Source organism: Eurosta solidaginis, chromosome 3, assembly GCF_040869045.1.
Source record: "Eurosta solidaginis isolate ZX-2024a chromosome 3, ASM4086904v1, whole genome shotgun sequence".
Classification (NCBI taxonomy): Eukaryota; Metazoa; Arthropoda; class Insecta; order Diptera; family Tephritidae; genus Eurosta; species Eurosta solidaginis.
The window spans coordinates 36,434,090-36,578,268 of NC_090321.1; the positions used below are offsets into that span (position 1 = coordinate 36,434,090).

The following is a 144,179-nucleotide window of genomic DNA, read 5'->3' on the forward strand; positions in this document are numbered from 1 at the left end:
CCTTTAAAAACCTTTTATATATAAGTGGGCGTGGTTCTTAACCAAATTAGCTTATCTTCACTCATTCCACCTAATTTGGCAAGGATAATGTCTCTGCCGAATTTCAATCTAATATCTTTAACGGCTTCTTAAACTTCCAAATTTTCTTCTTCTCAGTGTAGGTGATGCCACGCCCATATTCCAAAATTTTTTGGAATTTATGTTTTGCGTTATAAAAACAATCCATTTCAAATTTCAATAGCTGAGCAATATTCGTTTATCGAAAAAGTGAACGTGGTTATCGCCCAAGTTCGCAACTTCTCAATACCATTCTATTGTAGGCCCAGGTAAGCCCGTATACCAAATTTGGTGTAGATATCTCAATATTTGCTCAAGTTATCGTGTTAACGGACGGACGGACATGGCTTAATCCAATTTTTTTCCGATACTGATATACGGAATCCGAGTTAATACGCTCCGTGTGCAAAGCACGCTGAGTATTAAAATAATAATTTCAAGCTATTTGAGAACAACTTAGTCGGCTTCGTATCGTTAACAACCTGATATCAAAGTTATAACTTTTGGAGAAGAAATCGATAAATTTTTGATAATTTTTTGTTAGGTAATCGATAATTTTTCGATAACAAATCGCTATTACGCCGATAAACAATTGGTAACACTCCGATAACTTTTTTATAACATATTGATAATTTTTCGCTGTGTAATCGATAATTTTTCGATAACAAATCGGTACATTTTCTATAAAAACCAACAAATCGTCTATAAAATATCGATAGCTCATCAATAACCTTTGTTATCGATAGCAAGCTTAAAACACTTCAATAAAAAATCGATAACCCGTCTGTACTTCGTCGAGAACACAAATTTCTTTCCTTGCCTTTTTTGATTTGGCGTACATTGTTCTCATATTATGCTTATATTCAGCATATAGCACATCACTTACAAACATTACGCTTACGCTTACGCTTACGCTTACATTCTGGATTTCCCCATACCGTGAGAAAAGATATTAGGTTAGGTTGAGCTGGCCGATCAATAAGACCTCACATTGACTCAATGTGTTCATAGTGTTATCAGCATTTGTTTGACGACCAAACGTAAGAACGCCAACCAGGTGCCAGGACTTATGTTATAGAATAATGTGACAGCCAGTAGTCAGCAGACCCAACCCCTTCTGTTAATTTGGAACCATCGGTAAACACGTGTGTAGTATGCTCTGCCATTTCAGCACCCTCCCGCTTGTGGTGCATAGAACTCTTTCGAAGCTCAGGCACGGGAACATATATTCCGTTTGCCCGATATTAAATACAGCTATAGTTCTATGGCCTGCACACAAGCTGCCCCCAGGCCTTAAGTCTTGTTACAGTAGCTAACGCTATATTTTAGGCCACTAGTTCTGCAGGCGTGATGTGCAGAATGGCATGGAATGTTGCTGTCATGGTAGTTTTTGGGCTCCTGTTATGCTACATTTTTGTGTCAAACAAGGACCCCATGGTAAAGCATGGGTTTGAAAATTGCCGTAAATAGCCAAAGAGAGAGTTTGGGTGATCCTTTCATTCTGCGGAGGCTTTCTCCGCTCTCTCTTCCAAATGAAGTTTCCACGACAACTTACCATCTAAGATGACTCCTAGATATTTTGTGCAACATTTTTCTTGTAGGAATATCCCTCTAAACTTAGGCTTTATGCACATAGAGACCTTATATATCTTTGTAAGTAGTACTAGATAGGGCTTTTCCGCGTTGGCAGTTAGCCCAACTCCAGACACGTCAGGGCATGTAGACTGAAACGTCATCTACATATGCCGTAAGTTCGACTGGTCCTCCGTCGAACCGCCTAAGCAATTGGTTATGGTATTGGTAATGTTCACACTTAAAAAAATTTATTTGCTGACAATGGAAACTAATTCGAAAATATAATGTGAATATCAAAAGATCAAGAAGTGATAATATGAAGAACACATAATATCAGCAGGTGATCGTATGACTTTCTAGTATTATTAAAATCTTAACATTTTTATTTTTTTTAGCTGAATGGAGTAAACAAAAAATTCGTAAAAACTGATGTGTAAAATTTAGAAATATGCCTTCCGAATGCGATTAAATCTCTTATATTTATAATAAGCGGACTCGGCAGAACTTCTACCAAAGAGGATAAAATAATAAGACGCGTCAGTTTGCTACGAGTGGCCAATAGCTCGATGTTTTCTATGACGTAAATAATAAATAAATGTAATGCGCGATAACCTCCGAAGAGATCTAAGGCCGAGCTTCTCTTCCAATTTGCGTCGTGCTCCTCTTGATTTTCCCTACAAATTGGCCGGACTGGACCTACAGATGAGTTTTCACTGAGAGCTTTTTATGGCAGACATACACTCGGAGCGCTTGGCAAACACTGCCAAGGGGCGACCCCGCTTAGAAAAATTTTCTTCTAATTGAAAAACCTTATTTCTAAAATTTTGATGTTGCTTTGCCCGGGGTGTGAACCCAGGGCATACGGTGTGGTAGGCGGAGCACGCTACCATCACACCACGGTGGCCGCCTAAAACTGGTGGCTCTTATTTTAATCTACCATCTTTGCTTCTGCTCCATATATTTAAATAATTTTCTTTTTCCACTCTATATTGCTCCTATTTCCTCTCCTAGCAAAACTCTCTTACTTCTACTGTCGCATTCTATGCTTTATCTGCCCTTTTCTCTACATCACATGCCATCTTCTCTTTTAAGACCACTTTATGAATTGTATAGCTGTCTCATGTAGTTAAGTAGTACGTCTAAAAATCAATTGAAGCGTAGTGACAACATATGCAAAAAGCTTATGTTTCAACAAATTCGAAAATGTGATTCGAATCATGTGATTATCACAAGATCGTATGATTATCTTAAAATCATGTGATATCATCAGGGGATCAAATGTTCTAATATGACCCAAAATTTCTGTCTCTGTACAATTTTGAATAAATCCTCTATATTTTTACTTTAAACATTATTTTTCTTTTAGTGCAACTTCTTGAATTTTGAGATCGTGTGAACTACTTGGAAACCATGCATTGGAACGCTCTACCAGGCCAACATACATACACATGTAAGTAAGTGCTCATTAATTTTTTCAAAGCATCGTGAACTTGAACATAAACTAAAATAACTTATTATAACGACTGTGACCTTTATGGCCTTTCGTTTTTTAATCTCGCCTTTCACTTTCGACACATGCACAATACATATTTATTTGCTCTTAAATATTTCCTTAATTGCTTACGTAAAAAACAAAGTCACCGAGCGTGTCGGTATATTAGGTGCACAGCATCAGTCACAATGTCTGGTAGGAAATTATACTTACTTACATATGTAGTCATATGGTGACATGACTTCATAAACTTCGACCAGCATGATTTTTTCTTGCTCCTCAAACTGCGGGTAAGAGAATACTTACATTGTTGCTATTATTGGTTATTATCATATCTAGGCAACCAAGTATGAACAAACTTATGTAGATGCTTCAGTGAGTTTAACATCCAAAAATTATATGCAATCACCATGACATTTTCACACACAGTGTTTCTAATATTGTCAAGCTAAATTGAAAATGAACAAGTTTCTACATTTGACAGTGAACAAAAATTGGTATCGGTATTGGGCACTCAGTTCTTTCTTCGGTTAGTCCTATACATGCTTTATATTTTCGCTTGCCAGGGAGAGAAGAGACCTTGCGCATGAGGACTTAACACGTAAGAAGCATAATTATATTCGCCTAGACAAAATACCAGCTATTTCAAAAAAAGTTTTTCAATTTTACCCCTACAACTTATGGTATATTACTAGAAAAGATTTTTCTGTACCAGGATTTAGAGTTGGCGGGATTTTGCTTTGTTCGTGTACGGTATTTTCGGGATTTTGTTGTCTGTATGTCTTGATTTTAAAAATAAAAGGGTTAAAACCTAAAAACCACGAAGCATGACACACTACCAGGCAAACAGGTTCCTATGTAGCTGCCCCGTCATAAGAAAAAAACTAAAAAAAAACAACACAAACAAAAACATGTGATCTCACTTACTTACGCTTAATGATCCTTGTGATCTTTGTATGCTCAGCATGTGCCCATACATAAAATCACATAGCGTGACGAATTCATAAGCAGACATAAGTTGCAATATGTACCTGCTTCTACGTATAACAATATCATATTAGTAGGTGTGTCTGCATGTAGATATGTCTACTGCAACCGCAGCATCCATGAGAATTCCATTCCACTCGCATTTTCATACGCTATTGTCTTCGATTTCTCAGAAAATTTAAGCCCATTGTGACTATAGCAAACAGATATTATCCCTACAGAGAATGTGGGAGGCAGTCACACAAAGCAATAGTTTCGCAACATAGATTTAAAAACTAGTGCTAATCGGATCCACAGCGAGATAGTTGGTAGGCAGGACTATAGCAATTTGCGAGGACATCACAATGTTCCGTTGGAAGCACTGCCCCTTTTCTCAAATATATTTGGACTACTCCTGAAATACATATTCTGTAGAGTGGATATATACCATTATGTAAAGTCTACAAAAACTTATTTCATAAAGTCTACACATTGCCTTCCATACGCTTAAACTTCCTAGTTCTATTTCCAAACCGATTAAAAACAACCAAATCAAAAACCGTACCCCTACTGTATCGACTGAGCAATGACTGAGCCCATTTTTTGTCGGGATTTTAAACAAGAATTTGTTTTTGCGGTTTGGTATGAGAAATGCCTAGTGCATCATAACTGCCGCCGATGTGTCCGTGGTGTTTAGGAACATTTTGCCCATCCCGATACCGCTTTCTCATTACCCCAGTGTGGCGTTCAATATTTCTCCTTTATTAAGAGCCTTCTGTTCATGCTTCCAGATCTCGCTTTTTCGCTGTAAGTGTGGTTTCTACGAAGTTGCTCTGCATTTTTGATGAGACACTATCGACAGTGACTTGGTCGAAGAATTTGTCGCATTTGTCGCTTATGGCGCTATCCCGAGCATTTGAATAAACTGTGTTCGGTATCATCCCTATCTGGATCGACGTCAACGCACTTGGGATCTCCTACCTTTTTTATTCTGTGCATGGTATTTTTTTGAAGTACCCGTGTTAAGAGCACATTCGGGTAACGTAGTAATTTACCTCGCCAAAGCTTCCGATGTCATCTGCCTCGTCATTGTTCATATTCCTCTCGTTTTTCTCACATCCTAAACGTTTCTTCTCAGCTCTCTTTCTTCATGCATCCATCAGCTTTTTTCTTGCTATAGCCTTCTTCTTTCCAGCGCTAATAGGTCGACGAGTGTTATTTCGTTGTGCACTTGTATGTTTCGCCCTGATACAGTGCGATAAGCACAGGCTGCTCCGAGAGTTGCTGTTTTCTGAGCTGATGTTAGAAGCCTACAGCGATTCTTCTTTCAAAGTATGTTTGCCCACAGTTCAGAGTCGTCAGTAACGTGCATGGAGTGATACCCTTCACCAGATTTCTTTTGCTTTCTGTTGGTAATCCAATGTTTGCTTCAACCTGCTTAGCAACGTTATTTTTTTAGATGCCTTCTCAATAGCATATTAAAATTGCGCCTAGTATGTTATTTGAGAGTCTAACCAAGCCTTATTACCTTATTTAATTAATTTTCTATTACCGGAGGATATCTCAAAGCCAACTTCAAGAGGTGTGCGCTTTTTTGTCAGAAATATCATCTCTGTCTTTTTCTCTGCTGCTGCTCCGCTGGAGTCTGCGCGAGTCTAGCCACTCCTTTGACTGTATCATGACCTGATTGTGCTTTCTGTGTGTTCCTTCTGTATTTCGTGCTGCAATGACTTCGTCTATGTCGTCTGCATATCCGACTAAGAATGAATCGTCGCGCATTTCAAAAATGAAAATTTCATCATAGCCGACGTGCCATAGTTCGTGACTGATAATTGATCCCTGTACTACTCTGTATGCGAGTTTCACGGTTGGCGGTCCCTCTGAAGTTTGATATACAAATAGGGTTGCGATAACTGCGATACCATCTGATGAGGCGCTGTAGTCGATGCTCTTAGACATGGTTGCCCATCTAGCATTGTTGAAAGTGTTAATTGACCTTTGTAAAAACCAACGTCATAAAGAGTGTCGACATATTAGGCATACAGCTTCAGCTGCAGTATCTAATGCAAAATATACAATTTGGACACGACTTCATAAGCTCCCTCCTTAATATTTGTATATTCTTACATATATGACCTCCCACACTTCTAACCTCAGCGAACTATGAACGAGCTTAGATGCTTCAGTTCGTCTAAATTATAAGTGTGAAATGCAACTCCCATGAAATTTTCACACACAGAGGGCCTAATATGTAACGACAAGAGTATATCCAGAAATATCCGAAAGTGTTTTATCGCAACAAAAGCAGAGACAAATGTTCATCATAAATAAATAAATAAATAATAACAAACCGGTCCTTATACCGTTCTTTTTTTACTTCCCTAAAATCAGGATCGTTTCATGTTTGTCCGCGAAATCTCAGTACAAAATTGAGGAATAAATTTTGAGTCACTTTCTGCGGGCATAGAGTCCGAAAAACTTGGAACTTACCTCAGAACGCGATGAAAATGCAATATGTGGAAAGAATTGTCGCTAGGTGATACAGGGATCCTATAATTTTTTTAGAACTCGTCTGAAATTTGAATTTTCGCGCTCGCACATAAGGTTGAGCTAGGGACTTGAAATTTTGAGCATAGCTTAAAATTCTTTTAAAAACTTAGTATGAAAATTTCTTATAAGTTGGGCAAAAGTCAGATATTTGGAGATCTTTGTGAAGTCCATTCAAAGCATGTGGTATCTTGCTATCGATTTTTAAACATTTTCTCATTAAGACAGAAAATTGAAGTCTTACCCCTAAATAAAGGCACCATGACAATGCAACAATATCAAAAAGCATTGCGCTAGGTGGCGCACGGGTCGAGATAATTTAAAAAATCATACGAGTTTTGGAATTTTGCTATCGCTATTTATGTAGCTTCCCGGTACTAGCTAGGCTTAAAATTTTAAACGTATTTCAGAGGCCAAAAGGCGTAGAATAAATAAAAGTCTCTGCTCTGCATTCAGGGACATATCTTCCGCTGCGTTTTGAACATTGATATAAAGGAAGTGTTTAAAACTTTTGTATATCCTTTTTATACAAACAAAAAACGAAGATACTATGAATTTTGAAGACAACCAACAATAACAAGTCAATAACAATAAAAAAAAAACATACACTGTTACGCCTATTGCACTCTAATTCATGAATATTTGAACTCACTCGAGCATCCCTTGGCACGTCGTGAGCAAAAATTGCATGCGATTTACGTGTAATAAATGCTGTTCGACTGGTAGTTGGTCACATTCATTGATTTCGAAAATTTACCTAATAGCTACTCAATGGCCTGATTACATACTTAACCAGCTTCAACCATCATCCAACAGGCGACGGAAGAGTAAACGAAAGAGTTAAAACTGAAAACCACAAAGCATGAAAAGCTTCCAGGTGAACAGACTATATAGCACGGACTTCTCAGTCATCAAAGGCTTAAAAAACAAATCGTAAAAAAATCGCATTCGTGTTTACATGATCCTTGTGATCCTTGTCAGTCAGCAACTCATCATGTGACCTTACACAAAATTACTAAGCGTGACCGAATCATAGGCGAACAGAAAATTCCGCACATACCTGATTTCATAGCAATTCATGTACACCTGCAGGCACAGCATAAATTAGCTGTTGATATCGGAAATTACTGCATACAAGCGAATCTGCGAACTCTAAAACTCACGATTTTGAAAATCACTGACTGTAAACGATTACCAAGTAAACAGCGTTTCTAACATGCAACTCAAATTTGCTGTCATGCGAATCATTTTTGAATTGTGAAAAGGAGTTAAAAAAAATTAAAAATTCTCACGACATGCTAAAGTGCATAAGGCGGAAAATTTTTGTGTCGATGAGCAATGAACCAGAATTAAACACCTTATCTAGTTTAATGAAAGGTTTTTTTTTTTTTTCATTGAGCTTTGGAATTATTGAATTTTTTTACAACGTCAAACTTCTACCCAATGGGTTGCCTGAGAAATTTCGTTTGCTAATTGATAGCTTTCATTCAAAGAGGTCTACAAGCACACTACCCCAAATGAGCTCGGAACGACCTTTTGTCCAGTGAATGTATTCTAACTGACCATGTTGACTGGGGTTTGTCTTTAGAAGCACTAAGCCAGTATGTCTTGAACTGATATTCGCCAACTATTATTAGATATGGGCCAAGTACAGATATTCCCTCAACCTTGTCATACTATGAATAGTTCCTCCCAAAGCTGTTAACTGCTATTGGTGGGAACCAAAATCAAAGAGCGTATCACAACACTAGGTGCCCAGCTTAGGTTGCAATATTTTGTCTTGGACGCGCCTTCGAAACTTTTACCCATTTATGTTGCGATTTCCCACGCTTTGGCTAAGTCGACACATTGTTGTTTCTTGCCTATGATCTCTTAACAAATAGTTATAAAAGAGCTTAGATGCTTCAGTGCATCTAATTTCCAAATGTGAAGTGCAACTCCCATGACATTTTCACACACAGTGTATCGAATGGGTAACGTAAGTTTAAACAGTCTGGCTTTTTCACAGTTAGTCTCTTGAAACAAATCAAAACTAAATCTTTGATACTACATTTAGGTTAATAACAGGATAGCAAATAAGTATAGCTTCTAGAATACCCCATAACTACATACGTCAGAGGGCTGAAAACAAAACTACTAAAAATCACTAGCCATAATGACGAAGTGATGAGCCAACGTATTTATATGGTGTATATTGAAACGATTTTCCATCATCCCTTGTCAAATTTGGTTTTGAGACGACGGATGACGAAAAACCTTTTCTATAAACATCAATTACCCAGCCTGTCGGGAAGTCAACAAAACAAAGTCAGTCAGTATTTATATGGTGCTGTTGGTCCTAGTACCCGAACGTAACGGATAAATAATTTCGAAACTATCGAAAGTGCCTCTATCGCTACAACAACAACATTAACGGCTGGTTCGACCAATGCTTCTGATCACAGAAAATCACACAAAACCAACAGCAGCTGGTTTTCATTTTACAAACAAAGAATCAAAAACTTATGAATATTGAAGACCGGAACAATAAAAAATATAAGAAAAAAATGTTCATGGGAGCAGTCAACCTATTCAATTCTACTTCGATGAATATGAATCTAAAAAACCAAAAATAAAAAAAGAACGCTACAAACTGTTACGCCTACTGCACTTTAATTCATAAACATTTGAACTCACTCGAGCATCCCTTGCAATGTCATGAGAAAATAACAAAAATATTTCATACAATTTACGTGCGACAAATGCTGTTCGACTGGTAGTTGGTCACATTCATTGATTTTGAAAACTCAAATAAGTGACATTTCATATACGAATGGTCTGTTTACATACATACGCACCTACTTGGCAGCATCCAGCTGACAACGGTGCTGTACATGGCATATGCCTCGGGCCTCTGATAAGCGTTAAAACTTAAACCACAAAGCATGAAACATTACCAGGTAAACAGACTATCTAGCAATGACCTGGGAATCATCAAAGACCTAAGATAAAAATCGTAAACAAATCGATTCAAAGGCCTTCGTGTTTAAATGATCCTTGTGATACTTGTTTGTTTAGCAACACAGCATGTGACCTTACACAAAACTACTAAGCGTGACTGAATCATAGGTGAACAGAAAATTCCGCACAAACCTGATTTCATAGCAATTCATGTACAACCGCAGGCACAGCATCCATTAGCTGTTTAGTTTATATCGGAAATTACTGCATACCAGCGTACCTGTGAACGCTCATATTCACAATTTTGAAAATCACTGACTGTAACCGTTTACTAAGTAAACAGCATTTCCCACATGCGAATTAAAAATGCTGTCATGCGAATTATTTTTGAAATTGTGAAAAAAAGATAAGCCAAATATAAATTCTCACGACATGCCAAAGTGCATAAGGCGGAAAATTTTTGTATTGGTAAGCAATGAATCACAACAGCACACTTTGTCTAATTGAATACCTTTCATGAAAATGAAATCACCAATAAGTACACCGAATTGATCAGGATGACGATTGGAGTTGATTTAGCCATGTCCGTTTTTCCGTCTGAACGCAAACTAGTTGCTCAAATTTTGAGATATCTTGATGAAATTTGGTCAGCGGGAACACTCTGGTGTCGGATTAGACTTTTGACGGAACCGATCGGATCGGACCTCTATAACATATATCCCCCATACCACCGATTTTTCAGAAAAGAGTTTTTTAATATCTTCTTCAATTTATCAGTCAGAAACTTTCAATTTCACCACACTCTTTCATTATAGAATATATTGTTGTCTGAAAAAATCGTAAAGATCGGTCGTATATATAGCATATACCCCATACAAACCAATTGTTCTGGTAAGGAGCTTTTTGTCACTTATGTCAGCTAAAAGCTTCATCAAATACTCACGTACACGTCATATATTGTTCGGATAAGTGATTCATGGTCGTAGCTTTCTCATGCAGACCACAAGAAACGTGACACTTTGTATCCTCACATAAAGCACCCATCTATTTTTATATCCAGCTGTACTTGTACACAGGGTATTATAACTTTGTTTGGATAACGGTTGGTTGTAAATGTATAAAGGAGATACGTAGATATAGACTTCCATATATCAAAATCATTAGTATCGAACAAAAAACTTGGTTAAACCATATCTATCCACTAGTAGGCACACAAAGCAAACAACAACAGTGTTTCTTCAAGTGCACATCTGGGTATGTAAGGTTCGGTTTCACCCGAATTTAGACTTTCTTACTTGTTTCTATGTAAAAATGTCGGAATACCTAAAATTTGTTTATAATTCCTGATTATCGAAGGGAAAAATTTATATGAGAAATTTAGTTAATTAATTCCTGATTAGGAGTTAAGGACAAATATGAAGATAATCTCGTTTAATATAAACTAGGTCTACGGCTACTATATAGATGTTCAAATACAATCCCGGAGGTCAACACTTTCGTAGCTCTAATTTAGAATAAGATAATATATAAGCTCATATAGAATAAAAGCACACACCATTTGGCTTCAATTTAAATAACCAATTTTTTATCAACGTAATTGTTACTATCAATTGTTTGAGATAATCAATTAGTAGTTGTTTGTGGTACATTTATACACATGGGGCTTTCCATGCAAACTTGACCCAACAATGCATTTTGTACTACCGATTTAGATTTAGACAACTTTTGCTTATCATATACATACATAAATTTTTTTTCAGCCAATTTCGGTATTCTTTATTTCTTTAGAATATGTTCGTATACGACAATTTTTGTGTTGTTTTTTTTTTTTTGCTGGAACTGTTTACTTTCGAAAGACGTTACAAGGCTATCTTTGAAATTTGTGTTTCCGCGATTTATATTTTATGTGGAAATAAAAATATTAAATTTTTAAAAGCTTTGTTTTGAACACATTTGTTATAAAACTCTTCAAACAACAATAAATTGAAAATGTTTCGCCAAGTTATTAGACAAAACAAGTTATTTGAAGAAAAAGTTCCGAAATTGTTAAAAAAAAAACACATCCTATTGGGTTGAAGAAAACTGTTTTTAAAAAGTCTTAGGGGCGTAAATTATTGAAACTCACGTTTTTTCCATGCTAACTGAAAGATCGATTAGGATGGCGGCCACCGTGGTGTGATGGTAGCGTGCTCCGCGTATCACACCGTATGCCCTGGGTTCACACCCCGGGCAAAGCAACATCAAAATTTTAGAAATAAGGTTTTTCAATTAGAAGAAAATTTTTCTAAGTGGGGTCGCCCCTCGGCAGTGTTTGGCAAATGCCCCGGGTGTATTTCTGCCATGAAAAGCTCTCAGTGAAAACTCATCTGGAGTCTAGCCACTCCTTTGACCGTATCATGACCTGATTGTGCTTTCTGCGGTTTCCTTCTGTATTTCGTGCTGCAATGACTTCGTCTATGTCGTCTGCATATCCGACTAAGAATGAATCGTCGCGCATTTCAAAAATGAAAATTTCATCATAGCCGACATGCCATAGTTCGTGACTGATAATTGATCCCAGTACCTCTGTATGTGAGTTTCACGGTTGGCGGTCCCTCTGAAGTTTGATATACAAATAGGGTTGCGATAACTGAGATACCATCTGATGAGGCGCTGTAGTCGATGCTCTTAGACATGGTTGCCCATCTAGCATTGTTGAAAGTGTTAATTGACCTTTGTAAAAACCAACGTCATAGAGAGTGTCGACATATTAGGCATACAGCTTCAGCTGCAGTATCTAATGCAAAATATTCTTACATATATGACCTCCCACACTTCTAACTTCAGCGAACTATGAACGAGCTTAGATGCTTCAGTTCGTCTAAATTATAAGTGTGAAATGCAACTCCCATGAAATTTTCACGCACAGAGGGCCTAATATGTAACGACAAGAGTATATATAGAAATAACCGAAAGTGTTTTATCGCAACAAAAGCAGAGACAAATGTTCATCATAAATAAATAAATAAATAATAACAAACCGGTCCTTATACCGTTCTTTTTTTACTTCCCTAAAATCAGGATCGTTTCATGTTTGTCCGCGAAATCTCAGTACAAAATTGAGGAATAAATTTTGAGTCACTTTCTGCGGGGATAAAGTCCGAAAAACTTGGAACTTACCTCAGAACGCGATGAAAATGCAATATGTGGAAAGAATTGTCGCTAGGTGATACAGGGATCCTATAATTTTTTTAGAACTCGTCTGAAATTTGAATTTTCGCGCTCGCACATAAGGTTGAGCTAGGGACTTGAAATTTTGAGCATAGCTTAAAATTCTTTTAAAAACTTAGTATGAAAATTTCTTATAAGTTGGGCAAAAGTCAGATATTTGGAGATCTTTGTGAAGTCCATTCAAAGCATGTGGAATCTTGCTATCGATTTTTAAATATTTTCTCATTAAGACAGAAAATTGAAGTCTTACCCCTAAATAAAGGCACCATGACAATGCAACAATATCAAAAAGCATTGCGCTAGGTGGCGCACGGGTCGAGATAATTTAAAAAATCATACGAGTCTTAGAATTTTGCTATCGCTATTTATGTAGCTTCCCGGTACTAGCTAGGCTTACAATTTTAAACGTATTTCAGAGGCCAAAAGGCGTAGAATATATAAAAGTTTCTGCTCTGCATTCAGGGACATATCTTCCGCTGCGTTTTGAACATTGATATAAAGGAAGTGTTTAAAAATTTTGTATCTTCTTTTTATACAAATAAAAAACGAAGAAGCTATAAATTTTGAAAACAACCAACAATAACTAGTCATAAGAACAAACAAACAAACATAAATGTTCCATGAAAACAGTCAAGCTATTCAATTCGACTTTGATGACTATGGATCTTAAAAACCAATAACAATAAAAACAAGTAAGGAAGGTTAAGTTCGGGTGTAACCGAACATTACATACTCAGTTGATAGCTATGGTGACAACATAAGGGAAAATAACCATGTAGGAAAGTGAACCGAGGGAAACCCTGGAATGTGTTTGTATGACATGTGTATCAAATGAAAGGCATTAAAAGAGTATTTTATGAGGGAGTGGGCCAAAGTTCTATAGGTGGACGCCATTTAGGGATATATCCATAAAGGTGGATCAGGGTTGACTCTAGACTTTGTTTGTACGATATGGGTATCAAATGAAAGGTGTTAATGAGTATTTTTAAAAGGGAGTGGGCCTTCGTTCTATAGGCGGACGCCATTTAGGGATATAGCCATAAAGATGGATCAGGGTTGACTCTAGAATGCGTTTGTACGATATGGGTATCAAACGAAAGGTGTTACTGAGCATTTTAAGAGGGAGTGGGCATTAGGTCTATAGGTGGACGCCTTTTCGAGATATCGCCATTAGGGTGGGCCAGGGTGACTCTAGAATGTGTTTGTACGATATGGGTATCAAATGAAAGGTGGTAACGAGTATTTTAAAAGGGAGTAATCCTTAGTTCTATAGGTGGACGCCTTTTCGAGATATCGCCATAAAGGTGGACCAGGGATGACTCTAGAATGCGTTTGTACGATATGTGTATCAAATGAAAGGTGTTAATGAGTATTTTAAAAGCGAGTAATCCTTAGTTCCGTAGGTGGACGCCGTTTCGGGATATCGCCATTAAGGTGGACCAGGGGGTGACCCTAGAATTTGTTTGTACAATATGGGTATCAAAAGAAAGGTGTTAATGAGTATTTTAAAAGGGAGTAATCCTTAGTTCCATAGGTGGTTGCCGTTTCGAGATATCGCCATAAAGGTGGACCAGGGGTGACTCTAGAATTTGTTTGTACAATATGGGCATCAAACGAAAGGTGTTAATGAGTATTTTAAAAGGGAGTGGGCCTTAGTTCTATAGGTGGACGCCGTTTCGAGATATCGCCATAAAGGTGGGCCAGGGGTGACTCTAGAATTCGTTTGTGCAATATGGGTATCAAACGAAAGGGGTTAATGAGTATTTTAAAAGGGAGTGGGCCTTAGTTCTATAGGTGGACGCCTTTTCGAGGTATCGCAATAAAGGTGGACCAGGGATGACTCTAGACTTTGTTTGTACGATATGGGCATCAAATGAAAGGTGTTAATGAGTATTTTTAAAAGGGAATGGGACTTCGTTCTATAGGTGTTCGCCTTTTCGAGATATCGCCATAAAGGTGGACCAGGGGTGACTTTAGAATATGTTTGTACGATATGGGTATCAAATGAAAGATGTAAACGAGTATTTTAAAAGGGCGTGGGGCTTAGTTCTATAGGTGGAAACCTTTTCGAGATATCGCCATAAAGGTGGACCAGGGGTGACTCTAGAATGAGTTTGTACGATATGGGTATCACATTAAAGGTATTAATGAGAGTTTTAAAAGGGAGTGGTGGTAGTTGTATATGTGAAGGCGTGTTCCAGATATTGACCAAAATGTGGACCAGGGTGACCCAGAACATCATCTGTTGGATACCGCTAATTTATTTATATATGTAATACCTGCCAAGATTTTAAGGGTTTTTTATTTCGCCCTGCAGAACTTTTTCATTTTCATGCTACTTAATATGGTAGGTGTCACAACCATTTTATAAAGTTTTTTCTGAAGTTATATTTCGCGTCAATAAAAGAATCCAATTACCTTACCATGTTTCATCCCTTTTTCGTATTTGGTATAGAATTATGACATTTTTTTCGTTTTTCGTAATTTTCGATATCGAAAAAGTGGGCGTGGTCATAGTCGGATTTCGTTCATTTTTCATACCAAGATAAAGTGAGTTCAAGTAAGCACGTGAACTAAGTTCATGTAAGATATGTCGATTTTTGCTCAAGTTATCGCGTTAACGGCCATGCGGAAGGACAGACGGACGACTGTGTATAAAAACTGGGCGTGGCATCAGCCGATTTCGCCCATTTTTACCAAATTTCAAAAGGATTGGTTAATTTTTGTTCGACTTATGGCGTTAAAAGTATCCTAGACAAATTAAATGAAAAAGGGCGGAGCCACTCCCATTTTGAAATTTTCTTTTATTTTTGTATTTTGTTGCACCATATCATTACTGGAGTTGAATGTTGACATAATTTACTTATAAACTGTAAAGATATTAAATTTTTTGTTAAAATTTTACTTAAAAAATTTTTTTTTTAAAAGTGGGCGTGGCCCTTCTCCGATTTTTCTAATTTTTATTAAGCGTACATATAGTAATAGGAGTAACGTTCCTGCCAAATTTCATCATGATATCTTCAACAACTGCCAAATTACTGCTTGCAAAATTTTTAAATTACCTTCTTTTAAAAGTGGGCGGTGCCACGCCCATTGTCCAAAATTTTACTAATTTTCTATTGTTGTTGTTGTTGTTGTTGTAGCGATTAGGTTACTCCCCGAAGGCTTTGGGGAGTGTTATCGATGTGATGGTCCTTTGTCGGATACAGATCCGATACGCTCCGGTAACACAGCACCATTAAGGTGCTGGCCCGACCATCTCGGGAACGATTTATATGGCCACATTGAACCTTCAAGCCATCCCTCCCTCCCCACCTCCAAGTTCCATGAGGAGCTTGGGGTCGCCAGAGCCTCGTCTGTTAGTGAAACGGGATTCGCCGCTCGAAGGTGAGGTTGACAATTGGGTTGGAGAAGCTATATATTGCGCTACACAACCCCTTGAATCCCCTAATTTTCTATTCTGCGTCATCAGTTCAACTCATCTACCAAGTTTCGTCGCTTTATCTGTCTTTTGTAATGAATTATCGCACTTTTTCGGTTTTTCGAAATTTTCGACATCGAAAAAGTGGGCGTGGTTATAGTCCGATATCGTTCATTTTAAATACCGATCTGACATGAGTGCTCAGAAACCTACATACCAAATTTCATCAAGATACCTCAAAATTTACTCAAGTTATCGTGTTAACGGACGGACTAACGGACGGACATGGCTCAATCAAATTTTTTTTCGATCCTGATTATTTCGATATATGGAAGTCTATATCTATCTCGATTCCTTTATATATGTACAACCAACCGTTATCCAATCAAACTTAATATACTCTGTGAGCTCTGCTCAACTGAGTATAAACAAGTAAGGAAGGCTAAGTTCGGGTGTAACCGAACATTACATACCAAGTTGAGAGCTATGAGACAAAATAAGGAAAATCACCATGTAGGAAAATGAACCTAGGGAAACCCTGGAATGTGGTTGTATGACATGTGTATCAAATGGAAGGTATTAAAGAGTATTTTAAGAGAGAGTAGGCCATAGTTCTATGGATGGACGCCATTTAGGGATATCACCATAAAGGTGGACCAGGGCTGACTCTAGAATTTGTTTGTACGATATGGGTATCAAATGAAAGGTGTTACTGAGCATTTTAAGAGGGAGTGGGCCTTAGGTCTATCGGTGGACGCCTTTTCGAGATATCGCCATTAAGGTGGACCAGGGGTGACTCTAGAATGTGTTTGTACGATATGGGTATCAAATGAAAGGTGGTAATGAGTATTTTAAAAGGGAATGGGCTTTAGTTCTATAGGTGAACGCCTTTTCGAGAAATCGCCATAAAGGTGGACCAGGGGTGACTCTAGAATATGTTTGTACGATATGGGTATCAAATGAAAGCTGTTAATGAGTATTTTGAAAAGGAGTGATCCTTAGTTCCATAGGTGGACGCCGTTTCGAGATATCGCCATAAAGGTGGACCAGGGGTGTCTCTAGAATGTGTTTGTACGATATGGGAATCAAATGAAAGGTGTTACTGAGCATTTTAAGAGGGAGTGGGCATTAGGTCTATAGGTGGACGCCTTTTCGAGATATCGCCATTAGGGTGGGCCAGGGGTGACTCTAGAATGTTTGTACGATATGGGTATCAAACGAAAAGTGTTACTGAGCATTTTAAGAGGGAGTGGGCATTAGGTCTCTAGGTGGACGCCTTTTCGAAATGTCGCCATTAGGGTGGGCCAGGGATGACTCTAGAATGTTTGTACGATATGGGTATCAAACGAAAGGTGTTACTGAGCATTTTAAGAGGGAGTGGGCGTGAGGTCTATAGGTAGACGCCTTTTCGAGATATCGTCATTAGGGTGGGCCAGGGGTGACTCTAGAATGTGTTTGTACGATATGGGTATCAAACGAAAGGTGTTAACGAGCATTTTAAGAGGGAGTGGGCATTAGGTCTATAGGTGGACGCCTTTTCGAGATATCGCCATTAGGGTGGGCCAGGGATGACTCTAGAATGTTTGTACGATATGGGTATCAAACGAAAGGTGTTACTGAGCATTTTAAGAGGGAGTGGGCATTAGGTCTATAGGTCGACGCCTTTTCGAGATATCGCCATTAGGGTGGGCCAGGGGTGACTCTAGAATGTGTTTGTACGATATGGGTATCAAATGAGTAATCCTTAGTTCTATAGGTGGACGCCTTTTCGAGATATCGCCATAAAGGTGGACCAAGGGTGACTCTAGAATGTTTGTACGATATGGGTATTAAACGAAAGGTGTTACTGAGCATTTTAAGAGGGAGTGGGCATTAGGTCTATAGGTGGAGGCCTTTTCGAGATATCGCCATTAGGGTGGGCCAGGGGTGACTCTAGAATGTTTGTACGATATGGGTATCAAACGAAAGGTGTTACTGAGCATTTTAAGAGGGAGTGGACATTAGGTCTATAGGTGGACGCCTTTTCAAGATATCGCCATTAGGGTGGGCCAGGGGTGACTCTAGAATGCTTGTACGATATGGGTATCAAACGAAAGGTGTTACTGAGCATTTTAAGAGGGAGTGGGCATTAGGTCTATAGGTGGACGCCTTTTCGAGATATCGCCATTAGGGTGGGCCAGGGGTGACTCTAGAATGTGTTTGTACGATATGGATATCAAATTAAAGGTATTAATGAGGGTTTTAAAGGCGAGTGTCCCTTAGATGCATATGTGAAGGCGTTCTCGCGATATCGACCAAAATGTGGACCAGGTGATCCAGAAAATCATCTGCGGGTACTGCTAATTTATTTATATATGCAATACCACTAACAGTATTCCTGTCAAGATTCCAAGGGCTGTTGATTTCGCCTTGTGGAACTTTTTCATTTTCTTCTACTTAATATGGTAGGTGTCACACCCATTTTACAAAGTTTTTTCCAAAGTTATATTTTGCGTCAATAAACCAATCCAGTTACCATGTTTCATCCCTTTTTTCGTATTTGGTATAGAATTATGGCATTTTTTTCATTTTTCGTAATTTTCGATATCGATAAAGTGGGCGTGGCTATGGTCGGATTTCAGCCATTTTTTATACCAAGATAAAGTGAGTTCAGATAAGTACGTGGGCTAGGTTTAGTAAAGATATATCGGTTTTTGCTCAAGTTATTGTGTTAACGGACGAGCGGAAGGACAGACGGGGGACTGTGTATAAAAACTGGGCGTGCTTCCGCCGATTTCACCCATTTTCACAGAGAACAGTTACCGTCATAGAATCTATGCCCCTACCAAATTTGAGAAGGATTGGTAAATTTTTGTTCGACTTATGGCATTAAAAGTATTCTAGACAAACTAAATGAAAATGGGCGGAGCCACGCCCATTTTGACATTTTCTTTTATTTTTGTATTTTGTTGCATCATATCATTACTGGAGTTGAATTTTGACTTAATTTACTTATATACAGTAAAGATATTAAATTTTTTGTTAAAATTTGAATTAAAAAAAAATTTTTTTTAAAAAGTGGGCGTGTTCTTCATCCAATTTTGCAAATTTTTATTTAGCGCATATATAGTAATAGTAGTAAGGTTCCTGCCAAATTTCATCATGATATCTTCAACGACTGCCAAATTACAGCTTGCAAAACTTTTAAATTACCTTCTTGTAAAAGTGGGCGGTGCCACGCCCTTTGTCCAAAATCTTACCAGTTTTATATTCTGCGTCATAACGTTAAGCCATCTACTAAGTTTCATCGCTTTAACCGCCTTTGGCATTGAATTATCGCATTTTTTCGGTTTTTTGAAATTTTCGATATCGAAAAAGTGGGCGTGGTTATAGTCCGATATCGTTCATTTTAAATAGCGATCTGAGATGAGCGCACAGGAATCTACATACCAAATTTCATATACCTCAAAATTTACTCAAGTTATCGCGTTAACGGACAGACGGACGGACGGACGGACGGACGGATATGGCTTAATCAAATTTTTTTTCGATACTGATGATTTTGATATATGGAAGTCTATATCTATCTCCATTCCTTTATACCTGTACAACCAACCGTTATCCAATCAAAGTTAATATACTCTGTGAGCTCTGCTCAACTGAGTATAAAAACCATACACTGTTACGCCTATTGCATTCTAATTCATGAATATTTGAACTCACTCGAGCATTCCTTGCAACGTCGTGAGAAAAAATTGCATGCGATTCTGCTGTTCGATAAATGCTGTTCGACTGGTAGTTGGTCACATTCATTGATTTCGAAAATTTACTTAATAGCATTTTATATACTCAATGGATTGATTACATAAATCTATGTATGGTAGGGTTAACCAGCTTCCAACCATCATCCAACAGGCGACGGAAGAGTAAACGAAAGAGTTAAAACTGAAAACCACAAAGCATGAAAAGCTACCAGGTGAACAGACTATATAGCAAGGACTTGTCAGTCATCAAAGGCTTAAGAAACAAATCGTAAAAAAATCGCATTCGTGTTTACATGATCCTTATCATCCTTTTCAGCATGTGACCTTACACAAAATTACTAAGCGTGACCGAATCATAGGAAACAGAAAATTCCGCACATACCTGATTTCATAGCAATTCATGTACACCTGCAGGCACAGCATAAATTAGCTGTTGATATCGGAAATTACTGCATATAAACGAACCTGTGAACTTTCAAACTCACGATTTTGAAAATCACTGACTGTAAACGTTTACCAAGTAAACAGCGTTTCTAACATGCAACTCAAAGTTGCTGTCATGCGAATCAATTTTGAATTGTGAAAAAGAGTTAAAAAAAAATTAAACATTCTCACGACATGCCAAAGTGTATAAGGCGGAAAATTTTTGTGTTGATGAGCAATGAACCAGAATTAAACACCTTATCTAGTTTAATGAAAGGTTTTTTTTTTTTTCATTGAGCTTTGGAATTATTGAATTTTTTTACAACGTCAAACTTCTACCCAGTGGGTTGCCTGAGAAATTTCGTTTGCTAATTGATAGCTTTCATTCAAAGAGGTCTACAAGCACACTACTCCAAATGAGCTCGGAACAACCTTTTGTCCAGTGAATGTATTCTAACTGACCATGTTGACTGGGGTTGATCTTTAGAAGCACTAGGCTAGTATGTCGTGAACTGATATTCGCCAACTATTATTAGATATGGGCCAAGTAAAGATATTCCCTCAACCTTATCATACTATGAATAGTTTCTCCCAAAGCTGTTAGCTGCTATTGGTGGGGGACAAAATCAAAGAGCGTATCGCAACACTAGGTGCCCAGCTTAGGTTGCAATATCTTGTCTAAGACGCGCCTTCGAAACTTTTACCCATATTATGTTGCGATTTCCCGCGCTTTGACTAAGTCGACACATTGTTGTTTCTTGCATATGATCTCTAAACAAATAGTTATAAAAGAGCTTAGATGCTTCAGTGCATCTAATTTCCAAATGTGAAGTGCAACTCCCATGACATTTTCACACACAGTGTATCGAATGGGTAACGTAAGTTTAAACAGTCTGGCTTTTTCACAGTTAGTCTCTTGAAACAAATCAAAACTAAATCTTTGATACTACATTTAGGTTAATAACAGGATAGCAAATAAGTATAGCTTCTAGAATACCCCATAACTACGTCAGAGGGCTGAAAACAAAACTACTAAAAATCACTAGCCATAATGACGAAGTGATGAGTCAACGTATTTATATGGTGTATATTGAAACGATTTTCCGTCATCCCGTGTCAAATTTGATTTGGAGACTACGGATGACGAAAAATCTTTTCTATATACATCAATTACCCAGCCTGTCTGGAAGTCAACAAAACAAAGTCAGTCAGTATTTATATGGTGCTGGTGGTCCTAGTACCCGGCCTATGCTTCTGATCACCGAAAATGACACAGTTTTTTATTTTACAAACAAAGAGTCAAAAACTTTTGTATTGGTAAGCAATGAATCACAACTGCACACTTTGTCTAATTTAAGACTTGTTTATACCTTTCATGAAAATGAAATTTCAAAATCACCAGTAAGTATACCGAATTGATCAGGATGACGACTGCCGTTGATTTAGCAATGTCCGTTTTTCCGTCTGAACGCAAACTAGTTGCTCAAGTTTTGAAATATCTTGATGAAATTTGGGCAGCGGGAACACTCTGGTGTCGGATTAGACATTTGACGGAACCGATCGGATCGGACCTCTATAACATATATCCCCCATACAACCGATTTTTCAGAAAAGAGTTTTTTAATATCTTCTTCAATTTATCAGTCAGAAGCTTTCAATTTCACAACATTCTTTCGTTATGGCATATATTGTTGTCTGAAAAAATCGTAAAGAGCGGTCGTATATATAGCATATACCCCATAAAAACCGATTGTTCTGGTAAGGAGCTTTTTGTCACTTATGTCAGCTAGAAGCTTCATCAAATACTTACGTATACGTCATATATTGTTCGGATAAGTGATTCATGGCCGTAGCTTTCTCATGCAGAACACAAGAAACGTGAGACTTTGTATCCTCACACAAAGCACCCATCTATTTTTATATCCAGCTGTACTTGTACACAGGGTATTATAACTTTGTTTGGATAATGGTTGGTTGTAAATGTATAAAGGAGATACATATGTAGATATAGACTTCCATATATTAAAATCATCAGTATCGAACAAAAAACTTGATTAAACCATATCCGTCCATTAGTACCCACACAAAGCAAACAACAACATTATTTCTTCAAGTGCTCAGCTGGGTATGTAAGGTTCGGTTTCACCCGAGTTTAGAATTTCTCAATTGTTTCTATGTAAAAATGTCAGAATACCTAACATTTGTTTATAATTACTGATTATCGAAGGGAAAAATTTATATGAGAAATTTAGTTAATTAATTCCGGATTAGGAGTTTAGGACAAATACGAAGATAATCTCGTTTAATATAAACTAGGTCTAAGGCTACTATATATATGTTCAAATACAATCCCGACGCTCAACACTTCCGTAGCTCTAATTTAGAATAAGATAATATATAAGCTCATATAGAATAAAAGCACACACCATTTGGCTTCAATTTAAATAACACATTTTTTATCAACGTAATTGTTGCTACCAATTGTTTGAGATAATCAATTAGTAGTTGTTTGTTGTACATTTATACATAGGGGCTTTCCATGCAAACTCGACCCAACAATGAATTTTGTACTGCCGCTTTAGATTTAGACAATTTTTGTAACGAATTTAGTGCAATTCCTCTTCTTTGTAATCTTCTACTAATGTTCGAATCACTAAATTGTTGAATAAATAACTCCACTATTCAATAATGCAAAATGGCCTTTATTAAAGTACTTCACAATAACACTTATACTTCGCAACTGATAGCTTGCTTAAATCAAACTGATTGTCATGCCTCAGCTGTTGCTGCCTTTTATACTGTTTGGTTTCCTCGTTGACATATTTCTGAGCACTTCTATTTCTAGAATTTACTAGTTAGTTATCAGCTATAAATTTCTCAGCTATAACTACAGATGCGATTACATAGTTTCTCCATAGCCCATGCGCATGTATATGTGAGTGATACTTACACAAATGATTGCATACTTTTGGGAGTTTCTCAGATATATGCTTGTGTTTGTGCGTTACTCTCCGCTGCTCGTACGTGCATATGTTTATGTAGATACAAGTGACTGCTTGCTTTATTGTTGTTGTGGCTTCATTTGCTTAGCATCAAACTAGTGATGTGAGTATCACTTAGTGTCACTAATATTCGTCACAGTATACATACATACATTTTTTTTCAGCCAATATCGGTATTCTTTATTCTTTAAATGTGTTAGTATACGGTAATTTTTGTGTTTTTTTTTTTTTTGCTGGAAATGTTTACTTTCGAAAGATGTTACTAGGCTCATGATACAAAAAATGAAGGTAGTTCCATTTAGTGTGACGTTAGCCACTAGACTTTTGTGGGAACAATGACAATTTCACCAAAAACAAGCTACCATACTGAAAAATGTTACACATTTTTCTTATTTTGATGGATTTCAAATTAACGGATACGACTAAATTACTTTCATTGTTGTTTTAAATAAGAATGAAAAAAAGAGCCGCATGCGTTGGAAATATATTAACACGAAATATCAGCATAGAAAGGTAGGTTTTTAATAATTTTTTCGAGTTCCCGAAAATTGCTTTGGAGGAAGAAACATGGATCGAAGTATGCAAAGCAAAGGAATATAGCCTTCTTAAGTGTCCGTACGTTTGTAAATTGATTGCCCAAAGGAGGTCCTTGTAGCTACAATAGGTCCTTATAAACCGGCACCGCAGTTTCTAAAGAGTTTAACATAATTAACGCATTTTTTTGAAATTGAATGGTCATAAATTGGCTGCAACTCCGCATTTTTTATTTATTGTATAATTCAAGCGTAGCCCTTGAGTGGGGAGAACATTGCCCTGTATCTCTGCAGCTTAGCCACTAGTTATGAGAGTTCGTTTGCCCATTGTACCAGGGGTCACCTTGGGGCAATCCCCGCCTATACATATTCTTTGACCTTTTAGCATTGACATGGATGTGGCCTCTCACAAACGTAACAAATTAAACACCATGCCTTCAGAAATATCCACTGTAGAGACATGATAATAGGGCCATGCTAGAACAACATTATTTTTCGTGAATTTTTTTTTGTCTGGGGGTCAAGCTGCCATAAAGATATGAGTCATTAACCAATGTATGAGTCATTATCCACTATTTTGCAATAAAATTGCATGTTCTATATTCGATATGTATGCCCATAAATCGTCCTAAAGCATATTATTATTGTCTCGGATGACCATTGCGCTTCCATCCTGAAGGAAATTTCCATCCCGAAAAACCACAATTCCTTCTTAACCAGTAACGGTATGAAAACGCTTCTAGCAAAACAACAAAGATTATGAAACTTTAAAAATCCCCAAATACGTCAAAAAATTTTGAGTGGAACTACTTTCTTTTTTATACCATGACTAGGCTAGTCTTCAAATTTGTGTTTCCGTGATTTATATTTTAACAATTAAGAATAAACAAGTAAGGAAGGTTAAGTTCGGGTGTAACCGAACATTCCATACTCAGTTGAGAGCTATGGTGACAACATAAAGGAGAATAACCATGTAGGAAAATGAACCGAGGGTAACCCTGGAATGTGTTTGCATGACATGTGTATCAAAAGAAAGGTATTAAAGAGTATTTTATGAGGGAGTGGGCCATATTTCTATAGGTGGACGCCATTTAGGGATATCGCCATAAAGGTGGACCAGGGCTGACTCTAGAACTTGTTTGTACGATATTGGTATCAAATGAAAGGTGTTAATGAGTCTTTTTAAAAGGGAGTGGGCCGTAGTTCTATAGGTGGACGCCGTTTCGAGATATCGCCATAAAGGTGGACCAGGGGAGACCCTAGAATTTGTTTGTACGATATGGGTATCAAATGAAAGGTGTTAATGAGTATTTTAAAAGGGAGTGATCCTTACTTCCATAGGTGGACGCCGTTTCCAGATATCGCCATAAAGGTGGACCAGGGGATACCCTAGAATTTTTTTGTACGATATGGGTATCAAATGAAAGGGGTTAGTGAGTATTTTAAAAGGGAGTGGGCCTTAGGTCTATAGGTGGACGCCCTTTCGAGATATCGCCATAAAGGTGGATCAGGGGTGACTCTAGAATGCGTTTGTACGATATGGGTATCACATGAAAGGTGTTAATGAGTATTTTAAAAGGGCGTGGGGCTTAGTGCTATGGGTGGACGCCTTTTCGAGATATCGACATAAAGTTGGATCAGGGTTGACTCTAGAATTTGTTTGTACGATATGGGTATCAAATGAAAGGTGTTAATGAGTATTTTAAAAGGGAGTGATCCTTAGTTCCATAGGTGGACGCCGTTTCCAGATATCGCCATAAAGGTGGACCAGGGGATACCCTAGAATTTGTTTGTACGATATGGGTATTAAATGAAAGGGGTTAGTGAGTATTTTAAAAGGGAGTGGGCCTTAGTTCTATAGGTGGTCGCTTTTCGAGATATCGCTATTAAGGTGCACCAGGGGTGACTCTACAATATGTTTGTACGATATGGGTTTCAAATGAAAGGTGCTAATGAGTATTTTAAAAGGGCGTGTGGCTTAGTTCTATAGGTGGACGCCTTTTCGAGATATCGCCATAAAAGTGGACCAGGGTATTAATGAGGGTTTTAAAAGATAGTGGTGGTAGTTGTATATGTGGAGGCGTTTTCCAGATATCGACCAAAATGTGGACCAGGGTGACCCAGAACATCATCTGTTGGATACCGCTAATTTATTTATATATGTAATACCACGAACAGTATTCCTGCTAAGATTTTAAGGGTTTTTTATTTCGCCCTGCAGAACTTTTTCATTCTCTTCAACTTAATATGGTAGGTGTCACACCCATTTTAACATTTTTTTTTCTACAGTTATATTTTGCTTCAATTAACCAATCCTATTGCCATGTTTCATCCCTTTTTTCGTATTGGTATAGAATTATGGCATTTTTTTCATTTTTCGTAATTTTCGATATCGAAAAAGTGGGCGTGGTCATAGTCGGATTTCGGCCATTTTTTATACCAATACAAAGTGAGTTCAGATAAGTACGTGAACTGAGTTTAGTAAAGATATATCGATTTTTGCTCAAGTTATCGTAGTAACGGCCGAGCGGAAGGACAGACAGTCGACTGTGTATAAAAACTGGGCGTGGCTTCAACCGATTTCGAAATAAGTTATCGTCCTAGAATCTAAGCCCCTACCAAATTTCATAAGGATTGGTAAATTTTTTTTCGATTTATGGCATTAAAAGTATCCTAGACAAATTAAACGAAAACGGGCGGAGCCACGCCCATTCTGAAATTTACTGTTATTTTTATATTTTCTTGCACCATATCATTACTGGAGTTGAATGTTGACATAATTTACTCATATACTGTAAAGATATTAAATTTTTTGTTAAAATTTGACTTAAAAAAATGTTTTTTTCAAAAGTGGGCGTGGTCGTTCTCCGATTTTACTAATTTTTATTAAGCTTACATATAGTAATAGGAGTAACGTTCCTGCCAAATTTGATCATGATATCTTCAACGACTGCCAAATTACAGCTTGCAAAATTTTATATTACCTTCTTTTAAAAGTGGGCGGTGCCACGCCCGTTATCCAAAATTTTACTAATTTTCTATTCTGTGGCATAAGCTTAACTCACCTACCAAGTTTCATCGCTTTATCCGTCTTTCGTAATGAATTATCGCACTTTTTCGGTGTTTCGAAAATTTCGATATAGAAAAAGTGGGCGTGGTTATAGTCCGATATCGTTCATTTTAAATAGCGATCTGAGATGAGTGCTCAGGAATCTACATACCAAATTTCATCAAGATACCTCAAAATTTACTCAAGTCATCGTGTTAACGGCAGACGGACGGACGGACGGACATGGCTCAATCATTTTTTTTCGATACTGATGATTTTGATATATGGAAGTCTATATCTATCTCGATTCCTTTATACCTGTACAACCAACCGTTGTCTAATCAAAGTTAATATACTCTGTGAGCTTTGATCAACTGAGTATAAAAATAATAAAATAATATCGCTTTTTTATGCGGAACTAAAAATATAAAATTTTTAAAATTTTCTTTTGCACACATTTTTTATAAAACTCATCAAACAACAATAAATTGAAAATGTTTCGCCAAGTTATTAGACAAAACAAGTTATTTGAAGAAAAATTTCCGAAATTGTTAAAAAAATACATCCCATTGGTTTGAAGAAAACAATTTTTAAAAAGTCTTAGGGGCATAAATTATTGGAACTCACGTTTTTTCCATGCTAACTGAATGATCGACTCTTAAGTGCAAGATAAAAGTGTAAACAAAAATCAGGTGTTTTGCTAGTGTCTACAAAGTATTCACAATTATCGACTGGGGTTTTGTCTGCAATTGATGAATGTGTGAGGTTGTTTTTTTTTTTTGTATATGACCTTGTCGAGGCGATTGCCTAAAATTAGCGTTTACCACAAACCAATAACCGATGCACTTCATATACAAAATTGAAAGATATGAACGTAAGATTCATAAAACAGTACTCACACTTGGCAAGTAACATTTTTATAATTGTCATGAAAATGAAATGTTATACCTATGTATAAATTTTGCAAGAATCTCCGTAGTGTAAGTCTTTAAGGATAAGAGATAGCCCTATAAGTATACCAAAGTGATCAGGGTGAGAAGCTGAGTTCATTAACCCATAACCGTCAGTCTCGAATCTTTGAGATGTCATAACAAAATTTAGTGAACGGGTATATTTGGGTGTTCAATTAATCGATTCGATCCCAACTGGTTTTTTTGATAAGAGAGTTTTCGTTACTTCATTCTCATTTTTTTAGCTTGAAGCTTGAAATTTTTCAGGATTCGTACATATAAAGTATACATAGCTGTCTGGAAAAACCCGTCAAGATCAGTCACAACCCATACAACTGATGGTTCAGAAATTTCATAAGATTATTGTTCAGCTCCATTCAGGATGGCCATGAGGTCTTCGACACAGCCGAAAATAGCAGTAAGGACGTAGTTCTTTATTCATTTTGCTGCCAAGTTCAAAATTTAGGTTTTTCGAAATAAAATATCCTTTAGTAGTATGATTTCATCATCTGTTTTTCGTTCCACAAATTGCTTATCGGAAGTGTGAGAGGTCCTGCAAACAATTCTGAAGTTTTTGATCTTGGTTGTGAGATTTGTCATGGCTTGCTCAGGGAAGAAGATAGGTTTCGAAGATAGTGACCTAGTTAAAGCCCTTGGATTAATAGGTCTATACAATGTATTTCCCTTTCCCTTCCGGTGCATTAGTATTTAAATTTATGAAGAATTTTTTAAAATATGGCACAGATGATATCACAACTCTGAAACCCTGTCGGAAAATCAATAAAGCAAAATCAACCGAAAAATTCTTCGTTAATTGCTTTAAGCTGAAAAATGTGAACATTTAAAACAAAATATTTAAAACTTATCCTCATTTTCATAAAAATTAAAGATGGTTTATAAAGTTTTGTAAAATGACTATTCCATAGGATTTACCAATTTTTATTTTCGATAAATAAAGGGGTATTATTTAGTTTGAGGTATCAAAATTATTTAACATAAATTCTTATTTTCTAAATCGATCGGCGGCCACCGTGGTGTGATGGTAGTGTGCTACCACACCGAATGCCCTGTGTTCACACCCCGGGCAAAGCAACATCAAAATTTTAGAAATAAGGTTTTTCAATTAGAAGAAATTTTTTCTAAGCGGGGTCGCCCCTCGGCAGTGTTTGGCAAGCACTCCGAGTGTATTTTTCTGTGAAAACTCAGATCCCGTCGGAGTCGGCATAAAACAAGTAGGTCCCGTCCCGCCAATTCGTAGGAAAAACAAGTAAGGAAGGTTAAGTTCGGGTGTAACCGAACATTACATACTCAGTTGAGAGCTATGGTGACAACATAAGGGAAAATAACCATGTAGGAAAATGAACCGAGGGAAACCCTGGAATGTGTTTGTATGACATGTGTATCAAATGAAAGGCATTAAAGAGTATTTTATGAGGGAGTGCACCATAGTTCTATAGGTGGACGCCATTTAGGGATATAGCCATAAAGGTGGATCAGGGTTGACTCTAGAATGCGTTTGTACGATATGGGTATCAAATGAAAGGTATTAATGAGTATTTTAAAATGGCGTGGACCTAAGTTCTATAGATGGACGCCTTTTCGAGATATCGCCGTAAAGATGGACCAGGGGTGACTCTAGAATGCGTTTGCACAATATGGGCATCAAACGAAAGGTGTTAATGAGTATTTTAAAAGGGAGTGGGCCGTAGTTCTATAGGTGGACGCCGTTTCGAGATATCGTCATAAAGGTGGACCAGGGGTGACTCTAGAATGCGTTTGTATGATATGGGTATCAAATGAAAGGTGTTAATGAGTATTTTAAAAGGGAGTAATCCTTATTTCCATAGGTGGACGCCGTTTCGAGATATCGCCATAAAGGTGGACCAGGGGTGACCCTAGAATTTGTTTGTACAATATGGGTATCAAAAGAAAGGTGTTAATGAGTATTTTAAAAGGGAGTGGGCCTTAGTTCTATAGGTGGATGCCGTTTCGAAATATCGCCATAAAAGTGGACCAGGGGTGACTCTAGAATGTGTTTGTACGATATGGATATCAAATTAAAGGTATTAATGAGGATTTTAAAAGGGAGTGGTGGTTGTTGTATAGGTGGTCGCCTTTTCGAAATATCGCCATAAAGGTGGACCAGGGGTGACTCTAGAATGCGTTTGTACGATATGGATATCAAATTAAAGGTATTAATGAGTATTTTAAAAGGGAATCCTTAGTTCCATAGGTGGACGCCGTTTCGAGATATCGCCATAAAGGTGGACCAGGGGTGACCCTAGAATTTGTTTGTACAATATGGGTATCAAAAGAAAGGTGTTAATGAGTATTTTAAAAGGGAGTAATCCTTAGTTCCATAGGTGGACGCCGTTTCGAGATATCGCCATAAAGGTGGACCAGGGGTGACCCTAGAATTTGTTTGTACAATATGGGTATCAAAAGAAAGGTGTTAATGAGTATTTTAAAAGGGTGTGGGGCTTAGTTCTATAGGTGGACACCTTTTCGGAATATCGCCACAAAGGTGGACCAGGGGTGACTCTAGAATGTGTTTGTACGATATGGGTATCAAATTAAAGGTATAAATGAGGGTTTTTAAAGGGAGTGGTGGTTGTTGTATAGGTGGTCGCATTTTCGAGATATCGCCATAAAGGTGGACCAGGGGTGACCCTAGAATTTGTTTGTACAATATGGGCATCAAAAGAAAGGTGATAATGAGTATTTTAAAAGGGAGTATTCCTTAGTTCCATAGGTGGACGCCGTTTCGAGATATCGCCATAAAGGTGGAGCAGGGGTGACCCTAGAATTTGTTTGTACAATATGGGTATCAAAAGAAAGGTGTTAATGAGTATTTTAAAAGGGTGTAGGGCATAGTTCTATAGGTGGACGCCTTTTCGAGATATCGCCATAAAGGTGGACCAGGGGTGACTCTAGAATGAGTTTGTACGATATGGGTATCAAATAAAGGTATTAATGAGAGTTTTAAAAGGGAGTGGTGGTAGTTGTATATGTGAAGGCGTTTTCCAGATATCGACCAAAATGTGGACTAGGGTGACCCAGAACATTATCGGTTGGATACCGCTAATTTATTTATATATGTAATACCTGGCAAGATTTTAAGGGTGTTTTATTTCGCCCTGCAGAACTTTTTCATTTTCTTCTACTTAATATGGTAGGTGTCACAACCATTTTATAAAGTTTTTTCTAAAGTTATATTTCGCGTCAATAAAACAATCCAATTACCTTACCATGTTTCACCCCTTTTTTCGTATTTGGTATAGAATTATGGCATTTTTTTCACTTTTCGCAATTTTCGATATCGAAAAAGTGGGCGTGGTCATAGTCCGATATCGTTCATTTTTCATACCAAGGTAAAGTGGGTTCAGATAAGTACGTTAACTGAGTTTAGTAAAGATATATTGATTTTTGCTCAAGTTATCGTGTTAACGGCCATGCGGAAGGACAGACGGACGACTGTGTATAAAAACTGGGCGTGGCATCAACCGATTTCGCCCATTTTCACAGAAAACAGTTAAAGCCATAAAATCTATGCCCCTACCAAATTTCAAAACGATTGGTTAATTTTTGTTCGATTTATGGCATTAAAAGTATCCTAGACAAATTAAATGAAAAAGGGCGGAGCCACGCCCATTTTTAAATTTTCTTTTATTTTTGTATTTTGTTGCACCATATCATTACTGGAGTTGAATCTTGACATAATTTACTTATATACTGTAAAGATATTAAATTTTTTGTTAAAATTTTACTTTAAAAAAATTTTTTTTTTAAAAGTTGGCGTGGTCCTTCTCCGATTTTGCTAATTTTTATTAAGCGTACATACAGTAATAAGGGTAACGTTCCTGCCAAATTACATCATGATATCTTCAACGACTGCCAAATTACAGCTTGCAAAAGTTTTAAATTACCTTCTTTAAAAAGTGGGCGGTACCACGCCCATTGTCCAAAATTTTACTAATTTTATATTTTGCGTCATAAGTTCAACTCATCTACCAAGTTTCGTCGCTTTATCTGTCTTTTGTAATGAATTATCGCACTTTTTCGATTTTTCGAAATTTTCGATATCGAAAAAGTGGGCGTGGTTATAGTCCGATATCGTTCATTTTAAATAGCGATCTGAGATGAGTGCTCAGGAACCTACATACCAAATTTCATCAAGATACCTCAAAATTTACTCAAGTTATCGTGTTAACGGACGGACGGACGGACGGACGGACGGACATGGCTCAATCAAATTTTTTTTTGAACCTGATTATTTTGATATATGGAAGTCTATATCTATCTCGATTCCTTTATATATGTACAACCAACCGTTATCCAATCAAACTTAATATACTCTGTGAGCTCTGCTCAACTGAGTATAAAAAAAGAAGCACGATGCAAATTGGAAGAGAGGCTCGGCCTGAAATCTCTTCGGAGGTTATCGCCATACATTTATTTATTTTTTAATCGGTACTAAGTAAGTAAAACGAGATTAACGGCCGTTTTCACCAGCTTCAGTTAGTCACATATCTATAAGTTATCGAAATCGTTTTCTCCATCCTAACCGAAACTTCGCGTCTCCGTTAAGTTCAAGGAAAAAGTGTAAGCAAAAGTCAGTTCTTTGTCTAGTTTTCGTGTATTCACAATAGATTTTTGCGATGTGTTCTACAAGACATTCCCAATAATCGATTAAACCCGGGCTTGGTCACCCTGTGTTGATGAAACCGAAAATGTTAAATGAAGCTATCTGATAGATTGCTATCCTCCAGGTAAAATCTAAGTTATCTGGAAATGGTTGACTTTTTTTTACACTTTTTTCCTTAGACTGAACTGAGACGCGAAGCTTCAGTCAGCATGGAGAAAACGAGAAATTCGATAACTTATAGATACATATGTAAATGACTAATTGAAGATGGTGAAACGTTAAGCAGGATAATTTTACGCATACGTGCTCATTAGGCTGAAATCTTTTCGAACTCCAATATTATTCCATTCTTGCTGGTAGTTATATTTGAAGCACGTGAAAGTTCCAAAGGAATTTCCGTCAAGTCACAAGTAGATACTTCAAAATTGCGTAACAAATAAGTTAATGCGACGCGCATCTGCATTTGACCAAAACGCATGCCAATGCAATTACGTGGACCATCACCGAATGGCAACCAAGTAATTGAATCGCGTGCTTGCATTTTCTCAGGTGAAAAGCGTTCGGGATCAAATTTGTCTGGTTCGGGATATATTTCGGGATCATGGTGTATCGCCATTACAGGTATGAATATCACAGTGCCCTTTTCGATGACATATTTCGGATGTTCAGGTACGATATAATTTGATAGCGCCACACGTTGTAAACGTGTTACAACAGGATATTTGCGAAGTGTTTCTGAAACGATTTAAAAAATAATTAATATATTTTACTACATTTGTGCGAAACAATACATACATCGAATTCAGTAATTAAAGCATAAACTAAATTGATTTGAAAATGTATATTATTTACTACTTTAAATCTAAAATCTTATTCACAAGATACAATTATTGAGGCTCGATAAAATTCTTTAAGGGCCATTTTCACCGTCTCAGCAATGTTTAAAATAGCCTCAATTGACATTTTTGTTTTCACTAACACCGGGTGTCAAACCCCATAGCTAAATCAATTATTGTGTATATTTTGTAGAACAAATCACAAACTTCTATTGTCAGTGCACGAAAAGAAACAAAACAGCTGACTTTTGTTTATATTTTTTTATTGCATTTAACTGACAATCGATGCTTCAAAGCTCTGTCACAGACGATGTTTGATGAAACATCGTGCGGTGACAGATGAGTAGATAGCATGTGTTTGCATGGAGAGCGACAATAAGCGTATCACCAGTGCCATCTGACATGAAAAAGTAGCCAACTCACAACTTTTATTACAACTAAAGCTTAAGAAAAAGAATTTGACATGTGTTTTGGCTATGAGCGCTTTCAGACTTTGCAAGTGTAGTATTTATATTTCCCACTCGTTTTTACTTTTCTAACCTTTTTCACGACTAAAAAATGCATTTTAACAAACGAATAGGAAACAAAATATGTTAGCAAGTATTTTTATCGTACAGTGAGAGTATTTAAAACAGGGCTCGTAATACGTGTTACGATCCGTGATCGAAACTCATTTTTTAAATCACAATAGCTCTGAAATGGTGAATCGGATTAATGGCTTATACGAACTAGCGACAAATAGTACTCGTAAGATCCATAACTTACTGCAATTTTTAGAAATAGTTGCACATTTAGCGCTTGAGTGAAAATGGGTTGATCGTAACACGTAATACGGGCCCAGTGCTCCGCGAATTTTTTTTATGTCAACAGGCAAGCCGAAATAAGTTTTAACTGCTGAGTCTGAAGTTTTGTTATATTTACATATGCAACATGTTGCGCAATTGTGACGAAGTTCGCTTTTGCATCAAAACTCATGAACATGAGAAATTTCATTGCGGCGTGGCCATCAGTTAACATGGAGAATACGATAGCTTATAGATATGGAAGTGGCAAACTAAAGATGGTAAAAATGGCCCTATGTATTCGCAATTCGCACATCTCATTCATAATTCATTCTCCACTCTTTCGGCAGCAGCAAATCGGCAAATGCTCTGTCAGAGCTGCAACGTAATTCCTGAACATATTAAAAAAATTGTTATACAACTTTCCTGAAGGGAAAACAGTGACTAGTGATACAAATTTCTGGTTCGGAACTAGACCTAAAGTTCTAAATAACTATTAGTTCGTTCGTTTAACTAGATTTTCTTTTATATTTCATATTTAACATATAGCCGAAAAATAGGCCACCAACAAAAAGCTATAAGGAGCTTCAATTATGAGTATAGTCCAGTTCGAAGCCAACAGAATAGTACCAAGAAAATAACTAGATCTTTGCTGTAAAGCTTTACATTAGCTCGGAACTAACAAAAAAGTGGCAATAAACAACTAGTTCTAAATTGGAAATTTTAATCTAGTTCGGGGCTAGAGAAAAGGCAATGTAGCGGGGACAATTTCCAACGCATAGGACATATTTAAATTCGCCAGTTGAAAGCATGCAAAAGACACAGATGGTGAACTAGTATTGATTCCTAAAGTACTGAAAGCGCCTCAGTTTTGAACAAGAGATTTTCCCTACAGGGTTTTTGTAGCCAATAATATAGTTGATTTCTTTCTTTTCTCCCATTTTATAACTTTGTTTTATTGATTGGGCTACAAAACTGCATACTAAATAAAATTCAGAAAACTAGATAAAATGTTCAAAAATTTTATAAAATAAAAAGAAAGGAATTTTGCTTGACGAAATTTGATGTAAATGTACACAGCTATTTTCGCGTTCTCACTCTTCTCTAATCAATCAAACAATCCGTTATCGCTTGAGACAGACCTGTTAACTAATAATTACTAATGGTAATGATTACCCGTTCAATTGATTATTTTCTTTAAAAGCCATTTAATGATTACGTGCCATTATTTTCTATTTTTAATGATTACTTTCCAATTGATTAAAAAATAATCAAAAAAAAAAAATCACGAATTTTTACGATTATTGAAAAAATAAAAATAATAATAACCAAAAGTAATAAAAAAAGGCTTCTCTGATTACTTTTCATTATTTTTGATTTTTTTGATTATTTTTGATTCGCCTCGATAAACGCTTACGATTTATTTTTGCATCCTAAAATGTACTTGTATGTAGAAATTATCCCGTGCATGCAACAACGAGAATTTTTATGCAACAAAGCGGAAAAATAATAAAAAAAAAATCTAAAATATAATCAAAAGTAATCACAAAAGTTTTTTTTTGGATACGTTTGACTATTTTTGATTTCTTTTTTTGATTTTTTTCAATAATCGGAAAAGTCCTGATTTTTTTTTTTTTTTTCAAATGGTAATCAATTTTTTCGGAAAACAATTGAAATAATATCTGGCTATTAAAATAGGTATCTAATTAATTGATTACTAATGCTAATTCAAATTTAACAGGTCCGGTTAGAACACTACCTGTAATATGTATCTAACTTATCAACTCACCTGCTATAACCTGCTGCATGTAAGGCATGGAATTAATACATTCATATGAGGCCTCATTATCATGCTTTGCCAACGTTTCCAATACTTCCGCACGCAAACGCTTTTGAATATCCAAATTTAACGCCAATTCGTACAACAAAAAGCCCAAAGTTGTCGAAGATGTTTCAAAACCAGCCAAAAAGAAAAGAAAAACTTGAGCTGCCATTTCTTCCACTGACAAACCTTTTTCGTCAGCCTTTTTATTTGATTTGTTCAAGTCCATTAAAATGTTAAGAAAATCTTTTCGTTGCACATTATTCTTCTCCCGATATTCAACTGATTCGCGTACAATCTTTAGAAAGAATTCGGTATATTTATCTTTATTTGAACGCATATGAAGTTTGCTTGCTAAATTTGGTAAAGCATTCATTAAAATGTTAACTAACGTTGAATGACGTCTATCGTTTAAAATATTACGCCCCATTTGGCGGAAGATAGCATCTGGATTTTTTAGACTATTGCATTCAATGCCAAAGGCGCAAGATCCAATCACATCTGTGGTGAAACGCGCTAGAATTTCTTTCACTTCAATTGCGTTACTCTTTTCCAGATGATGATTTAAGGCTTCCACAAATTGATCGGCTACCGCAAGCATCGTGGGTAGCATAAATTTCATTTGGCCGGAAGTGAATGTAGGTGAGAGTTTATTACGTAAATAACGCCACTTTTCACCATCCAGCAGGAACAAATTTCCGGATAAAGGATCATCCTTTTCATTACTATATAAACCACGGTCGCTGAAGTTATTAAAATCTTTTATTAAAATGCGTTTAATAAACTCTGGCGATAAGGCTAGCACCGCAGGTTGTTGGAGAAAGTAAAAGCCGCAAAATGGGCCCGACCCCAGATATCGTTTATAAACAACATTAAAAGCTTCCACATAGCTAACCGTTTTGGCTGCATCTTTCAAATTTCCAAATAGCCAATGTGGTTGATCGCAAGGTATACCCCGTGTTTGCCAATAATTTAGATTACGGTGCGATATGTAAAGCACTGCAGCTAGAAGTGCGAGTACTGCACTCAATAAAAATTCCGTCAAAGTCATTGCAATATGCAATGCTGTTTTCGTTTGCTGAGTTTATGTTGAATATTTGTTGTTTTTTTACTTATTCAGTTTTTTGATAATTTCTAACTTTGCCTCAAGATAATCAAAGAACGACTGCCAGTTTTTCTCCCGTCTGCATATTTATAACTCCTGCGTTCTGGTAGTATATGCCAATAATCTGTAAAAGTGAAATTTTGATAAGCATGAATTGTAAGCAGTCAGAGGGCTGATAAGATTACGACAACAAATACTCTAAAGGAATAAACCTCTACTGTGCGATCTTCAAGCAACAAAAGTGAAAGTGAATTAGCAGGCCACAGTTACGATTAGCTGATACAACAAAACAATGATAACCAATGCACTTCATATAAAAAATTTTAAGTTATGGTTATCATAGCAGCAAATATAATTTTTTTTGTCAACTCATTTCGGCCAAAAATTCGGTAAATTGGAGCTGCTTCTTAAACTTGTATTTTTTAAAACTAGCATGGTATGACTTCAACAACTTTTCTTTCTCAAAGCGCTTTTTATGTCCAGCTGCGATCGCCGTGGTGTAATGGTAGCGTGCTTCGCCTATCACACCGAAGATCCTGGTTTCACTCCCCGGGCAAAGCAACATACAAATCTTATAAAGAAGTTTTTTTCAATTAGAAGGAAACTTTTCTAGCGGGGTCGCTCCTCGGCAGTGTTTGGAAAGCACTCCGAGTTTATTTCTGCCATGAAATGCTCTCAGTGTAAACTCATCTGCCTTGCAGTTGCCGTTCGGAGTCGTCATAAAACTAGTAGGTTCCGTCCGGCCAATTTGTAAGAAATAATAAAACGAGCAGGACGAAAATTGGAAGAGAAGCTCGGCCTAAAATCTCTTCAGAGGTTATTGCACTTTACATTTATTTATTGTACACAGGGTATTATAACGTTGATTGGATAACGGTTGGTTGTAAAGGTATTAAATAATCAAGATAGCTATAGACTTCCATTTATCATCAGTATCTATTTAATTAAGCCATGTCCGTCCATCTGTCCGTCCGTTAACATGATAACTTGAGCAAATATTGAAATATCTTCGCCAAATTTGGTATACGGGTTTATCGGGACCCAGAATAAATTGAAAATGAGCGATATCGGAAAATAACACCTTCCACTCTATCGATAGCGAAAATTTAGAAAAATGGAAAAAATGAAATAATTCAAAACGAATACCGCTAAGCTAATCGAATTTGGTAGGTGGATTGGTTTATGACGCAAAACATATGGGCGTGGCACACGCACATATAGAAGAAAATTTGAAAGTTTAACATCCCGTAAATCAAAAACCGTTAAATATGTTACATAGAAATTTGGCAGAGACATTATTCTTGCCAAATTATATAGACTGAGCGAAGATAATCAAACTCGGTTCTGGAAGCTGATGAAAATTCTACTCCAAGATTCCGTTATATACATACATACATTCATACACCCCCCGCTAATAAAATTTAGGTGAAAAGAACAACTTTGGTCAAAAATAAGAAAAATCTGTTGACAACGATTCCCAACCATTTCTCAAAATAGTTAAATATTTATTTCAGATCTACCTACACGATTGGATCTTTACATTTTAGGATTGTATCTTTATAAATTACTCAGATGTCACGATATATGCGCTTCCAACAGGCATTTTCGTATTTTGATAAACAAGGTGGGCTTGGTTGTCCTCTGATTTTTGTAGTTTTTGCTGGAGAAGATTAACCTTGTTTAAGGAATTTTTTCTCCAAAAGCCTTTTGAAGATATCGATAGCGAAAGCACATGAAAATCTATTTTAATAAGTAGGCGTTGTCATGCCCATTTTTCAAAATGTTTATGTTTGTTGTCATCAACCTACATGCCAAGTTTAAAGATAATAGCTTAATTAGGGATCGGAACATCGAAGAAATATAATCATAGGAAATATTTCATACATAAAAAGTAGGCGTGGTTATATACCGATTACGCTAATTTTTAGTACAAACATTATTTATCGTCAGAAGAAGTAGCATGTCAAATTATTGTAACGAATTTAGAGAAATTTTGCTTATTTAAAACCTGCTGCTAACGTTCGAATCGCTTAACTGTTTAATAAATCACTCCGATATTCAGTATTGCACACTGGTCTTTATTAAGCTTACTTTGGGAGTAATACTTCACTATTATACTTCACAACCAATAGCGTGTTTAAATTAAAACTGAATAGTTATTACTCAGCTTGCGCTGTTTTATATTCTCTGTTGCTTCGTCCGCATATTTCTCCAAAGGTCTAGATGTTTCACCTTCTAGAATTCTTGTATCTCCTGCTTGATAATTAGTTATATGCGTGTATGTGTGAGTAAGAACTTCGGCTGATGATTATATCTGTGTGCGTGAGTTAGCTCTTCGTCGCCTTCTACATAAGTGTTGCTAGCTTTAATGTGTACATGTACATAAGATTGGCTGCTTCATGTTTTTGTTGTACATTTATTTAGTAGCAGCTTAGTGATGCTAATATTCGTCACACTGCCCTCCAACTAAGTCTGATCGTCCCGATCAGACAAATCTCTCGATCCAACCGCTGCTAGCCTCTCCAAATGAATCACCCTTCTATTTTGTGGTTTCCCAATTGTTTGTATGCAGTAGATGACATCACTGATCCACTTCAAAACTTTGTACGGGCCTTCCCAATTGCCCCAAAATTTTGATGGAACACCTTTCCGCCGGTGAGGGTTGTATAAGAGTACCAAATCTCCCTCCAAGAAACCTTCCGAATTGTTGTTCTCGTCGTATCTGAGTTTCATCTTACTACTCATTAACCTGGTTCGTTGCCTCGCACTCTGTTGCTTGGCCGCTGGGCTACTTTGAAGAGGTTGAGCTTGACCGATTGGCTTTGCATAATCAATATCGTTCTGATGTTTCACAACATTAGTGCGCCCTGACTTGAAACCACCCTAGCGCTCTTTCTGGGAAAATATTTCGTTCATTTTAGTGCCTCCATTAGCCTCAATGCAAGTGTTTTTCCCGCAGGTACCTTTGATTTTTATTTGCTTGGCCCATTCCTTTCATCAACCTATGCCCGATCTACTGCCTTTGACTTTTGTGGTCTTTGTCGATTCTCCTCCACCAGTACTCGCTTACTGCTGAATCCTTTCTCCAAACTGAAGTTAAGATACACATCCTTGTTCTTATAGTGGTTTACTGTGGCTTACATAGAAGCGATGCTGTTTCCTGAATCAGATAATGTGGTACCGTTTCTGCAAATGTTGCTTTTCGATTCGCATATGTAGCCCGTTTCGTTTCCACGTTTCGTATACCATTTATGAAGGTCTGAATTTGTACGGTCTCGGTATATTCCACCAGTGCGTCCGCATTTGCTAGATGGGCCAGCATCTCAACATCCGAGGCAAACTCCTGCAAAGTCTCGTTAGCTTTTTCGGTAGCGGTTGCAATTATATACCTGTACCATCGTTCTACAGCAGTCATCAATGCTTCATAACTGTTACGTTCGTACTCTGGGATGGTATGTAAGATCTCAGCCACGAACAGTGCAGCAACTTTATCTTCCGCATTCCAATTGTTCACTGGTGACGTGTTCTCAAATTAAAGCTTAAATACCTGGAAAGGAACAGAGCCGTCAAAAGATGGAGTTTTTACCTTTGTATTGCTTGCTGAAACAGCTGGGCGATTTAGTTGCAATTCCTGTATACGACCTCTCAAAGCATCCACCTCGGCCTCGATTTTTTTCTCAAACTGCGTTATTTTCTTGTCCATATGCGCTTCGAGTTTTGATGATATACGCGCCTCTTGCGCTTCGAGTTGTACTGTCATGCGTGTCTCTTGTTCTTTCAGTTGTGTTTCCATCTTTGATGTAATCTGTGTCGACATTTCTAAAATACTCGTTTCTTGTGCTTCAATCTTCGATGTTATGCATGTCTCCTGTGATTCCAGTTGGGATGCCATATATGTTTTCTGTTCTTCCAGTTGAGATGACATTTGTCTTTCCTGGGCTTCAATCTTGGATATTACTGTCGAGGTTTGTGCAGATATTGCAGCCAATATTATGCTCAAGTACATATGTGCTGGTAACTGTCTGTGATGTTTCGTTTTTCTCTTCTATTTTTGTTGTCGACTCTTCCACATCAGGATGAAAAGTGTGTTCATCAACGTCGATTCCTTCAGATTCCATAGCTTCCCGTAGTCGTGATTGTAGCTCGGATTTGTTGCCAGTTGTATTCAATTCCAAGAGTGGCTGCTTCATGTTTTTGTTGTTGTACATTTATTTAGTAGCAGCTTAACGCCGTCACATATACAACTAAGGGACACTCCTTTTTAAAACCCTCATTAATACCTTTAATTTGATACGCATATCGTACAAACATATTATAGATGGTCCACCTTTATGGCGATATATCGAGAAGGCGTATACCTATAGAGTCTATAGTCTATAGTATATAGTATAGACTAAGGCCCACTCGATTTAAAAATACTCATTAACGCCTTTCATTTGATACCCATATTGTACAAACCAGGCATGCTTAACGAACGAAACGATATCATTTCGTTACGATAATCAACGTTAATAAACGAAACGAAGTGACTTCGTTTCGTTTATTAACGTTAAGATCGTCAAATTAACGTTAATTTGGCGAAATGACTTCGTTTCGTTTATTAACGTTGATTATCGTAACGAAATGATATCGTTTCGTTCGTTAAGCATGCCTGGTACAAACACATTGTAGAGTCACCCGTGGTCCACCTTTATAGCGATATCTCGAAAAGGCGTCCACCTATAGAACTAAGGCCTCCTTCCTTTTAAAATACTCTTTAATACCTTTCGTTTGATACTCATCTTATACAAACACATTCCAGGGTTACCCTAGGTTCATTTTCCTACACGGTGATTTTCCCTTATTCGACAACGGATGAAGGAAAATCGTTCCAAAAAACGTCACCCTTGGTCTACAATTTGGGCGATATTTCCCAAGCGTATGTGATATGGAATTAAAAACCACTTATAAACCCTACGAAACAAACGCAGCTATAATTATTATGTATCCATGAAAAAGACAATTTTGTCTCCAAAGCTCTCAGCTGAGTATATTATGTTAAGGTACACCCCAACTAAGCCTTCCTTATTTGTTTTTATTTATAAAAGCTAAAAATAAATTTTAAAGGGCAGATAAGATGCCGGTAAATTTTTCCGCATGGTAATTTAAAAAGAACTTGAGCAAACGAAAATTCATTTATAATCAGGATAAAGTGAGTGCTAAAATTAAAGGCTAGATGGGACAACGGCCATTAAGCTAACATCAACAGCTTCCATTTGAAACCCATAATGTAACAACACATCCTAGTGTTACCATGATCCACGTTTTGGCCTATATCTCGAGACCTTAGTCACCAATATGTATGAAAACTACCCTGTACTAAAGCACTCATCAACAGCTTTCATTTGATATCAATATTGTATAAAGACGGTCCAGGGGTATCTCGAGACCCTGGTCACTCAGGGGTATAAAAATTACCCTCTCCTAAAGCACTCATCAACAGCCTTCATTTGTTGTCCATATTGTATGAACACATTCTAGAGGTACCCGGGTCCACGTTTTGTTGGCCGATTCTCAGACCTACTCAATATACTCACAAAATTTCATGAGAATCGGTTTAGCCGTATCGCAGGAGTTATGCCTCTAACACCGTGACACAAGCATTTTATATATTAGATTTACTACTTTATTTTAAATAAAAATATTATTTAATATAACGTGTTAATGAACAATCAGTTAGCTTTTAATCCTTTCGAATTTCATTGTTATACCATTCTTGCTGGTTGTTAGATTTGAAGCACGTGAAAGTTCCAATGGAATTTCTGTTAAATCACAAGTAGATACTTCAAAATTAGGTAACAAATAAATTAATGCGACGCGCATCTGCATTTGACTAAAACGCATGCCAATGCAATTACGTGGACCATCACCGAATGGCAACCAATTGATTGAATCGCGTGCTTGCATTTGCTCAGGTGAAAAACGTTCGGGATCAAATTTGTCTGGTTCTTGATATATTTCGGGATTGTGGTGTATCGCCTTGACAGGTATGAATATCACAGTGCCCTTTTCGATGACATATATGGGATGTTCAGGCACAACATAATCTGATAGCGCCACACGTTGTAAACGAGTTACAACGGGATATTTGCGAAGTGTTTCTGAAATAAAAGAATAGAAAACAATGAAGGTACACATTAAGGTTTTTAATTAATGTACCTATTTGCTATTAAGAGACTCACCTGCTCGTATCGATATACAGCAGCGAACGAAAAAATAGCAGTGGTACGATTTTTCAATTTTCGTCGGTTGAATTGTGTGTTTTTTTTTAACTTTATTAAATGTTTGGGAAAAAGTTGAAACAACTCGACATCAGGACAGACAAAGCGGCCGCTGTTTCGATTATGCCATGCAAATCTCTTCAAACCCCTTTCTCTCGGGAGTGGGACTAAAACACGCACTCCTGTAATAATCGGACTGTTTACAAACGCATTCGACCATCACCACGTCTTGCTGTTATACAACTTCTTCCCAATTGGCTTCTGCTAACTATGATATTGTTGTTGTTGTTGTAGCGATAAGGACACTCTCCGAAGGCCTTGGGGAGTGTTATCGATGTTGATGGTCCTTTGTTGGATGCAGATCCGGTACGTTCCGGTAACAAGCACCATTAAGGTACTAGCCCGACCATCTCGGAAATGATTTGGTATTACCACATGAAACCTTTTAAGCTATCACAACCGTCCATGTATAAAAATATTCAGTACTGAAAAAAAAATTATTAAGCCATGTCCGTCCGTCCATTTACGATAACTTGAGCAGATATTGACATATCTTCACCGATTACTGGCTTATCCGGACCCAGAATAGATTGTTATTGAAACTCGGACGATAACCACGCCCACTTTTTCAATATCGAAAATTTAGAAAAAATAACACATTTTAGCTAATGAAATTCGGTAGGTGGATTGGTTTTATGACGCAAACCATAAATTCCCAAAAATTTTGGAATATGGACTTGGCACCATCTTCATTCAGAAGAAGAAAATTTGGAAGTTTAACAAACCGTATATCAAAAGCCGTTACAGATATTACATTAAAATGTGGCAGACACACTATCCTTGCGAAATTATATAGAATAAGTGAAGATGATCAAAATTGGTTAAAGACCACGCCCACAACAGCGTCTCAAGTGCACAGCTGGGTACGTAATGTTCGGTTTTACTTGAACTAAGACTATCTTACTTGTTTTTTTTTTTTTTTTTAATATTTTAAGCAAAAACTTCTAGGAATTTTGTAGTTGAAGCTTTGCAAACCAATCTCAAAAACGTTTTCGAAAAAATTCGAGAAAGTTTTACGACAATTTCAAACTCTTCATCGTCAATTAATTCCCTCTTACTTATCTTCGATTTTTTTGAGAAGCGGCTTCTATAAATTTTATAACTGAATCCAGTCTCAAAAAGTTTTCAAAAAAATTTGAAAATTCGAACAACATTTGCGAAAATTTCGAAATTTTTATTTGGAATCGATTTTGGTCTAAAAAAGTATGACTTAACGGTCTCTCAAAATACGCATTTATTTAAAATTTTTTTTCTGAAGGGTGTTTTCGATTTTCCTCCCTACAGAATTTTTTAAATTAACAAACTTTTTCGAAACGCTTTTTGAGATTGGTTTCAATGTATAAAGTTTGTTCTTAAAATAACGAAAATAAAAAAAGAACTTAATTGAAGAAATTTGATAAAAATTGCCACTGTTTATGTATATGGAGGGCATAGGTTCTCTTTGGCGGCCACCGTGGTGTGATGGTAGCGTGCTCCGCCTACCACACCGTATGCCCTGGGTTCAAACCCCGGGCAAAGCAACATCAAAATTTTAGAAATAAGGTTTTTCAATTAGATGAAAATTTTTCTAAGCGGGGTCGCCCCTCGGCAGTGTCTGGCAAGCGCTCCGGGTGTATTTCTGCCATGAAAAGCTCTCAGTGAAAACTCATCTGCCTTGCAGTTGCCGTTCGGAGTCGGCATAAAACATGTAGGTCCCGTTCGGCCAATTTGTAGGGAAAATCAAGAGGAGCACGACACAAATTGGAAGAGAAGCTCGGCCTTAGATCTCTTCGGAGGTTATCGCGCCTTACATTTATTATTTTTTTTTTTAGGTTCTCTTTTAATTCGCAATTCAGAATAGGGAATGATCGTGGTTCACATCAACCCACCTGCTATGACCTGTGTCATGTAAGGCATCGTATTAATGCATTCATATGTGGCTACATTATCAAATTTGTCCAATGTCTTCAGTATTTCTTCTCGCAAACGCTTTTGAATATTCAAACTTAACGCCAATTCGTACAACAAAAAGCCAAGAGTTGTCGAAAATGTTTCAAAACCAGCCACAAAGAAAATAAAAACTTGCGCTGCCATTTCTTCCACTGACAAAGCTTTTCCATCAGATTTTTGTTCTAATTTGTTCAAATCCATTAAAATGTCAAGAAAATCTTTACGTTGCACTTTATTCTTCTCGCGGTAATCAACAGAGTCATGCACAAGCTTCAAAAAGAATTCGGTATATTTATCTTTACGGGTTTTTTTTATTACGCGAGCTCGAAAAAAATGCTCCAACTAGCTAAACAATTTTATTATGTTGCTTCACAGCACTGGTGTCAGGTGTCAAAATAAATTTTGTGTTTGTGAAAATTTTAAAAGAAAAACGAAAAAAATTAGCAATCCTGTCGATTCATTGGTAAATATTTGTATTTAATTCTAAATATAAAATTTTTTTTATTTATTAAATAAAGAGTGTTTGCCAGCAAAATGATGTATGCGAAGTGCTGAACGAAATATTGGAGGCCGTGTATGCTAGCTCCAGTTCATCCTCTGAAGATTCGGAAAGCGAAAATGAACAGCATGAGAGGTGTAACAACTTCGAAGGCACGCTTGATGCGATGAGAGGGATGGACTTCAAAGCGCACATGAGACTCAAGCGTGAAACAGTGTTGTATCTTACCAGTAATAACAAAAGCTTTTTTAATTAGTAAATACATTTATAAACTAAAAAAATATTTGATTTCTCTAGCGAGGTATTCCACATCTTCTTTTGTTGCTGACCAGTCTGGTGTTGGAAGATCACGTATCACACCCAAGAAATCCATTTACATGTATATATGGTATACTAACAACAGCGTGACATTTCGCCCACTAGGGAATTTGTTTGGTGTAGCCACATCAAGCGCATGGTCCGTTGTCCAACGTGTTTCTCGCTATTTGGTATCTATTAGTGATGAATATATCAAGTGGCCAGAAGGTATTCAGCTACAAAAAACGACTGAAAAGTTTTACCAAAAACAACGTATCCCTGGTGTTATTGGAGCTATAGACTGTACGCACATTGGTATTAAAGGTTCGAAGGATCAAAAAGAAATGTACTTCAATCGTAAAAAAACCTATAGTATAGTCCTGCAAGCTGTAGTGGATGCCGATAAAAAGTTTATTGATGTAACCTGTGGTGAGCCTGGGTTACTTCATGACTACAGAGTTTTGAGAAGATCCAAACTCTTTAACGATGCCGACAGTCTACACGAACAAATGTTTGCAGGTTCATATTTTATAATTGGGGACTTGGCTTATCCGACGACGAATTGGTTGGTGTCTCCATATAAAGACTACGGAAATTTGACTCAAAGTCAGCGAAAATTTAACGAAATCCATTCTTCAACTGGGTTGTTGAAAATACGTTTGGACTTTTTAAAGGACGTTTCCGAAGACTTATGAAGTTTACGGAACAAACAGATTTGCAGACGATTACCAACATCGTTGTCAGTGCGTGTGTTTTGCATAATATTTGCATCACCCATGACGATTTGTGTGACGCTGAAGAAAATGAAATGGACGATGCAGTTTCCTTTGAGATTGAGGAGGAAATAGAGGAGTCGAATTCCAATTCCAACTTAGATAGAAGGGAAAATCTTTTTAATTATTTAAGGCAACACAATTTAATTTAAAATAACCTTTTGGCTTGGAAGAATAAATTATTATAAAAATCTGAAGATAACACGTTCATTTTCCTTCGACCAATGCTTGTGCACCAAGGTGCTTTATGGGATTCGATGAGAGACTCGTAAAACTAACGACAAACGCAGATGGCGTTGGAATTGTCATAAATGGAAAGTGCCTTCCAACGACTAGCTTTTTGATGGATCGGGCGCTTCGGGATATTCATACCTGGGTATCTAATTTCTGGTTGAAAGCCAACGAGAAGAAGACAGATATGGTCTTGTTTACAAAGAGGTACAAGGTCCCAAATTTGACCAGGCCTAAGTTAGGAGGGGTGACCTTACAGGACCTTGCACAAAATATCTAGGAATCATCCTAGACAGTAAGCTGTCATGGAAGCTTAACGTGGAGAAGAGCGTGAGAAGGCCTCAACGGCTTTTTATGCATGTAAAAGAATGCTGGGGTGTACATGGGGCTTATCGCCCTCTCTTTCTCATAGCATTTACATTCCAACCAGGGTCGGTGCCTCGGGGCAGCTTGAGCGCCGACCATACGGCCATAGTAGTATAGCGTCATTAACCACAAGACGAACAGAATACCTGATTCCCTATCTGCGCTTCAAGGGAGATCTTAAGGCCACAATAGAGGTGGACGGTTGGTGCAAGGGTGCTCAAATGGCGGTTCCAAAGTAGTGGAAGGAGAAGGATCTGTGGCACACTGTGCGGAGATGTGCGGGGCTGTAAAGTGTCGAAGATTATGTGTAGGTCTTACAACCTTAGACTAACTGAGTTGAAATCTTCAATCATTCGATTTTCAGTATATATCGCACCCTAAATTAAATAGAGTCAGAACTCTAAAACATTTTATGTAGATTATTAAAGTTAATCCATTCAAGTTAATATTCCTTAACTATTAATTAGTCCCATCTGACCTATTGAAAATCGATTTTTTCAGTAAAGTTCAAAGTTAATAAATAATGTTTGATTTGAAAATTGTTTGCCGATATGAGAAAAATCGAATACAGGTGAAAATTGAAAAACCAAGCATTGAAAAACGTTTTCAAAAAATTGCAAAAATTAAAGTTAAGAGTTTTTTTTAAAACGGATGACTTTTGCGGTTTTCACCTAATTTTACTTTTTTATAAAAACATGTACAAACACATACGTCATAAAATGGATATAAACGAAAGCTCATGAATCTTACGCAAAATTCGAATTCTAAACACGAATCCTCAGTTAAACTTAAAATTTGTTACTAAGAATTTTTATAATTCTTCTGAGTTTGCAGTTTTGTATTTATTTATTGAATTTAAGTATGACAAATTGTTAGTCCTAATGCAAAAAAAAATCTACTGTTTTTTGACACCTTTTTTGTCCACTCAGCTGGAGCAATTTCTTCCCTATAAAGAGAATAACTTCAAAAGAATATACTCAACTCAGCTGAAAAAACTGTATACTCAGAAATAATCTAAAAATTCTTAGTGACTTATTTTTAAATTTTACTGAAGATGCGTATTTCGAATACAAATTCTGCGTAAGATCGTGAGCTTAAGTTTATATCGACTTTATTACGTATTTGTACATGTTATTACGATAACCGATTTTGATTCGGAACAAAGTCGTGTCAAACCTATCACACAAATTTCTTTATAAATTCGAATACAAATCGAAAGAAATGAAATAAACGAAATTAGAAATAATGGTAAAAATTTACAAAGCGGGTGGATTGCAGAAAATGACCTAGAAGGTTCAATGTAGACATATCATATCGTTTTCGAGATAATCTCACTTATTCACCCATTTTTCCATTAATTCCAATTTCCTCTGCTCCATCTGCATATCCTTTTCAAATTTTTCCCTCAGCAACTCTTTGAAGTGTTGCAGGGATTCGTCTCGCGATTTAACTTTTTCTTCTGCCATTTTTTTCTTCAGCTCAAATATTTTTTCATAGTACAGCTCCCGTGCGGAACGCTTTTTGCGTGATGATGTATTAGCTGACGCAGATGGCACTGGCGATGGCGATGCAATTGGTGGAGGTGTTTGCGTTGATGATGGCATGATCGGTGAAGGTGTTTGCGTTGGTGATGGCATTATTGGTGAAGCTGTTTGTGTTGGTGATAGTATTGCTGATGGAGAAGGTGATGGCGATGTCAGTACTGCTGGCGTTGATGAGGGAGGCGGTGGTGAAACTACCGACGACTGACACGTTGATGATAGTGGTAGTTGCAGTTTTTCAACCGGCCTGCAGCCAACGTGGACGGTGTGGGTATTAGAAATTTTTGGGCTTTTCCCAAATATCTCGTCCATAATGTCCATATATGGAGTAAAGCATGGAGTAGCGCCAGTTCTGCGGTTGTTGTCTTTTGCTGCTTTGTATGCGTTAAGCAACGTACGCATTTTCGCTTCCAAGCATAATGGTGCCATATCCGCATCCTAAAACGTATGTTTATTAATTTGATATGCAATGTAATTTATATGATGGTTAAATATATTTTCTAACATACCCCATTAAGCAATGGACACCTTATCTTCCAATACATTTGAGAAGGCAGACCTCTTTTAAGCTATTGCATAGATTTTATCGCGGGCTTGGCGACTAAGTAAAAAAAAAACCGTAACGGATATTTGTCAAAAAAGATCCGAAAAGGCTCGAAAATGTTCGAAAAGGTTCGTAAAGGTTCGGTGTTAGCAACAGGCCAAATACATAAAATTGGATCTCTATCATAAACAGCGGTGGGCACCACTAAATTTATACGGTTACCAAATTAAGAATGTGTTAGTAAACACGAACGCGTAGCGAGCACGAAAGCAAAATCAATTATTTATTTAGTTTGATTTCAATGCTTGAACACTGAACACGTGTCACACGCACTTTTTGGTACTCTGCTTTAAGCGCGCGTGCGACACTTCCTCACCGTACGACCATCGAAATCAAACTAAAAGAGCTGTCGTTGGTTTTCACGAAGTAGCCATTGTGCTATCGCTTATCGTATACATATATGGTCGCTTACAAGCCAACCTAATAAAACCGCACTGCGTTTTTTTAGCGCAGGCAAACAACCGGCTTTTTTTGACCTAACCCAAATAAGCATGCGTTGCGACAATGTAAAGCAAGTGTGCAAACGTCAAATCTAAATGTCACACAGAACAAAAATTGGAAATCGAGTTAGGTTTTCACGCAGCAAATTCAATTTGAGTTGCTCTCATACAAGTTGTATGTGCATGAGACATTTTTGACAGAAAATGACTTGCGTGTGTTTATATTAGGTTGGCTTGTTAGCTGGTGCTAAGCTCACGCCCACCCCGGATCATAAAGTTAAAGTTAAAGTTAAAGTGGATGTTAAAGTTAAAGTTAACGTTAAAGTTAAAGTGAATGTTAAAGTTAAAAATAAAGTTAAAGTTAAAATTAAAGTTAAAGTTAAAGTGAATGTTAAAGTTAAAGCGAAAGTTAAAGTTAAAAATAAAGTTAAATTTAAAGTGAATGTCAAAGTTAAAGCGAAAGTTAAAGTTACAAATAATGTTAAAGTTAAAATGAAAGTTAAAGTCAAAGTTAAAGTTAAGGTTAAAGTTAAAGTTAAAGTGAATGTTAAAGTTAAAGCGAAAGTTAAAGTTGAAGTTAAAATGAAAGTTAAAGTTAAAGTCAAAGTTAAAGTTAAAGTTATAGTTAAAGTTAAAGTTAAAGTCAAAGTTAAAGTTAAAGTTAAGGTCAAAGTTAAGGTTAAAGTTAAAGCTAAAGTTAAAGTTAAAGCTAAAGTTAAAGTTAAAGTTAAAGTGAATGTTAAAGTTAAAGTTAAAGTTACAGTTAAAAATAAAGTTAAAGTTAAAGTGAATATTAAAGTTAAAGTGAAAGTTAAATATTAACTTCTCATTTATTCAATAAAAGTAAAAAATTTGTTTTCTTATCGGTCACCACGCTTAAAAAGGTTAACTTGAATTAATATCAAAGACAAAACTTGAATTAATATCAAAGAAAACAAAATGTTGCATAAATATTATAATTGCATAAGTTGATAATATGCAATAGCTTTGCCGCGGCAGCCCCCGAGTGCCACACGTCCTTTTTTTTTTTTGGATGCAGGAACTCTTCCTTCCGTGCAAGGTAGCATCTCAAGAATCCTGCGGTTTGTTCCCGGCTCCTGTTTCTCCGTTTTCTTTCCTGAAATCTATGAAACAATTGCTAATTTAATATTTTTGTTATAAAATACTCTTGCGCATATTTACTTACGTTTGCTCCAATTTGTTTCACTTTATTTTGTTCACTTCACTTTTGTTTTATTCGTATGTTCATTTGATTCGCTCGTTCACAATAGTGCCCTATTTTTGAATATGCAACACTATACAAAACTATCAATCAGGTCGACAATTAGCTAAGCGGTTTCAACTGAAAGCGCTTAGCCAACTCAACTCGATTACTTTTTATTGTTGCTTTCCATGCAATTCGGTAAGCTAGCTAGTGTTTTAATTGTACTAGTTAGCAACGAAATACAGCTTTTATTTGAACACATATGAAGTTTGCTTGCTAAATTTGGTAAAGCATTCATTAAAATGTTAACTAAGGTTCAATGACGTCTATCGTTTAAAATATTACGCCCCATTTGGAGGAAGATAGCATCTGGATTTTTGAGACTATTGCATTCAATACCAAAGGCACAAGATCCGATCACATCTGTGTTGAAACGCGCTAGAATTTCTGTTACTTCAATTTGGTTGCTCTTTTCCAGATAACGATTTAAGGCTTCCACAAATTGATCGGCTACCGCAATCATCGTGGGTAGCATACATTTCATTTGGCCGGAAGTGAATGTAGGTGAGAGTTTATTACGTAAATAACGCCACTGTTGACCATCCAGCAGGAACAAATTTCCGGATAAAGGATCATCCTTTTCATTGCTATATAAACCACGATCGGTAAAGTTATTAAAATCTTTTATCATAATGCGTTTAATAAACTCTGGTGATAAGGCTAGCACCGCAGGTTGTTGTAGAAAGTAGAAACCGCAAAATGGGCCCGACCCCAAATAACGTATGTAAACCATTGCAAAAGCTTCCACATAGCTTACGGTTTTCGGCGCGTCTATTAAATTTCCAAACAGCCAATATGGCTGATCACAAGGTATACCTCGTCTCTGCCAGTAATTTAGATTACGGTGTGATATGTAAAATACTCCGCGAGTACTGCAGCGAGCAAAATTTCTGTCAAAGTCATTGCAATATGCAACTTTTTACTGTTAGAAATTGTTGAGTTGTGCGTGCAATAAATTTGAACTTTGCATTAAGAATATCAAAGACTGATTAGAGGCTTTTAGTCCTAGCTGCATATTTATAACTCTTGTATACTCGTACGGAAATAATCCTCACTGTTAAAGTGTAATTGTATGTTGTTATCGTTCAAGTTGCACCCATAAGATAAAGACATTTAGAACCCGTTCAGCAAAAAAATTTGTGTTTGCACTTCGCGTATTAGAAGTGAAACTTCTCTTCATGCAGCCCGTAAGCAAGTTTAAAAGTTTGAGCCTAAGACCATATTTGCCTTAATCTACAATTAATCATCAATAAATAATCTACGCGTTAGATATGTTCCATTTCTGGGAACTGGATTATTTTCTCTCGAGTTTTCACATTTCTCCTTAATTTTGTGCTTCCAATTTGTGATTACACTTTGGAGGTGGAATCTTTTCTATGACAAAAAAAAATCTCCATCTGTAAACATTGTTCATGAACGATTATCAAAAGTAAAAATTTGTATGGGGAAATCTAATTACGAATAAGAGTTAAGTACGAAAATGAAGATAATCTCGTTATAAGTAAACTAAATAGGTCTAGTATGGTTTAAAATTAAGACAACAATACCGGTCTTTGTAAAAATTGGTGGACGGAACTTGGTTTCAATCTTAAACTAATGTAATCTGCACTTCCAGCTAGGAGAAAAGGCAATGCTAATGGACGGGTTTCGAACCGATGGACCCCGGATAGTAGTGTGTGAAATGTATACAATTTTCTATTATAAGATTTGTTTAAATTTTTTGGATTTGTTGAGTAAAAGCCACAACAACTAACTATTATGGTTGGTTGTTATTGCGAAGCGGGAATCGCCCATTTACTTTTTAAATGCATTCACGCATTTTTTGCAAGCAATTTTTACATTTTATTTTATTAAATGTTTACCTTGTAAATCTCTTCAAAGCCTTTTCTCCGGGGAGTGGGATTGGAACCCGCATTCCTGCGATGGTCGGACTGTTTTTTTGGATTCGGTTGGAAACAATTTTGAGATTTTAGACTAATTGTCCAATCGAGCTTCAAATTTAAACCCAGTTACTGGGCGATTCCCATTCGCAATAATAAGCAATTTGAAAACTGAGTTGTATATTGAGAAATTTTGAAGTAAAAAATTGGCTTAAAATTTAGTCTCAAATATCTAACCGTGTAAGAAGGTTCGAAAGTTAGTTAGTAGTGAACTTACTAACTTTGTGATTTTACAAAAAAAAAGAAAAAGATTGACAGATTTTTAAGATTTGAAGTGTGTGCAAGTTTTTTCTTTGGATTTTTGAAGCTTTTGGGGTTTGTTTCTATTTTTAGAGTTTTTAAACTTAAATTTTCTTTTTATTTAGACCTATTACTCAGTTAGGTTTATATTTTAAACAGGAAAAAATTAAAAAACGTAGTCAAAAATTGCGAAAGTTTAATAAATTACTTTAACCACCGAATGATTTAAGATTTAACCGTACAAGGTTGCCAGTTAGGTTGAACTGGCCGGTCCATGAGGAGCTCACATAGACTGAATGAGGCCGTAGAGTTACCAGAAGTTTGTTTTAACGACCAAACTGAAAAACCCCATCAAAAACCAGGACCTATGTTATAAAAAAACTTCGTCCTCCTTCGTCGTACTACGCAGACCCTACTTCGGAACCATCTGTGTACACGTGTATCGCCTCGTCCGCCATTTGAGCACCCTTCCGCCAACCATACACCTCTATTGTGGCTTTAAGATTTCCCTCGAAGCGCAGATAGGGAATCAAGTAGTCTGTTCGTCTTATGATTGATCACGCTATACTACTGTGGCCGTATGGTCGGCGCTCGAACTGCCCCAATGCACCGAACCTAGTTGCAGTTGTTAACGCTATGTTGTTTGCTACCAGGTCTAAAGGTGGAATGTGCAGAATGGCATACAGTGCAGCCTTCGGGGTTGTTTTCAGGGCTCCCGTAATGCTAAACATTGATAGCCTGCATACCTCCTCTAATTTTTTGAGGTAAGTTGTTTTTTTGTGGCTTTCCAACAAACAAGAACTCCACAGTATAGAATAGGGCTTACAATCGGTGTAAAAATTCAATGAGAAAGCGAGGGTGATAAGCTCCTCGTACACCCCACCTTTCTTTCCACTTATGAAAATTGCAACGTCATCTGCGTAAGCCGTAAGTTCTACGTGTCCCTCATCGAATCGCCTGAGTAGTTGGTTGATGACCAGCGTCCACAGCAGATGTGATAGCACCCCTCCCTGCGACGTTCCCTGTCCTCTGATTTCGTGGCCTCGTACAATCCCCATTGTGATGTAATATTCCTGCAATTTGACATGCAGCCGATCCATCTGGTTAAAGCTGGATGTACTTTAATATAATTAATACCATCCATAATCGCCCATTTAGAAACATTATTGAAAGCCCCGGCAATGTCTAAGAAGACTCCTAGAGCATATTCCTTATATTCCAGGCAGGGCTTTATCTATGCTTATTACCACCCTATGCAACGCGGTGTCTACCGACTTGCCTTTGGTGTACGCATGCTGTGTTGTGGAGAGCAGCTTTTCATCCACGTTGGACTTTATGTACTACGCATCTATCAGCCTTTCAAAGGTTTTGAGCAGATTTTATGTTAAGCTGATGGGTCTGTAGTCTATGGGATACAAGTGACCGATCTTCCCCGCCTTTGGTAGGAAATCTACATGAGCAGTTCCGGGAATACACCATCTGGCCCCGGCGATTTAAACTTGAAAATGTCTTCACTGCCCATTCGATCTTGGTATCGGTCACCAAGTCCGGCACTACCCGCTCCGTGGTCGAAGTGTGAGTGCTGTCTTCTAGCTCTTCTAAACTATCTCTCGATGGGAAATGTGTATCGAAAAGCACCTCAAGGGATTCCTCTCTATTACGTGACCATTCTTTCTTTATAGGTCCTGGACTATGTTTCCCCGTGCTAGGGTTTTTTTCAACCGTGCTGTTTCGCTGGAGCACTCTATGTTCGTACAGAAACTTTTCCATGAGATTCTCTTCGCCCTGGAATTTCCACGCTTGTATATCCTCAGTAGATCCCTGTACTCGTCTCGACACGCTTGGCTTACCACTGCCTTTGCTAGCTTAACCAATTCGTTTACCTGTCTTCTTAGAAGACTCATCTCATATCTCCACCATGGCGGCTTTGCTTTTCCTCTGAATCTTTTGTTATACGCAGTCATAAGCGTCCTTGTTAGGAATTCATTAGACTCCTCTGGCAACCTCTTTGGGTTGTCCCAGTTTTGTTTCTACCTGTTACTGGAATTTAGTCCAGTTCGTTGACCTAGGGTTTCTAAAGGTTCCTCCCTTCTCTACCCTCTTTAGGGGGATGCTGAAGCTGATATACGCATGGTCGGAGAAGGATGGTCTATCAAAAACCATACAATCATACCTTGATATATCACGTTCGGAGCTCAATGTAATATCCAGAACATTGCTGGATGTTGGACCAAAGTATGTAGGGGCATTTCCCCTGATGACTATCTGCAAATTGGTTTGCAGGATGTAACAAAATAGAGACTCGCCTCTCTCGTTCATATCTGCTCCTCCCCACGCATTGTGGTGCGCATTTGCATCCGCGCCTATGACCAAACGTCCTTTTCGCGCTACAAACCTTTCCTCCCAATGAGAGCCACGGCTACTGGATCAGCGCCACGTCAAACCAACCCTCCTCAAGGGTCCGTCCGCCCGTAAACACGATAACTTGAGGAAATTTTTAGGTATCTTGATGAAATTTGGTATGTAGGTTCCTGGTCACCTCTGGTCCACCTTTACGGCGATATCTCGAAAAGGCGTCGATCTATAGAACTAAGGCCCACTACCTTTTAAAATACTTTTTAACGCCTTTCATTTGATTCCGATATCGTAAAAGCACATTCTAGAGTCACCCCTGTTCCACCTTTATGGCGCTATCCCGAAATGGCGTCCACCTATAGAACTAAGGCCTACTCCCTTTAAAAATACTCATTAACACCTTTCATTTGATACCAATGTCATAAAAACACATTCCAAGGTTACTCTAGGTTCATTCTCCTACATGGTGATTTTCCCTTATTTTATCTCCAAAGCTCTCAGCTGAGTATGTAATGTTCGGTTACACCCGAACTTAGCTTTCCTTACTTGTTGATTTTAGTGCCATTCGCGTTATCAATTTCGGTTTGAATTTGGATTGTATTTTCAGGTTCGTTTATGGCTCTAGTTTTACGGCCTAGATCGGTTACGGCTTAAATTTCTCCTGTTGGTTTCAGTCACGGTCGTGTATAACTTCTAATTTAGATTGTGGATCCGGTACGGTACGGTACTTCACTATGGTTTCGGTTTCATTTTCGGTATTAGTATGGTTTTTTGTTTCATTCGGCTTCGGTTACGTTCGCGTATCATTCGCATTTTTGGTTCTGGCTTGGGTCCGCTTTCGATTCTCATTTCAGAGCATGTCTAGTATTTTTACGGTTCCAGTTTCAGCTCATGTAACAGATTCGGTTCCGATTTAAGTCCTGGTTCTGGTTTCGGTTTTGGTTACGGTTTAGGTTCCGGTACAAATAAGTTTTTGATTTTAGTTTCGGACCGGTTTAGGTTCTGATTTGATTTCGGTTCCAGTTTTGGTCCGATTTGAATTTCTATTTCGGTTTAGGCTTCGGTGTGCTTCCTTTGCTTTTAATTTTCTTTCCGTCCCTTTTGTTGATATAATCATCTACGAATTTATTGTCATCATAATTATACTGATTTTTCTTCCTCTTCCATTTCACTTATTTTTACAGTCAAAGTTTGAGCCCGAATTGTAAATCTTTCAATTTACTACTGTTTTTTGTTTTTTTTTTTTTAATTTAAATTTAAACTTTATGATTATGTCAAAAATCTCAAAAAAAACACATTTAAGTGAAAATCAAAAAGTTAAGTTTTAAAAATTTAAAAAAAGATTTAAAACAAAACCAAAAAGTTTAAACTTCCTGCAGAAAGTCTAAAAATAAAAAAATTTATTTGTGAAAAGTGCTGCAAGTCCCAAAGCGTTAAATATTCTGTAGTTTATGAGAATTTTTCGACTTTATTGTGGCTCCAAGATCTCTTTGCAAGCTCAGGCACTAGAGTGTGTTGGACCTTTATTCGATAACGCTTTACCGCTTTGATCATACGGCCTGCACTCAAGCTGCCTCGAGGCTGTTGTCATTGTTGTTTTTAGGGATCCCGTTATGTTAATCGTTGATGATCTGCATACCCAATCTAGTTTTTTTCAAAAATAAGTTTCAGTTTTTGTCTGTTTGAGAAGACCTTTGTACCAGTTACATCGTTTGGTCGAGTTATAGCTTGTCTGCAGTTAAGAACAAAAATCTGTAAAAAAAATTAGTAAGGAGTCTCTTGTACTAAACATGAAATGAACCATTTGTGTTTATTCGTAAAACCCCTCTTCCTATAACAAATCGATTTTAACAGTTAATGCACTTTATACGAAAACAAGTAAGGGTGTCTTATTTCGGGTATAAGCGAGCATTATATACTCAGAGTGAATTTCAACTGTACAGTACATTTCAGATAAATTACTTTTCTAATCCTATTGAGGCATATTTTAAATACAAAATATTCCCAAAAAAGTAAGGGAGTATAAGTTCGAGTGTAACTATTTTGCGCTAAAGTATACTTTGTTATTCTAGTCTCTACCCTTTTAAAAGTCTTTTATATAAAACTGTGCATGGTCCTTAACCGTTACCGTCCATTTTTACTACAAAAATTTCCTGATATAAAGAAAGCACGTATTCCCAATTTTATCACGATATGTTAATTTTTCTTCGAGTTGTGGCTACCGATAAATACAAATTTGCTTGGTCAAAAAAGGGATAGAGCCACGCCCATTTTCAAATAAAAATAAATAAAGAAGTGAAAGGCGCGATTACCCCCGAAGAGATTTTAGGCCGAGCTTCTCTTCCAATTTGCGTCGTGCTCCTTTTCCTACAAATAGGCGGGATGGGCCTACATGTTTTATGCCGACTCTGAACGACATCTGCAAGGCAGATGAATTTTCACTGAGAAGCTTTTCATGGCAGAAATTATAACGGAAACATTTTCAAGTAAGAAAAAATATATCATAACAATAATAATGATAAAATAATTATTGTTAGGCCTTGAGATCGATTCAAACTGGCGATCGGAAAAATTTTTGTTTCTAAATTTTCGATGCTTCTTTGACCGGGAGTTGAACCCACAATCTTTGGTGTGGTAGGCATAGCACGCTTCCATGACATCCCTAACCCACTGGGGATCAGTTTTTTTGGTATTATATAGTGGTAAGTGTGAATGTGAGTGACACGGCGTCATACATAATCTGGCACTTAATATGGGTTCTGTTTCCGCTTCCGAGTTCGGTTCCGATTTCGATAAACTCACTTCCGTTACACTCAATTCTAAACGAGAGCTGTGCTGCTGTTTATCTGTCATAAATTTCTGTTTGCCATATCGTTTATTTGACGCAAACCACGAAAGATATTTTCGTATAATATGAATATTACCAGAAGAACTGATAATACCCGATCTAAGTATCCAATGAGACCCCTTTCGTTTAAATATTTCAATTATGGATATTTTTTTAGTTCTACTTTAGGAGATAACAGGGCAGAAAATATGCAGATAAAGCCCCGTTATTTGTCTTTGTGTTGGTGCTATGTGGCAATTCATAACATTTAGCTGTATATAATATAAAATTTTTTTATCAAAATAATAAACATTTTATTTATTAAGAATGATTTTTACTTTCTTTATACTAGTTTCGCTGGATGTTTTTTCGAGATATTTAGAAAGTACGTGTAGAAAATGTGGAATCTTGCTACCGCTATTTGAGTAGTTTTCCGGAGAGCTCGATTCTTGGAACTAAGAACTTATCTCAGAACCCCATGATTATGCTACATGAGGGAAACATACTTTCGCTAAATGATCCACGGATCGTAAAATCTAAAAAAATAGTCCGCACTTGAAAATTTTGCTTTCGTGTTTCAAGGAACTTCCCTATAACCCGGAGACCTTAAGCTTTGAAGGAAACTTCGAGCTTTATTAGGCTGTAATATTTAGGGTAAAAGAGTTTTCTAGATGCGACAAGGGTCGAGATATTTAGATGCATATTTAGAATTCTGGAAACTTGCGATCGATTTTAAGTAAGTACTCACTGATCTACAAACATGAAACCTTACACATAGTTCAGATCACCTTAACGGTGCAACAAAAGTAGAAAGTAACAAGTAAGTGCGTCTAAGTTCGAGTGTAACTTAACATTATATACTCAGCGTGAGTTTCAATTGTACACTTCATTTCAGATAAATTAATTTTCGAATTTTGTTAAAAAGGATTTATTTTTTTAAAGCTCTAGAAATGTTGTGTAATGCTTGATCGAAATAGGGGCGTGGCACCGCCCATTAAAAAAATGTCTCCCAATTTCCTCTTACAATAAAACTTTGTAAGTGCAATATCATTAATACAAATTATTATTCTAGTCTACTACCCTTTTAAATATCTTTTATATAAAACCGGGCGTAGTCCTTAACCAATCTCGTCCATTTTTTTTTTTTTTTAATATTTCCTGCTTTAAGGAAAATATGTGTGACCAAGCTTATTACGATCCGTTAATTTCTCTTCGAGTTATGGCTCCCGAAACATAGCAGATTTCATGGTCATAAAAGGCGTGGCACCACGCCCTTTTTCACAAGTTTTTATTTACTCCTTTTTCTTGTTATAATGCCACTTGGGAAAGGAAACACCATTTTTAAATGAGTGTCTCTGTTCCAGCATGACCTGACGTACTAATGATTTTCATCACTAAAATAATTTTCAAATTCATTCTGTATTAATAGTCATAGCCACCACTGTTAAAAATGTTTCAGTATATACCTATATACATAATTTTACTTATTGATTCTCTTGCATTCTACTTTGAAATTTGTACATGAACAGATATATGCACATCATCTGCACATACCTACGTTTATTATTATTATTATAGACATTGCTATTTACATATGTACCTATTTTTTAAACGGTTTTATTTTTATACTCAGTTGAGCAGAGCTCACAGAGTATATTAAGTTTGATTGGATAACGGTTGGTTGTACATATATAAAGGAATCGAGATAGATATAGACTTCCATATATCAAAATAATCAGGATCGAAAAAAAATTTGATTGAGCCATGTCCGTCCGTCCGTCCGTCCGTCCGTCCGCTAACACGATAACTTGAGTAAATTTTGAGGTATCTTGATGAAATTTGGTATGTAGGTTCCTGAGCACTCATCTCAGATCGCTATTTAAAATGAACGATATCGGACTATAACCACGCCCACTTTTTCGATATCGAAAATTTCGAAAAACCGAAAAAGTGCGATAATTCATTACAAAAGATCGATACAGCGACGAAACTTGGTAGATGAGTTGAACTTATGACGCAGAATAGAAAATTAGTAAAATTTTGGACAATGGGCGTGGCACCGCCCACTTTTAAAAGAAGGTAATTTAAAACTTTTTCAAGCTGTAATTTGGCAGTCGTTGAAGATATCATTATGGAATTTGGCAGGAACGTTACTCCTATTACTATATGTACGCTTAATAAAAATTAGCCCAATCGGAGAAGGACCACGCCCACTTTAAAAAAAAAACTTTTTTTAAAGTAAAATTTTAACAAAAAATTTAATATCTTTACAGTATATAAGTAAATTATGTCAACATTCAACTCCAGTAATGATATGGTGCAACAAAATACAAAAATAAAAGAAAATTTCAAAACGGGCGTGGCTCCGCCCTTTTTCATTTAATCTGTCTAGGATACTTTTAACGCCATAAGTCGAACAAAAATTAACCAATCCTTTTGAAATTTGGTAGGGGCATAGATTTTATGACGCTAACTGTTTTCTGTGCAAATAGGCGAAATCGGTTGATGCTACGCCCAGTTTTTATACACAGTCGTCCGTCTGTCCTTCCGCGTGGCCGTTAACACGATAACTTGAGCAAAAATCGACATATCTTTAATGAACTTAGTTCACGTGCTTACTTGAACTCACTTTATCTTGGTATGAAAAATGCACGAAATCCGACTATGACCACGCCCACTTTTTCGATATCGAAAATTACGAAAAATGAAAAAATGCCATAATTCTATACCAAATACGAAAAAAGGGATGAAACATGGTAAGGTAATTGGATTGTTTTATTGACGCGAAATATAACTTTAGAAAAAACTTTATAAAATGGTTGTGACACCTACCATATTAAGTAGAAGAAAATGAAAAAGTTCTGCAGGGCGAAATAAAAAACACTTAAAATCTTGGCAGGTATTACATATATAAATAAATTAGCGGTATCCAGCAGATGATGTTCTGGGTCACCCTGGTCCACATTTTGGTCGATATCTGGAAAACGCCTTCACATATACAACTACCACCACTCGCTTTTAAAACTCTCATTAATACCTTTAATTTGATACCCATATCGTACAAACTCATTCTAGAGTCACACCTGGTCCACCTTTATGGCGATATCTCGAAAAGGCGTCCACATATAGAACTAAGGCACACTCCCTTTTAAAAATACGCATTAACACCTTTCATTTGATACCCATATCGTGCAAACAAAGTCTGGAGTCACCCCTGGTCCACCTTTATTGCGCTACCTCGAAAAGGCGTTCACCTATAGAACTAAGGCCCACTCCCTTTTAAAATACTCATTAACTCCTTTCGTTTGATACCCATATTGCAATCAACTAATAAAAGTTTTGTGTAAAACAGTCTCACTAAGTACAACCGTGAGACCATGCAGTTCGCTACACAGCTGAAAACCCAAAAGCGCTTAGTCTCTGCATTCTCAATGAGTGGAGCGATATTCGCTAGAACGCGGCTTGGGCAAATTGCAGTAAAAGTTCTTTACAAAGAAGACATCATAAAACTTATACAGAGTGATAAATGACTAGTGCATTCCTATTTTGTTTTAACTATTTTAATTCTCGCTTATCTCTTATCTCCTATATACTCTTTATGCTAATGTATTAGTACTATGTAAGAAATTATTATTTAAGCTTTTGAAAACTGATTTCTTTTTGCTCTATTTTGCTCATAGAATACGGATCAATAGTCTGGCATCCGCGATATCAAGTTCATGCAGATTGGCTTGAGTCAATACAGAAGCAATTTTTATACTCAGTTGAGCAGAGCTCACAGAGTATATTAACTTTGATTGGATAACGGTTGGTTGTACAGGTATAAAGGAATCGATATAGATATAGACTTCCATATATCAAAATCATCAGTATCGAAAAAAAATTCGATTGAGCCATGTCCGTCCGTCCGTCCGTCCGTCTGTCCGTTAACACGATAACTTGAGTAAATTTTGAGGTATCTTGATGAAATTTGGTATGTAGGTTCCTGGGCACTCATCTCAGATCACTATTTAAAATGAACGATATCGGACAATAACCACGCCCATTTTTTCGATATCGAAAATGTCGAAAAATCGAAAAAGTGCGATAATTCGTTACCAAATGCGGATTAAGCAATGAAACTTAGTAGGTGTGTTGAACTTATGACGCAGAATAGAAAACTAGTAAAATTTTGGACAATGGGAGTGGCGCCGCCCACTTTTTAAAGAAGGTAATTTAGAAGTTTTGCAAGCTGTAATTTGGCAGTCGTTGAAGATATCATGATGAAATTTGGCAGGAACGTTACCCTTATTTCTATATGTCTGCTTAATAAAAATTTGCAAAATTGGAGAACGACCACGCCCACTTTTTAAAAAATTTTTTTTTTAAATTCAAATTTTAAAAGAAAAGTTAATATCTTTACAGTATATAAGTAAATTATGTCAACATTCAACTCCAGTAATGATATGTTGCAACAAAATACAAAAATAAAAGAAAATTTCAAAATGGGCGTGGCTCCGCCCTTTTTCATTTAATTTGTCTAGGATACTTTTAATGCCATAAGTCGAACAAAAATTTACCAATCCTTGTGAAATTTGGTAGAGGCTTAGATTCTAGGACGATAACTGTTTTCTGTGAAGAGGGGCGAAATCGGTTGAAGCCACGCCCAGTTTTTATACACAGTCGACCGTCTGTCCTTCCGCTCGGCCATTAACACGATAACTTGAACAAAAATCGATATATCTTTACTAAACTCAGTTCACATACTTATCTGAACTCACTTTGTATTGGTGTAAAACATGGCCGAAATCCGACTATGACCACACCCACTTTTTCGATATCGAAAATTACGAAAAATGCAAAAAATGCCATAATTATATACCAAATACGAAAAGAGGGATGAAACATGGTAATTGTATTTGTCTATTGAGGCAAAATATAACTTTAGAAAAAAACTTGGTAAAATGGGTGTGACACCTACCATATTAAGTAGAAGAAAATGAAAAAGTTTTGCAGGGCGAAATCAAAAGCCCTTGGAATCTTAGAAGGAATAGTGTTCGTGGTATTACATATATAAATAAATTAGCGGTACCCGACAGATGGTGTTCTGGATCACCCTGGTCCGCACTTTGGTCGATATCTCGAAAACGCCTTCACATATACAACTAAGGGCCACTCTCTTTTAAAACCCTCATTAACACCTTTAATTTGATACCCATATCGTACAAACACATTCTAGAGTCACCCCTGGTCCACGTTTATGGCGATATCTCGAAAAGGCGTCCACCTATAGAACTAAGGCCCACGCCCTTTTAAAATACTCATTAACACCTTTCATTTTATACCCATATCGTACAAACAAATTCTAGAGTCAGCCCTGGTCCACCTTTATGGCGATATCTCGAAAAGGCGTCCACCTATAGAACTAAGGCCCACGCCCTTTTAAAATACTCATTAACACCTTTCATTTGATACCCATATTGTACAAACGCATTCTAGAGTCACCCCTGGTCCACGCTTATGGCGATATCCCGAAAAGGCGTCCACCCATAGAACTAAGGCCAACTCCTTTTAAAGCACTTATTAACACCTTTCGTTTGATACCCATATAGTACAAACAAATTCTAGAGTCACCCCTGGTCCATCTTTATGGCCATATCTCGAAAAGGCGTCCATCTATAGAACTTAGGCCCACGCCCTTTTAAAATACTTATTAATACCTTTCATTTGATACCCATATCGTACAAAATAAATTCTAGAGTCACCCCTGGTCCACCTTTATGGCGATATCTCGAAAAGGCGTCCATCTATAGAACTATGGCTCACTTCCATTTGATACACATGTCATACAAACACATTCCAGGGTTACCCTAGGTTCTTTTTACAACATGGTGATTTTCCCTTACTTTGTCTCCACAGCTCTCAACTGAGTATGTAATGTTCGGTTACACCCGAACTTAGCTTTCCTTACTTGTTACTGTTTTCTTTAAGGAATTTTCATTGGGACTCTGCGTATAATCTTCCACCTCATACTAGTCGGTTAAAGCTTATCAATCTTCCAACTCTCGCTAGTCGTAGAGAAATGCTAGGCGTATTATTTATGGCTAAACTACTGAATGGACTAATTTCTAGCCCCTTTCTTTTGAACGAAGTAAACTTCAATGTTCAATCACGAGCGTCAAGACATTACAGACCTCTTCTTTTCGAATTAAATAAACCTTTTCGGTGTTTGTGTCATGATTTTAACTCTCATTCGAATTCATTTGATATAACGGATTCACTTTTTACTGTAAAGAAAACTGTAAGTTTGTCCTTAGTTGCGAAGTCAAAATGCGCCAAGAGCCTCCCATGGTTTAACCATCAAATAACAGAGCTGATTGTTAAGCGTAATAACGCGTATCTAAAATGGATGCAATGTAGGTCTGAGGAGGCATACCATGATTTCAAATTTAAGAGAACGGAAGTAACAAAAGTCATTAAACGTCAAAAGTTGGCGTTTTATGAAAGCCAATTCAACTCAGCTATGGGATCCAGTCAAATATGGAAACATATTTGCGAAAAAGGCATTGGTGCTAAAACCAATTTTAATGATGAATCCGTGAACACCAACAACTTACACGAAAAGTTTGTCGATTTGTCGGTATTTAAAAGTAAATATGCTATGACCGTTACAATTGAAACGTTAGTTTAGCTGCGTCTAATTTCAGTTTTAAGAGTGTTGATGAGTGCAATGTTGTTCAAGCTATATTTAGAATTATATCTAATGTCACGGATTTCGAAGGGATTCACCCGAAGTTTTTGAAGTGCTTACTCCCAAATATCTTACCATACCTTACTTACGCTTTCAATATAGTTTTATTTACGTCGAATTTAGCAAAAATGCTGGAAAAAATCTAAAATCATTCCGGTTAGGAAACCCAATGGCGACTTTAGGCCAATTGCCATCTTACCATTCTTATCTAAGGTTCTTGAACGACTAATACACAATCAAATGAGTTACTTCATTATTAATAACTCACTGCTTAGTCAGTATCAACCTGGATTTAGACCTAACAGGAGCTGTACTACAGCTCTTCTAAAGGTCACCGATGATATAAGGTCAAACATAGACAAAAATAACGTAACATTTCTAGCTCTACTCGACCACTTCAAAGTTTTCGACTGTGTAAGTCACACACTTTTATGCATAAAACTCAATAAATTGTATAATTTCTCTTCAACGTCACTGAGCCTAGTTCAAGCTTACCTTTTCGGTCGTTCACAAGCCGTAAGTATGGGAGACTCAACATCGAAACTTTTGAATGTAAGAAAAGGTGTCCCTCAAGGATCAATTCTCGGTCCATTTTTATTTGTGCTTTATATAAATGATATCGTGGATGTTATGTAACATTCATATCTATGCATATGACGCTCAACTCTATCTTGGTTATCCCGTAGATTCCATAAATGTTTGCATTGGGAACATAAACATCGACCTAGATCAGATATACAGTTGGGTTTGTCATAATGGCCTAGTCTTGAACCCAAACAAGTCCCAATGTATAGCAATATATAAAAAACGATTTGACCTCGCAAATTTTCATGAGATAAAGTTGAATAACGTTGTAATAAAATATGTAGATACTGTAAAAGATCTCGGTGTGATTTTCAATAGAACGCTGACATGGAACAACCAAATATTCACTAATTTAGGCCACGTGTATGGAATGCTGAGATCCCTATAGAGTGTCCACCAATTCACACCCCAAAAATTCGCCTACTTCTAGCTAAAGCGCATCTTATACCGATTTTGCTATATGGCTGTGAACTACATATATGCCGGTTGTGATAGCAGGGGTATGAGGAAACTTAATATCCTATATAACAACGTGGCTAGGTATATTTACAGCGTTAAACGTTACGATCACATTTCAACTTTTGCTCTAAAAATATTTTCCATCCCCGGTTCAAACACGAAGTTATGCAACACTTTGCCAAATGATTTGTATACCTCTCTCTCTCTATTTCCCCATTGTATATTTATACTCAGCGTGCTTTGCACACAGAGTATATTACTTTGATTGGATAACGGTTGGTTGTACAGGTATAAAGGAATCGAGATAAATATAGACTTCCATATATCAAAATCATTAGTATCGAAAAAAATGTGATTGAGTCATGTCCGTCCGTCCGTCCATAGCTTGAGTCAATATTGAGATATCTTCAACAAATTTGGTACACGAGCTTATCTGGGCCCAGAATAGATTGATATTGAAAATGAGCGGAATCGGATGATAACCACACCCACTTTTTATTTATATAACATTTTGGAAAACACCAAAAACCTGATTATTTAGTAAATAATACACTTAGAATGTTGAAATTTGACGTATGGACTGATATTGAGACTATTGATAAAAATTTGAAAACATTTTTTTAAATGGGCGTGGCACCGCTCACTTGTGATAAAATCTATTTTACAAATATTATTAATCATAAATCAAAAATCGTTCAACCTATCGTAACAAAATTCGGCAGAGAGGTTGCATTTACTATACGGAATGCTTTGAAGAAAAATTAACGAAATCGGTTGAGGACCACGCCAACTTTTATATAAAAGATTTTTAAAAGGGTAGTGGACGAATAAAATAAGCTACATATTTGCAAAAAAGGGCTTTATATCAATGGTATTTCAGTTCCCAAGTGGAAATAGGAAAAACTTCAAATTTTAAAAAATGGGCGTGGCACCGCCCCGCAATTTTCTATGTTTCGGTAGCCATAACTCGAAGAAAAATTAACGGATCTTAACAAAATTGGGTACACAAATTTTCCCTATAGCAAAAAATATTTTTAGAAAAAATGGACGAGATCGGTTAAAGACCACGCCCACTTTTATATGAAAGATTTTTAAAAGGGTCGTAGACGAAAATAATATCCGCGAAAAAGAGCTTTGTATCAATCGAATTTTACTTTCCAAATTGTAACATTAAATTAGAAAACACAAAATTTTTTTTAAAATATAAGTCCCGAAATAAAAGTTAAATCCCGACTTTTATTTTTTAAGGCCAAAATAAAAGTCCGGATTTAACTTTTATTTCCGGACTTTTATTTTTAAAAGTCCGAGTTTAACTAGTTCCATCGGACTCAAAAAATAAAAATCCGAAAATAATTTTTATCTTGATCCAAATATATTAAAAGTCCAAAAATAATAGTTTTGCAAGGAATTATATTATCAAAGGAATAACAGTTTCGGCTCCTGATTTTATGTCCTCCGAATATTGTTTTTCTTCAAATATTCTCTGGCTATTAACTTCAGCATAGTTATCTACTTAACTAGTTAAGGATTAATTTGTTCTTGAGTATTTGTATAACTTATTAACCAGGTAACCGATACGAAGGCCTACATGAATAGCTTTCAATTTATAAGTTTTTATTTAAAATGTTAGTTTGCAAGATATCATGCACTGTGAATATAACCATTGGTTGTTATGTATGATTAAATTATAAAGAATATAAAGCTCTTTTTTTAACCGATCTCGTAAATTTTTCTTTGAAGATTCTTCATAGTAAAGGCATCCTCTCTGTGGAATTTTGTTATGATAGGCTAGCCAATTTTTATTTATGATTAATAATATCTTTAAAATTGAATTTTATGACAAGTCGGCGGTGTAACGCTCATTTTCAACAAAATTTTCAAATTTTTATCAAGATTCTCAATATCAGTCAACACATCAAATTTCAATATCATAGATGTATTATTTACTAAATAATCAGTTTTTTGTGTTTCCCAAAATCTTAATATATAAAAAACACGTGTCAAAACATTTTTGGCCACGATGGACTCCTAAACTACTGAACCGATTTTGAATTTAATTTGCACCACGTGTGTAGTTTGGCCTAACTTGAGAGATAGGATAGGCTATATCTCAGTTTATAGTCGCAATATTATTTTATTGCGAATTTTTTATTTGTTTATACGTAATAATAAAATGTCACGTATACGCAGTGGCACTCATATTTTCAAGTGGTGCTGATATACTTCCGTGTAATTGCTTGGTGTTTAATTAAACAACCTGCTTATCAATATAAAATATTATAGCAAATGATATCAAGTATAGCACATCACCAGGCCCGCCGAGAGGGTGGGGGTTTCTGAGGGGGCCCGCGATTCAGAGGTAATATAAATTTTTTTTAATTCAGGATAGTCTTTAGTTGTGTAGATGGTAATTTTCATACCCCTGGGTGACTAGGGTCTCAAGATATAGGCCAAAACGTGGGCCAGTGAATGCCTAGATAGTGTTTCTACAATATGGATATCAAATGAAAGCTGTTGATGAGTGCTTTAGTGCAGAGTAATATATTATCCAGAGACGGACTGGGACTGGGATTAGGACTAGGACTGGGACTGAGACTCGGAGTGGGACTGGGACTGGGACTGGAATAAAATACATACCACCTTCTGGGACAGGCTATAAGGGATGCAGAAGAATGAGAAGAAATTAAGAGAAGAGAAAAGAGAGAAGGAGATTGAGAAAGAGATAGAATGAGACGAATATGGAGATAGATGAAGCGAAAAAGACGCAGGGAGGAGTGAATAAAAGGATTGGGAAAAAATGAAGAGGGGGGAGGGCAGAGTCAGACGGAAAAAGCTTATTCAAATGTATGCAGATAGGTCAAATTTAGGGCAGGACAACGTCTGCCGCGCTTTCTAGTGCTAAGTATATATGTAGCAAAGGGCGTGGTTATAATCCGATTTCGCTCATTTTAAATATCAATTCCTTTTTTCATCCTGAGCATTTTGATATGGAAGTCTATATTTATCTCGATTCGTTTATGCCGTTCCGATCAACTGTTATGTTACAAAAGTTAATATACTTATATATACTCAGCTGTTCTATCAATCAAACATCTATAAACTTACATGCGTTTGCGCTGCCATCTGGTGATTTCTTTGCATGCTCGCAATCGTTTATTTTTAACAAATTATTTTAATAAAATATAGCTAAACAAAAGCACTACGACTAATAATGCCCAAAGCTCGCTAATAGCACGAATCCCCATCTTTACAACCAAAACTTTATTTATAGATATGGATTCCAAATAAGAGCAAAAAAGGGACCTGTACATAAAAACAGCAATTAAAAATAATATACATATATGTAAGTTTCTTTATTTAATCGATACTGAGTTTCTTATACTTATACATACATGTTCATTTTGCTGATATCTGTTCAAATTTCAAAGATATGTCATTTTTGCTAAATGTTGAATTTGAATCACGTGTTAGCTCCAAAGGAATTTCCGTTAAATCACAGGTAGAAATTTCAAAATTGCGAAACAAATAAGTCAATGCAACGCGTATCTGCAATTGAGCAAAACGCAAACCAATGCAATTACGTGGACCATCACCGAATGGTAGCCAATTGATTGAATCGCGTGTTTGCATTTGTTCAGGTGAAAAGCGTTCGGGATGGAATTTCTCAGGTTCGGGATATATTGCGGGATTATGATGTATCGCCATGACAGGTATGAATATCGCAGTGCCCTTTTCGATGACATATTTCGGATGTTCGGGTACAACATAATTTGATACCGCAACACGTTGTAAACGTATTAAAAGGGGATATTTGCGAAGTGTTTCTAAAAAAAAAGTAGAATAAGAAATTATAATAGTGCATAAGTAATTGTGAATGTTCTCAATGAATTAATAAGCTAAACTGTTCCATTTGTTATAATGTTATAGAGATCTTTAAAACTTTAAATTTAAAAAAATTTAGGAATTTGCACCTTAAATACAACATTGCGGTCAAAAACTCGTAGCTGTGCTGTCAGTTAAGTCGAAGGTAAAAGTGTAAATAAAATTCAGCTATTTTGTTGATTTTAGTATATTCACAAGATATATTTGCAATTTGCACTACAAAATATTTACAATTACAGTCACTTCAAATGAAGCTAGCTCACCGATTGCTATCCTACTATCAAATTCTGAACTAGAGATGGTAAAAATGTGACATTCGAGTGATGAATGCCTTTCTTTAAAATCTTTCCATATTTTTTTTGATTAGCTATTTTCAAACTTTACAACCAGATAATTTAGAAAGTTTTTTGTTTAAGTGGCTTTTTTTTTGTGAAACATTCTTAAGTATATAACGTATTTATCTTATTTTAAAACCATTTCTGGTTCCTTGATACGACGCTGGTGGTGTGGGCTATCCACATACGAAGCTTCAATAAAATCGTTTTATGCTTTTAAAAAATTCGTTCACCATTTCGCATTTTTAAAACTTTTTTCAATTTCGTACCCAGCGAACTCAAAAACTCTTTAGTTTAAAGTTCTTTATTTTTATGTACATATTCCTTATTTCTACCTCACTGAGCCAGAGCTAGATGGAAAATTTTGAATGAAATTTGTGAGGACCAAATATAACACCATTAATTTGGCCCACACAAAACGACCCCACATCATATTCGATACAGCACTAACACAACAGCCAGTCACAAAAGGCTATAGCAACAGACCAACCAACAAGTTCAATACAGCATACATCATATTCGATACAACACTAACACAACAGCCAGTCACAAAAGGCTATAGCAACAGACCAACCAACAAGTCCAATACAGCATACATCATATTCGATACAACACTAACACAACAGCCAGTCACAAAAGGCTATAGCAACAGACCAACCAACAAGTTCAATACAGCATTGACACAACAGCCAGTCACAAAAGGCTATAGCAGCAGACCAACCAACAAGTCTCAGCAACACAACGGGCAAGCACAACACTTTAATGCCAACACAACAAATTAACAAATCTCAGCAACGCAACGAGCGTTCGCAACATCGAACAGCAACCATGGCAACGCAACCATTTGAGCCAGCAATACCAAACAAAGCAATAAAAGGAGCAACACAGAAGGACAGAAGTTAGTTAGCACAGAGCTGTGGCCGTGACCAGAGCTACTTGTGGAGCGTCCCTTGAAGTTGTCGGTTCTACCATGCAGACAGGTCGTTTCACAGGAGTAAGTCGTGGCCTCAAGTGGTGAATGTGTCGGTTATACCACCAAACGCCGCTTGAGACCTCGCCAGCAACGGCACTACCACAGTAACGCACAACCGCGAACAGGCAGCGTCCGACCGCCTGCGCCGACAGTGACAGCGCCACAAACAGCGTTACGCAAGCACATACGTTGGCCGCAGCAACACTATGCAAACATACAACGCTAGCCGCAACAGCACCATAGTTAATATATACGCTGGCCATACCATTACGCCAATCTACTACGCTGGCCGCAACAGGATCATAGCTAATACATTACGTTGGCTTCAGTACTGCGCCGATCTACTACGCTGACCACGACAGCGCCCCGATAATATACTGCGTTGACACAGCAAAGTTACGCAAACCTACTACGTCAACTGTACCAGAGTTACCCTCGTGCCGAAGCACGGAGCTGTGGTCGTGACCAGAGCTACTTGTGGAGCGTCCCTTGAAGTTGTCGGTTCTACCATGCGGACAGGTCGCTTCACAGGAGTGAGTCGTGGCCTCAAGTGGTGAATGTGTCGGTTATACCACCAAACACCGCTTGAGACCTCGTGAGCAACGGCACCACCACAGTGACGCGCCCCGCGAGCAGGTGACATTCGCCAGCCAAACTACCACGCTGGTCACAATCGCAAACATACTACGTTGGCCATAGTATTACGCCACGCAAATACACACACCGCACCACACTAGGGTTGCGTACATACACGCCAGCGCAAGGCGTCACCGAAACACGTTTTACACGCACTCAGGCAACGACCAGCCGGGCGTCCTAACGGGACATGAGTACCGTTGGCCCACCACGCAGTATAGAGCAAGCATACAGTGAAACGAAAACAACAAATATTTCTTCTTTTGATTACGTAGAATTTTTCATTTTTATTATAGTGTACATACATATATAGAATTAGAGAAATAAAGTGAATTTATATGAAAGCGATTTGCACGGTGTCCCAAATCTACAAATCTATTGTAAGCGAACCTTGGACACGGCGAGTATACCCCTAGGACTTATTGAAGAAGCGCCGGGACGGAAAAAAGCTTCGTTACAATTGGCGCCCGAGCACGGACCTTGCAAATCGTTACCACGTCAGAAGGAACATTCCTGACGAGAAAACTAACCACAAAATGGTCGACCAGATCGATACCACATGGTTAGACACAATTTCAAAGGAGCAGCTGATATCCATCACACAGGAATTGGGTATTGAGCAGACAGGTACCACCCGAGAAATCCGAAAGCGCATAGCAGCACTGGCCTCAAAGGCAAATACGGACCCGGAAATCCACGAAAAATTGTTATCCCTACAAGCCACCTACAAGGAAACTACGCGCATGAGCGACGTAAATGAGGTTAAGACACCGACTCCGTCGAACGGAGGAGGCACACCGAAGGTCGCCGCTACAACAGTAGAACAAACTCAATTCGCGTTTCCTCCCAGGAATACAGTACTCACACAACAGTACTTACGATCAGGAATAGCGGCACCAACGGTACATCTCAGGCACCTCCCAGGAGTACAGTACCCACACAACAGCACGTACCATCAGAAATTACGGCATCATCAACCGGCACATCTCAACCCACGCAACCGTACTTACCAGCGAGAATGACGGCACCAGCCATGAACTATACATGCCAGGTAACTCAAGCACCGACCGTGGTGTTCGCGCCCATCATCGACCAGGTAAGAAAGTGGTCCGTAAAGTATGAAGGTGGACGGGACCCGTTAGCGTTCATCGAACGGTTAGAGGAGTTAGCCGAAGTATACGCGCTAAACGTGGACCTCCTGCCAAAAACCATGCCCGAGCTACTAGGGGGCGCCGGGCTACAATGGTACCGCAATAACAATGCGCACTGGGGAGTGTGGACAAGCTTCGAAAAGGATTTTTTACGTTTCTTCCTACCAGTCAGGTACTTCGAGCGGCTCGGCGACGACATACGCCAACGAAGGCAGCACAACAAGGAGAGGTATAAGGACTACGTACTAGGAATCCAGAGCTTGATGAGACACGCAGGGTACACCAGCGAACAGCGGCTGGAACGAATCTTCCGTAACAGCCACCCCGATTACCAACTTTACATCCGTCGGAGGGACTTTACTAATCTCGCAGAGCTCCTGACACTTGCCGAAGAATACGAGAACATACGCGAGGACTATCGAAGATCATCAGGCGGACATCACCGCGAAGTTACGCGACACATCGCCAGTGACACAACCCGGGTGTCACCATCAAAACCTGCAACACAACCACCACCACCACCGAACCTAAGGAACCGCACGCCTCCAGGCAATCAGAGATTCGACCCCAACGGCGTATGCAGGAGATGCGGCGAACGAGGACATGACACCAATAGGTGCCGAAACCTACAGACAATTTTTTGCTGGGAATGTGGCCGCAACGATATACGAACCATCGAATGCTGCCGCCGACGTCAGGGAAACGACAGAGGGAGGCGCCGTGAGCCCAAGGGACCTAGCGCCGCAACGGCAGTAACGATACCCAAGGAACCCAGCGCTGAAACGGCAGTAACAATGTACCAAGAGCATGGTCGCCTCTACGCCGTAGCCAAGCTCAGCGCGGAATCAGCCGAGCCGGTCATCTACACAGGGGCATCAAGAAGTTTCGTCTCGAGCAGCTTAGCAGAACGTGTGGTGAACTCGGGAAGCGGAGAAATGGTGAGAGTGGCCATCAAAATAACGATGGCAAACGCCTCGGAGAAGCGTCACTCCACACAGTTTTACACGTCATGCCCGGAGCGATCGACGATATCATACTGGGCCTAGATACGCTAGGAAGCATGGGAGCCACCATATTATGTGGAGAAGGCCACCTCGTGCTAACCAGACCTCTTGCCCAGCACACACCGAATCCTGGAGCCGCGCCAAAAACTATTCAGAGAACAACACCAGCAAGAAAGAATATCGCCAGGTACGACAGCCCTGGGACTATTCCAAGTTCAATATCATCAAGAAAGAATATCGCCAGGTACGACAGCCCTGGGACTATTCAAAGTACACCATCAGCCAGAACGGATATCGCCAGGTACGACAGCCCTGAGACTATTCAAAATTCAACATCCTCAAGAACGGATATCGCCAGGTACGACACCCCGGGGACTAATCAGAGTATAACAGGAGCGAGAAAGGGTAACGCCGGGTACGACACCCCTGGAGCCCCATCTGGAACCATTCAGAGTGTAACAGCACCGAGCAGTAGTAACTTCAAGCACGACGGCATTTTGCAAAACAACGACGACGACATACAAGAAGAAGCGGAACGAGTGCGCGGTTTTCTGGCAAAGGAACTCCGAAAATTCGAGAGCATGAGTGGAGTGACGACAATAGCCGAGCACAAGATTGTCCTGACGGACGAACGCCCCATCAAGCAACGTTACTTCCCACGCAACCCAGCCATGCAGACAATCATCAACAACGAAGTTGACGAATTGCTCCAGGAAGGATGCATCGAGCCATCCTGTAGCCCACACAGCGCACCGATCGTACTGGCCAAGAAGAAAAACGGGAAGTGGAGGTTATGCGTGGACTATCGGCAGCTCAACACCCGATCCGTACCCGACGCATACCCCTTACCCAGAATACAACAACAACAATCCTGGACAAACTACGACGAGCGAAGTACCTCAGCAGCTTGGACTTGAAGAACGGCTACTGGCAAATACCACTGGAGCCCAAGAGCCGGCCCTACACAGCTTTCACAGTACAGGGACGCGGATTATTCCAGGGGCGCGTTATGCCTTTCGGCCTACACTCTGCACCCGCAACGTTTCAAAGAGCACTAGATCAGGTTATTGGGCCTGAAATGGAACCCCACGCCTTCGCATACCTCGATGACATAATCGTCATAGGATCCACTGTGGAGGAGCACAATCGCAAACTGAGAGAAGTAATGCTACGACTACAGCGCGCCAACCTCAGAATAAATCCGGAGAAATGCGAATTCTTCAAGAAGGAAATCCGATACCTAGGACACCTAGTAAGCGACAAGGGAACTCACACCGACCCCGAGAAAGTCACAGCCATCAAAGACTTGAAGCCAGCAACGAACGTGAAAGAGGTACGCCAATATCTCGGTATAGCATCCTGGTACCGACGTTTCGTACCCGACTTCGCCACGATCAGCCAACCACTCACAACCCTGCTGAAAAAGGGCAAACACTGGAAGTGGGGGGCCGAACAACAGGAAGCCTTCGAGGTCTTAAAACAAAAGCTCACGGAAGCACCGATACTTGCCTGCCCGGACTTCAGCAAGACCTTCACCTTACAAACGGACGCCAGCAATTTCGGGCTGGGTGCCGTATTGACACAGCACCTGGAAGGCGGAGAACGCGCGATCGCCTACGCCAGCAGGAAACCCAACAAGGCGGAAACCAACTACTCGCCCACCGAGAAGGAGTGCCTCGCAAGATGAGGCCATACTTGGAAGGATACCGATTCAAGGTAATCACGGACCATATGTCTCTAAAGTGGTTAAACTCCATCGAAAGCCCTTCAGGCCGTATAGCACGATGGGCCTTGGAGCTTCAACAACACACTTTCGACATCGAGTACAGGAAAGGGAAGCTGAACCTGGTAGCGGGCGCACTATCGCGGCAGCCACTGGAGACCCTACGCCTAGCAACGACAACAGAGCCACAATGCAAGTGGTGGCACAAGCGCGTCGGCGAAGTACGCAATAACCCCGAGAAATTTTCTGACTACATGATACAAGATGGGCAACTGTACCGCCATATTCCCTGCCGATCACACGATGAGGAAACGATCCCTTGAAAATTTTGTGTACCAACACCACTGCGATAACGAGTGTTAGAAGAAAACCACAACATCCCAAGCGCTGGACACATGGGCATCCACCGGACGGTAGCACGGATTGCCAACCGGTATTACTGGCCCGGCATGTTTCGGGGCATCAATCAGCAAAAACCAGCAGGGAAGATGCTCACACAGGTGGCCCAAGAACCATTCGCCGCGGTATGCGTCGATTTCGTCGGACCACTCCCACGATCCACACACGGGAACACGATGTTATTAGTATTTTTCGACCGCTTCAGCAAATGGGTGGAATGGGCCCCCATGAGGCGTGCGACAGCAGAGGGCCTTCGCCGCGCGTTCAGAGAATGCATCCTAGCAAGATTTGGTGCTCCCAAGATACTGATATCGGACAACGGCGTTCAGTTCACCAGCACAATGTGGCAGCGTTACCTCAAGGAAATGGGGATACGACAACAATTCACGGCGCCCTACACACCGCAAGAAAACCCGACGGAACGGGCGAACAGAAAGGTAAAGAGGATCATAGCGCAAGTCACCAAATCACAACACAACAAATGGGACGACTTTCTCCCAGAGATCGAGCTGGCCATCAACACCAGTGTAACCGCGTCCACAGGGTACAGTCCAGCCTTCGTCGTACAAGGACGGGAAACGCGATTACCAGGGGCATTGTTTGACGAGGTCAACCTGGGGACGGGCACAGCCATCCCCACGGCAGAAGAAATATCCGACAGAATGCAAGAGGCATTCAGAATAGGGAGGCAGAACATGGAACGAGCAGCGGCAGACCAAGCACGGCATTACAATCTACGGCGGAGAAAATGGACCCCCATAGTCGGCGAACTAGTGCTCGCAAAGGAACACCATCTCTCCAAGGCCGGGGATAATTTCGCGGCAAAGTTGGCCCTCAAATATGACGGACCCTACCAAATCCTAGGATATGTATCCCCAGTGATACTCAAAATACGAAAACCCAACGGAGGAAAGGAAAAAACTGTCAACATCGCGGAACTAAAAGCATATCATACAGCAGAGATCATCGCGTGAAACCAAACAAATTCAGGGAGAACAATTTTTTATATTATTAATTAATATCAAGGACAAGCGCCGGTTATTCCAACGCAAACCTCCGAGGTGACAACATCGTTTTCTTTTGCTACGAATTTTTTTCACAAACCAATAATCTACAATGCAGAGCTAAAACGCTAGACTAACCAACAGCATCAAGCGTATGAGCCAGCGCTACGAGGAGGAGGAAGCAAAACGCCCGAGGGCCGTATTGCTGGAAGGAGTTACAGGCGCCGACGTCAGCCACACGTGTGCAACTATACGCGCAAACAGGTACGCTGACGTCGAACACATAATTACATCATTAAACCCTACTGGGGCCGACGTCAGCCACACGCGTGCAACTATACGCGCAAACAGGTACGCTGACGTCGTACACGACATTACACCATTAAATACTACAGACGACGACGTCAACAACACGCGTGCAACTACACGCGCAAACAGGTACGCTGACGTCGCACGCATCATTAAACTACCACACATCACGGGCACCAATGACAACACCAAGAACACCGAACCAGTCACGGCCAAGGCCCACAATAAGGCCGGAGCATCGCCGATAACATTCACACTCGGTAGGATAGAAGTGAAGGCAGGGCAGTTGCCGGCAGCCATCGAGTCCCCCTCCAATGAGGACACAGCTCCACCGGAAAAGCCACAGTCGCCGAAAATTATCGAGCTCTCCTCGGATGAGGACACAGCCCCACCGCCGAGAGACACGCCTAAAATAATATTCCGGCAGGACCAGGCGGCATACCCCTCTATACGACTGACCTCGACACTCTCAGAGAATCGAAATGGTTGACCGACACCGTTATTGACGCTTGGGCAAAGGGACTGGAAGAGCAACATGAGAAACAAAATACGACTCTCAGCCCGTTCGTGATCTGGCAGCTGACGCAGAAGAGTAACACGGAGGAAAACTACCAACGCATACACCGATGGGTCCGGAACGTCGACCTGTTTGGCAAGAGTGTGGTCCTAGCACCCCACAACACAGCTAACCACTGGTACCTGCTCGGTCTGGCAAACGCAGCAGTCACCCACCACGTCACCGACACGGAATGGTGGCAGGAACGATATATATGGGTAGCAGACTCAATGCACAGGGCCAGAGTCCCCCACGCAACCCAAGTTTGGGCAGATTTCCTCCGGTGGGAATACATACAGCGGTACCGACACGACGGTTTTGAAGCGCAGGAACTAATACTCGAGGTGCCCCAACAACTCAACAACAACGACTGTGGCGTCTACGTAGCCTAGAATATAGAGAGGGTTTTGCGATCCACAGGGAGCGGAGAAGGAATGCCCGGACTGTGTAAACAGCCGTTCACGGAGGAAATGGCGAGCAAGGAGCGCACAGAAATGCTGGCACGGTTCCTACGAGACGGCAGAAAGCCCAAGGAAACCATACAAAACACTACCACCACATACCACTCTCATGCAGCTCCACAACTAAGCACCGAGGACAACACCCACCCCATAATACCGGACACCAAAACGAAGCCACACACGAGAACAGAAGACCTCCAAGTAATAATCATCGACCTAAAGACGCAGATGGACCAATGCTGGACCGATTCCCGGAGATAGCAGGGGAGGTACGGGACAAACTCCGACGCATCGCCGAAGGCAGAACCTACTCCCGAACACGATTCGTGACAGAGAAATACCGGGTCACCATAATGAAAAGCAAGGCGCGCATCATTGACACAACAGCCAGTCACAAAAGGCTATAGCAGCAGACCAACCAACAAGTCTCAGCAACACAACGGGCAAGCTCAACACTTTAATGCCAACACAACAAACTAACAAATCTCAGCAACGCAACGAGCGTTCGCAACATCGAACAGCAACCATGGCAACGCAACCATTTGAGCCAGCAATACCAAACAAAGCAATAAAAGGAGCAACACAGCAGGACAGAAGTTAGTTAGCACGGAGCTGTGGCCGTGGCCAGAGCTACTTGTGGAGCGTCCCTTGAAGTTGTCGATTCTACCATGCGGACAGGTCGTTTCACAGGAGTAAGTCGTGGCCTCAAGTGGTGAATGTGTCGGTTATACCACCAAACGCCGCTTGAGACCTCGCCAGGAACGGCACTACCACAGTAACGCGCACCCGCGAACAGGCAACGTCCGACCGCCTGTGCCGACAGTGACAGCGCTACGCAAGCACATACGTTGGCCGCAGCAATACTACGCAAACATACAACGCTAGCCGCAACAGCACCATAGCTAATATATACGCTGGCCATACCATTACGCCAATCTACTACGCTGGCCGCAACAGGACCATAGCTAATACACTACGTTGGCTTCAGTACTGCGCCGATCTACTACGCTGACCACGACAGCGCCCCGATAATATACTGCGTTGACACAGCAAAGTTACGCAAACCTACTACGTCAACTGTACCAGAGTTACCCTCGTGCCGAAGCACGGAGCTGTGGTCGTGACCTGAGCTACTTGTGGAGCGTCCCTTGAAGTTGTCGGTTCTACCATGCGGACAGGTCGCTTCACAGGAGTGAGTCGTGGCCTCAAGGGGTGAATGTGTCGGTTATACCACCAAACACCGCTTGAGACCTCGTGAGCAACGGCACCACCACAGTGACGCGCCCCGCGAGCAGGTGACATTCGCCAGCCAAACTACCACGCTGGTCACAATCGCAAACATACTACGTTGGTCGTAGCATTACGCCAATCCACTACCCCGGCCACAATCGCACACACACTACGTCGGCCACAGCGTAACGCCAGCCACTACGCTGACCGCAACCGCACCACGCTAACGTATTACGTGGACCACATCACTACGCAAACATACGACGTTGGCCACAGCATTTCGCCAACCCACTACGCTGACCGCAAGCGCCAACATACGACGCGGGCCACAACAGCGCTACGCAAGCACATTAAATTGGTCACAGCCCCACGCTGGCCACAACAGCACTACGCACACATACTACGGTGACCACTGCAGAGTCAGGCAAATACACGACGTCAACCACACTAGGGTTGCGTACCTACACGCCAACGCAAGGCGTCACCGAAACACGTTTTACACGCACTCAGGCAACGACCAGCCGGGCGTTCTAACGTGACACGAGTACCGTTGACCCACCACGCAGTATAGAGCAAGCATACAGTGAAACGAAAACAACAAATATTTCTTCTTTTGATTACGTAGAATTTTTCATTTTTATTATAGTGTACATACATATATAGAATTAGAGAAATAAAGTGAATTTATATGAAAGCGATTTGCACGGTGTCCCAAATCTACAAATCTATTGTAAGCGAATCTTGGACACGGCGAGTATACCCCTAGCACTTATTGAAGAAGCGCCGGGACGGAAAAAAGCTTCGTTAAAAAATGCATTAAGAAACAGTTCAAATTGTAAGCCAGATTATTGGTTTAGTTTCTTGTCCTTAGATTGGACACAACACCTTTGATAGACAGACTTTTTCAAAAATAGATTTCGCTGTTTCGCCATGTAAAATTAGTTCGTATCTCACCACAGCGTTCAACTCTGTTCCCGAAGTTAATGAGCAAAAATGTTCATGTGTGAGTGTGGGAGTTAAGCATAATGAAAACAGTTGGGAGCTCACATATTCATTAAAGATATTAATTTTTTTTGGGCTTTCAGTACGATCTATGCTACTTTTCTACCTCTGCTGTTGCTACCCATCTATTTTAGTGTTTTTTATAGTATTTTTAGGGGTATGGTTATCTCTGAGGGTATGCTTATCCAGACCTCCAATACACTCGTATTTGTACCATCCCTAGAAGCTGGAGTACTAGCTGTCCAATCTGCCGGTCGGCCATCATTTTTATTTTTTTTACAGTGTCTCCTTTACTTTATTTTTCCAGTTACAGAATAATCCGATAACCGTCTCTTAGTATGCAAAAGTATGGGCCTTCTCTAGAATTAGACCATTTTTAGACATGCACTAATCTACAAGAATAGATAATCTACGCGTTTAAATTTAAAAATAAAATTTTCCCATTCCTCTTTTATTTCATGATTCCAATTGAAGATTATACTCTAGAAGTAGTATTATTTCATAAAAAAAAAATCGGAATATCAAAAATTGTTCCCTAATTACCGATTATTGAGAGGAGAAATTTATATAGGAAAGCTAGTTATTTAATTAACGATTAGGAGTTAAGTACGAAAATAAAGATAAGATCGTTATTTGTAAACTAAGTCTTACTCATAGTTACCGATTATCTAAGGGAAATTTCAAATGGGAAATCTACCCTGCAAGAAAAGTTAACCTTAACGCCTCAACTCACCTGATATGACCTGCTTCATGTAAGGCATCGAATTAATGCATTCATATGTGGCCTCATTATCATACTTTTCCAACGTTTCCAATATTTCTGCACGCAAACGCCTTTGAATGTTCAAATTTAACGCCAGCTCATATAAAATGAATGATAAAGTAGTCGAGGATGTGCCAAAACCAGCCAATAAGAAAATAAAAGTATTCGCTGCCATTTCTTCTACTGACAAACCTTTTTCATCTAATTTGTTCAAATCCATTAAAATATTTAGAAAATCTTTACGTTGTACGTTATTCTTTGCGCGATAATCTACGGTATCGCGTACAATCTTCAAAAAGAATTGAGTATATTTATCTTTTATTGTACACATATGCAGTTTCCTTGCCAAATTTGGTAGAGCGTTTATCAAAATATTAACAAGATTTGAGTGCCGTCTATCCCTTACACTGTTACGAAACATTTCACGAAACACAGCATCTGGATTCTTAAGACTATTGCATTCAATGCCAAAGGCGCACGATCCGATCACATCGGTGGTGAAGCGCGATAAAATATCCTTGATTTCGATTATGTTACTCATTTTTAGTTGATCGTTTAAGGCTTTCACAAGCTGGTCGGCGACCGCAAGCATCGTGGGCAGCATAAATTTCATTTGACCTGCAGTAAATGTGGGCGTGAGTTTATTACGTAAATTACGCCATTTTTGACCATCCAATCTAGACAAATTTCCAGTTAAGGGATCATCTTTTTCATTGCTATAAAGACCCCGACTAGTGAAATAATTAAAATCTTTAATCAAAACGCGTTTGATGAACTCCGGTGTTAAGGCTAGCACTGAAGGTTTTTGTAGAAAGTAAAAACCACAAAATGGGCCAGTGCCCAGATAACGCTTGTAAACAATTTCAAAGGCTTCCGCAAAGCTAACCATTGTCGCTGCATCTTTTAAATTTCCAAAGAGCAAATGTGGTTGATCGCATGGTATACCCCGTCTTTGCCAATAATTTAGATTACGGTGCGATATGTAAAATGCTGCGGCGAGTAGCGCGAGTACTGCACCCAATAAAAGTTCCGTCAAAGTCATTGCAAAAAGAAATATATTTACTTTTTGTAATGGATCAAATTTCTACTTTGCATTAAGAATATCAAAGAATGACTAAAAGTTTTTACTTATAACTGTATATTTATAACTTCCGCGTACTCGTTTGGGAATAATCTTCATTGTTAAAGTGCAATTGTATTGTGTGTCCATCCTAAGCATGCTGAAGACTGATAAGATTAGGGCAACTAGACCCCGTCAAGAAAAAAAACCTTTGTGTGTGCACTTTGCGCAGTAGAAGGTAAACTTCTTTTTCATGCAGCTTGTAGGAAAATGTCAAGCCACTGGCAAACTCACAATATCCATATCTATATAACACAGCTTATCCAAGCAACCTTATGCAAACCAATGTGATTGGTCCATAGTGACCTACCAAAACGCCTTAGCCATAACCACACCTTTGCCAAACAATTGGTTTTTAGCTTTCGTTATATCCATAACCTAAAAATATTTGAATTGGTGAATTTATCAACTTTTTCGATATTTTATTTTTAGGGTTGTATACATTTTACGACTCATTATTTGTGTGATTTGTTTGTAATTTTTTTCCGATTTCTTCTTTTTTAAGAGTTGGTCACACTTTTTAGGTTAGTGCATTAATATGGCCACAAGATATTAAGTACTAACGTGGTTATGACTAAGGCGTTATGACTATGACTTAAATAAAGAAAAAATATTGTTCTGAGTCTTCAAAGTTATCGATTATTCTGTGCCTTCTGCTATCGTTCGAATCACAATGTAGCACCTGTACATATTGTAACGAATTTACTGCAAATCCTCTTATTTGCAACTTTCTGCTAAGTTCGAATCACTAAACTGTTGAATAAATAACTCCAATATTTAATAATGCAAAGTGGCCTTTATTCAAATACTGCACAATAAATAACTCCACTATTGCCCGACAGATAGCGTGCTTAGTCGAAACTGATAGTAGCGCCTCTATTGTTGAGGCCTTTTATACTCTTTGATTTCTTCGTTGCATCTTCTAGGCGCTTCCGTTCTAGAATTTACTAGCTGGTTATCTGTTATAATTATAACTACACATGTACGTGTATAGCTCTCATATGCGCGTGTGTTTGTGAGCGACACTTCCACAATTATAATTGCATATCTCAGTTAAGTTATCTGCATGTGTTTGTACGTTCCTTCTCTGCTGCATGTACGTACATATGTGTAGGCATAATGATTGAATTATTGGTGTGCATTCACATCACTGCCTAGCATCGGCTTAGAGATGGCAGTACCCCTTTGTGTTATAGTTCGAATCACTGAACGGTCGCATAAATAACTCAAATATTGAGTAGAAAATATGTTCTGCATTTACAACACTACTATGATAGTATAATTTCACAATTACTCGCGTAATTTACTCACAACGTTTTAAAACCAACTGACTGATTATTCCTCAGCTTGCGCTGCTTTCATACTCTCAGTTGCATCGCTCGCCTATTTCTCCGACAATCGAGAACTTTTGCGATTTGCCGTCTCGAAGACTTGCATATTCATTTCTTGTTTCTGTATCACAAACACTGTTGCCATTTTAGCTTGTTTCAAGCTAGATTTATCTTGTTTCAAGCTAGATTTAGCTTGTTTCAAGCTAGATTTAGCCTATTTTCTCTCTTTTAGCTTGAAAAGTTGCGATTTAGCTTTAAGCTTTTTTAAAAATTATTTAGCCTTTGTCAAAATTTTAGAAAATCTTGATAAATTTTTTATGTAGATGCAATTTTAAGGACATTGAATGAATTTGGGCTAGATTTAAAAAATTTGAGGGGCTAATAATGTTGGCATTATGGTAGCAGTAATCGGGGCGTAGTAACTTTGTTAAGGCAACATCAATCTTATGTCAACAGGCATAATATTTATTTGGAAGATACCGTTGTGTGTAAGGCTTATAGCTCGTATAAAGTAAAACTTACGTAAGTAATTATTATAACCCATAAGGGAGAATATAACAATTTTATTATAAGGCTTATACACCAACAAATATAAGGCTTACTTACAAAAGGCCTTATTAAAAGAAACTACTTCCTGTATTAGGATCTTTTATATTAGGTTTATATATAGCCCACCCAAAAGCAGGCTAACATAAGCTATTATAATAACGAGTTTGATAAGTTGGTGTATCATTTTATATCCAAATATAAGTTTTATTGCACATATAAAATTGCTTGGTCTTATAATAATACGGCATCTGGCTTCAAATTCCTCTATTAGCATGGTTTCATTGGGCCACTTGAAGGTAGTGCGCTGCCACAACGTCCATTAAAAAAAAAATTCATTTGCCAGATATCGTTTGGAGTCGGTATAAAACACATACCAAAGCTTGAAACTTGGGGAAAATCACCATGTTGTAAAAAGAACCTAGGGTAACCCTGGAATGTGTTTGTATGACATGTGTATCAAATGGAAGGTATTAAAGATTATTTTAAGAGGAAGTGGGCCTTAGTTCTATGGGTGGACGCCTTTTCGGGATATCGCCATATACGTGGACCAGGGGTGACTCTAGAATGCGTTTGTACAATATGGGTATCAAATGAAAGGTGTTAATGAGTATTTTAAAAGGGCTTGTGCCTTAGTTTTATAGGTGGACGCCTTTTCGAGATATCGCCATAAAGGTGGACCAGGGGTGACTCTAGAATTTGTTTGTACGGTATGGGTATCATATGAAAGGTGTTAATGAGTATTTTAAAAAGGAGTGGGCCTTAGTTCTATATGTCGACGCTTTTTCGAGATATCGCCATAAACGTGGACCAGGGGTGACTCTAGAATGTGTTTGTACGATATGGGTATCAAATTAAAGGTATTAATGAGGGTTTTAAAAGGGAGTGGCCCTTAGTTGTATATGTGAAGGCGTTTTCGAGATATCGACCAAAATGTGGACCAGGGTGATCCAGAACATCATCTGTCAGGTACCGCTAATTTATTTATATATGTAATACCACGAACAGTATTCCTTCCAAGATTCCAAGGGCTTTTGATTTCGCCCTGCAAAACTTTTTCATTTTCTTCTACTTAATATGGTAGGTGTCACACCCATTTTACCAAGTTTTTTTCTCAAGATATAGTTTGCGTCAATAGACCAATACAATTACCATGTTTCATCCCTTTTTTCGTATTTGGTATAGAATTATGGCATTTTTTTCATTTTTCGTAATTTTCGATATCGAAAAAGTGGGCGTGGTCATAGTTGGATTTCGTTCGTTTTTCATACCAAGATAAAGTGAGTTCAAGTAAGCACGTGAACTAAGTTCATTAAATATATGTCGATTTTTGCTCAAGTTATGGTGTTAACGGCCGAGCGGAAGGACAGACGGTCGACTGTGTATAAAAAATGGGCGTGGCTTCAACCGATTTCGCCCTTTTTCACAGAAAACAGTTATCGTCCTAGGATCTAAACCTCTACCAAATTTCACAAGGATTGGTAAATTTTTGTTCGACTTATGGCATTAAAAGTATCCTAGACAAATGAAATGATAAAGGGCGGAGCCACGCCATATCATTACTGGAGTTGAATGTTGACATACTTTACTTATATACTGTAAAGATATTAACTTTTCTTTTAAAATTTGAATTAAAAAAAAAATTTTTTTTTAAAAAGTGGGAGTGGTCGTTCACCGATTTTGCTAATTTTTATTAAGCAGACATATAGTAATAGGAGTAACGTTCCTGCCAAATTTCATCATGATATCTTCAACGACTGCCAAATTACAGCTTGCAAAACTTCTAAATTACCTTCTTTTAAAAGTGGGCCCACGCCCATTGTCCAAAATTTTACTAGTTTTCTATTCTGCGTCAAAAGTTCAACTCACCTACCAAGTTTCATCGCTTAATCCGTATTTGGTAATGAATTATCGCACTTTTTCGATTTTTCGAAATTTTCGATATCGAAAAAGTGGGCGTGGTTATTGTCCGATATCGTTCATTTTAAATAGCGGTCTGAGAGGAGTACCCAGGAACCTACGTACCAAATTTCATGAAGATACCTCAAAATTTACTTAAGTTATCGTGTTAAAGGAAAGACGGACGGACGGACGGATATGGCTCAATCGAATTTTTTTTCGATACTGATGATTTTGATATATGGAAGTCTATATCTATCTCGATTCCTTTATACCTGTACAACCAACGGTTATCCAATCAAAGTTAATATACTCTGTGAGCTCTGCTCAGGTATACAGGTATAAAGGAATCGAGATAGATATAGACTTCCATATATCAAAATCATCAGGATCGAAAAAAAATTTGATTGAGCCATGTCCGTCCGTCCGTCCGTCTGTCCGTTAACACGATAACTTGAGTAAATTTTGAGCTATCTTCATGAAATTTGGGATGTGGGTTCCTGAGCATTCATCTCAGATCGCTATTTAAAATGAACAATATCGGACTATAACCACGCCCACTTTTTCGATATCGAAAATTTCGAAAAACCGAAAAAGTGCGATAATTCATTACCAAAGACGGATAAAGCGATGAAACTTGGTAGGTGAGTTGAGCTTATAACAAAGAATAGAAAATTTGTAAAATTTTAGACAATGGGCGTGACACCGCCCACTTTTAAAAGAAGGTAATTTAAAAATTTTGCAAGCTGTAATTTGGCAGTCGTTGAAGATATCGTGATGAAGTTTGGCAGGAATGTTACTCCTATTACTATATGTAGGCTTAATAAAAATTAGCAAAATCGGAGAAGGACCACGCCCACTTTTAAAAAATTTTTTTTTTAAAGTAAAATTTTAACAAAAAATTTAATATCTTTGCAGTATATAAGTAAATTATGTCAACATTCAACTCCTAATGATATGGTGCAACAAAATGCAAAAATAAAAGAAAATTTCAAAATGGGCGTGGCTCCGCCCTTTTTCATTTAATTTGTCTAGGATACTTTTAATGCCATAAGTCGAACAAAAATTTACCAATCCTTGTGAAATTTGGGCTTTGGTTCTGGGACAATAACTTATTTCTGTGAAAAAGGGCGAAATCGGTTGAAGCCACGCCCAGTTTTTATACACAGTCGACCGTCTGTCCTTCCGCTCGGCCGTTAACACGATAACTTGAGCAAAAATCGATATATCTTTACTAAACTCAGTTCACGTACTTATCTGAACTCACTTTGTATTGATATAAAAAATGGCCGAAATCCGACTATGACCACCGCCACTTTTTCGATATCGAAAATTACCAAAAATGAAAAAACTGCCATAATTCTATATCAAATACGAAAAAAGGGATGAAACATGGTATTTGGATTGGTTTATTGACGCAAAATATAACTTTAGAAAAAAACTTCGTAAAATGGGTGTGACACCTACCATATTAAATAGAAGAAAATGAAAAAGTTCTGCAGGGCGAAACAAAGAACCCTTGAAATTTTGGCAGGTATTACATATATAAATAAATTAGCGGTATCCAACAGATGATGTTCTGGGTCACCCTGGTCCACATTTTGGTCGATATCTGGAAAACGCCTTCACATATACAACTACCACCACTCCCTTTTAAAAGCCTCATTAATACCTTTAATTTGATACCCATACCGAACAAACACATTCTGGAGTCACCCCTGGTCCACCTTTATGGCGATATATCGAAAAGGCGCCACCTATAGAACTAAGCCACACGCCCTTTTAAAATACTCATTAACACCTTTCATTTGATACCCATATCGTACAAACATATTCTAGAGTTACCCCTGGTCCACCTTTATGGCGATATCTCGAAAAGGCGGCCACCTACAGAACTAAGGCCCAGTCCCTTTTAAAAAGACTCATTAACGCCTTTCATTTGATACCCATATCGTACAAACAAAGTCTAGAGTTACCCCTGGTCCACCTTTATGGCGATATCTCGAAACGGCGTCCACCAATGGAACTACGGATCACTCCCATTTAAAATACTCATTAACACCTTTCATTTGATACCCATATCGTACAAACGCATTCTAGAGTCACCCCTGGTCCACCTTTATGGCGATATCTCGAAAAGGCGTCCACCTATAGAACTAAGCCCCACGCCCTTTTGAAATACTCATTAACACCTCTCGTTTGATACCCATATTGTGCAAACGCATTCTAGAGTCACCCCTGGTCCATCTTTATTGCGATATTTCGAAAAGGCGTCCACCTATAGAACTAAGGCCCACTCCCTTTTAAAATGCTCATTAACCCCCTTCATTTGATACCCATATCGTACAAAAAAATCTAGGGTCACCCCTGGTCCACCTTTATGGCGATATCTCGAAACGGCGTCCACCTATGGAACTACGGATCACCCCCTTTTAAAACACTCATTAACACCTTTCATTTGATACCCATATCGTACAAACAAATTAGAGAGCCATCCCTGGTCCACCTTTATGCCGATATCTCGAAAAGACGACCACCTATACAACTACCACCACTCCCTTTTAAAACCAGTCACCCATGGGCCACCTTTATGGCGATATCTCGAAAAGGCGTCCACCTGTAGAACTAAGGCCCACTCCATTTTAAAATACTCATTAACACCTTTCGTTTGATACCCATATTGTACAGACGCATTCTAGAGTCACCCCTGGTCCACCTTTATGCCGATATCTCGAAAAGGCGACCACCTATACAACTACCACCACTCCCTTTTAAAACACTCATTAATACCTTTAATTTGATACCCATATCGTACAAACACATTCTAGAGTCACCCCTGGTCCATCTTTATTGCGATATTTCGAAAAGGCGTCCACCTATAGAACTAAGGCCCACTCCCTTTTAAAATGCTCATTAACCCCCTTCATTTGATACCCATATCGTACAAACAAATTCTAGGGTCACCCCTGGTCCACCTTTATGGCGATATCTCGAAACGGCGTCCACCTATGGAACTACGGATCACCCCCTTTTAAAATACTCATTAACACCTTTCATTTGATACCCATATCGTGCAAACAAATTCTAGAGCCATCCCTGGTCCACCTTTATGCCGATATCTCGAAAAGACGACCACCTATACAACTACCACCACTCCCTTTTAAAACCCTCATTAATACCTTTAATTTGATACCCATATCGTAAAACACATTCTAGAGTCACCCATGGGCCACCTTTATGGCGATATCTCGAAAAGGCGTCCACCTGTAGAACTAAGGCCCACTCCCTTTTAAAATACTCATTAACACCTTTCGTTTGATACCCATATTGTACAGACGCATTCTAGAGTCACCCCTGGTCCACCTTTATGCCGATATCTCGAAAAGGCGACCACCTATACAACTACCACCACTCCCTTTTAAAACCCTCATTAATACCTTTAATTTGATACCCATATCGTAAAACATATTCTAGAGTCACCCATGGGCCCCCTTTATGGCGATATCTCGAAAAGCCGTCCACCTGTAGAACTAAGGCCCACTCCCTTTTAAAATACTCATTAACACCTTTCGTTTGATACCCATATTGTACAGACGCATTCTAGAGTCACCCCTGGTCCACCTTTATGCCGATGTCTCGAAAAGGCGAACACCTATACAACTACCACCACTCCCTTTTAAAACCTCACTAATACCTTTAATTTGATACCCATATCTTACAAACACATTCTAGAGTCACCCCTGGTCCACCTTTATGGCGATATCTCGAAAAGGCGTCCACCTATAGAACTAAGCCCCACGCCCTTTTAAAATACTCATTAACACCTTTCGTTTGATACCCATATTGTACAAACGCATTCTAGAGTCACCCCTGGTCCACCTTTATGGCGATATCTCGAAAAGGCGACCACCTATACAACTACCACCACTCCCTTTTAAAACACTCATTAATACCTTTAATTTGATACCCATATCGTACAAACACATTCTAGAGTCACCCCTGGTCCACCTTTATGGCGATATCTCGAAAAGGCGTCCACCTATAGAACTAAGCCCCACTCCCTTTTAAAATACTCATTAACACCTTTCGTTTGATACCCATATTGTACAAACGCATTCTAGAGTCACCCCTGGTCCACCTTTATGCCGATATCTCGAAAAGGCGACCACCTATACAACTACCACACTCCCTTTTAAAACCTCACTAATATCTTTAATTTGATACCCATATCGTACAAACACATTCTAGAGTCACCCCTGGTCCACCTTTATGGCGATATCTCGAAAAGGCGTCCACCTATAGAACTAAGCCCCACGCCCTTTTAAAATACTCATTAACACCTTTCGTTTGATACCCATATTGTACAAACGCATTCTAGAGTCACCCCTGGTCCACCTTTATGCCGATATCTCGAAAAGGCGACCACCTATACAACTACCACACTGCCTTTTAAAACCTCATTAATACCTTTAATTTGATACCCATATCGTACAAACACATTCTAGAGTCACCCCTGGTCCACCTTTATGGCGATATCTCGAAAAGGCGTCCACCTATAGAACTAAGCCCCACGCCCTTTTAAAATACTCATTAACACCTTTCGTTTGATACCCATATTGTACAAACGCATTCTAGAGTCACCCCTGGTCCACCTTTATGCCGATATCTCGAAAAGGCGACCACCTATACAACTACCACACTCCCTTTTAAAACCTCACTAATACCTTTAATTTGATACCCATATCGTACAAACACATTCTAGAGTCACCCCTGGTCCATCTTTATTTCGATATTTCGAAAAGGCGTCTACCTATAGAACTAAGGCCCACTCCCTTTTAAAATGCTCATTAACCCCCTTCATTTGATACCCATATCGTACAAACAAATTCTAGGGTCACCCCTGGTCCACCTTTATGGCGATATCTCGAAACGGCGTCCACCTATGGAACTACGGATCACCCCCTTTTAAAATACTCATTAACACCTTTCATTTGATACCCATATCGTACAAACAAATTCTAGAGCCATCCCTGGTCCACCTTTATGCCGATATCTCGAAAAGACGACCACCACTCCCTTTTAAAATACTCATTAACACCTTTCGTTTGATACCCATATCTTACAAACACATTCTAGAGTCACCCCTGGTCCACCTTTATGGCGATATCTCGAAAAGGCGTCCACCTATAGAACTAAGTCCCACGCCCTTTTAAAATACTCATTAACACCTTTCGTTTGATACCCATATTGTACAAACGCATTCTAGAGTCACCCCTGGTCCACCTTTATGGCGATATCTCGAAAAGGCGTCCACCTATAGAACTAAGCCCCACGCCCTTTTAAAATACTCATTAACACCTTTCGTTTGATACCCATATTGTACAAACGCATTCTAGAGTCACCCCTGGTCCACCTTTATGCCGATATCTCGAAAAGGCGACCACCTATACAACTACCACACTGCCTTTTAAAACCTCATTAATACCTTTAATTTGATACCCATATCGTACAAACACATTCTAGAGTCACCCCTGGTCCACCTTTATGGCGATATCTCGAAAAGGCGTCCACCTATAGAACTAAGCCCCACGCCCTTTTAAAATACTCATTAACACCTTTCGTTTGATACCCATATTGTACAAACGCATTCTAGAGTCACCCCTGGTCCACCTTTATGCCGATATCTCGAAAAGGCGACCACCTATACAACTACCACACTCCCTTTTAAAACCTCACTAATACCTTTAATTTGATACCCATATCGTACAAACACATTCTAGAGTCACCCCTGGTCCATCTTTATTTCGATATTTCGAAAAGGCGTCTACCTATAGAACTAAGGCCCACTCCCTTTTAAAATGCTCATTAACCCCCTTCATTTGATACCCATATCGTACAAACAAATTCTAGGGTCACCCCTGGTCCACCTTTATGGCGATATCTCGAAACGGCGTCCACCTATGGAACTACGGATCACCCCCTTTTAAAATACTCATTAACACCTTTCGTTTGATACCCATATTGTACAGACGCATTCTAGAGTCACCCCTGGTCCACCTTTATGCCGATGTCTCGAAAAGGCGAACACCTATACAACTACCACCACTCCCTTTTAAAACCTCACTAATACCTTTAATTTGATACCCATATCTTACAAACACATTCTAGAGTCACCCCTGGTCCACCTTTATGCCGATATCTCGAAAAGGCGACCACCTATACAACTACCACACTGCCTTTTAAAACCTCATTAATACCTTTAATTTGATACCCATATCGTACAAACACATTCTAGAGTCACCCCTGGTCCACCTTTATGGCGATATCTCGAAAAGGCGTCCACCTATAGAACTAAGCCCCACGCCCTTTTAAAATACTCATTAACACCTTTCGTTTGATACCCATATTGTACAAACGCATTCTAGAGTCACCCCTGGTCCACCTTTATGCCGATATCTCGAAAAGGCGACCACCTATACAACTACCACACTGCCTTTTAAAACCTCATTAATACCTTTAATTTGATACCCATATCGTACAAACACATTCTAGAGTCACCCCTGGTCCACCTTTATGGCGATATCTCGAAAAGGCGTCCACCCATACAACTACCACCACTCCCTTTTAAAACACTCATTAATACCTTTAATTTGATACCCATATCGTACAAACACATTCTAGAGTCACCCCTGGTCCACCTTTATGGCGATATCTCGAAAAGGCGTCCACCTATAGAACTAAGGCCCACTCCATTTTAAAATACTCATTAACACTTTTCGTTTGATACCCATATTGTACAAACGCATTATAGAGTCACCTCTGGTCCACCTTTATGCCGATATCTTGAAAAGGCGACCACCTATACAACTACCACACTGCCTTTTAAAACCTCATTAATACCTTTAATTTGATACCCATATCGTACAAACACATTCTAGAGTCACCCCTGGTCCACCTTTATGGCGATATCTCGAAAAGGCGTCCACCTATAGAACTAAGGCCCACTCCCTTTTAAAATACTCATTAACACCTTTCGTTTGATAACCATATTGTACAAACGCATTATAGAGTCACCTCTGGTCCACCTTTATGCCGATATCTTGAAAAGGCGACCACCTATACAACTACCACCACTCCCTTTTAAAACACTCATTAACACCTTTAATTTGATACCCATATCGTACAAACACATTCTAGAGTCACCCCTGGTCCACCTTTATGGCGATATCTCGAAAAGGCGTCCACCCATACAACTACCACCACTCCCTTTTAAAACACTCATTAATACCTTTAATTTGATACCCATATCGTACAAACACATTCTAGAGTCACCCCTGGTCCACCTTTATGGCGATATCTCGAAAAGGCGTCCACCTATAGAACTAAGGCCCACTCCATTTTAAAATACTCATTAACACTTTTCGTTTGATACCCATATTGTACAAACGCATTCTAGAGTCACCCCTGGTCCACCTTTATGCCGATATCTCGAAAAGGCGACCACTTATACAACTACCACCACTCCCTTTTAAAACACTCATTAATACCTTTAATTTGATACCCATATCGTACAAACACATTCTAGAGTCACCCCTGGTTCACCTTTATGGCGATATCTCGAAAAGGCGTCCACCTATAGAACTAAGGCCCACTCCATTTTAAAATACTCATTAACACTTTTCGTTTGATACCCATATTGTACAAACGCATTATAGAGTCACCTCTGGTCCACCTTTATGCCGATATCTTGAAAAGGCGACCACCTATACAACTACCACACTGCCTTTTAAAACCTCATTAATACCTTTAATTTGATACCCATATCGTACAAACACATTCTAGAGTCACCCCTGGTCCACCTTTATGGCGATATCTCGAAAAGGCGTCCACCTATAGAACTAAGGCCCACTCCATTTTAAAATACTCATTAACACTTTTCGTTTGATACCCATATTGTACAAACGCATTATAGAGTCACCTCTGGTCCACCTTTATGCCGATATCTTGAAAAGGCGACCACCTATACAACTACCACACTGCCTTTTAAAACCTCATTAATACCTTTAATTTGATACCCATATCGTAAAACACATTCTATAGTCACCCATGGGCCCCCTTTATGGCGATATCTCGAAAAGGCGTCCACCTATAGAACTAAGACCCACGCCCTTTTAAAATATTCATATTAACACCTTTCGTTTGATACCCATATTGTACAAACACATTCTAGAGTCACCCCTGGTCCACCTTTATGGCGATATCTCGAAAAGGCGTCCACCCATACAACTACCACCACTCCCTTTTAAAACACTCATTAATACCTTTAATTTGATACCCATATCGTACAAACACATTCTAGAGTCACCCCTGGTCCACCTTTATGGCGATATCTCGAAAAGGCGTCCACCTATAGAACTAAGGCCCACTCCCTTTTAAAATACTCATTAACACCTTTCGTTTGATAACCATATTGTACAAACGCATTATAGAGTCACCTCTGGTCCACCTTTATGCCGATATCTTGAAAAGGCGACCACCTATACAACTACCACACTGCCTTTTAAAACCTCATTAATACCTTTAATTTGATACCCATATCGTACAAACACATTCTAGAGTCACCCCTGGTCCACCTTTATGGCGATATCTCGAAAAGGCGTCCACCTATAGAACTAAGGCCCACTCCCTTTTAAAATACTCATTAACACCTTTCGTTTGATAACCATATTGTACAAACGCATTATAGAGTCACCTCTGGTCCACCTTTATGCCGATATCTTGAAAAGGCGACCACCTATACAACTACCACCACTCCCTTTTAAAACACTCATTAACACCTTTAATTTGATACCCATATCGTACAAACACATTCTAGAGTCACCCCTGGTCCACCTTTATGGCGATATCTCGAAAAGGCGTCCACCCATACAACTACCACCACTCCCTTTTAAAACACTCATTAATACCTTTAATTTGATACCCATATCGTACAAACACATTCTAGAGTCACCCCTGGTCCACCTTTATGGCGATATCTCGAAAAGGCGTCCACCTATAGAACTAAGGCCCACTCCATTTTAAAATACTCATTAACACTTTTCGTTTGATACCCGTATTGTACAAACGCATTCTAGAGTCACCCCTGGTCCACCTTTATGCCGATATCTCGAAAAGGCGACCACTTATACAACTACCACCACTCCCTTTTAAAACACTCATTAATACCGGCCAGGAAGGCCGCCATTGCCTTGTACTGCTGCAGAGGAGCTATCGGAAAGAGATGGGGACTCTCGCCAAGAATAGTACACTGGCTTTATGAGATGGTGGTCAAACCGATTCTGCTATATGGGGTGCTGGTCTGGTGGAAAGCACTGGACACGGCGAGCACCTCCAAAATGTTAGTGTCAGTGCAACGGACGGCGCTGATCGGTATCAGTGGCGCTCTCAGAACAACGCCTACCTTGGCACTGAACGTCATGCTGAACATATACCCAGTAGATATTGCGGGAAAGGCGGCCGAGGCAAGGTCGTCGGTCAGGCTTCGTGATATGGGATATAGACTTTCTGACCGCGGACACTCTAGCCTTCTTACCAGTTTCGACTTCATCCCAAACAGAACGGACTACTGTATGCCGATAACAGCTCCCTATACAACCTTCACCCCAGTTATTCCAGAGAGAGAGGATTGGGGAAGAGGAATTATCTGGGGTATGGGACCGGTTAACTTGTTCACGGATGGGTCAAAGCTGGATGGAAAGGTTGGTGGGGGGGTTTTTTGTCAAGAGCTAAATTTAAGCCGCAAGTTTAAGTTGGCTGATCACTGCAGTGTATTCCAAGCGGAAATTGCTGCAATTAAGGATGCGGTGGATGGAATGCTATCCAGTGCTACCACGGTTAGGGAATTTAACATCTACTCTGATAGCCAATCGGCTATCAAGGCCTTGAGCTCAACTACAGTGCGATCGAGGGTGGTCTGGGAGTGCCTGACCTCGCTTGCGATTGCATCGAATTATTTTACAATTAAGATTATCTGGGTCCCGGGCCATAGTGATATCCCGGGTAACTGTCAAGCGGATCTCTTAGCCCGCATCGGTACAACTGAACCGGATGAAGATGGCTGTAGGGACTTCGGGATCCCGCTGGCCACCTGTGGATTGCTCCTCCATAGCTGGGCCTCGAATCAGCTCATCAAACGTTGGGCGGATACCACGTCTTGCAGGGTAGCAAGATCTTTCTGGCCGAAAGTGGATGGCAGGAGGTCTGCTGAAATAATTGGGTTCACTAGGGCTCACCTATCAATGGTCATTGGGGTTTTGACAGGGCACTGTCCCATGGGTATCCATGCGGTACGTCTCAATATACTGGAAACTCCATCCTGCTGCAGCTGTATGGAGGATGATGAGGTGGAATCACCAAATCACTTTATGCTTGATTGTCCAGCTTTTGCCAGAATTAGGCGAAAGTACTTCGGTCGCGACTCACTTGGATCTCCCGAGGATATATCCAAAGTTGAGATCGGTATCATTCGGAGCTTTATCGTTGCTACCCAAAGATTCTCTAAGTAGCTGGATCTAGGTCACCGTTATTTTTGGTGTATGTGGTATCACAACGGACCTTCGTGTTGTCCAAGTGAGCTATCCTTATCAGGGCAGCTACCACCTAACCTATCCTATCCTACCTTTAATTTGATACCCATATCGTAAGCACACATCCTAGAGTCACCCCTGGTCCACCTTTATGGCGATATCTCGAGCCGGCGTCCACCTATGGAATTAAGAATCACTCCCTTTTAAAATACTCATTAACACCTTTCATTTGATACCCATATCGTACAAACAAATTCTAGAGTCAACCCCGATCCACCTTTATGGCGATATCCCTAAATGGCGTCCACCTATAGAACTATGGCCCACTCCCTCATAAAATACTCTTTAATACCTTTCATTTGATACACATGTCATACAAACACATTCCAGGGTTTCCCTCGGTTCATTTTCCTACATGGTTATTTTCCCTTATGTTGTCACCATAGCTCTCAACTGAGTATGTAATGTTCGGTTACACCCGAACTTAACCTTCCTTAATTATTTTTTTTTCAATCTAGCCTTTTTTCTGAAAAAGTTCTGGCAATACTGATCACAAAATTGGCTATTTAGCTAAATACATGTATATGTGTGAGTAATGTTATCTTCGCTATTATTTATTTTTATCTGCTGATTACATGTGTGTGAAATATTCCCTTCGCTCTTAAGGCCGCGGCACAATGACATTTTTCATAAACATATGGAGATGCGTTTAACACAAGCTTATGCATTCCAATAACATCGCCACAATCAACCAAGATGTTGCGTTTGTAAATATGAAGGAACTTCAGACTTGGCAACTGAAGTTTATTAGGCCTTGCCCATTCACATACAAAATTTCGCGAAGCACTGTTATAAACATTCTCCCTATACAACAAAAATACTTGCTAACATATTTTGTGTCGTATTCGATTGTTATATTGCCCTTAGCCAAAGCAAATGCTAAATTCTTCTTCTTATGATTTGCTTGGAACAAAATTTGCGAGTTGACTACTTTTCAATATAAGATGGTGGTAGCTGGCATTATAATAGTTTTATTCTAGTATGGGTGGTTCCTATCAAAACAAATCTGCAGACACAGCATCCATGAGAAAATCTTCAGCTTTTGCACTACTTACTTACTATAGGCTTTTGTTTCAAGTTTCTCATAAAAATGAGTTTATTTTCTTTAACTGCAAATTCACGCATACGCATAACTAACTGTTTACGCCCCATTTTAGTATATTTACTTATTTTGAAAATCACTCACTGGAAACGTCTACTAGGTGAACAGCATTTGTAACACCTAACTCAAAACGCTATAACGCCAATTATTTTAAATTTTTACGAAAACAAAAACAAAAATTCTCACGACGTGTGTTGTAATGAGTTCAAATTTTTATCAATAAAAGTGCAACCGGCGTAACGTTTGTTTTTTTGATAAGCATTGAACCAGAATTAAATTGTTTTGCTTACTCTAATGGAACAGTTGTTTTTCATTGAGTTTGTATTTTTGACATACGTACAGATACAGATTTTTAATTTTAAAATATATAGTAGTTTGGGCACTATTTATATAAAAAAAATTTATTATACTTATATGGACTAGTTTAAAACAGTTAACACTAGTCTCGAAATATATCAAACTAGTCTTTCAATAGTTAAGACCAGACACGAAATTTTCTAACAATTATGAAATGATAAAGATAAGATTTCTGATCTCGAATACTTAGTCGTCATTTATTTATTTATTTATTACAAATTTAACAATTAATCAGACTAAATATAGTTACGGATTGCAGATAAATTCCAGAAGCGTATAGAGTGAACAAAATTTATATTATAAAATATGTATATATATTATTAAATCAGTTGTCGGGATGAACTGTGATGCCGATCAACGGGAATTGAGTATTAGTGCTGTCGGAATGGACGTGATATCGAGCAGCTGATGTATATTTAACACACAATAAGTAGGGCTGCGATGTGTGGGAGGTTTAAAAGGGCGTGATTCCAAGCCACCCGCCCGAAGTTACCGGAGTTGGTGATAAGATTGGGAGGTTGGAAAGGGCGTGATTCAAAGCCACCCACCCGAATCATTGCGTATTTAAGGTAGTCAGTAGATATTTTTATACTCAGTTGAGCAGAGCTCACAGAGTATATTAAGTTTGATTGGATAACGGTTGGTTGTACATATATAAAGGAATCGAGATAGATATAGACTTCCATATATCAAAATAATCAGGATCGAAAAAAAATTTGATTGAGCCATGTCCGTCCGTCCGTTAACACGATAACTTGAGTAAATTTTGAGGTATCTTGATGAAATTTGGTATGTAGGTTCCTGAGCACTCATCTCAGATCGCTATTGAAAATGAATGATATCGGACTATAACCACGCCCACTTTTTCGATATCGAAAATTTCGAAAAACCGAAAAAGTGCGATAATTCATTACAAAAGACAGATAAAGCGACGAAACTTGGTAGATGGGTTGAACTTATGACGCATAATAGAAAATTAGTAAAATTTTGGACAATGGGCGTGGCACCGCCCACTTTTAAAAGAAGGTAATTTAAAACTTTTGCAAGCTGTAATTTGGCATTCGTTGAAGATATCATGACGAAATTTGGCAGGAACGTTACTCCTATTACTATATGTACGCTTAATAAAAATTAACAAAATCGGAGAAGGACCACGCCCACTTTTAAAAAAAAAATTTTTTTTAAGTAAAATTTTAACAAAAAATTTAATATCTTTACAGCATATAAGTAAATTATGTCAACATTCAACTCCAGTAATGATATGGTGCAACAAAATACAAAAATAAAAGAAAATTTCAAAATGGGCGTGGCTCCGTCCTTTTTCATTTAATTTGTCTAGGATACTTTTAACGCCATAAGTCGAACAAAAATTAACCACTCCTTTTGAAATTTGGTGGGTGCATAGATTTTATGACGCTAACTGTTTTCTGTGAAAATGGGCGAAATCGATTGAAGCCACGCCCAGTTTCTATACACAGTCAACCGTCTGTACTTCCGCTCGGTCGTTAACACGATAACATGAGCAGAAATGAACTCACTTTATCATGGTATTAAAAATGGACGAAATCCGACTATGACCACGCCCACTTTTTCGATATCGAAAATTACGAAAAATGAAAAAAATGCCATAATTCTATACCAAAAACGAAAAAAGGGATGAAACATGGTAAGGTAATTGGATTGTTTTATTGACGCGAAATATAACTTTAGAAAAAACTTTATAAAATGGTTGTAACACCTACCATATTAAGTAGAAGAAAATGAAAAAGTTCTGCAGGGCGAAATAAAAAACCCTTAAAATCTTGGCAGAAATTACATATATTATTAAATTAGCGGTATCCAACAGATGATGTTCTGGGTCACCCTGGTCCACATTTTGGTCGATATCTGGAAAACGCCTTCACATATAAAACTACCACCACTCCCTTTTAAAACTCTCACTAATACCTTTAATTTGATACCCATATCGTACAAACTCATCTAGAGTCACCCCTGGTCCACCTTTATGGTGATATCTCGAAAAGGCGTCCACCTATAGAACTAAGCCCCACGCCCTTTTAAAATACTCATTAACGCCTTTCATTTGATACCCATATCGTACAAACAAAGTCTAGAGTCACCCCTGGTCCACCTTTATTGCGATACCTCGAAAAGGCGTCCACCTATATAACTAAGGCCCACTCCCTTTTAAAATACTCATTAACTCCTTTCGTTTGATACCCATATCGCACAAACAAATTCTAGAGTCACCCCTGGCCCACCTTTATGGCGATATCTCGAAACGGCGTCCACCTATGGAACTAAGGATTACTCCCTTTTAAAATACTCATTAACACCTTTCGTTTGATACCCATATTGTACAAACAAATTCTAGGGTCACCCCTGGTCCACCTTTATGGCGATATCTCGAAACGGCGTCCACCTATGGAACTAATGATTACTCCCTTTCAGAATACTCATTAACACCTTTCATTTGATACCCATATCGTACAAACGCATTCTAGAGTCACCCCTGGTCCTCCTTTATGGCGATATCTCGAAAAGGCGACCACCTATACAACAACCACCACTCCCTTTTAAAACCCTCATTAATACCTTTAATTTGATACCCATATCGTACAAACACATTCTACAGTCACCCCTGGTCCACCTTTATGGCGATATTTCGAAACGGCATCCACCAATAGAACTAAGGCCCACTCCCTTTTAAAATACTCATTAACACCATTCTTTTGATGCCCATATTGTACAAACAAATTCTAGGGTCACCCCTGGTCCACCTTTGTGGCAATATCTCGAAACAGCGTCCACCTATGGAACTAAGGATTACTCCCTATTAAAATACTCATTAACACCTTTCATTTGATACCCCTATCGTACAAACGCATTCTAGAGCCAACCCTGATCCGCCTTTATGGCTCTATCCCTAAATGGCGTCCACTCCCTCATAAAATACTCATTAGTGCCTTTCATTTGATACACATGTCATATAAACACATTCCAGGGTTTCCCTCGGTTCATTTTCCTACATGGTTATTTTCCCTTAAGTTGTCACCATAGCTCTCAACTGAGTATGTAATGTTCGGTTACACCCGAACTTAACCTTCCTTACTTGTTTTATTACTAGTCATCGTCGTTAATCATTAAATGGTCACCCCTGCAAGCAAGGAAACTCACTACAAAAAAATTACAAGTTTGTTTCAAATAGCACAATTAAACTAATAATAAAATAATTGAGTGGTGGTTCCTTTTATGGCAATGTTGCATGACTATACACCCAGTTTAATAGCTAACTTTTCGAAGTTAACTAATTGTTAGGTATGTGTTTTCAGCAATGAACAGTTTTCTCATCATTTACAAAAACAAAAAAAATTAAGCTTCCTCCAAATTGTTTGAACTCAAGTGAATTCATAGACCGTATCGTAGTAATATGTGCGCAGCTTCCAAAACAGCATCTGGGTGTAAAATATAATATGCAGGCACGCCATCATGGCCTCTAGCAGCTTTCCACACTGTCCAAAAAACGAAGTCTGAATGAGTGTGGTTTACGAATGATGCATTTTTTTTTTTTTGTTGAATTGACTGTTGAAACGTCGAATCAGAATCAAAAATTTGTGCGAAATTGATTCGACGACTATAAACAAAATGTAAATTTAGTTTAAATTCCCTTTATTAGCTTAGATTGAGCAGGACGTTCAATAAAGACCTCACATAGACTCTTTGTGTACATAATGTTACCAAACGGAAAACCACCAATTAGCCATCAGAACTTATGTTATATAATAAATCCGTCTTAGCAATACTAGAAATTTTCAAGGACCTAGCTTAGTGGATGTCTCGAGATCTGGAAAAACGCAAACAAAGTTTTTGTATTTCATAGAATTCTATTATAAAAATGAGATTCAAAGGCATCAGTATCTAAAAAAAATTAAAATTTTGAGTTAAATTAGTTTATGAACAAAATAATTAAAAACAAGTAAGGACGGGACTGTCTTCGGCTGAGCCGAAGACTTCATACCTTTCATGAATGGGGCTGAACAATAATCTTATCCCGTTCGTAATCTCCAAATAATCGGATGAATAAGATAAGAAATATATAGTGAACAGATGTACATACCTAAGCGATTTTTAAGATAAATATAAAATACAAAATGGCAAAAAAACCCTTATCGGAACGATCGGTTGTATGGGATATATATTATATATAGCTCCGATCAAAGTGATTTTTTCAAAAAATCTTCTATGGTATATTAAAATATATATCACCGAGTTTCACGTTTCTACTTTCTAAATTTAGGGAGAAATTGCTAAAAATCTTTCTATCTGAACGATCGTTTGCATGATATATATACTATATATAGGTCCGATCGAAATGATTTTTTCAGGATGTCTTCTATGATATATTAGAATAAATATCACCGAGTCTCACGTTTATACTTTCTAAATTGCGGAAGGAATGGCCAAAATCATCTTATCTGAACGATCGGTTGTATGTGAGATATATGTTATAGTGGTCCGATCCTACCGGATCCGACAAATGTCTAATATAATACAAAAATACATCCTTGTGCCAAATTTCATTGAGATATCTCAAAATTTGAGGGACTAGTTTGCGTTCAAACAGACAGACGGACGGACAGACGGACATGGCTATATCAACTCAGTTCGTCGCCCTGATCAATTCGGTATACTTAATGGTGAGTCTCTCTTCTCTATTTCTCAACGTTACAAACATCGGACCAAAGTTAATATACCATTTCATGTTCATGAAAGGTATAAAAAAATTTTAAGATAAACGGTTTTATTGAAAACAATACTTTCATGAACTAATAATAATACGAAAAGCTAGAAAATAATTAGGTAGGTCCTAGGTACTAGTTCTCATACTCCTTATCAATCTAGGGCGTTGATCAGAAAATTAAATAAAAGCGTTGGGCGCGTGAAATTTCTAAAAATGTGAGGCGTAGCATAACCCGATTAAGGTTCAGTTGGTTTTACTTATGACTATCAAAAGAAATATGACGCGTCCAACGCTTTTATTTAATTGTCTGATCAGCGCCCTAGATTGATGAGGAGTGTGATGACTAGTACCTAGGACCTACCTAATTATTTGCTAGCTTTTAGTATTATCATTACTTCATGTAAATATTATTTTCAATAAAACCGTTTAACTTAAATTTTTTTTAATTATTTTATTTTCAAGTTTTTAGTCTTTATTTAATTGCCTCTTATTTCTCATCCTATTTAGTTCATTTAGTGACTCATTATTACAAGGACTCTTTCCTGACAATTTGTTACAACCTAAGTCCTCAATACATAATCCTTCCAAAGACTTTATTCAACTCTGCGCAACGAATGCTTGTCCCTCCTCCAACTCCAAAATATTTTGATGTCACTTCTACCGGACTGTATGCAATATTTGTTCCAAATATGAGCCAAATCGGGTATCATAGGTCACTTTCTATTCATGTATGTATTATGTGTTCCAAATATGCGCCCAATCGGACCACAAATACGATTTTTGTGAATATCTCGATCCATGCGATACCTAGCGGCGATTTTTTTTCATAGGTTGATTTCTATTCTTGTATGTATTATGTGTTCGAAACATGAGCCAAATCGGACCACAAATACGATTTTTGCGAATATTCCGATCCTTGCGCCACCTAGCGGCAATTTTTTCTTTCTTATTATTGCATTGACATCGGGTTCTGAACTATATTCCAAGTTTCAAGCTTGTAGCTTATCGGGAGGTTACTTAAATTTCAATTACAAAATTCGTTCACAACGGCCGTGCTGCCTGCCTGTCAAGTCAAGCTAAAACCGTTTAAAAAAAACGTGCGGCAGGACATAGACGTGCAATCCGCTCTTCTATCCATGCTTTTCTTGCTTGATGGATTTAATTTGCATTTTGTTAGACTATCATTGATTGAGCTATAAAACTCACATTCAAAAATAAATTCAGAAAAATCTAAATTATAAGTTCGAAATTTTTCCGCATTTTCGAATTTTTTCGAAAACATTTTTGAGATTGGTTTACATTGTTTCAGCTACAACATTCATAGCAGTTTATTTTTCCAATTATCGAAACAAAAAAATGTAACTGATAAACATTTTCACTGCTATTATCGTGATCGCCGCTGTACATGTAAAGTAGATAAGAAAGTTATATTAAGATGAGACACATAACATTCATAAGAATATCTTATGTTTATTTATTTCCATGCTCTTTAGTTCATAACCTCCCATGAGAATAATTTCATTTTCTAACATCCGTACTCTCATTCTTGTGAAGTGCTGCATTGACCGCTTTCGAACTCTCAAATACTTAAGCATAGTATTTTTGAAATTTTCAAAATCACTGACTGGAAACGACTATTAGGTGAACAGCATTTCCAACACACAACTCAAAACGATATCATGCGTATTGTTTTTAAACTTTGCATTAAACAAAAACAACAGTAAACTCTCACGACATGTGTTCGTGTTTTGGAATTTTTATCAATAAGTGTGCAACCCGCGTAACAATTTGTGTGTTATTGGGTATTGAGCAAAACAGCTTTACTACTCTAATGGAACATTTTCCTTGTAACTTAAAGTTTTCAAAATTGTATAGCTTCTTGATGTTAATAGTGCTAAACCTTTAAACAAGAAATTAATATATTAAGTTATCAATTTGTTATCGGCTTGTTATCGCAGCGGCACTGGCTTTTTATTGACTGCTTATCGGCTAGTTTTCGACGCGTTGCAGATGCGTCCGCTAAGTTATATTGAAATTGTATCGGTATTTGTATCACAACAAATCAACGGGTCCTTAACAAGAAATCAATTACATGCCATTACAAATTGAAGACACTCCGATAGGTTATCGCTAACTTTTTGAGAACTTTTCGATAACAAATCCATAACTTTTTGATAATAAACTGGAAAGAATCCGATAAAAAATTGAAAACTTTACAAAAATAAATCGATAACTTTTCGATAAAGGCGATAACACGCCGATAACAAATTGGTACTACTCCGATAAATAATCGAAAACTTTTCGATGATATAAATACATATCAAAAAGTTTTTAAAATTCTTAAGCTCTAAGTCCCTTGGGTCGGAAATACATAAAACGGTTTTTCGGGTCAAAGCGAGTAAAGCGACAAGGCGTATTGTAATGCGCTTAAGTGTCGAAGCGAAGAACCGCGGGCCATCATACACTTTACATGCTGTGACCTTAACAACTAAAATATCAAAATCATAGAGCGTGGAGAGATATTAGGCGCACAGCTTTGGTAATTGTGCAAGATGCTGAAAACTGCGAGCATATGGACATGTATTTCTAGCTTCGACCAACGGAATAGTGTAGGCTCCTACGCATTTTTTTACTGGATTTTGTTAGCAAACATGTTATGAATCAACAATGATGTCTAACAGTCAAAAATTAAGTGCAACACCCATGACATTTTCACACACAGTGAATCAATTGTGGCATGCATTAAGGTCAATTGTATACAACCACTAGCAGACACAGCAAACGTTGTTCTGCCCTTATTTTGTTTTTGTTTCTTACTCTTGCTTCATACTCACAGAGAAAAACAAGTAAGGAAGGCTAAGTTCGGGTGTAACCGAACATTACATACTCAGATGAGAGCTTTGGAAAGAGATATCGAGATATCGCCATAAAGGTGGACCAGGGCTGACTCTATAATGCGATTGTACGATATGGGTATCAAATTAAAGGTATTAAGGAGGGTTTTAAAATGTTTATGTGAAGGCGTTTTCGAGATATCGACCAAAATGTGGACCAGGGTGATACAGAACATCATCTGCGGGTACCGCTAATTTATTTTTATATGTAATACCACGAACAGTATTCCTGCCATGATTCCATGGGATTTTGATTTCGCCTTGCAGACCGTTTTCATTTTCTTTTACTTAATATGGTAGGTGTCACACCCATTTTACAAGGTTTTTTCTAAAGTTATATTTTGCGTCAAAAAATCAATCCCAATCACCATGCTTCATCCCTTTTTTCGTATTTGGTATATAATTATGGCATTTTTTTCATTTTTCCAAATTTTCGATATCGAAAAAGTGGGTGTGGTTATAGTTGGATTTCGCCCATTTTCAACACCAAGATAAAGTGGGTTCAGGTAAATACGTGAACTAATTTTAGTAAAGATATATCGATATTTGCTCAAGTTATCGTGTTAACGGCCGAGCGGAAGGACATACGGTCGACTGTGTATAAAAACTGGGCGTGGCTTAAACCGATTTAACCCATTTTCACAGAAACCAGTTATCGTGATAGTAGCTATAAACTTACCAAATTTCATAGGTATTGGTAAATTTTTGTTCGACTTATGGCATTAAAGGTGTTCTAGATAAATTAAAAGAAAAAGGGCGGATCCACGCCCATTTTGAAATTTTCTTTTATTTTTGTATTTTGCTGCACCATATCATTACTGGAGTTGAATGTTGACATAGTTTACTTATATATTGTATAGATATTCAATTTTTTGTTAAAATTTGGCTTTAACATTTTTTTTTTTAAGTGGGCGTGTTTGTCATACGATTTTGCAAATTTTTATTTAGCGCACATATAGTAATAGAGGTAACGTTCCTGCCAAATTTCATCATGATATCTTCAACGACTGCCAAATTCCAGCTTGCAAAACTTTTAAATTACCTTCTTTTAATAGTGGGCGGTGCCACACCCATTGTTCAAAGTTTTACTAATTTTCTATTCTGCGTCATAAGGTCAACTCTCATACCAAGTTTCATCGTTTTATCCGTCTTTGGTAATGAATCATCGCACCTTTTCGGTTTTTCGAAATTTTCGATATGGAAAAAGTGGTCGAGGTTATGGTCCGATTTCGTTCATTTTAAATAGCGATCTAAGATGAGTGCCCAGGAACTTACATACCAAATATCATTAAGATACCTCAAAATTTACTCAAGTTATCGTGTTTACGGACAGACGGACGGACGGACATGGCTAAATGAATTTCTTTTGCCGCCAAATTATTTTGATATATAGAAGTTTATATCTATCTCGATTAGTTTATGCCCTTAGGGGTTACGGTTACGCGAACAAAATTAATATATTCTGTGAGCTCTGCTCAGCTAAATATAAAAATATGACGATTATAAATGGTACACCCTAATACACAATATCGCGCCTGTGGTTATGCAATATTTTATTCTGTTTTTCTTTTTTAAACGGTTTTATTTAGGTTGACTTGACAGGCTGCACGGCCGGCCGGCCAGCGCGAATTTTGTAAGTAACTTCCCGATAAGCTACAAGCTTCAAACTTGGAATATAGTTCAGAACCCGGTGACAATGCAATAATAAGAAAACAATCGCCGCTAGGTGGCGCATGGATCGAGATATTCACAAAAATCGTATTTGTGGTCCGATTTGGCTCATATTTGGAACACATAATACATACAAAAATAGAAAGCGACCTATGAAAAAATCGCCGCTAGGTGGCGCAAGGATCGAGATATTCACAAAAATCGTATTTGTGGTCCGATTTGGCTCATATTTGGAACAAAGATTACATACGATCAGGTAGTAGTGACATTAAAATATTTTGTAGTTGGAGGAGGGACAAGCATAAGTGGCGCAGAGTCGAATAAAGTTTTGGGAAGGATTATGTATTGAGGACTTAGATTGTAACAAATTGTCAGGAAAATGTCTTTGTAATAATGAGTCACTAAATGAACTAAATAGAATGAAAAATAATAGGCAATTAAATAAAGGCTAAAAACTTGAAAAGAAATAATTTTAAAAAATTGTTAAGTTACCGGTTTTATTGAAAACAATACTTTCATGAAGTAATAATAATACGAAAATCTAGAAAATAATTAGGTAGGCCCTAGGTACTAGTCATCACACTCCTTATCAATCTATGGCGTTGATCAGACAATTAAATAAAAGCATTGGCCGCGTCATATTTCTATTGATAGTCATAAGTAAAACCAACTGAACCTTAATCAGGTTATGCTACGCCTCACATTTTTAGAAATTTCACGCGCCCAACGCTTTTATTTAATTGTCTGATCAACGCCCTAGATTGATGAGGAGTGTGATGACTAGTACCTAAGACCTACCTAATTATTTTCTAGCCTTTAGTATTATTATTACTTTATGTAAGTATTGTTTTCAATAAAACCGTTTACTTAAACAATTTTTTTTAATACTTTATTTTCAAGTTTTTAGTCTTTGTTTAATTGCCTGTTATTTTTCATTCTATTTAGTTCATTTAGTGAATCATTATTACAAGGACTCTTTCCTGACAATTTGTTGCAACCTAAGTCCTCAATACATAATCCTTCCAAAGACTTTATTCAACTCTGCGCAACGAATGCTTGTCCCTCCTCCAAATACAAAATATTTTGATGTCACTACTACCTGATTGTATGTAATCTTTGTTCCAAATATGAGCCAAATCGGACCACAAATACGATTTTTGTGAATATCTCGATCTTTGCACCACCAGCCGCCAATTTTTTTCACACGTCGCTTTCTATTCTTGTATTATGTGTTCCAAATAAGAGCCAAATCGGACCACAAATACGATTTTTTTGAATATCTCGATCCTTGCGCCACCTAGCGGCGATTTTTTTCATAGGTCGCTTTGTATTCTTGTATGTATTATGTGTTCCAAATATGGGCCAAATCGGACCACATATACGATTTTTGGGAATATCTCGATCCTTGCGCCACCTAGCGGCGGCTTTTTTCTTATTATTGCATTGTCATCGGGTTCTGAACTATATTCCAAGTTTCAAGCTTGTAGCTTATCGGGAAGTTACTTAAATTTCAATTACAAAATTCATTCACAACGGCTGTGCATGCGGCCCATAACTGCTATCAACCAGGTGTTTATTTCTCACAATAAACAGCTTCTGGTTTTGGTGGTACCACCTTGGGGATTTTTTTTCAACCCCACCTCAACTTAATATCCAATGTAGGATATCAACTGGAGGAATGTGTTGGATATTCATTTGAGAACTGTACTTTTCTCAAAATCTCGCAAAGGTTGGATAATAATTTGATAATGATAATAGCCGTGTTTTTTAACACGCGTATATCCGTTTACGCTTAAACTTTATATTGACTGCTAAGAGACAAACTATAAATACACCTCTGAAATTGCTGCGCATAAATTTTGTCCTACTAAATTTCAATACGCATTATACTCAGATGTAACTGAAATATGTGTCTTTGTTTCACCCTGTACACTAATTCTATGTATTATATGTGTGTCCACAATTCATCGCAACTGATTCAGCTATATGTTATACCCTATGGCCATCAGAGCGTTGCGTCTCCGCTTTTCGGTACACCCTGTTGCTGTAGCTAGTTGTTTTACCACAGCCGCTAGATGGGTCTCCTAAGCATTATCTAAGCGAAGATAGGCGTTTTTTAACACGCGCAAACGAAACGTATACGCGCGTGTTAAAAAACACGGCTAATAGCCTTGTGAACACAATCCAGTATGCATTGCAGGACAGAAAAAATCAACAATTCTAAATTTAACCTAATCTAACTACAATTGAGTTGATTTTAGTTTTCACAACCAAACATAAAAATATTATCTTGGACATTAAGTCTCCACTACGCACGACAATGAATTAGTTAAAAAAATTGCTTCTGAAACGTTAAAAGAACGAAGAGCAAAAATGTTTCACAGGGATGAACGCACTCTTCCATGAGAGCAATCAAGCCATTCGCTTCTAGTTCAGTGAGCACAACAAATGCGAAACAGTTACGCCGACTGCACTTCAACTCATGCATATTTGAACTCACTCGAGCATCCTTTGCGCATGCTAGCTTTGGAATCTGTGTGTGAAAAATCTGCACGCCTGGTACTTTGGTCACAGTCGCTGAATTTGCAGATTAAACTTATAACTTTTTTATTTGCAGTTACAGCAGAAGAAATTTTAAATGGTTAAAACTGAAAATGATAAATTATGGAGCCTTCTTGGGCAACAGCGGCTTTTTGAAAATCTAATAATCGCCGTGTTTTTTACACACGTATACGTTTCGTTTGCGCGTGAAAAAACGCCTATCCTCGCTTAGATAATGCTTACGAGACCCATCTAGCGGCAGTGGTTAAACAACTAGCAACAGCACAGGGTGTTCCGAAAAGCGGAGACACAACCCTCTGGTATGATTTAAGCTGCAGACATTGGTGGTTTATCGGTACCGTATCGGTAACCTTATAACAGCTGATTCGACCAACCTTATGGGAATCAATTCAATCGATTATTGGAGCCGCTAAGGTCGTAACCGTATCGTAGCCAACCAATTGGCTTTTGGTTTACCGTCGTAACGATAAACAGCTGATTACGTTAGGGATACGACTACAGCGATACGACAAACGGCACCAATGACTGCAGCTTTAGAGAGCTCGAGTGGATCTCCAACGTTATTAGCTGTGTTTTTTTTCACATCTATATACGTTTACGCTTAAACTTTATATGGACTGCTAAGCGACAAACTTTAAACACACTTCTGAAATTGCTACGCATAAAATTAGTACTGCTAAATTTCAATACGCATTATGCTCAGATGTAACTGAAATTGTGTCTATGTTTCACCCTCTGCACTAATTCTATGTATTCTATGCGCGTCCACTATTTATCACAACTGAAATATAACAGAAGTTTGTGTCTCCGCTTTTCGGTACACCCTGTGCTGTAGCTAGTTGTTTAACCATTGCCGCTAAATGGGTCTCCTAAGCATTATCTAAGCGAGGATAGGCGTTTTTTCACGCGCCAACGAAACGTATACGTGTGTAAAAAAACACGGCGATTATTAGATTTTCAAAAAGCCGCTGTTGCCCAAGAAGGCTTCATGATTTATCATTTTCAGTTTTAACCATTTAAAATTTCTTCTGCTGTAACTGCAAATAAAAAAGTTATAAGTTTAATTTGCAAATTCAGTGACTGTGACCAAAGTACCAGGCGTGCAGATTTTTCACACACAGATTCCAAAGCTAACATGCGCAAAGGATGCTCGAGTGAGTTCAAATATGCATGAGTTGAAGTGCAGTCGGCGTAACTGTTTCGCATTTGTTGTGCTCACTGAACTAGAAGCGAATGGCTTGATTGCTCTGATGGAAGATTTCTTTCACGCCTGTGAAACATTTTTGCTCTTCGTTCTTTTAACGTTTCAGAAGCAATTTTTTTAACTAATTCATTGTCGTGCGTAGTGAAGACTTAATGTCCAAGATAATATTTTTATGTTTGGTTGTGAAAACTAAAATCAACTCAATTGTAGTTAGATTAGGTTAAATTTAGAATTGTTGATTTTTTCTGTCCTGCAATGCATACTGGATTGTGTTCACTGTGTGCGAAAATGTCATGGATGCTACACTTCATATTTGAATGTTAGAAGTACTGAAGCACTGAAACTCATTCATACTTCGTTGCTCACAAAGTGTGGGAAGCTGTTAGAGTTCACGAAGGCGTGTCCACATATAATATACTCACACCCGTTACTGTTGAATCTGGGCACCTGTTATTCAGATACGGTCTATGGTTTTAGTTTTAACAAATAGTTCTTGAATTTGAATTGGAGAGTGTTCTCTCATATGTATCTAGTAGCGTCTCTGCGACCAATTCGATTGTAAGTGCAGTAACATTTTCTGTGCACACACCGTGGGTATGTGCCTAGATTGAATTAGGTGGTTAGAATTTCGAAAATAGTCCCATGAAACTGTGGGTGCTTGTCGAAAAAAGTTAATGCTGTAAATGGTTTATGGGCAATGCAAATCCTTCGTAGAACTAGTCTCGGTATAGTTCTTAAATTTAAACTGCAAACTGCAAACGTAGTAACCATAAAGGCAATGCCGGCGTTGTTCGCTCTCAGTTTAGTTCACGTCCTGACAAATATTGGCCTAACGTTGAATTAGTTATTTGTTGATTTTACTTCATCACTACCGATGTTTTTTGTTTTTTCATTCAAATATTCACTGAACAAATGTTCCATGAGAGCAACCAAGCTTCTTATTTCGGCTCATTGGTCATGACCACAATTACTTTTTTATTCAAAGCTAATTCACATTGTAGCCTTCTTCAGTTATTTATTGGAAACTCTGTTCGCCTGGTAGTCGTTTCCAGTGGGCCAGAAATATTATTATCAAAGTCAAAAGTTTTACAATTTATTGGTTGTTGTTGTTTTTCAGGTGGATATTTTAACTTTCAACTATCAGTTGTTTTGTAATCTCTTCGCACAATAAAACTAAATCATCTCCATTAATCGATTGAGATATGAAATGAGATCCACCAATTACTGAAAAATTATCGATTCTTTATCGAAAAGTTTTTTGTTTGTTATGTTACTGATTATAATCGAAAATTTACCGAAATTTTATAACGCTTTATTTTTATTTTTTTTATTATTTAAACCGCTCCGATAACGTTATGGTTTTGCCTTGGGAGGTATATACTAGTTATCGATTTGTAATCGGAGTATTATAAATTTTTCCATTTAGTGACAAAAGAAAGCGTATATGGCATGATATACGTGTAAAAGAGCCATTGGCGAAAAAAGGGGCTCACCCCAAAAGTATGCAGAGGGACGTATACCTCGCCCCATACTGCCAGTCCTGAGCAAGGCATCAAACCTAAACTTGTTGGGTAAAGCCCACAGATCTAGCATGATCAACATAAGTGGTGCTCCAAGAACAACGCCTCGTGAAGCTCATAAGATCATTCTTGACATCCTTCCACTGAATCCAGCTCGTTATCGAGCAGCGGCAACATCAGCCCTGCGCTTAAGGCAGCTGTCCTGTTGAGCAATAAGACCAAGGACACTCTACTATATTAAACAAATTAGGTTTTCTTCCTCCTAGCACGGATCGCTGTGCGACCACAACAGCTACGGAACCAACTTTATGATAAACATTCCCAGTAGGAATGATTGGGCGGGGTCGGATAGGTGTGGTGCTGCTGACGGCAGCATTTTCATATACACGGACGGCTCTAAGCTTAGCGGTAGAGTTTGAGGTGGAGTATACTCAAGGGACCTTGAACTCAAGCTCTACTTTAGCCTACCCGATCACTGCAGCGTCTTTCAGGCAGAAGTTTCAAACATCATGGAAGAAAGAAGCCGTAAAAATATTTACTTGCGGTATTATCAAATTTTAAACCAGCACTGTAGCATAAGGTAGGCCAAGGGCACAAAATCATTGATCATATCTATGAACTAGGGAAACAGTAATGCACAAAACTGGCTGTGTATGTCTTTCCATCATTTTACAAGTAATAGTTACCAAATGATTTAATTGCTGGTTAACAGCCTGTGACGACTATGTCGATTAATTTAAGGACGACCGTTAAACTGGTTGTTTATTACCCACATAAACTCCAAACAAACTTGACGGAAAGTCATGCCATTGAACAGGACAACGTATGTAATTTTTTTCCTAAACTGTACACACAGTGTTCATTAGGCAAATAAACAAAGAACTCAAATTGTAGATTGCTTTATAAGGATTCTTGAGCTATGAATTCATTCGCTGTTTTATTCACATTCATTAAGTTTTCAGAAAATTTTAAGGCACTCTCTCATTACTGACATGTGGGGTATTTTGAGTTGCGTGTGAAAGGGCTGATTACCTAATAGTTGGTCACAGCTGTTTATTTCGGAAAACTCAGTTTTCTCTTAACACTTGGTCCTTTTTAGATTTTTTACTTTCAAACTATATTACAGAGCTATTTTCATGGTTCAAAATCGAAAAATTTCGGTGAGAAACTTTACTAGTGTGAAGCAGCCGTAAGGCAACAATTTCATGTATATGATATAACGTTTTTCGAAACCACTGACTGGAAACCACTACTAGGCGAACAGAGTTTCGAATATATAACTACAAAAAGGACACGACGTGAGTTAGTTTAGGCTTATTATACATTTATCAATTGAAGTGGAACCGCTATAAAAGTTGTTGAGTTCATAGCCAATGAGCTGAAATAATTAGCTCGGTTACTCTTGTGGAACATTTGTTTTCAATGAGTTCATGTTCATATTTCAGCGAATATGACTAAAATATTTAAGTGAAGTAGACTATTGGTAGTGATGAAGTAAAGTCAACATAGGACTTATTCCATGTTGCCCAAATATTTGTCAGGATGTTAGCCAAACTGAGAGCGAGCAAAGTCGGAATTTACTTTGTTGTCCTTTTGTAGTACTATTTTTGACTATACCAAACACCAGCAAATATGTCCTTCTATAGTGGTTTTTAAATTCATAACCCTCTCGAATCCTTTCATAGTTTATCATCAGCCATAAATCATTTTTATAGAGCTCAACCTTTTCCGAATCAGCTTCTACTGATACAAAATCCAAAATATGTTGCAAAAAGAGCTAAGAGTATATGTATACTAGAAGACCCTGCTCTAAATTTGGCCTATCGGCATACATTTTAATAAGCTTTTTCCGTCTGAACCCCCTCTTCACTTTTTCCTAATCCTTTTAATCACTCCTCCCTCCGTCTTTTTCGCATCATCTATCTCCATCTTCGTCTCATTCTATCTCTTTCTCAATCTCCTTCTCTCTTTTTTCTTCAGTCAATGTCTTCTCATTCTTCTGCATCCCTTATTGCCTGTCCCAGACGGTGGTATGTATTTTATTCCAGTCTCAGTCCCGGTCCCACTCCGAGTCGCAGTCCCAGTCCCTCTCCGAGTCTCAGTCCCAGTCCTAGTCCTAATCCAAGTCCCAGTCCGTCTCTGGATAATATATTACTATGTACTAAAGCACTCATCAACAGCTTTCATTTGATATCCATATTGTATAAACACTGTCTAGGCATTCACTGGCCCACGTTTTGGCCTATATCTCGAGACCCTAGTCACCCAGGGGTATGAAAATTACCCTCTACACAACTAAAGACTCTCCTGAATTAAAAAAAATGTCATAGTACCTCTAAATCGCGGGCCCCCTCAGAACGGCACAATAAACTAACAAAAAACAAAAAAAAACAAAAATAAGGTAGAAGAGAGGTACATAAATAATACTGTTTTATAGTTCATTTTATATATTGTAATAACAAAAATACGTTTTTTTTTAACTTTCGTTTTGTCATTTGGCGGTAAGGTATCGTTAAAAAGTAAGAAGTATTTTTCACATTACTACAATGACGGCACGGCTATAGGTTCGCCAAAAATACGACTTGCCAAAATGCTGGCCGATGAAAATTAATTAAAATTTTTTCCAATTTTTTTATTCAATTTTTAACGTCGAATCACCATAAAAATACACGTGTGCGATATTCATGTTTATGTGGGGTCGAAATATGTTTGAAGGGTCTTAGACTTCAAAATCTATGATTGCGTCCTCAGAAGATTAATTATTATTTTTGCTACACTCATAAGTATTTTTTGTGTTCATTAATTTTAAGAGATTGTTGTTTATTTCAAATTCATGGCAGCATTTATTCAGCCCTTTAAGACCACTTCTTATTGTCAGAAGCGAATTCAACATAACTAAACTCATTTTGTTTCTGTGTTTGCTTTTAAATCAAACTCATTGGAAATATACTGTTTAACATCAAACCAAAAACTTAATGTTGAAATCACATTTTTCCAATTTCGGAGATAGATATTTTTCCACTGCCTTTGCAAGCTTGTTATTTATTAGTGCTATAGGTACTGCTTTTTTTCATTTGTGAAATATAAAAACCTTTGAGGTTTTACAATTCTCAATGTGTTTTCAACTGACAAGAAATCTATTTTGCTAAGCGCTTCTATATTAATTTAATTATGAAGTCGCGATATATATTACGTACCTTTCTTCCAATGAATTCGTCTATACAATTTTAAATTTTAATTCGTATATATTCTTCAAAGGTATAATGAAAATAAGGTACGGGAGACAAAAATTTATTATAATCTGAAGTTAAAGGGTCGAAACTCTTAGAAGGTGACACTATGCTGTTGCACAAGCTGGAAAGCAAATATACAACCTCATGACACAGTTTATCGATTAAAGGTTTTGTTATTAGCTGAGTACCGAGTTGCCATAAAACTTCGACACACATAAAACACAATACATATTTCACAATACGTATTGCCGAAATAGATTTGGAGCCATAAAGGGGAAAATATTTTACAGAGGGTCAAAAAAAGAGCTAGGGGCTAAACCGGAATTAAAAAAGGGCTAGATCTGGCTCTAAAAGCACCAAAATGGCAACACTGCTTGTGGCGAATGTAGTGCGTAAAAATCGCAAAATATAACAAGACTAGTTCACAACAGCAATCATATCCGTCGCAGAGACGCTACGTCATATGAGAGAACATTCTTCAATTCAAATTCCATGTACATATTGTCTCTTTGTTAAAACTAAAACCATAGACCGTATCGAAGTAACAGGCGCCCAACTTTAGGATCAGTGTCTGTGAGCAAATCACATGTAGATATGCCCCCGTGAACTCTGACAGCTTCCCACACTTTCTGATCAACGAAGTATGAACGAGTGTCAGTATTTCAGTGCTTATCACATTCAACTATGAAGTGCAGCTTCCATCACATTTTCGCACACAGTGGGCCTAAGTATGCGTTGACAGCCAAATGGTATCAATAAACATTAATTTAACTTAGCTAACTAAAAGAACTTACACAAAAAGAAACAACAAAAACAATGATTAGCTGTTGTGTCCGTTTCACTTTTTCTTTTTTAACATTAATTCTATGGCGATGAGGTCGCAAATCACATTAATATATTTACATGAAAAGAAAGAAGAGCAAAAATGTTTAACAGGGATGAACGCATTCTTCCGTGAGAGCAGTCAAGCCATTCGCTTCTATTTCAGTGACCACAAACACGGCAAAACTGTTACGCCAATTGCACTTGAGCTCATGAGTATTTGAGCTCACTCGAGCATCCTTCGCGCATGCTAGCTTTGGCAGCTTTGAGTGATATAAACTGCTCGCCTGCTACTTCGGTCACATTCGCTGACTTCGACAAATTAAACTAATGGACATTTCTTATTTTGGTGTGTCTTCCTGGGTTGCATTACAGATGGGTAGCACAAAACTTAAATTGGTTAAAGCTGAAAACCAAACAGCATAAAGTATTATTAGACAAATAGCTGTCCGAACTGCGATGTAAGATACCTTTGAAAAATGTTTTGAAATAAACAAAAGGAACGCTATCCTTTGAGGACCATTACTTTTGAGCTTAGCGGTAGTTGGGACTAGCACTCAGCAGCTGACCTAACACAAAAGCATGAAGGACTACACGACTACACGACTACACAGTACCATTGACAAGTTTACATTTTACCCCAAAAAGGTGGCTTAAGAAATGATAGATATGATTAATTTCATCAAACTCTCTAGAGAAATTAGTTTATACAGTATATACTTGTAGATAGTTATTGAAAGCTGATAGGCAAAATTAAGAGAGGTTAGGTTAGGTTGAACTGGCCGGTCACTAAAGACCTCACATAGACTGATTGTGTCTATGGTGTTACCAGGCCTTGTTTGACGACCAAAGATTGCAAACCACAACTTAGTGCCAGGGCTTATGCTACAAAATAACTCTGTTCTCTTGGCGAAAACTAAACGTTTTCTAGGACCTAGCTTAATAGCTGACTTGAGATCTGACAACTCGACCACTCTTAGTAGCTGGACCCTTGTCCTGGTAAGCGCAGGGTACGAACACAGGACGTGCTCAACCGATTCTTCCTGCAGCTTGCACTTCATACATATGCTCCTACTGACGAGGCCCAACCAATTGGGATATGACGCCAGAAGGCAGTGCCCAGTTAATATGCCCATCGTGAGCCTTAGATATTCTCTCTTTAGAGTTATAACCAACTTTGTCTAACGTTGTAGGATTTGCACATAACCTTGGAATTTTGCAGCCCCGCGCTTCTGTTCACGCCTTTTCTGCTTGATGGATCATATGCCACTCCTGTCTCCTTTTGAGTTCTCCCCAATGGAGTGGGACGTCTATCGTCGACTCAGCGTTAGTTGCACCCTCCTTTGCCAACTCATCGACCTTTTCGTGAACTTCTATAACTTTATGGCCGGAAAGCCAGTATAGATGTATGGTCCGGCCGGAGCGAATTCTGTCTAATGCGTCTTTGCATTTCAAGATACTCTTTGAGAAAGTACTGTGTGAGATTATTGTCTTGATCGCCGTTTTACTATCAATAAGTATATTGACGCGACTGCAGCTTAAGCACGCTTCCCCCAGAATTTCTGCTGATTTTTTCCTTTCCGCCTGAAACACACTGCAGTGATCTGACAGCTTGTAGTATCTACTTATTTCTGGGTCAACACAGTAAACAGCAGACCCGCCCTCTTCCGTTGATTTGGAACCATAGGTTTATAAGTGCATAGTGTGTTCTGCCATTTTCGCACCCTTGCGCCAACTCTTCGGCTCCATTATGGCCCAAGATGTTCCTCGAAGCTCAAGTAAGGGATCATATAGTCCGGTGTCCCTATATTAGGTGACGCTATGCTGCTATGGCTATAAGGCCTGCACTCCAGCTGTCCCGAGGCCGTAAGCCTTATTGCAGTTGCAAACGCTATATTTTTGTTCATTAGGTCTGCAGGCGCGATGTGCAGGATGTTATACAAGACTGCTGTCGGGGTAGTTTTTAGGGCTCCGGTTATGCTTAGCATTGATAATCTGAATACCCCTCTATTTTTTTGGTATACGTACTTTTTTGGGTGGCTGTCCACCAAACAGGAACCCCATAGTTTGAAAATTGCCGTAAATACCCATTGAGAGGGTTTGGGTGATAGGCCCCACGTGCATCCTAGCATCCTCTTGCATACATACAGTGCCCCGGAGGCTTTCTGCGCTCTCACTTCCACATGTAGTTTCGACGACAACTTACTATCAGTATAACTCCTAGATACTTTGTGCTATATTTTTCTTGCAGGGCTACAACTCCAAGCTAAAGCTTAGTCCAATTAGGGACCTAATATTTCCTAGTTAATAATACTAGATCGGTTTTTTGCACGTCGTCGGTTAACCCGACTCCAGATGCGCAGGCATGTACATTCCGAAGCGTCTAATCCATCAGAGAATAAATTTTTGGTAGCCACCTACCGCTTATGATGACTGAAACGTTATCTGCATACGCCGTGAACTTGACTTGTCCTCTGTCGAACCGCCTTAGCAATTCATTGACAAATTTCTCGCTGTGTATCTATCAACCATGATATTCATTGACATTTAAAGTCAACTGCAAAATAAATTGTTTGCTTGCATAAATGTGCACTATTCATTCACATTTTCCTTTCAAGTTCATAGAACTTAGGTTATAAGTTGTACTTTTTGAAAATTTCAAAATCACTGACTGGAAACGACTACTAGGCGAACAGCATGCCTTGGACATAACTCAAAAGTAGTATCATGTGAATGGTTTTAAAATTTGCGAAAAAAACACAAAAACACACTCTAACAATACATTTCAGTAGTTTCGAATGTTTATCAATAAGAGTGGAACCCGCGTAACTTTCGTTCGGCTTATGGGCACTGAGCCAAATAGCTTGACTACCGTAATGGAACTGTTTTCTTATCTATTTCTTTTAGTTTTAGTTTTCAAAGTTGTTGAATATTATTGTTTTGCACCCCAGTTTTAGGGCTGCACTAAGACACCAACGTGTTCGAGGCTTAAACACACAAGCGAAAGTATTGTTTAAAAATTCTTGAGTTCGTAAACTTTTGCTATGCCTACCAAACGTGACCTAAACTGCGCAGACACAAAAACTATAGAGCGTGACCAAGTATTAGGTGTTCAGTTACAGTTACAGCTTCTGACGGAAAACTAAACGAGTTAAAAAAAAGTCTTCATAAACTCCCACCAGCATAACTTTTTAACTCGCACGCGGTGGTTAACCGGGTACTCATTGTGTTGTAATTTTTTTGTGTATTTTCTAAGCATAAAAGTGAGATCAAACAGATCTAACGTACAAGAAGCTAAGTGGGTGTTATCATGAAATTTTCACATACAGTGGACTAAACTAAAATTTTGTTTATTATCGACAAAACTATCAAATCATTAAACAGCAGAATTTTGTTCTGAAGCGCTTGTGCCGCTTATTGTAAACACAAGAAAGAATAAAATAATTTAAAAAAAAAATTTTAACAACAAATATTACATACAGTCCGGTAGTAATGACATCAAAATATTATAAAATAAATTCCCACCCTCGTAACATGCCCTAATTGGCTGAAATCATTGAGGTGATATTTGATTGAGTTAAGTCGTTAAGAGGTGATTTTTCTGCTTGAGCACCCAATAACACTGGGAAGTCAGAAAAAGGAAGTTGGACTACTTCTTATGGAAATGTACTGCCGCAACAATAACAAGAACACAAGCACTAATGTTTTTTTAGAGTTCGTGATAAAGCATTTACTTTGTGATAAATATTATCTATCTATTATATTAATTTACGTATATTTATTTCTTAATAATTTTGCTATAATTTTTTTTAAATTATTATTTGTGTTCGCACTCATGAGTGAATATTTGGGGTGTTTGATACCAACCAGGGCCGTAGAGAGAAAATCCGGGCCCGGGACTAAACAATTTACGGGCCACATATAAAAAATCCACTAATACATTTGATTAATTTGAATTAGTGATGTCTCATTCATGAATCATTATTGATGGATTACATCAAAAAAAATTTTTGGCACATCAATTAAAAAAATAAAATTAACACAGAATATTTACTATTTATACTATTTTATTGTAACGTAGAAATAAAATTCTCTTTTAAGAGCCACATATTGTTTTAAATAATCTTTTCTAGTTATGTATTTGGTAACATTTTAGAACATTTCTGAAAAATATAATGATGATTATAAATTTTAATTATTCAATATAGACGGTTCGGATATCAAAGGGCGGCTTTTCTTGCTTTTTTCGCTGCAAAATGTTTTCGCAATCAAAATTTAACTGTCTTGCCAAAACGGATTCAACACAAACACAAATTTTGCTGCGCTCGTCCGAACCGTAGTTTCATCCACGTCTTCGAATTGCCACAAAAAGGAAAACGTCTCGTTACAATTTCTCATAGCTGCAAATCGTTCAGTAATGCCAGTGATTACCGAATCAACGATCACCAAGAATGTGTTGTTTTTGAAATCAGACTCTGGATCATCCGTAATCATCTCATTTCCATTATTTTTAAACGTCTTTTGGGTTTTCTCTTTCGAATGTCCGGAAACTTTGGCGAGATGTTCAATTGAATGGCAATTGTTTTGCATTCGTTTAAAATTGTCTCCCATTGGTTCCTGATGAACTTCAAATCAGCTTATAACGCATCTAGATGTCGCGTGCCCTCCATAAAATCAGAAAACAAAAATTCATAAACACATTTTTTCCGAAAACATTAGTCAGAACCCTTTTTCAGATAGACAAAATTCAGAGGTCAAAACTCAGAAGTCAAATTTCAGAAGTAAAATTTCAGAAGTGAAAATTCAGAAAGTAATCAGACGACAGAAAAGAACTTAAAACTTTTTTCAAAATTCAGAAACGTTTATTTATTTGGAAGGAATTATGTATAAAGAAAAAGTAGTAAGATCTAAAATTTTATATTGTGTGCAATAGCAAGCATGTAATTAATTACATCTTTTCGCATTTATCTTTTTCAAATGAATTCACAATATTAACAAGTAAGGAAGGCTAAGTTCGGGTGTAACCGAACATTACATACTCAGCTGAGAGCAATGGAGACAAAATAAGGGAAAATCAGCACGTAGGAAAATGAACCTAGGGTAACCCTGGAATAGGTTTCAAATGGAAGAAATTAAAGAGTATTTTAAGAGGAAGTAGGCCATAGTTCTATGGGTGGACGCCATTTAGAGATATCGCCATAAAGGTGGACCAGGACTGACTCTAGAATTTGTTTGTATGATATGGGTATCAAATGAAAGGTGTCAATGAGTATTTTAAAAGGGAGTGGTGGTAGTTTTATATGTGAAGGCGTTTTCGAGATATTGACCAAAATGTGGACCAGAGTGACCCAAAACATCATCTGTTCAAGATTCCAAGGGCTTTTGATTTCGGCCTGCAGAACTTTTTCATTTTCTTCTACTTAATATGATAGGTGTGACACCCATTTTACAAATTTTTTTCCAAAGTTATATTTTGCGTCAATAAATAAATCCAATTACCATGTTTCATCCCTTTTTCCATATTTGGTATAGAATTATGGCATTTTTTTAATTTTTCGTAATTTTCTGTATCGAAAAAGTGGGCGTGGTCATAGTCGGATTTCGACCATTTTTTACCAATATAAGGTGAGTTCAGAAAAGTACGTGAACTGAGTTTAGTAAAGATATATCGAGCCGAGCGGAAGGACAGACGATGGACTGTGTATAAAAACTGGGCGTGGCTTCAACCGCTTTCGCCCATTTTCACAGAAAACAGTTATCGTCATAGAATCTATTCCTTTACCAAATTTCGCAAGGATTAATAATTTTTTGTTCGACTTATGGCATTAAAAGTATTATAGACAAATTAAATGAAAAAGGGCGGAACCATGCCCATTTTGAAATCTTCTTTTATTTTTGTATTTTGTTGCACCATATCATTACTGGAGTTGATTGTTGACTTAATTTACTTATATACTGTAAAGATATTAAATTTTTTGTTAAAATTTGACTTAAAACATTTTTTTTTTTTAAGTGGGCGTTTTCGTAATCCGATTTTGCTAATTTTTATTTAGCACACATATAGTAATAGTAGCAACGTTCCTGCCAAATTTCATCATGATATCTTCAACGACTGCCAAATTACAGCTTGCAAAAGTTTGAAATTATCTTCTTTTAAAAGTGGGCGGGGCCACGCCCACTGTCCAAACTTTACTAAGTTTCTATTCTGCGTCATAAGATCAACCCACCTACCAAGCTTCATCGCTTTAGCCGTCTTTGGTAATGAATTATCTCACTTTTTCCGTTTTTCGAAATTTTCGATATCGAAAAAGTGGGCATGGTTATGGTCCGATTTCGTTCATTTTAAATAGCGGTCTGGGATGAGTGCCCAGGAACCTACATACCAAATTTCATCAAGATACCTTGAAATTTACTCAAGTTATCGTGTTTACGGATGGACGGACGGACATGGCTAAATGAATTTCTTTTTTCGCCCAGATCATTTTGATATATAGAAGTCTATATCTATCTCGATTAGTTTATGCCGTTACGGATTACCGTTATGCGAACAAAATTAATATACTCTGTGAGCTCTGCTCAGCTGAGTATAAAAATTCTCACGACGTGTGTTGTAATGAGTTCAAATTTTTATCAATAAAAATGTAACCGGCGTAACGTTTGTTGTTTTCATAAGCATTGAACCAGAATTAAATAGTTTTGCTTACTCTAATGGAACAGTTGCTTTTCATTGAGTTTGTATTTTTCACATACATACAGATACAGATTTTTAATTTTAAAATATACAGTAGCTTGGGCACTCTTTATATAAAAAAAATCTATTGACTTATATGGACTAGTTTAAAACAGTTAACATTAGTCTCGAATGTATCAAACTAGTCTTTCAATAGTTAGGACCAGACACCAAATTTTCTAACAATTATGCAATGATAAAGATAAGATTTCTGATCGCGAATACTTAGTCGTCATTTATTTATTTATTTATTACAAATTTAACACTTAATCAGACTAAATATAGTTACGGATTGCAGATAAATTCCAGAAGCGTATAGAGTGAACAAAATTTATATTATAAAATATGTATATATATTATTAAATCAGTTGTCGGGATGAACTGTGATGCCGATCAACGGGAATTGAGTATTAGTGCTGTCGGAATGGACGTGATATCGAGCAGCTGATGTATATTTAACACACAATAAGTAGGGCTGCGATGTGTGGGAGGTTGAAAAGGGCGTGATTCCAAGCCACCCGCCCGAAGTTACCGGAGTTGGTGATAAGATTGGGAAGTTGGAAAGGCGTTGATTCCAAGCCACCCACCCAAATCATTGCGCATTATTAGTCATCGTCGTTAATCATTAAATGGTCACCCCTGCAAGGAAGGAAGCTCACTACAAAAAAAAAATTTCAAGTTGGTTTCAAATAGCACAATTAAACTAATGATAAAATAAGTGAGTGGTGGTTCCTTTTATGGCAATGTTGCAAGACTATACACCCGGTTTAATAGCTAACTTTTTCGAAGTTAACTAATTGTTAGGTATGTGTTTTCAGCAATGAACAGTTTTCTCATCATTTACAAAAACAAAAAAAAATTAAGCTTCCTCCAAATTGTTTGAACTCAAGTGAATTCATAGACCGTATCGTAGTAATATGTGCGCAGCTTCCAAAACAGCATCTGGGTGTAAAATATAATATGCAGGCACGCCATCATGGCCTCTAGCAGCTTTCCACACTGTCTAAAAAACGAAGCCTGAATGAGCTTATATGATTCAGTACCTTGAACATTCAAATATGAAGTGCAACTCCCATCAAACGAAATCGAGGTTTCGTGAAACTTCTTAAAACTAAACTTTCCATGTATCTTAGTTGGTTTTTAAGATATACTACTCTGCAATTACGTTTGAGCAGAAATAGTCCTTTTACACAACCTTTCGACAAATGGTGACCATTGCCTCAACAGGCAAGCTTTACTTGCGATAACTAGCCTGACTGTTCTTGAATTAATAGACAGTAGGTAAAAATGATTGCACTATCGTTAAATCAACCGAGTTCTTTGTGAAGAGCACACATTTGTTTAGACATCTCAACACAAAAGAAAATATTGGTCTCAGCTAAACAATATTCTGTAAAAATTACAGATTCTCAACCAATCTGACTAATTTTTCATTTAATAGAACCGATTTCTTTGGCCATTTCAACATCTAACAATTGTAAATATTATCCAAATACATCATTCATTTTAAAGAGAAACTAAAGCTCACGGAGCTCACTATTGGGCCGTAGACATCTCTACTATACCAACAGTCTTCGTTTTTATTCTAGTGATTATGAAAATCTGTTATTTTGACAGTTTTCATTGGTATTCTTACCGGTGACAGTAATAATTGTTCAGTTAATACAGCTATGGTTTACGAATGATGCACTTTTTTTTTTTTGTTGAATTGACTGTTGAAACGTCGATTCAGAATCAACAATTTATGCGAAATTGATTCGACGACTATAAACAAAATGAAAGTTTAGTTTAAATTTACCCATAATGCGGTTGATTTTACCATTTTTTTCTGCCTGTGCAGAATGCCCCTTTTTGAATCCGAAGACGTGAAACACCGCTCCCTTTATTAGCTTAGATTGAGCTGGATGTTCAATATAGACCTCACATAGACTCTTCGTGTACATAGTGTTACCAAACGGAAAACCACCAATTAGGCATCAGAACTTATGTTATAGAATAACCCCGTCTTAGCAATGCTAGAACTTTTCATGGACGTAGCTTAGTGACTGTCTCGAGATCTGGCAATTCTGCCGCCTCTAGTAGCTGGTGCCTTGAACTCGTGAGCCCAGCACACGAACACTGAATTTGCTCAACTGTTTCTTCGTGAAGCTCGCACTTCTTATATTTGCTGTTACTGACGAAGCCTAATTTATAAGAAGTACTTTGTGAGTCTATCGTCGTAGGATTTACACATTGCACGTTTTATTGTAAACTGATTTTTAAATTATTTTTTTGGAAAAACGTAAACATAGTTTTATTATTTCATAGAATTCCATTATAAAATGAGATTCAAAGGCATCAGTATCTAAAAAAAATTTAAATTTTGAGTTGAGTCAGTTTATAAAAAAACGAGCGACATGACATGCACGTGCAATCCGCACTTCTATCCATGCCTTTCTTGCTTGATGGATTATATGCAACTCCTGTCTCTTTTTGATTTCGGATTGGGACGTCTACCGTCCTTTCATCGAGTGATACACATTCCTCTGCTAAAATCGGTCTTTTCGTTATTCTATCTCTTTATGACCATTTATACTGGGTGTATAGATGCATGGTCCGGGACACTCTTTGAGAAAGTATTGTTTGAGATTATGACCTTGATCGCCGCCTTACTATCAATAAATATATTGATGCGACTGTAGACAGAACTTCTCCTGCTTTCTTCCGCCTGATAGACACTGCAGTAATCTAGTAGCCTTTGGGATCTACTGATTTCTGGATGGACACAGTAAACAGCAGACGTGAATCCTTCCGTTAAAATCTCTTCATTAATAAGAAGCGATTTAATAGTGGGATATGCTTTTGCATTTTCCCGAATTATGATAGTTCAAAAGCATTTGGCATCTCTGGAAGTGCTAAAATGCGATGTATCCAAAAAGGTACATAGCAATAATGGTGAATAAACATGTGCCCACACGATTTAAAAACTTCCTCAGAACTTGACACATGGGACTTATTCCTCAATTGCGTATAGAATTTTTTTTTTTTAATAATGAAGAAACTTCCATCTACAAATATGCGTAGGACAGGTTTCTTTGTTTTTAGAAACATTTCACTGTTTTGAGAAAGAAAGTCCTATGGGGAAAATTTATTCGCAATTTGGAAAAGAAAGTTGTTTGTACCGAAACAGTTCCGAAATAGTCTCCAAATTTTTTCAAAAACTATCTCCATATGATATCGCAAAAATATTGAAATTGTCCCTTAAACAATATCGAAGCAGTTTCAAAATGATCTTTGAAACAATCCAAAAACAGACAAGAAATGACAGGAAAGTTATAACAAGAAATGACAGCAAAGTTAATACTAAGAAGATTCTGCAACAAATGATAGAGGAATGGTCCTGGAATAAATGAAATGATCTCAAAAATAATCACGCAGAATTTCGAAAATAATCCCCCAAATGGACGCGAGATGATCTAGGAGCAGTCTTGAAATTATTCAAAAACATCGCGAAACTATGCCGACCTCAACCATGTTCAAGAAAGGCAAAAACTGACTGGCTTCCACATATGTACCGATATAATTTTAAATTTTTGAAAACCCCTCTCTTGGAACTTCAATTTAATTAAGTATTTAGATCGGTAGGTATTAAATTTTGGAAACCGAAAGTATGCATATGCATAACTACAAAATTTCAGATTATTGACTTAGCTCTCTATAGATGTAGGTATGCGATATAACACAGTCAAAACTATTGGTCTCTGCGAAAACCAAAATCATAGAGGTTATCGTATATATCAGGTGTTCAAATTTTCAGCTGAAGCAGGGAATGTCAAAACACCTTCATAAACAATGACCTCGAAATCAACAGAAACATATTCCCACACTATCTAAGCAATCAAGTATGAATGAGATGCTTTGGCGCATTCATGTTTCAAATATGAAGGGCAACTCCCATGGTATTTTCACACACAGTGGATCAAACACGGTATATATTGAAAACAAATTTGGAATTTTCATTAGAAAACGTGAAAAGCACAGTTTTTGTTTTATTTTCGCTACGATTTTCCAGCAATTTATTACATTTCTAACTCAATCATCGTCCTTAAACATCCTTTACAAAAAATTTCATACATGTGCCCAAAAGTGTTCCAAAGGAGTAGCCAAGCTGATCAAATCTGATTCACTGACTTTGAATACAGAAATGAAATAATTCGTTACACCAACTGCACTCTCGTTCATGAATACTTGAAGTCAAACGGGCATTCTTGGCATATTGCCAGAAAATATTATTTGTTGTTATTATATTCTTCGAAATTTCGAATCAATTTGCATGTGAGTTTTTGTTGTGTGATAAATGCTGTGCGCCTGGTAAACGGTTAACATCTTTGATTTCAAAATATCCTGTTGACGTTTCAAATACTCACTCACAAATGAAAATGGTTTCCTTCATATGGTCTACACACAGTGAATCAGATCAAGAGTCAGGACCGGTATAGTGTACAATATCATAAATTTATCATAAATTGTAGAAATAGTTCGGCAGTTTCATATTTATAAATTGAGTGAAGAAAGGATTCCCATACGAATCGTATTACACGATACGGGCCCAATTTCGATGTGTCAGTGAAAATATTTTAGTATTAGTCACACAGACATGACTCTGGCTGACTCATGAAAATTGGACTGAGTTTGGATTTGACGGCGAGTCAACACGTACACAAATGAATCGTGAGTCAAAAACAATATGAAATTGTTGTAATCTCAAATATATATTCGAAAAAATTCGTGAAATTTGAATAAAATTTCGAACTTTTTATTTAAATTTTCTGAATTTGTTCGAGTATGCAAGTTTTGCAGCCCGATAAATTTCAGTCTGTCGAAGTATAATTGAAAGCTCGTTCAAAATCCGTTTTGATTTTTGCATACGAAAGGCGCATAGATTTTTTATTTTTATATGGCAAAAAATTTGAAACACCCTTTGCGAAAAACGTTATCAACAATCACCGCGAACTTGTAGAGACCTTTAATTTGCATTTTCTTATACTATCATTGTTTGAGCTATAAAACTCACATTCAAAAATAAATTTTTCGAAAACGTTTTTGAAATTGGTTTACATTGTTTCAGCTACAACATTCATAACAGTTTATTTTTTAAATTATCGAAACAAAAACTGTAACTGATAAACATTTTCAATGCTATTAGCGTGATCGCCGCTGTACATGTAAAGTAGATAAGAAAGTTATATTAAGATGAGACACACAATATTCATAAGAATATCTTATGTTTATTTATTTCCATGCTCTTTAGTTCATAGCCTCTCATGAGAATAATTTCATTTTCTAACATCCGTACTCCTGTGAAGTGCTGCATTGACCGCTTTCGAACTCTCAAATACTTAAGCATAGTATTTTTGAAAATTTCAAAATCACTGACTGGAAACGACTACTAGGCGAACAGGATTTCCAACACACAACTCAAAATGCTATCATGCGTATAGTTTTTAAACTTTGCATTAAACAAAAGCAACAGTAAACTCTCACGACATGTTTTAGTGTTTTGGAATTTTTATCAATAAGAGTGCAACCCGCGTAACAATTTGTGTGTTAATGGGCATTGAGCCAAACAGCTTAACTACTCTAATGGAACATTTTTCTTGTAACTTTAGGTTTTTGTTTTTAAAATTGTATAGCTTCTTGATGTTAGTAGTGCTAAACCTTTAAATAAGAAATAAATATATCGAGTTATCAATTTGTTATCGGCTTGTTATCGCGGCGGCACTGGCTTTTTATTGACTGCTTATTGGCTAGTTTTCGACGCGTCCGAAGATGCGTCCGCTATGTTATATTGAAATTGTATCGGTATTTGTATCAAAACAAAGCAATGGGTTCTCAACAAGAAATCGATTACATGCCTTAACAAATTGAAGACACTCCGATAGCATATCGCTAACTTTTTGAGAACTTTTCGATAACAAATCCATAACTTTTTGATAATAAACTTCCAAGAATCCGATAAAAATTCGATAACTTTACAAAAATAAATCGATAACTTTTCGATAAAAGGCGATAACATGCCGATGAATTGGTACAGCTCCGATAAAGAATCGAAAACTTTTCGATTATATAAATGCATATCAAAAAGTTTTGATAAATTCCTAAGCTCTAAGTCCCTTGGGACGGAAATACATAAAACGTTTTTTCGGGGCAAAGCGACAAGGCGTATTGTTATGCGCTTAAGTGTCAAAGCGAAGAACCGCGGGCCATCATACACTTTACATGCTGTGACCTTAACAACTAACATATTAAAATCATAAAGCGTGGAGAGATATTAGGCGCACAGCTTTGGTAATGGTACAAGATGCTGAAAACTGCGAACATTTGGACACTTATTTCTAGCTTTGACCAAAGGAATAATATAGGCTGCCACGCATTTTTTACTGAATTTTGTTAGCAAACATATAATGAATCAACAATGATGTCTAACAGTCAAAAATTAAGTGCAACACCCATGACATTTTCACACACGGTGAATCAATTGTGGCATGCATTAAGATCAATTGTATACAACCACTAGCAGACACAGCAAACGTTGTTATGCCCTTATTTTGTTTTTGTCTCTTACTCTTGCTTCATACTCACAGAGAAAAACAAGTAAGGAAGGCTAAATTCGGGTGTAACCGAAACGCCTTTTCGAGATATCGCCATAAAGGTGGACTCTATAATGCGTTTGTACGATATGGGTATCAAATTAAAGGTATTAAAGAGGTTTTAATAGGGAGTGGCCCTTAGTTGTATATGTGAAGACGCTTTCGAGATATCGACCAAAATGGTGACCAGGGTGACACAGAATATCATCTGCCGGGTACCGCTAAATTATTTATATATGTAATACCACGAACAGTATTCCTGCCATGATTCCATGGGATTTTGATTTCGTCCTGCAGACCGCTTTCATTTTCTTCTACTTAATATGGTAGGTGTCACACCCATTTTACAAAGTTTTTTCTAAAGTTATATTTTGCGTCAAAAAACCAATCCCAATCACCATGTCTCATCCCTTTTTTCGTATTTGGTATAGAATTATGGCATTTTTTTTTTTCATTTTTCCAAATTTTCGATATCGAAAAAGTGGGCGTGGTCATAGTCGGATTTCGCCCATTTTTAATACCAAGATAAAGTGAGTTCAGGTAAATACGTGAGCTAAGTTTAGTAGAGATATATCGATTTTTGTTCAAGTTTCGTGTTAACGGCCGAGCGGAAGGACATACGGCCGACTGTGTATAAAAACTGGACGTGGCTTCAACCGATTTCGCCCATTTTCATCATAAAATCTATGCCCCTACCAAATTTCACAAGGATTGGATTAAAAGTATTCTAGACGAATTAAATGAAAAAGGGCGGAGTTAAGCCAATTTTGAAATTTTCTTTTATTTTTGTATTTTGCTGCACCATATCATTACTGGAGTTGAATGTTGACATAGTTTACTTATATATTGTAAAGATATTAAATTTTTTGTTAAAATTTGACTTTAAAAAAATTTTTTTTTATAAGTGGGCGTGTTCGTAATCCGATTTTGCTAATTTTTACTTTGCACACATATAGTAATAGGAGTAACGTTCCTACCAAATTTCATCACGATATCTTCAACGACTGCCAAATTACAGCTTGCAAAACTTTGAAATTACCTTCTTTTAAAAGTGGGCGGTGCCACGCCCATTGTCCAAAATTTTACTAATTTTCTAATCTGCCTCATAGGATCAACCCACCTACCAAAATTTCATCGCTTTAACCCCTTTTGGTAATGAATTATCGCACTTTTCGCTTTTTCGAAATTTCCGATATCGAAAAAGTGGGCGTGGTAATAGTCCGATTTTGTTTATTGTAAATTGGACTCCTTAATAACAACAATACATATTAATTAAAGTTAAAGCTATACAATAAAAAAAATCTTGTTTGTTTTCATTGGGTTCATTATAAATAAAATAAATAAATGCAATGAGCGGTAACCTCGGAAGAGATTTTAGGGCGAGCTTATTTCCCAATTTGCGTCATGCTTTTTTTAATATTTCCTAGTTTTTAATTAGTTAAACAAACAGATTTGCTCTATTAATTAAACAAATTCAAGTTTTTACGCATACTTAAGCGAAATAAAATGAACGCGGTTTCACCAAATATTTTGTAATACTTTTTCAAAAGTAAGTATGTAGTTGCAAGCTGAATTGTGTTATCAAATTGATATGTGTGCGATAACCGTATTTTTAGTGAATAAATACAGAAAAGTACAAGGAGTAGACTTAAGGGCCCATTACTGATACTTAGCAAATGTCGACAAATGAAAAAAATGCCATAATTCTATACCAAATCCGAAAAAAGGGATGAAACATGGTGATTGGTTGGTTTTTTTACGCAAAATATAACTTTAGAAAAATATTGTAAAATGGGTGTGACACCTACCATATTAAGTAGAAGAAAATGAAAAAGTTATGCTGGGCGAAATCAAAAGCCCTTGGAATCATGGCAGGAACACTGTTCGTGGTATTACATATATAAATAAATTAGCGGTACCCGGCAGATGATATTCTGGGTCACCCTGGTCCACATTTTCGTCAATATTTCGAAAACGCCTTACCATATACAACTAAGGGCCACTTCTTTTCAAAAACCCTCATTAATACCTTTTATTTGATACCCATAACGTACAAACACATTCTAGAGTCACCCCTGGTACGCCTTTATGGTGATATCTCGAAAAGGCGTCCACCTATGGAACTAAGGATCACTCCCTTTTAAAATACTCATTAACATCTTTCATTTGATACCCATATCGTACAAACAAATTCTAGAGTCAATCCTGATCAACCTTTATGGCGATATCCCTAAATGGCGTGCACCTATAGAACTATGGTCCACTCTCTCATAAAATACTCTTTGATGCCTTTCATTTGATACACGTGTCATACAAACACATTCCAGGGTTACCCTAGGCTCATTTTCCTACATGGTGATTTTCCCTTATTTGACAAAGGATGAAGGAAAATCGTTCCAAAAACCGTTACCCTTGGTCTACAATTTGGTCGATATTTCCCAAACATATGTGATATGGAATTAAAAACCACGTATAAACCATTTACGAAACCCTACGAAACAAACGCAGCTAAGGTCTCAGCTGAGTATGTAATGTTCGGTTACACCCGAACTTAGCCTTCCTTACTTGTTTTTGGTTACACTTTTCTGCAAAATTTACAAAATATAAAAAAGTGAGGCCCTTCGTATAAAACACCCTACGGGTTTTGAGACACCTACCTATAACTGTTGTTCTTGTTGTTGCAGCGATAAGGACACTCCCCGAAGGCCTTGGGGAGTGTTATAGATGTTCATAGTCCTTTGCTGGAAGCAGATCCGGTACGTTCCTGTTCGCGGGAACGATTTGGTATGACCACATGAAATCTTCTAGGCTATCCCGCCCTCTCAGTCCCTAGATCCATAAGGAACTTGTAGTCGCCAGAGCTTCGAGAGGTTGACAATTGTGCTGGCAACCCTTGGAAGGGTTGCGCTACACAACCCCTTAAATAAATTTGGTATTTTAGTCGCCTCTAACGACAGGTATATCTACCGGTATTTTCTAAGCCTTCTAACCCGCTTTGGGGGGTGGGGGGGGGGGGGGGGGGGGGGGAGGGGCTACCTATAACTCGTACTTTGCTATACTAAAATTAATTGTACAAAACTGCAAGCTCACAGAAAGTTCAGAAAACTCTCATGCAAATGTCTGTTTGCAGTTTTGGTCACAATTTCATTGAACTTTCGAAAATGTTTTTTGAAAATAATAGTCTCAGTTACAAAATTTATGGAAATTTTTTCTTAAGTTATCGAAAAAAAACGAACTGATATAATTTTATAAAAATTTCCATCGCTATTATCGTGTTCGCTGGTGTAAAAAATTCGCCAATGATTCGGAAATAAATTCCCACCCTCGTAACATGCCCAAATTGGCTGAAATCATTGAGGTGATATTTGATTGAGTTAAGTCGTTAAGAGGTGATTTTTCTGCTTGAGCACCCACTAACACTGGGAAGTCAGAAAAAGGAAGTTGGACTACTTCTTATGGAAATGTACTGCCGCAACAATAACAAGAACACACGCGCTAATATTTTTTCGAGTTCGTGACAAAGCATTTGTTTTGTTATTATTTAATTTACATATATTTATTTCTTAAGAATTTTGCTATAATTTTTATTTAAATTATTATTTGTGTTCGCACTCATGATTGAGCATTTGGGGTGTTTGATACCAACAATAAATCTTACAATGCCTTATATAAATCCAAGTATGTAATAACCCTCGCAATGCTAATGATTTGAAATATTCATATTATCACTGAAGTGATGTGTACTTTATTTACATAATCGATTTTTTGAAATGTTTGGTAATTTTTGCCTGTGTGATTTAATGATGAGTTCTCAATATAATCTTCTTTGATTACAAAGATAAAATTCAATAGTGGGACGACAGTACTTATCTTGCTCAATATCCAAACAACAGATTTAACTGTTTAATTTTTCACTGCGATGTCATTGACGGAGGCATTTTCATTTACGCCTTACTTCGTCACCCGTTGTCAACCAGTTGTATGGAAGACAGTTCATGAGTAGTTTTTCTTTAGCAAGTTATCAATCGATTTCAATACGAACAGATCTGGTTATTGAAAAGCAGACGTCGATTACGAATACTTCGAAGTGTCTTTAAACTAAAATTTTTTTAAGCTTTATAAAAGGGCCTTTTTTAGGTCAAGAACTTTTTGTTTGCGGGTTGGGATAAAAAATACCTCATGCAGCAAAATGTTACCGTCGCCAATGCCGGAACCGCTAAAAAGTGACTGATTTGTTGTCACTCTTCTAGGCCACTCCGCATTTTAGCTGTTGTATTTAGACTGTGATTTGGCCGACTCCTTCCTCGAGCATTTATCGATTCTGGCTCCATCGCGAGCATGTGAAGAAATTGTATTCAGCACTCCTCTGCATCGCCATAAACGCACAAAGGATCTTTGGCGTTTTTTATCCTATGCAATTTCTTTTTGAAGTGCCCGTGTCTAGAGAGCATTGTGTAACGTACTAATATACCTCGCGAAATCTCCTGATACTCCATGCTTCAATATCTGTGTTTAGTTTTGCTGTCCAGTTGCCTCTTTGTTCATTTTCCCATAGTTCTTGCCACATGCCAAAAATTTCGTCCCTGCTAACAACTTTCGTGTGCTCTGCTTCTCATAACCTTCTTGTCTCCGACGCTAATAAGGCGACGGCGATTGTTCTGGTAATCACTTGTACGGCTGGGCAAAATTTTGTTTAGCATGGAAAATATATTATTTATATGATTTGGTGTCTTTTTCCATTTATTCATTTCTATAAATTTTTTTGTATGATGTTTATCTTATTGTTTTTATTATTCTACAAGCAGACCCGACGAACCTGTCCTGATCTCAAGACTTTTTTTCTCTTACTATCCCTCTCTTTCCGCCTTTCCCTCTTCACATGTCTCTATACTTACGTATTTTTCTCTTCTTAGTTCTCATATAGTTTCTACTTGTTTACAATTTTCTACTTTTCAGCGTCTCTCAGATGTATGTGAGTTTGTAGTTTACAGTCTCTCGCACACACATAGGCGTATAAGTAAATGCATCTGTGTGTGACATCTCTTTCGGCTGCCTTATATATGTGTATACATGATTTGATTATTGACGTAAATACTGCTTGGCATGGCCTTAGTGATGGTATAACTTAGTGATGTTAATATCCGTGACACTGCCCTCCACCTAAGTCTGATCGTCCCGATCAGACAAATCTCTCGATCTAAACGCTGCTAGCATCGCCATATGTACCACTCTTCTACTCCGTGGTTTCTCAATGCTTTGTATGCGGTAGATGATATCACTGATCTTCTTCACAACCTTGTACGGGCCTTCCCAACTGCACCGAAATTTGGATGGAACACCTTTCCGCCGGTGAGGGTTGTATAACAGTACCAAATTTCCCTCCCGGAAACTTTCCGAATTATTTTCCTTGTCGTACCTGTGTTTCATCTTACTACTCATTATCCTCGATCGTTCCCTCGCACTCTGTTGCTCGGCCAATGAAGAACTACTTCGCAGAGCTTGCGCTGGACGGATTTGCTTTGCATAATCAGTATCGTTCCGACGCTTCACAACAGTAGTGTGCCTTGGCTTGAAACCACCCTTGCATTCTTTCTTCGTTTTAGTACGTCCGTTAGGGCTTTTCAATGCCAGTGTTTCTCTCAAAGGTACCTTCGGTTTTGATTTGTTTGGCCCATTTGTTCCATCAACCTTTACCTTTGAATTTCTTGGCCCTCGTCGAGTCTTCTCCACCAGTACCCGATTACTGCTGAACCCTTTTTCCAAACTAAAGTTAAGTGGCACATCTTGGTTCTCATAACGCATCACCCTTCTTTGCATATCGATCTTGATGTCATGGTCAACCAAGAAATCAACTCCCAATATAACTTCATCAACAATCTCCGCCACAACAAATTTGTATAGAACCATGACCTTCCCAATCAATACTTCACATATCACTTCTCCCTGAACTTGGTTATACTCGCCAGTGACCGTACGCAACTTTGCTCCAGGTAACGGAGCCCGTATCTATAGTCAGTACTCGTTCTTTGCCATCCACATTCCCTCTGACGATAAGACTGCTCGATTTTCTACCAATTTGCGACACAGTTATCACAGGGCATTCAATAGCTGGATCTAGCTCTCTACCTCTTACTCGCTCTTGCTCATCTCCTCCAGCTTTGCGTTTATGGCCACCCACATTGTTGGAACTATTAGGACCAAGATCGCAATGACGTGCAATGTGACCTGGGTTGCCGCAATTGAAACATTTAATAACTCCGGCATTCTTCTGTTGAGATCCCTTCAGTGCTTCCAAAATTGTGTCTACCCACTCTGGCCTTTCTACTTCCACACGGCGTGCTTTGAAAACTGGCTTACACAGAAGCGACGCTGTTTCCTGAATCAGAGCATGCGATACCGTTTCAGCAAATGTTAGTTTTGGATTCGCATATGTAGCCCGCTTCGTTTCCACATCTCGTATGCCATTTATGAAGCTCTGGATTTTTACCCTTTCAGTGTATTCCACGGGTGCGTCCGCATTTGCAAGATGAGCCAATCTTTCAATACCTGAAGCAAACTCCTGCAATGTCTCGTTTGCTTTTTGGTAGCGGTTTTGCAACTCAATTTGGAATATCTGTTTCCTATGCTCGCTTCCGTAACGTCTCTCTAAAGCGCTCATCAATGTTTCGTAGTGGTTCCGCTCGTGCTCTGGGATGGTCTGTAAGATTTCCGCGGCAGGTCCTTTCAGTGCCACGAACAGAGCTGCAACTTTATCTTCAGCATTCCATTGGTTCACTGCTGCGGTCTTCTCAAACTGTAGCTTAAAGACCTGGAAAGGAACAGAACCGTCAAAGGATGGTGTTTTTACCTTTGGATTACTAGTTGAAATTGCTGGGCGATTTAGTTGCAACTGCTCGATACGTCCTCTCAAAGCATCCACCTCGGCCTCGATTTTTTCTTCAAACTGTAAAATTTTTGTATCTTGCGCCTCCAACTTCCAGGAAATACGTTCTTCTTGCTCTTCCAGTTGAGCAGAGATCTGCGATGATATCTGTGCTGAAATTTGAGCCGACATTTCGGATATCCGTGCCTCTTGTGCTTCCATCTTCGATGTAATCTGTGTCGACATTTCTGACATACGCGTTTCTTGTGATTCCATCTGGGATACCATATACGTCTTCTGTTCTTCTAGTTGAGATGTTATATCTGTCCTTTGCGATTCCAGTTGAGAAGCCACTGTCGATGTTTGAGCAGATATTGCAGCCAAAATCATGTTCAAGTCTGTGTTCGCCATTGTCTGTGGTGTTTCTTCCATTTTTGTTATTTCCTCGCCATCAAGATGAAAGTCGTACTCTTCCATATCAATTCCTTCTCCTTCCGTTGCCTCTCGTAGCCGTGCCTGAAGTTCAAGTTTAACGCCGCTTGTATTCAATCCACGGCTCTCCAACTCCTTCTTTAGTTGCTGGATCTTCAATTCACTGAACTTTGCCATGTCCTTGTTGTCCTCTGGAATTTATTCAACAATTCCTCTTCTGACACCAATTGTAACGAATTTACTTGCAAATCCTCTTATTTGCCCTTTTGCTAAGTTCAAATCACTAAACTGTTGAATAAATAACTCCAATATTGAATGATGGAAAAATGGCCTTTATTAAAGTACTTCACAATAACACTTATACTTTGCTACTCGCTGGCTTAATAACCAAACTGATTGATAACTCAAATTAAACTCTACTATTGGCCGCCAGATCGCGTGCTTAATCAATAACTGATGGATAGCTCAACTCAAACTGAATTACTTTTTACTCGCTTGTGCCGCTTTTATAGTTTACGCTGCAGGTTCTTCTATTTCCAGAACTTACCAACTATTTCGAGTGTTTATAGTTCTCATATATTTTCTACTTGTTTACAATTTTCTACTTTTCAGCGTCTCTCAGATGTATGTGAGGTTGTAATTTACAGTCTCTCGCACACACATAGGCGTATAAGTAAATGCAGCTGTGTGTGACATCTCTTTCGGCTGCCTTATATATGTGTATACATGATTTGATTATTGACGTAAATACTGCTTGGCATGGCCTTAGTGATGGTATCACTTAGTGATGTTAATATCCGTGACAATATTTAACTTTGTCTTTACCAATCCGTTAAAAGTTTTAGCAGAATAGTATGTTTAGGTAGGCATGCTTTCGCTACCGGCCTTTTTCAACATTTGTTCTAATTCAAAATTTTTATAAACAATTTTGCAGTTTGACAGTTTCATGCTTATATTTTGAGTGTAATTGGTTTTTTATCCGTGATCATAAAACCCTGATTTTTTAAATTGATATGTCATAATTTTGAACTTTTGTTTTCCACCCAGACTAATATGCATACAAACATGTAGCTACCGAAACTCATTTCCTGTTATCTCACCCTCGTAATTTAGATTGATGCTTTTGGTGCTTGAAAGTTTATCACTGAGCTCTGAGATGTGATGAAGTGTGAAGTGAACTTTCTTTCTGCCTGTGTGCATCTATGCTGGGCGGTCAGAATAAGATTATCTATGTATATGTCGTCAAAAATGTTTTGGTAGTACCATAAAAAAGGCAGACTAATGATATTTGGTTGGTTTAATGTGGCCCACACATTTTCTTTTCAAATTCAAATTTCACACAGCATTCTGTGAACGAATCATCTTCGTCACTGCGCAAGAAACATTGCACTGGAAGCATTGAAGTGATAGTTTGTTTATTTACATAATTTTTGTAGAGGATTTAAATTTTCTAGCTGAGTGAGTCATTCTGCTGGGCACTCAAAATAGCAGAATAGGATATTCTTGTGACATATTCGAAAATGTTAAACTGCATCAACAGCAAAAGGGTACTTAGAAATATTTGTTGACAAAGCAGTTATTTTCATTTAAGAAACTTTGTAGCTAAAGGAAAAAAACTTGAAAAAAATGAAAACTACACAAAGAGCAGTTTTTTACAACTTCAGTTAGTCACTTGTCTATAAGTTATCGAAACTTTCGTTTTCTTCATGCTAATTGAGGCTTCGCGTCTCAGTTAAATTCGAGGAAAAATTGTTAACAAAAGTTAGCTGTTTGGCTTATTTTGGTGTACTGACAATACATTTTTGCGATTTGTTTTACAAAATATTCACAGACATCGATTTGGCCAGATATTGAAAGTATAAACAGTTTTTTCAACTATCAGGTTATTTTTAAATAATTTTTTGTACCAGCTAATTATAATTCATTTTAACCCTCGTAATGTGCACTGATGCTGAGAAATTTCCGCTACTGCGCAGTGCTGGAATCACTGAAGTGATTGTGTATTTATATGCGATTTTGTTGTTGATTAGAATTTTCTAGCTGAGTGAGTCATTCTGCTGGGCACTCAAAATAAGGGAGAAGGATTTTCTTGTGAGAAATTCAGAATTATTTGACAGCATTAACAACAAAAAAAGAAAAAATAGTGTAATGATCTCTTAATGAAAATTTATGGCCCACCATTTTATCTTGTATGGATGTATATTAGCGTGTGCCAACAAATAGTTTATATATTTCCTTTGGTATCCGTACTTATTTTAATGTCCAGAGTTAAGTATAATGAAGTTGAAAAGCAAAAAAAGATATACATACATACTGCATATTCCGGATCCGAAGATGGCTACCGTTCAGTAACCAAAATATATTGGTTAACAAAAAAAGGACTTACTTGTTTTTATTCAAATTAGACCTAGAGCCGATAAAAACTAATTTAGTTAGAAAATATCTTCTTTTGAGAACTATCCACTGCTAAGTGGAATATCACCCTATCTCAGCTTCCATCTCCAAAAAGTCCTCTTCCAGAATTTGATTTAAAAACGTCCTATCTGTGCACAAATTCCAAAAAAGTCCGCTCTTCAAACGAACTCTGACAAAGGGCGGTTTTCAAGCAAATCATGAGATTGGTTGTTCTTAAAAAATATTCTGAGATAGGGCGTTTGGAACCACTAGCCAGAGTGATATTCCACTTAGACGGCAACATTTAATTTTTAATTTTTAGAACAGCTTATTTTAAAAATTTGCAAACAAATTATTAAAATAAATTTTATGAAAAGAGGAATTTTTTGGTTCTAGTATTTAAAACTTCATTGTTATACCCAGCTGTACTTGTACACAGGGTATTATAACTTTGATTGGATAACGGTTGGTTGTACAGGTATAAAGGAATCGAGATAGATATAGACTTCCATATATCAAAATCATCAGTATCGAAAAAAAAATTTGATTGAGCCATGTCCGTCTGTCCGTCCGTACGTCCGTCTGCCCGTTAACACGATAACTTGAGTAAGTATTTAGATATCTTCACAAAATTCAGTACATGAGCTTATCTGGACCCAGAATAGATTTGTATTGAAAATGAGCGAAATCGGATGATAACCACGCCTACTTTTTGTATATATAATATTTTGGAAAACACAAAAAACCTGATTATTTAGTAAATAATACACCTAGAATGTTGAAATTTGACGTATGGACTGATATTGAGACTCTTGATAAACATTTGAAAAACATTTTTATAAATGGGCGTGGCACCGCCCACTTGTGATAAAATCAATTTTACAAATATTAGTAATCATAAATCAAAAATCGTTAAACGTATCGTAACAAAATTCGGCAGAGAGGTTGCATTTACTATAAGGAATGCTTTGAAGAAAAACTAACGAAATCGGTTAAGGACTACGCCCACTTTTATATTAAAGATGTTTAAAAGGGTCGTGGGCGAATAAAATAAGGTATATCTTTGAAAAAAGAGTTTTATTACAATGGTATTTCATTTCCCAAGTGGATTTATAACAATAAATAGGAAAAACTTCAAATTTAAACAAATGGGCGTGGTACTGCCCCTTTTATGACCAAGCAATTTTCTGTTTCGGGAGCCCTAACTCGAAGAAAAATTAGTTCAGAATAGAACCATATGTATATGTATTTTTGCGCAGCCTTGTAACACTATTAAGCACACAAAACAAACAACAACAGCATTTCAAGTGTACAGCTGGGTATGTAATGCTCGGTTTCATCCGAACTTAGACTTCCTTACTTGTTATACTCAGTTGAGCAGAGCTCACAGAGTATATTAAGTTTGATTGGATAACGGTTGGTTGTACATATATAAAGGAATCGAGATAGATATAGACTTCCATATATCAAAATAATCAGGATCGAAAAAAAATTTGATTTAGCCATGTCCGTCCGTCCGTCCGTCCGTCCGTCCGTCCGTCCGTCCGTCCGTCCGTCCGTCCGTCCGTTAACACGATAACTTGAGTAAACTTTGAGGTATCTTGATGAAATTTGGTATGTAGGTTCCTGAGCACTCATCTCAGATCGCTATTTAAAATGAACGATATCGGACTATAACCACGCCCACTTTTTCGATATCGAAAATTTCGAAAAACCGAAAAAGTGCGATAACTCATTACAAAAGACAGATAAAGCGACAGAACTTGGTAGATGGGTTGACGCTATGACGCAGAATAGAAAATTAGTAAGATTTTGGACAATGGGCGTGGCCCCGCCCACTTTTACAAGAAGGTAATTTAAAAGTTTTGCAAGCTGTAATTTGGCAGTCGTTGAAGATATCATGATGAAATTTGGCAGGAACGTTACTACTATTACTCTATATGTGCTAAATAAAAATTAGCAAAATTGGATTAAGAACACGCCCGCTTTTTAAAAAAAAAAATTTTTAAATTCAAATTTTAACAAAAAATTTAATATCTTTACTGTATATAAGTAAATTAAGTCAAAATTCAACTCCAGTAATGATATAATGCAACAAAATACAAAAATAAAAGAAAATTTCAAAATGGGCGTGGCTCCGCCCATTTTCATTTAGTTTGTCTAGAATACTTTTATTGCCATAAGTCGAACAAAAATTTACCAATCCTTCTCAAATTTGGTAGGAGCATAGATTCTATGACGGTAACTGTTCTCTGTGAAAATGGGCGAAATCGGTGGAAGCCACGCCCAGTTTTTATACACAGTCCACCGTCTGTCCTTCCGCTCGGCCATTAACACAATAACTTGAGCAAAATCCGATATATCTTTACTAAACTTAGCCCACGTACTTACCTGAGCTCACTTTTTCTTGGTATAAAAAATGGGCGAAATCTGGCCATAACCACGCCCACTTTATCGATATCGAAAATTACGAAAAATGAAAAAAATGCCATAATTCTATACCAAATACGAAAAAAGGGATGAAACATGGTAACTGGATTGGTTTGTTGACGCAAAATATAACTTTGGAAAAATCTTTGTAAAATGGGTGTGACACCTACCATATTAAGTAGAAGAAAATGAAAAAGTTCTACAAGGCGAAATCAACAGCCCTTGGAATCTTGGCAGGAATACTGTTAGTGGTATTGCATATATAAATAAATTAGCAGTACCCGACAGATGATTTTCTGGATCACCTGGTCCACATTTTGGTGGATATCACGAGAACGCCTTCACATATACATCTAAGGGCCACTCGCTTTTAAAACCCTCATTAATACCTTTAATTTGATATCCATATCGTACAAAAACATACCAGAGTCACCCCTGTCCCACCCTAATGGCGATATCTCGAAAAGGCGTCCACCTATAGAACTAATGCCCCCTCTCTCTTAAAATGCTAGTAACACCTTTCGTTTGATACCCATATCGTACAAACATTCTAGAGTAACCCCTGGCCCACCCTAATGGCGATATCTCGAAAAGGCGTCCACCTATAGACCTAGTGTCCACTCCCTCTTAAAATGCTCAGTAATACCTTTCGTTTGATACCCATATCGTACAAACATTCTAGAGTCACCCCTGGCCCACCCTAATGGCAATATCTCGAAAAGGCGTCCACCTATACACCTAATGCCCACTCCCTCTTAAAATGCTCAGTAACAGCTTTCGTTTGATACCCATATCGTACAAACATTCTAGAGTCACACCTGGCCCACCCTAATGGCGATATTTCGAAAAGGCATCCACCTATAGAACTAAGGATTACTCCCTTTTAAAATACTCATTACCACCTTTCATTTGATACCCATATCGTACAAACACATTCTAGAGTCACCCTGGCCCACCCTAATGGCGATATCTCGAAAAGGCGTCCACCTATAGACCTAATGTCCACTCCCTCTTAAAATGCTCAGTAACACCTTTCGTTTGATACCCATATCCTACAAACATTCTAGAGTCACCCCTGGCCCACCCTAATGGCGATATCTCGAAAAGGCGTCCACCTATAGACCTAAT

The 144,179-nt window shown here is 37.9% G+C and overlaps 2 protein-coding genes and 1 pseudogene across 3 annotated transcripts; all 3 read right to left on the bottom strand.

Moving 5' to 3' along the window:
- Nucleotides 1-32,304: 32,304 nt before the first annotated feature.
- On the bottom strand, nucleotides 32,305-37,165 carry LOC137243576 (probable cytochrome P450 6a21). The gene is made up of 2 exons (XM_067771400.1): nucleotides 35,961-37,165; nucleotides 32,305-33,288 (listed from the first exon to the last, which is right to left on the bottom strand). The coding sequence occupies exons 1-2, from the start codon at nucleotides 37,042-37,044 to the stop codon at nucleotides 32,864-32,866; spliced, it is 1,509 nt and encodes a 502-aa protein (XP_067627501.1). The 5' UTR covers nucleotides 37,045-37,165; the 3' UTR covers nucleotides 32,305-32,863.
- A 5,648-nt stretch (nucleotides 37,166-42,813) lies between these two features.
- LOC137245878 (probable cytochrome P450 6a21) lies at nucleotides 42,814-52,265 on the bottom strand (annotated as a pseudogene).
- Nucleotides 52,266-69,713: 17,448 nt separating this feature from the next.
- Nucleotides 69,714-83,020, bottom strand: LOC137243577 (cytochrome P450 6A1-like). 2 transcript variants are annotated; one of them, XM_067771403.1, is made up of 3 exons: nucleotides 81,897-83,020; nucleotides 69,891-70,322; nucleotides 69,714-69,801 (listed from the first exon to the last, which is right to left on the bottom strand). In XM_067771403.1, the coding sequence occupies exons 1-2, from the start codon at nucleotides 82,966-82,968 to the stop codon at nucleotides 69,895-69,897; spliced, it is 1,500 nt and encodes a 499-aa protein (XP_067627504.1). In that variant the 5' UTR covers nucleotides 82,969-83,020; the 3' UTR covers nucleotides 69,714-69,801; nucleotides 69,891-69,894. The 2 variants fall into 2 exon arrangements, with proteins under 2 accessions (XP_067627504.1, XP_067627503.1); XM_067771402.1 differs by lacking the exon at nucleotides 69,714-69,801 and having other exon boundaries at nucleotides 69,821-70,322.
- Nucleotides 83,021-144,179: the final 61,159 nt, after the last annotated feature.

Excerpts from the sequence above, each read along its gene's own strand:
- LOC137243577 (XM_067771403.1), bottom strand. The coding sequence starts at position 82,968 with ATGACTTTGACGGAACTTTTATTGGGTGCAGTACTCGCGCTACTCGCC. Across the intron at positions 70,323-81,896 it reads CATGAAGCAGGTCATATCAG|AAACACTTCGCAAATATCCC; the intron begins GTGAGTTGAGGC and ends CTTTTTTTTTAG.
- LOC137243576 (XM_067771400.1), bottom strand. The coding sequence starts at position 37,044 with ATGACTTTGACGGAATTTTTATTGAGTGCAGTACTCGCACTTCTAGCT. Across the intron at positions 33,289-35,960 it reads CATGCAGCAGGTTATAGCAG|AAACACTTCGCAAATATCCT; the intron begins GTGAGTTGATAA and ends AAATCGTTTCAG.